Genomic DNA, 144179 nt, shown 5'->3' with positions numbered 1-144179 from the left:
GACGTCACCGGTCACGTGAGGCGCGGGCACAGCTCTCATCGTGCACGGCAGCTGAACTGTACTGCTCGTGCACAATGGGAAGTCACATGGTGCCGATTCCAGCCACCTCATTGGCTGGAATCGGCAGCAGGAATAACCGCAGTGTAAACTACTAATATGCGAACCCCAGGGGTGTAACACCTTACGGGGCCTGAAAACTGAAAGCATTGTCGGAAGGGAGCTGATGACGGCTCAGCTGTCAGAGGTGGTACAACAGTGAACGGGAGCCTCCATGCCCAACCGTATCACATCTTCTATGAAAGCTGGAGCAACGGGGCACTAGAAAGTCCATGCCAGCCCGTATCACATCTTGCATCCAAGCAAAAGGTGGCCCTGCTTAGCACTAGAGCATCCATGCCCCCCGGTATCAAATCTTGTATCCAAGCTAAAGGCGGTGAAACAGGCTACTAGAGCCACCTTCCCCTTCTCCCACCCCCGTATCACATCTTATATGAAAGCTGGAGGGTCCCAGCAGGGCACTAGAGATTCCATGCCCGCTCGTATCACATCCTGAATCTAAGCAAGAGGTGGCCCAACTTGGCACTACAGCATCCATGCCCCACCACACCGTAGCACATCTTGTATCCAAGCTAGAGGCGGTACAGCAGGGTACCAGAGCCTCCACGCCTGTCTATAGGGCATCTTGTTACCAAGCTAGACACTGGACCAGGATTATAGATGTAAACCGACACCTAGTTACATTGTGAGCCTCGTGTGGCACAGAGCATTAGGGCAGTGGCCGTGCATGCTCTCGCTCACGACCTGAAGTATGCGGTTTCAAACCCCGCATAGGCCAGGTAAGCCGGCTCAGGGTCGACTCAGCCTTCCATCCTTCCGAGGTCGGTGCAATGAGTACCCAGCTTGCTGGGGGGGGGGGTAGAGTGACCGCTGAGGGCATACCATCATGTGTTCCGGTGGATTTCTGCGCAGCGCGCTCTACTTTTTACCTTAGTGGCCTATTTGGCTTTGTACCAGACCCCACCCTCTGGCCTCTGTATTCAATTGACCACTCATTTCACATCCTTTTACTCTAACTAGAGAAGAATTCAAAACCAACAAAACTTAAATCATCACCGCACAACATAGTTCCGTTACACACTGCAATTTCCCTGCCACACTCCCGTGGACGTCCATTTAACCCAACAGTTTGTATATATAGAAGACCAGAGAAAATCATTACAGGCCTCTTACATTCTGCACATGGCGCCAAGGCGCCATTTCTACCCGCAACCTGAACGCTGCACTGCCCACCAAGCTGTTAGCCACCAAAAACGTAGGTGGCTATGGGTGACGCTGACCCTCACCTGGGTTGGCTCGCCGGGCCTCGCAGCTCCACTGCCGCACCCCCTCGCCTTTGTGAGGGTCGACCCATAGTACCGCCCAATCGTGACTGTAAACCTGAGCACTATTTCTATGCCGCCAACCGCAGAGTCTTTGCCCTTAGGGAGATGCTCGCATTTTACTTATCACAACAGAACGCAAAATTCCGGCCGAAATCTTAGCTCCGCGTGCTGAAAACCCTGAAAGAGCCAACCGAAATTAACCGCTAGGAGATTGCCATTGGAAAAACAGTGGCTTTGTCACCTGCCTATCCGCTTATTCCACCAGCTCCTTTGCATACGTCACTAAGCAAGCGCTGTGATTGACTGGCACTGTAGCTTTATGGTTAGTGTAGCACCACCCGCAAGGCGATTCATTATGGGCATCTCAAAGCAGCCATAGGCCCGCGCCCAGGGTAATGGCTCCAAATTGGCATTAGAACACAGTGCGGCCGGTGGTGCTGCAGCTGAACCCCAGGGGCCTGAAAACTGAAAGCATTGTCGGAAGGGAGCTGATGACGGCTCATCTGTCAGAGGTGGTACAGCAGTGAACTGGAGCCTCCGTGCCCAACCGTATCACATCTTTTATGAAAGCTGGAGCAACAGGGCACTAGAGAGTCCATGCCAGCCCGTATGACATCTTGCATCCAAGCAAAAGGTGGCCCCGCTTAGCACTAGAGCATCCATGCCCCCCCAGTATCACATCTCGTATCCAAGCTAAAGCAGCGGTGAAACAGGCTGCTGCAGCTCCCTTCCCCTTCTCCCACCCCCGTATCACATCTTATACGAAAGCTGGAGTGTCCCAGCAGGGCACTAGGGATTCCATGCCCGCCCGTATCACATCCTGAATCCAAGCAAGAGGTGGCCCAACTTAGCACTACAGCATCCATGCCCCACCACACCGTAGCACATCTTGTATCCAAGCTAGAGGCGGTACAGCAGGCTACCAGAGCCTCCACGCCTGTCTATATGGCATCTCGTTTCCAAGCTAGACACTGGACCAGGATTATAGATGTAAACCGGCACCTTGTTACATCGTGGGCCTCGTGTGGCGCAGAGCTTTAGGGCAGCAGTATGCAGTGCTAAGCTCTCGCTTCACGACCTGAGATGTGCGGGTTCAATCCCCGCGTACGTCAGTGGCTCAGGGTCGACTCAGCCTTCTGTCCTTCCGAGGTCGGTGCAATGAGTACCCAGCTTGCTGGGGGGTAGAGTGACAGCTGAAGGCATACCGCTATCCTCCTAGGAGGATTGCTGCCCGGCGTGCTCTACTTTTACCTTAGTGGCCTAGGCTTCCTACCACACCCACCCCTCTGGGCTCTGTAATAAATTAACCGCTCATTTCACAGCCTTTTACTCTAATTAGAGAAGAATTCAAAAGCGACAAAACTCAAATCATCACCGCACAACATAGTTACGTTACACACTGCAATTTCCCTACCACACTCCCGTGGACGTACATTTAACCCAAACAGTTTGCACATACAGAAGACCGCAGAAAATCATTACAGGCCTCTTACATTCTGCAGCACATGTCGCCAAGGCGCGTTTTTACCCGGAACCCCGAACGTTGCACTGCCCACCACGCTGTTAGCCACCAAAAACGTAGGTGGCTATGGGTGACGCTGACCCTCACCTGGCTTGGCTCGCCGAGCCTCACAGCTCCACTGCCGCACCCCCTTGCCGTTGTGGCGGTCGACCCGTAGTTCCGCCCAATCGTGACTGTAAACCTGAGCACTATCTCTATGCCGCCAACCGCAGAGTCTTTGCCCTCAGGGAGACGCGTGCATTTTACTTACCACAACAGAACGCAAAATTCGTGCCGAAATGTTAGCTCCGCGTGCTGAAAACCCCGAAAGAGCCAACCGAAATTAACCATTAGGAGATTGCCATTGGAAAAACAGTGGCTTTGTCACCTGCCTATCTGCTTATTCCACCAGCTCCTTAGCGTGCGTCACTAAGCAAGCACTGTGATTGACTGACACTGTAGCTTTACGGTTAGTGTAGCACCACCCGCAAGGCGATTCATTATGGGCATCTCAAAGCAGCCATAGGCCCGGGCCCAGGGTAACGGCTCCAAATTGGCATTAGAAGACAGTGCGGGGGGTGGCGCTGCAGCTGAACCCCAGGGGCCTGAAAACTGAAAGCATTGTCGGAAGGGAGCTGATGACGGCTCATCTGTCAGAGGTGGTACAGCAGTGAACTGGAGCCTCCGTGCCCAACCGTATCACATCTTTTATGAAAGCTGGAGCAACAGGGCACTAGAGAGTCCATGCCAGCCCGTATGACATCTTGCATCCAAGCAAAAGGTGGCCCCGCTTAGCACTAGAGCATCCATGCCCCCCCGGTATCACATCTCGTATCCAAGCTAAAGCAGCGGTGAAACAGGCTGCTGCAGCTCCCTTCCCCTTCTCCCACCCCCGTATCACATCTTATACGAAAGCTGGAGTGTCCCAGCAGGGCACTAGGGATTCCATGCCCGCCCGTATCACATCCTGAATCCAAGCAAGAGGTGGCCCAACTTAGCACTACAGCATCCATGCCCCACCACACCGTAGCACATCTTGTATCCAAGCTAGAGGCGGTACAGCAGGCTACCAGAGCCTCCACGCCTGTCTATATGGCATCTCGTTTCCAAGCTAGACACTGGACCAGGATTATAGATGTAAACCGGCACCTTGTTACATCGTGGGCCTCGTGTGGCGCAGAGCATTAGGGCAGCAGTACGCAGTGCTAAGCTCTCGCTTCACGACCTGAGATGTGCGGGTTCAATCCCCGCGTACGTCAGTGGCTCAGGGTCGACTCAGCCTTCTGTCCTTCCGAGGTCGGTGCAATGAGTACCCAGCTTGCTGGGGGGTAGAGTAACAGCTGAAGGCATACCGCCATCCTCCTAGGAGGATTGCTGCCCGGCGTGCTCTACTTTTACCTTAGTGGCCTAGGCTTCCTACCACACCCACCCCTCTTGGCTCTGTAATAAATTAACCGCTCATTTCACAGCCTTTTACTCTAATTAGAGAAGAATTCAAAAGCGACAAAACTCAAATCATCACCGCACAACATAGTTCCGTTACACACTGCAATTTCCCTACCACACTCCCGTGGACGTACATTTAACCCAAACAGTTTGCACATACAGAAGACCGCAGAAAATCATTACAGGCCTCTTACATTCTGCAGCACATGTCGCCAAGGCGCGTTTTTACCCGGAACCCCGAACGTTGCACTGCCCACCACGCTGTTAGCCACCAAAAACGTAGGTGGCTATGGGTGACGCTGACCCTCACCTGGCTTGGCTCGCCGGGCCTCACAGCTCCACTGCCGCACCCCCTTGCCGTTGTGGCGGTCGACCCGTAGTACCGCCCAATCGTGACTGTAAACCTGAGCACTATCTCTATGCCGCCAACCGCAGAGTCTTTGCCCTCAGGGAGACGCGCGCATTTTACTTACCACAACAGAACGCAAAATTCGTGCCGAAATGTTAGCTCCGCGTGCTGAAAACCCCGAAAGAGCCAACCGAAATTAACCATTAGGAGATTGCCATTGGAAAAACAGTGGCTTTGTCACCTGCCTATCTGCTTATTCCACCAGCTCCTTAGCGTGCGTCACTAAGCAAGCACTGTGATTGACTGACACTGTAGCTTTACGGTTAGTGTAGCACCACCCGCAAGGCGATTCATTATGGGCATCTCAAAGCAGCCATAGGCCCGGGCCCAGGGTAACGGCTCCAAATTGGCATTAGAAGACAGTGCGGGGGGTGGCGCTGCAGCTGAACCCCAGGGGCCTGAAAACTGAAAGCATTGTCGGAAGGGAGCTGATGACGGCTCATCTGTCAGAGGTGGTACAGCAGTGAACTGCAGCCTCCGTGCCCAACCGTATCACATCTTTTATGAAAGCTGGAGCAACAGGGCACTAGAGAGTCCATGCCAGCCCGTATGACATCTTGCATCCAAGCAAAAGGTGGCCCCGCTTAGCACTAGAGCATCCATGCCCCCCCGGTATCACATCTCGTATCCAAGCTAAAGCAGCGGTGAAACAGGCTGCTGCAGCTCCCTTCCCCTTCTCCCACCCCCGTATCACATCTTATACGAAAGCTGGAGTGTCCCAGCAGGGCACTAGGGATTCCATGCCCGCCCGTATCACATCCTGAATCCAAGCAAGAGGTGGCCCAACTTAGCACTACAGCATCCATGCCCCACCACACCGTAGCACCTCTTGTATCCAAGCTAGAGGCGGTACAGCAGGCTACCAGAGCCTCCACGCCTGTCTATAGGGTATCTCGTTTCCAAGCTAGACACTGGACCAGGATTATAGATGTAAACCGGCACCTTGTTACATCGTGGGCCTCGTGTGGCGCAGAGCATTAGGGCAGCAGTACGCAGTGCTAAGCTCTCGCTTCACGACCTGAGATGTGCGGGTTCAATCCCCGCGTACGTCAGTGACTCAGGGTCGACTCAGCCTTCTGTCCTTCCGAGGTCGGTGCAATGAGTACCCAGCTTGCTGGGGGGTAGAGTGACAGCTGAAGGCATACCGCCATCCTCCTAGGAGGATTGCTGCCCGGCGTGCTCTACTTTTACCTTAGTGGCCTAGGCTTCCTACCACACCCACCCCTCTGGGCTCTGTAATAAATTAACCGCTCATTTCACAGCCTTTTACTCTAATTAGAGAAGAATTCAAAAGCGACAAAACTCAAATCATCACCGCACAACATAGTTCCGTTACACTCTGCAATTTCCCTACCGCACTCCCGTGGACGTCCATTTAACCCAAACAGTTTGCACATACAGAAGACCACAGAAAATCATTACAGGCCTCTTACATTCTGCACATGTCACCAAAGCGCATTTTTACCCGGAACCCCGAACGCTGCACTGCCCACCACGCTGTTAGCCACCAAAAACGTAGGTGGCTATGGGTGAGGCCGACCCTCACCTGGCTTGGCTCGCTGGGCCTCACAGCTCCACTGCCGCACCCCCTTGCCGTTGTGGCGGTCGATCTATAGTACCGCCCAATCGTGACTGTAAACCTGAGCACTATCTCTATGCCGCCAACCGCAGAGTCTTTGCCCTCAGGGAGACGCGCATTTTACTTACCACAACAGAACGCAAAATGCGTGCCGAACTATTAGCTCCGCGTGCTGAAAACCCTGAAAGAGCCAACCGAAATTTACCATTAGGAGATTGCCATTGGAAAAACAGTGGCTTTGTCACCTGCCTATCTGCTTATTCCACCAGCTCCTTAGCGTGCGTCACTAAGCAAGCGCTGTGATTGACTGACACTGTAGCTTTATGGTTAGTGTAGCACCACCCGCAAGGCGATTCATTATGGGCATCTCAAAGCAGCCATAGGCCCGGGCCCAGGGTAATGGCTCCAAATTGGCATTAGAACACAGTGCGGCCGGTGGCGCTGCAACTGAACCCCAGGGGCCTGAAAACTGAAAGCATTGTCGGAAGGGAGCTGATGACGGCTCATCTGTCAGAGGTGGTACAGCAGTGAACTGGAGCCTCCGTGCCCAACCGTATCACATCTTCTATGAAAGCTGGAGCAACAGGGCACTAGAGAGTCCATGCCAGCCCGTATGACATCTTGGATCCAAGCAAAAGGTGGCCCCGCTTAGCACTAGAGCATCTATGCCCCCCCGGTATCACATCTCGTATCCAAGCTAAAGGCGGTGAAACAGGCTGCTGCAGCTACCTTCCCCTTCTCCCACCCCCGTATCACATCTTATACGAAAGCTGGAGGTGTCCCAACAGGGCACTAGGGATTCCATGCCCGCCCGTATCACATCCTGAATCCAAGCAAGAGGTGGCCGAACTTAGCACTACAGCATCCATGCCCCACCACACCGTAGCACATCTTGTATCCAAGCTAGAGGCGGTACAGCAGGGTACCAGAGCCTCCACGCCTGTCTATATGGCATCTCGTTTCCAAGCTAGACACTGGACCAGGATTATAGATGTAAACCGGCACCTTGTTACATCGTGGGCCTCGTGTGGCGCAGACCATTAGTGCAGCTTTACGCAGTGCTAAGCTGTCGCTCACGACCTGAGATGTGCGGGTTCAATCCCCGCGTACGTCAGGTAGCCGGCTCAGGGTCGACTCAGCCTTCTGTCCTTCCGAGGTCGGTGCAATGAGTACCCAGCTTGCTGGGGGGTAGAGTGACAGCTGAAGGCATATACCGCCCAGCGCGCTTTACTTTTACCTTAGTGGCCTAGGCTTCCTACCACACCCAACCCTCTGGGCTCTGTAATAAATTAACCGCTCATTTCACAGCCTTTTACTCTAATTAGAGAAGAATTCAAAACCGACAAACCTCAAATCATCACCGCACAACATAGTTCCGTTACACTCTGCAATTTCCCTACCGCACTCCCGTGGACGTCCATTTAACCCAAACAGTTTGCACATACAGAAGACCACAGAAAATCATTACAGGCCTCTTACATTCTGCACATGTCACCAAGGCGCATTTTTACCCGGAACCCCGAACGCTGCACTGCCCACCACACTGTTAGCCACCAAAAACGTAGGTGGCTATGGGTGAGGCCGACCCTCACCTGGCTTGGCTCGCTGGGCCTCACAGCTCCACTGCCGCACCCCCTTGCCGTTGTGGCGGTCGATCTATAGTACCGCCCAATCGTGACTGTAAACCTGAGCACTATCTCTATGCCGCCAACCGCAGAGTCTTTGCCCTCAGGGAGACGCGCATTTTACTTACCACAACAGAACGCAAAATGCGTGCCGAACTATTAGCTCCGCGTGCCGAAAACCCTGAAAGAGCCAACCGAAATTTACCATTAGGAGATTGCCATTGGAAAAACAGTGGCTTTGTCACCTGCCTATCTGCTTATTCCACCAGCTCCGTAGCGTGCGTCACTAAGCAAGCGCTGTGATTGACTGACACTGTAGCTTTATGGTTAGTGTACCACCACCCGCAAGGCGATTCATTATGGGCATCTCAAAGCAGCCATAGGCCCGGGCCCAGGGTAATGGCTCCAAATTGGCATTAGAACACAGTGCGGCCGGTGGCGCTGCAACTGAACCCCAGGGGCCTGAAAACTGAAAGCATTGTCGGAAGGGAGCTGATGACGGCTCATCTGTCAGAGGTGGTACAGCAGTGAACTGGAGCCTCCGTGCCCAACCGTATCACATCTTCTATGAAAGCTGGAGCAACAGGGCACTAGAGAGTCCATGCCAGCCCGTATGACATCTTGGATCCAAGCAAAAGGTGGCCCCGCTTAGCACTAGAGCATCTATGCCCCCCCGGTATCACATCTCGTATCCAAGCTAAAGGCGGTGAAACAGGCTGCTGCAGCTACCTTCCCCTTCTCCCACCCCCGTATCACATCTTATACGAAAGCTGGAGGTGTCCCAACAGGGCACTAGGGATTCCATGCCCGCCCGTATCACATCCTGAATCCAAGCAAGAGGTGGCCGAACTTAGCACTACAGCATCCATGCCCCACCACACCGTAGCACATCTTGTATCCAAGCTAGAGGCGGTACAGCAGGGTACCAGAGCCTCCACGCCTGTCTATATGGCATCTCGTTTCCAAGCTAGACACTGGACCAGGATTATAGATGTAAACCGGCACCTTGTTACATCGTGGGCCTCGTGTGGCGCAGACCATTAGTGCAGCTTTACGCAGTGCTAAGCTGTCGCTCACGACCTGAGATGTGCGGGTTCAATCCCCGCGTACGTCAGGTAGCCGGCTCAGGGTCGACTCAGCCTTCTGTCCTTCCGAGGTCGGTGCAATGAGTACCCAGCTTGCTGGGGGGTAGAGTGACAGCTGAAGGCATACCGCCCAGCGCGCTTTACTTTTACCTTAGTGGCCTAGGCTTCCTACCACACCCAACCCTCTGGGCTCTGTAATAAATTAACCGCTCATTTCACAGCCTTTTACTCTAATTAGAGAAGAATTCAAAACCGACAAACCTCAAATCATCACCGCACAACATAGTTCCGTTACACTCTGCAATTTCCCTACCGCACTCCCGTGGACGTCCATTTAACCCAAACAGTTTGCACATACAGAAGACCACAGAAAATCATTACAGGCCTCTTACATTCTGCACATGTCACCAAGGCGCATTTTTACCCGGAACCCCGAACGCTGCACTGCCCACCACACTGTTAGCCACCAAAAACGTAGGTGGCTATGGGTGAGGCCGACCCTCACCTGGCTTGGCTCGCTGGGCCTCACAGCTCCACTGCCGCACCCCCTTGCCGTTGTGGCGGTCGATCTATAGTACCGCCCAATCGTGACTGTAAACCTGAGCACTATCTCTATGCCGCCAACCGCAGAGTCTTTGCCCTCAGGGAGACGCGCATTTTACTTACCACAACAGAACGCAAAATGCGTGCCGAACTATTAGCTCCGCGTGCCGAAAACCCTGAAAGAGCCAACCGAAATTTACCATTAGGAGATTGCCATTGGAAAAACAGTGGCTTTGTCACCTGCCTATCTGCTTATTCCACCAGCTCCGTAGCGTGCGTCACTAAGCAAGCGCTGTGATTGACTGACACTGTAGCTTTATGGTTAGTGTACCACCACCCGCAAGGCGATTCATTATGGGCATCTCAAAGCAGCCATAGGCCCGGGCCCAGGGTAATGGCTCCAAATTGGCATTAGAACACAGTGCGGCCGGTGGCGCTGCAACTGAACCCCAGGGGCCTGAAAACTGAAAGCATTGTCGGAAGGGAGCTGATGACGGCTCATCTGTCAGAGGTGGTACAGCAGTGAACTGGAGCCTCCGTGCCCAACCGTATCACATCTTCTATGAAAGCTGGAGCAACAGGGCACTAGAGAGTCCATGCCAGCCCGTATGACATCTTGGATCCAAGCAAAAGGTGGCCCAGCTTAGCACTAGAGCATCTATGCCCCCCCGGTATCACATCTCGTATCCAAGCTAAAGGCGGTGAAACAGGCTGCTGCAGCTACCTTCCCCTTCTCCCACCCCCGTATCGCATCTTATACGAAAGCTGGAGGTGTCCCAACAGGGCACTCGGGATTCCATGCCCGCCCGTATCACATCCTGAATCCAAGCAAGAGGTGGCCGAACTTAGCACTACAGCATCCATGCCCCACCACACCGTAGCACATCTTGTATCCAAGCTAGAGGCGGTACAGCAGGGTACCAGAGCCTCCACGCCTGTCTCGTTTCCAAGCTAGACACTGGACCAGGATTATAGATGTAAACCGGCACCTTGTTACATCGTGGGCCTCGTGTGGCGCAGACCATTAGTGCAGCTTTACGCAGTGCTAAGCTGTCGCTCACGACCTGAGATGTGCGGGTTCAATCCCCGCGTACGTCAGGTAGCCGGCTCAGGGTCGACTCAGCCTTCTGTCCTTCCGAGGTCGGTGCAATGAGTACCCAGCTTGCTGGGGGGTAGAGTGACAGCTGAAGGCATACCGCCCAGCGCGCTTTACTTTTACCTTAGTGGCCTAGGCTTCCTACCACACCCAACCCTCTGGGCTCTGTAATAAATTAACCGCTCATTTCACAGCCTTTTACTCTAATTAGAGAAGAATTCAAAACCGACAAACCTCAAATCATCACCGCACAACATAGTTCCGTTACACTCTGCAATTTCCCTACCGCACTCCCGTGGACGTCCATTTAACCCAAACAGTTTGCACATACAGAAGACCACAGAAAATCATTACAGGCCTCTTACATTCTGCACATGTCACCAAGGCGCATTTTTACCCGGAACCCCGAACGCTGCACTGCCCACCACGCTGTTAGCCACCAAAAACGTAGGTGGCTATGGGTGAGGCCGACCCTCACCTGGCTTGGCTCGCTGGGCCTCACAGCTCCACTGCCGCACCCCCTTGCCGTTGTGGCGGTCGATCTATAGTACCGCCCAATCGTGACTGTAAACCTGAGCACTATCTCTATGCCGCCAACGCAGAGTCTTTGCCCTCAGGGAGACGCGCATTTTACTTACCACAACAGAACGCAAAATGCGTGCCGAACTATTAGCTCCGCGTGCTGAAAACCCTGAAAGAGCCAACCGAAATTTACCATTAGGAGATTGCCATTGGAAAAACAGTGGCTTTGTCACCTGCCTATCTGCTTATTCCACCAGCTCCGTAGCGTGCGTCACTAAGCAAGCGCTGTGATTGACTGACACTGTAGCTTTATGGTTAGTGTAGCACCACCCGCAAGGCGATTCATTATGGGCATCTCAAAGCAGCCATAGGCCCGGGCCCAGGGTAATGGCTCCAAATTGGCATTAGAACACAGTGCGGCCGGTGGCGCTGCAACTGAACCCCAGGGGCCTGAAAACTGAAAGCATTGTCGGAAGGGAGCTGATGACGGCTCATCTGTCAGAGGTGGTACAGCAGTGAACTGGAGCCTCCGTGCCCAACCGTATCACATCTTCTATGAAAGCTGGAGCAACAGGGCACTAGAGAGTCCATGCCAGCCCGTATGACATCTTGGATCCAAGCAAAAGGTGGCCCCGCTTAGCACTAGAGCATCTATGCCCCCCCGGTATCACATCTCGTATCCAAGCTAAAGGCGGTGAAACAGGCTGCTGCAGCTACCTTCCCCTTCTCCCACCCCCGTATCACATCTTATACGAAAGCTGGAGGTGTCCCAACAGGGCACTAGGGATTCCATGCCCGCCCGTATCACATCCTGAATCCAAGCAAGAGGTGGCCGAACTTAGCACTACAGCATCCATGCCCCACCACACCGTAGCACATCTTGTATCCAAGCTAGAGGCGGTACAGCAGGGTACCAGAGCCTCCACGCCTGTCTATATGGCATCTCGTTTCCAAGCTAGACACTGGACCAGGATTATAGATGTAAACCGGCACCTTGTTACATCGTGGGCCTCGTGTGGCGCAGACCATTAGTGCAGCTTTACGCAGTGCTAAGCTCTCGCTCACGACCTGAGATGTGCGGGTTCAATCCCCGCGTACGTCAGGTAGCCGGCTCAGGGTCGACTCAGCCTTCTGTCCTTCCGAGGTCGGTGCAATGAGTACCCAGCTTGCTGGGGGGTAGAGTGACAGCTGAAGGCATACCGCCCAGCGCGCTTTACTTTTACCTTAGTGGCCTAGGCTTCCTACCACACCCAACCCTCTGGGCTCTGTAATAAATTAACCGCTCATTTCACAGCCTTTTACTCTAATTAGAGAAGAATTCAAAACCGACAAACCTCAAATCATCACCGCACAACATAGTTCCGTTACACTCTGCAATTTCCCTACCGCACTCCCGTGGACGTCCATTTAACCCAAACAGTTTGCACATACAGAAGACCACAGAAAATCATTACAGGCCTCTTACATTCTGCACATGTCACCAAGGCGCATTTTTACCCGGAACCCCGAACGCTGCACTGCCCACCACGCTGTTAGCCACCAAAAACGTAGGTGGCTATGGGTGAGGCCGACCCTCACCTGGCTTGGCTCGCTGGGCCTCACAGCTCCACTGCCGCACCCCCTTGCCGTTGTGGCGGTCGATCTATAGTACCGCCCAATCGTGACTGTAAACCTGAGCACTATCTCTATGCCGCCAACCGCAGAGTCTTTGCCCTCAGGGAGACGCGCATTTTACTTACCACAACAGAACGCAAAATGCGTGCCGAACTATTAGCTCCGCGTGCTGAAAACCCTGAAAGAGCCAACCGAAATTTACCATTAGGAGATTGCCATTGGAAAAACAGTGGCTTTGTCACCTGCCTATCTGCTTATTCCACCAGCTCCGTAGCGTGCGTCACTAAGCAAGCGCTGTGATTGACTGACACTGTAGCTTTATGGTTAGTGTAGCACCACCCGCAAGGCGATTCATTATGGGCATCTCAAAGCAGCCATAGGCCCGGGCCCAGGGTAATGGCTCCAAATTGGCATTAGAACACAGTGCGGCCGGTGGCGCTGCAACTGAACCCCAGGGGCCTGAAAACTGAAAGCATTGTCGGAAGGGAGCTGATGACGGCTCATCTGTCAGAGGTGGTACAGCAGTGAACTGGAGCCTCCGTGCCCAACCGTATCACATCTTCTATGAAAGCTGGAGCAACAGGGCACTAGAGAGTCCATGCCAGCCCGTATGACATCTTGGATCCAAGCAAAAGGTGGCCCCGCTTAGCACTAGAGCATCTATGCCCCCCCGGTATCACATCTCGTATCCAAGCTAAAGGCGGTGAAACAGGCTGCTGCAGCTACCTTCCCCTTCTCCCACCCCCGTATCACATCTTATACGAAAGCTGGAGGTGTCCCAACAGGGCACTAGGGATTCCATGCCCGCCCGTATCACATCCTGAATCCAAGCAAGAGGTGGCCGAACTTAGCACTACAGCATCCATGCCCCACCACACCGTAGCACATCTTGTATCCAAGCTAGAGGCGGTACAGCAGGGTACCAGAGCCTCCACGCCTGTCTATATGGCATCTCGTTTCCAAGCTAGACACTGGACCAGGATTATAGATGTAAACCGGCACCTTGTTACATCGTGGGCCTCGTGTGGCGCAGACCATTAGTGCAGCTTTACGCAGTGCTAAGCTCTCGCTCACGACCTGAGATGTGCGGGTTCAATCCCCGCGTACGTCAGGTAGCCGGCTCAGGGTCGACTCAGCCTTCTGTCCTTCCGAGGTCGGTGCAATGAGTACCCAGCTTGCTGGGGGGTAGAGTGACAGCTGAAGGCATACCGCCCAGCGCGCTTTACTTTTACCTTAGTGGCCTAGGCTTCCTACCACACCCAACCCTCTGGGCTCTGTAATAAATTAACCGCTCATTTCACAGCCTTTTACTCTAATTAGAGAAGAATTCAAAACCGACAAACCTCAAATCATCACCGCACAACATAGTTCCGTTACACTCTGCAATTTCCCTACCGCACTCCCGTGGACGTCCATTTAACCCAAACAGTTTGCACATACAGAAGACCACAGAAAATCATTACAGGCCTCTTACATTCTGCACATGTCACCAAGGCGCATTTTTACCCGGAACCCCGAACGCTGCACTGCCCACCACGCTGTTAGCCACCAAAAACGTAGGTGGCTATGGGTGAGGCCGACCCTCACCTGGCTTGGCTCGCTGGGCCTCACAGCTCCACTGCCGCACCCCCTTGCCGTTGTGGCGGTCGATCTATAGTACCGCCCAATCGTGACTGTAAACCTGAGCACTATCTCTATGCCGCCAACCGCAGAGTCTTTGCCCTCAGGGAGACGCGCATTTTACTTACCACAACAGAACGCAAAATGCGTGCCGAACTATTAGCTCCGCGTGCTGAAAACCCTGAAAGAGCCAACCGAAATTTACCATTAGGAGATTGCCATTGGAAAAACAGTGGCTTTGTCACCTGCCTATCTGCTTATTCCACCAGCTCCGTAGCGTGCGTCACTAAGCAAGCGCTGTGATTGACTGACACTGTAGCTTTATGGTTAGTGTAGCACCACCCGCAAGGCGATTCATTATGGGCATCTCAAAGCAGCCATAGGCCCGGGCCCAGGGTAATGGCTCCAAATTGGCATTAGAACACAGTGCGGCCGGTGGCGCTGCAACTGAACCCCAGGGGCCTGAAAACTGAAAGCATTGTCGGAAGGGAGCTGATGACGGCTCATCTGTCAGAGGTGGTACAGCAGTGAACTGGAGCCTCCGTGCCCAACCGTATCACATCTTCTATGAAAGCTGGAGCAACAGGGCACTAGAGAGTCCATGCCAGCCCGTATGACATCTTGGATCCAAGCAAAAGGTGGCCCAGCTTAGCACTAGAGCATCTATGCCCCCCCGGTATCACATCTCGTATCCAAGCTAAAGGCGGTGAAACAGGCTGCTGCAGCTACCTTCCCCTTCTCCCACCCCCGTATCGCATCTTATACGAAAGCTGGAGGTGTCCCAACAGGGCACTCGGGATTCCATGCCCGCCCGTATCACATCCTGAATCCAAGCAAGAGGTGGCCGAACTTAGCACTACAGCATCCATGCCCCACCACACCGTAGCACATCTTGTATCCAAGCTAGAGGCGGTACAGCAGGGTACCAGAGCCTCCACGCCTGTCTCGTTTCCAAGCTAGACACTGGACCAGGATTATAGATGTAAACCGGCACCTTGTTACATCGTGGGCCTCGTGTGGCGCAGACCATTAGTGCAGCTTTACGCAGTGCTAAGCTGTCGCTCACGACCTGAGATGTGCGGGTTCAATCCCCGCGTACGTCAGGTAGCCGGCTCAGGGTCGACTCAGCCTTCTGTCCTTCCGAGGTCGGTGCAATGAGTACCCAGCTTGCTGGGGGGTAGAGTGACAGCTGAAGGCATACCGCCCAGCGCGCTTTACTTTTACCTTAGTGGCCTAGGCTTCCTACCACACCCAACCCTCTGGGCTCTGTAATAAATTAACCGCTCATTTCACAGCCTTTTACTCTAATTAGAGAAGAATTCAAAACCGACAAACCTCAAATCATCACCGCACAACATAGTTCCGTTACACTCTGCAATTTCCCTACCGCACTCCCGTGGACGTCCATTTAACCCAAACAGTTTGCACATACAGAAGACCACAGAAAATCATTACAGGCCTCTTACATTCTGCACATGTCACCAAGGCGCATTTTTACCCGGAACCCCGAACGCTGCACTGCCCACCACGCTGTTAGCCACCAAAAACGTAGGTGGCTATGGGTGAGGCCGACCCTCACCTGGCTTGGCTCGCTGGGCCTCACAGCTCCACTGCCGCACCCCCTTGCCGTTGTGGCGGTCGATCTATAGTACCGCCCAATCGTGACTGTAAACCTGAGCACTATCTCTATGCCGCCAACCGCAGAGTCTTTGCCCTCAGGGAGACGCGCATTTTACTTACCACAACAGAACGCAAAATGCGTGCCGAACTATTAGCTCCGCGTGCTGAAAACCCTGAAAGAGCCAACCGAAATTTACCATTAGGAGATTGCCATTGGAAAAACAGTGGCTTTGTCACCTGCCTATCTGCTTATTCCACCAGCTCCGTAGCGTGCGTCACTAAGCAAGCGCTGTGATTGACTGACACTGTAGCTTTATGGTTAGTGTAGCACCACCCGCAAGGCGATTCATTATGGGCATCTCAAAGCAGCCATAGGCCCGGGCCCAGGGTAATGGCTCCAAATTGGCATTAGAACACAGTGCGGCCGGTGGCGCTGCAACTGAACCCCAGGGGCCTGAAAACTGAAAGCATTGTCGGAAGGGAGCTGATGACGGCTCATCTGTCAGAGGTGGTACAGCAGTGAACTGGAGCCTCCGTGCCCAACCGTATCACATCTTCTATGAAAGCTGGAGCAACAGGGCACTAGAGAGTCCATGCCAGCCCGTATGACATCTTGGATCCAAGCAAAAGGTGGCCCCGCTTAGCACTAGAGCATCTATGCCCCCCCGGTATCACATCTCGTATCCAAGCTAAAGGCGGTGAAACAGGCTGCTGCAGCTACCTTCCCCTTCTCCCACCCCCGTATCACATCTTATACGAAAGCTGGAGGTGTCCCAACAGGGCACTAGGGATTCCATGCCCGCCCGTATCACATCCTGAATCCAAGCAAGAGGTGGCCGAACTTAGCACTACAGCATCCATGCCCCACCACACCGTAGCACATCTTGTATCCAAGCTAGAGGCGGTACAGCAGGGTACCAGAGCCTCCACGCCTGTCTATATGGCATCTCGTTTCCAAGCTAGACACTGGACCAGGATTATAGATGTAAACCGGCACCTTGTTACATCGTGGGCCTCGTGTGGCGCAGACCATTAGTGCAGCTTTATGCAGTGCTAAGCTCTCGCTCACGACCTGAGATGTGCGGGTTCAATCCCCGCGTACGTCAGGTAGCCGGCTCAGGGTCGACTCAGCCTTCTGTCCTTCCGAGGTCGGTGCAATGAGTACCCAGCTTGCTGGGGGGTAGAGTGACAGCTGAAGGCATACCGCCCAGCGCGCTTTACTTTTACCTTAGTGGCCTAGGCTTCCTACCACACCCAACCCTCTGGGCTCTGTAATAAATTAACCGCTCATTTCACAGCCTTTTACTCTAATTAGAGAAGAATTCAAAACCGACAAACCTCAAATCATCACCGCACAACATAGTTCCGTTACACTCTGCAATTTCCCTACCGCACTCCCGTGGACGTCCATTTAACCCAAACAGTTTGCACATACAGAAGACCACAGAAAATCATTACAGGCCTCTTACATTCTGCACATGTCACCAAGGCGCATTTTTACCCGGAACCCCGAACGCTGCACTGCCCACCACGCTGTTAGCCACCAAAAACGTAGGTGGCTATGGGTGAGGCCGACCCTCACCTGGCTTGGCTCGCTGGGCCTCACAGCTCCACTGCCGCACCCCCTTGCCGTTGTGGCGGTCGATCTATAGTACCGCCCAATCGTGACTGTAAACCTGAGCACTATCTCTATGCCGCCAACCGCAGAGTCTTTGCCCTCAGGGAGACGCGCATTTTACTTACCACAACAGAACGCAAAATGCGTGCCGAACTATTAGCTCCGCGTGCTGAAAACCCTGAAAGAGCCAACCGAAATTTACCATTAGGAGATTGCCATTGGAAAAACAGTGGCTTTGTCACCTGCCTATCTGCTTATTCCACCAGCTCCGTAGCGTGCGTCACTAAGCAAGCGCTGTGATTGACTGACACTGTAGCTTTATGGTTAGTGTAGCACCACCCGCAAGGCGATTCATTATGGGCATCTCAAAGCAGCCATAGGCCCGGGCCCAGGGTAATGGCTCCAAATTGGCATTAGAACACAGTGCGGCCGGTGGCGCTGCAACTGAACCCCAGGGGCCTGAAAACTGAAAGCATTGTCGGAAGGGAGCTGATGACGGCTCATCTGTCAGAGGTGGTACAGCAGTGAACTGGAGCCTCCGTGCCCAACCGTATCACATCTTCTATGAAAGCTGGAGCAACAGGGCACTAGAGAGTCCATGCCAGCCCGTATGACATCTTGGATCCAAGCAAAAGGTGGCCCCGCTTAGCACTAGAGCATCCATGCCCCCCCGGTATCACATCTCGTATCCAAGCTAAAGGCGGTGAAACAGGCTGCTGCAGCTACCTTCCCCTTCTCCCACCCCCGTATCACATCTTATACGAAAGCTGGAGGTGTCCCAACAGGGCACTAGGGATTCCATGCCCGCCCGTATCACATCCTGAATCCAAGCAAGAGGTGGCCGAACTTAGCACTACAGCATCCATGCCCCACCACACCGTAGCACATCTTGTATCCAAGCTAGAGGCGGTACAGCAGGGTACCAGAGCCTCCACGCCTGTCTATATGGCATCTCGTTTCCAAGCTAGACACTGGACCAGGATTATAGATGTAAACCGGCACCTTGTTACATCGTGGGCCTCGTGTGGCGCAGACCATTAGTGCAGCTTTACGCAGTGCTAAGCTCTCGCTCACGACCTGAGATGTGCGGGTTCAATCCCCGCGTACGTCAGGTAGCCGGCTCAGGGTCGACTCAGCCTTCTGTCCTTCCGAGGTCGGTGCAATGAGTACCCAGCTTGCTGGGGGGTAGAGTGACAGCTGAAGGCATACCGCCCAGCGCGCTTTACTTTTACCTTAGTGGCCTAGGCTTCCTACCACACCCAACCCTCTGGGCTCTGTAATAAATTAACCGCTCATTTCACAGCCTTTTACTCTAATTAGAGAAGAATTCAAAACCGACAAACCTCAAATCATCACCGCACAACATAGTTCCGTTACACTCTGCAATTTCCCTACCGCACTCCCGTGGACGTCCATTTAACCCAAACAGTTTGCACATACAGAAGACCACAGAAAATCATTACAGGCCTCTTACATTCTGCACATGTCACCAAGGCGCATTTTTACCCGGAACCCCGAACGCTGCACTGCCCACCACGCTGTTAGCCACCAAAAACGTAGGTGGCTATGGGTGAGGCCGACCCTCACCTGGCTTGGCTCGCTGGGCCTCACAGCTCCACTGCCGCACCCCCTTGCCGTTGTGGCGGTCGATCTATAGTACCGCCCAATCGTGACTGTAAACCTGAGCACTATCTCTATGCCGCCAACCGCAGAGTCTTTGCCCTCAGGGAGACGCGCATTTTACTTACCACAACAGAACGCAAAATGCGTGCCGAACTATTAGCTCCGCGTGCTGAAAACCCTGAAAGAGCCAACCGAAATTTACCATTAGGAGATTGCCATTGGAAAAACAGTGGCTTTGTCACCTGCCTATCTGCTTATTCCACCAGCTCCGTAGCGTGCGTCACTAAGCAAGCGCTGTGATTGACTGACACTGTAGCTTTATGGTTAGTGTAGCACCACCCGCAAGGCGATTCATTATGGGCATCTCAAAGCAGCCATAGGCCCGGGCCCAGGGTAATGGCTCCAAATTGGCATTAGAACACAGTGCGGCCGGTGGCGCTGCAACTGAACCCCAGGGGCCTGAAAACTGAAAGCATTGTCGGAAGGGAGCTGATGACGGCTCATCTGTCAGAGGTGGTACAGCAGTGAACTGGAGCCTCCGTGCCCAACCGTATCACATCTTCTATGAAAGCTGGAGCAACAGGGCACTAGAGAGTCCATGCCAGCCCGTATGACATCTTGGATCCAAGCAAAAGGTGGCCCCGCTTAGCACTAGAGCATCTATGCCCCCCCGGTATCACATCTCGTATCCAAGCTAAAGGCGGTGAAACAGGCTGCTGCAGCTACCTTCCCCTTCTCCCACCCCCGTATCACATCTTATACGAAAGCTGGAGGTGTCCCAACAGGGCACTAGGGATTCCATGCCCGCCCGTATCACATCCTGAATCCAAGCAAGAGGTGGCCGAACTTAGCACTACAGCATCCATGCCCCACCACACCGTAGCACATCTTGTATCCAAGCTAGAGGCGGTACAGCAGGGTACCAGAGCCTCCACGCCTGTCTATATGGCATCTCGTTTCCAAGCTAGACACTGGACCAGGATTATAGATGTAAACCGGCACCTTGTTACATCGTGGGCCTCGTGTGGCGCAGACCATTAGTGCAGCTTTACGCAGTGCTAAGCTGTCGCTCACGACCTGAGATGTGCGGGTTCAATCCCCGCGTACGTCAGGTAGCCGGCTCAGGGTCGACTCAGCCTTCTGTCCTTCCGAGGTCGGTGCAATGAGTACCCAGCTTGCTGGGGGGTAGAGTGACAGCTGAAGGCATACCGCCCAGCGCGCTTTACTTTTACCTTAGTGGCCTAGGCTTCCTACCACACCCAACCCTCTGGGCTCTGTAATAAATTAACCGCTCATTTCACAGCCTTTTACTCTAATTAGAGAAGAATTCAAAACCGACAAACCTCAAATCATCACCGCACAACATAGTTCCGTTACACTCTGCAATTTCCCTACCGCACTCCCGTGGACGTCCATTTAACCCAAACAGTTTGCACATACAGAAGACCACAGAAAATCATTACAGGCCTCTTACATTCTGCACATGTCACCAAGGCGCATTTTTACCCGGAACCCCGAACGCTGCACTGCCCACCACACTGTTAGCCACCAAAAACGTAGGTGGCTATGGGTGAGGCCGACCCTCACCTGGCTTGGCTCGCTGGGCCTCACAGCTCCACTGCCGCACCCCCTTGCCGTTGTGGCGGTCGATCTATAGTACCGCCCAATCGTGACTGTAAACCTGAGCACTATCTCTATGCCGCCAACCGCATAGTCTTTGCCCTCAGGGAGACGCGCATTTTACTTACCACAACAGAACGCAAAATGCGTGCCGAACTATTAGCTCCGCGTGCCGAAAACCCTGAAAGAGCCAACCGAAATTTACCATTAGGAGATTGCCATTGGAAAAACAGTGGCTTTGTCACCTGCCTATCTGCTTATTCCACCAGCTCCGTAGCGTGCGTCACTAAGCAAGCGCTGTGATTGACTGACACTGTAGCTTTATGGTTAGTGTACCACCACCCGCAAGGCGATTCATTATGGGCATCTCAAAGCAGCCATAGGCCCGGGCCCAGGGTAATGGCTCCAAATTGGCATTAGAACACAGTGCGGCCGGTGGCGCTGCAACTGAACCCCAGGGGCCTGAAAACTGAAAGCATTGTCGGAAGGGAGCTGATGACGGCTCATCTGTCAGAGGTGGTACAGCAGTGAACTGGAGCCTCCGTGCCCAACCGTATCACATCTTCTATGAAAGCTGGAGCAACAGGGCACTAGAGAGTCCATGCCAGCCCGTATGACATCTTGGATCCAAGCAAAAGGTGGCCCAGCTTAGCACTAGAGCATCTATGCCCCCCCGGTATCACATCTCGTATCCAAGCTAAAGGCGGTGAAACAGGCTGCTGCAGCTACCTTCCCCTTCTCCCACCCCCGTATCGCATCTTATACGAAAGCTGGAGGTGTCCCAACAGGGCACTCGGGATTCCATGCCCGCCCGTATCACATCCTGAATCCAAGCAAGAGGTGGCCGAACTTAGCACTACAGCATCCATGCCCCACCACACCGTAGCACATCTTGTATCCAAGCTAGAGGCGGTACAGCAGGGTACCAGAGCCTCCACGCCTGTCTCGTTTCCAAGCTAGACACTGGACCAGGATTATAGATGTAAACCGGCACCTTGTTACATCGTGGGCCTCGTGTGGCGCAGACCATTAGTGCAGCTTTACGCAGTGCTAAGCTGTCGCTCACGACCTGAGATGTGCGGGTTCAATCCCCGCGTACGTCAGGTAGCCGGCTCAGGGTCGACTCAGCCTTCTGTCCTTCCGAGGTCGGTGCAATGAGTACCCAGCTTGCTGGGGGGTAGAGTGACAGCTGAAGGCATACCGCCCAGCGCGCTTTACTTTTACCTTAGTGGCCTAGGCTTCCTACCACACCCAACCCTCTGGGCTCTGTAATAAATTAACCGCTCATTTCACAGCCTTTTACTCTAATTAGAGAAGAATTCAAAACCGACAAACCTCAAATCATCACCGCACAACATAGTTCCGTTACACTCTGCAATTTCCCTACCGCACTCCCGTGGACGTCCATTTAACCCAAACAGTTTGCACATACAGAAGACCACAGAAAATCATTACAGGCCTCTTACATTCTGCACATGTCACCAAGGCGCATTTTTACCCGGAACCCCGAACGCTGCACTGCCCACCACGCTGTTAGCCACCAAAAACGTAGGTGGCTATGGGTGAGGCCGACCCTCACCTGGCTTGGCTCGCTGGGCCTCACAGCTCCACTGCCGCACCCCCTTGCCGTTGTGGCGGTCGATCTATAGTACCGCCCAATCGTGACTGTAAACCTGAGCACTATCTCTATGCCGCCAACCGCAGAGTCTTTGCCCTCAGGGAGACGCGCATTTTACTTACCACAACAGAACGCAAAATGCGTGCCGAACTATTAGCTCCGCGTGCTGAAAACCCTGAAAGAGCCAACCGAAATTTACCATTAGGAGATTGCCATTGGAAAAACAGTGGCTTTGTCACCTGCCTATCTGCTTATTCCACCAGCTCCGTAGCGTGCGTCACTAAGCAAGCGCTGTGATTGACTGACACTGTAGCTTTATGGTTAGTGTAGCACCACCCGCAAGGCGATTCATTATGGGCATCTCAAAGCAGCCATAGGCCCGGGCCCAGGGTAATGGCTCCAAATTGGCATTAGAACACAGTGCGGCCGGTGGCGCTGCAACTGAACCCCAGGGGCCTGAAAACTGAAAGCATTGTCGGAAGGGAGCTGATGACGGCTCATCTGTCAGAGGTGGTACAGCAGTGAACTGGAGCCTCCGTGCCCAACCGTATCACATCTTCTATGAAAGCTGGAGCAACAGGGCACTAGAGAGTCCATGCCAGCCCGTATGACATCTTGGATCCAAGCAAAAGGTGGCCCCGCTTAGCACTAGAGCATCTATGCCCCCCCGGTATCACATCTCGTATCCAAGCTAAAGGCGGTGAAACAGGCTGCTGCAGCTACCTTCCCCTTCTCCCACCCCCGTATCACATCTTATACGAAAGCTGGAGGTGTCCCAACAGGGCACTAGGGATTCCATGCCCGCCCGTATCACATCCTGAATCCAAGCAAGAGGTGGCCGAACTTAGCACTACAGCATCCATGCCCCACCACACCGTAGCACATCTTGTATCCAAGCTAGAGGCGGTACAGCAGGGTACCAGAGCCTCCACGCCTGTCTATATGGCATCTCGTTTCCAAGCTAGACACTGGACCAGGATTATAGATGTAAACCGGCACCTTGTTACATCGTGGGCCTCGTGTGGCGCAGACCATTAGTGCAGCTTTACGCAGTGCTAAGCTCTCGCTCACGACCTGAGATGTGCGGGTTCAATCCCCGCGTACGTCAGGTAGCCGGCTCAGGGTCGACTCAGCCTTCTGTCCTTCCGAGGTCGGTGCAATGAGTACCCAGCTTGCTGGGGGGTAGAGTGACAGCTGAAGGCATACCGCCCAGCGCGCTTTACTTTTACCTTAGTGGCCTAGGCTTCCTACCACACCCAACCCTCTGGGCTCTGTAATAAATTAACCGCTCATTTCACAGCCTTTTACTCTAATTAGAGAAGAATTCAAAACCGACAAACCTCAAATCATCACCGCACAACATAGTTCCGTTACACTCTGCAATTTCCCTACCGCACTCCCGTGGACGTCCATTTAACCCAAACAGTTTGCACATACAGAAGACCACAGAAAATCATTACAGGCCTCTTACATTCTGCACATGTCACCAAGGCGCATTTTTACCCGGAACCCCGAACGCTGCACTGCCCACCACGCTGTTAGCCACCAAAAACGTAGGTGGCTATGGGTGAGGCCGACCCTCACCTGGCTTGGCTCGCTGGGCCTCACAGCTCCACTGCCGCACCCCCTTGCCGTTGTGGCGGTCGATCTATAGTACCGCCCAATCGTGACTGTAAACCTGAGCACTATCTCTATGCCGCCAACCGCAGAGTCTTTGCCCTCAGGGAGACGCGCATTTTACTTACCACAACAGAACGCAAAATGCGTGCCGAACTATTAGCTCCGCGTGCTGAAAACCCTGAAAGAGCCAACCGAAATTTACCATTAGGAGATTGCCATTGGAAAAACAGTGGCTTTGTCACCTGCCTATCTGCTTATTCCACCAGCTCCGTAGCGTGCGTCACTAAGCAAGCGCTGTGATTGACTGACACTGTAGCTTTATGGTTAGTGTAGCACCACCCGCAAGGCGATTCATTATGGGCATCTCAAAGCAGCCATAGGCCCGGGCCCAGGGTAATGGCTCCAAATTGGCATTAGAACACAGTGCGGCCGGTGGCGCTGCAACTGAACCCCAGGGGCCTGAAAACTGAAAGCATTGTCGGAAGGGAGCTGATGACGGCTCATCTGTCAGAGGTGGTACAGCAGTGAACTGGAGCCTCCGTGCCCAACCGTATCACATCTTCTATGAAAGCTGGAGCAACAGGGCACTAGAGAGTCCATGCCAGCCCGTATGACATCTTGGATCGAAGCAAAAGGTGGCCCCGCTTAGCACTAGAGCATCTATGCCCCCCCGGTATCACATCTCGTATCCAAGCTAAAGGCGGTGAAACAGGCTGCTGCAGCTACCTTCCCCTTCTCCCACCCCCGTATCACATCTTATACGAAAGCTGGAGGTGTCCCAACAGGGCACTAGGGATTCCATGCCCGCCCGTATCACATCCTGAATCCAAGCAAGAGGTGGCCGAACTTAGCACTACAGCATCCATGCCCCACCACACCGTAGCACATCTTGTATCCAAGCTAGAGGCGGTACAGCAGGGTACCAGAGCCTCCACGCCTGTCTATATGGCATCTCGTTTCCAAGCTAGACACTGGACCAGGATTATAGATGTAAACCGGCACCTTGTTACATCGTGGGCCTCGTGTGGCGCAGACCATTAGTGCAGCTTTACGCAGTGCTAAGCTCTCGCTCACGACCTGAGATGTGCGGGTTCAATCCCCGCGTACGTCAGGTAGCCGGCTCAGGGTCGACTCAGCCTTCTGTCCTTCCGAGGTCGGTGCAATGAGTACCCAGCTTGCTGGGGGGTAGAGTGACAGCTGAAGGCATACCGCCCAGCGCGCTTTACTTTTACCTTAGTGGCCTAGGCTTCCTACCACACCCAACCCTCTGGGCTCTGTAATAAATTAACCGCTCATTTCACAGCCTTTTACTCTAATTAGAGAAGAATTCAAAACCGACAAACCTCAAATCATCACCGCACAACATAGTTCCGTTACACTCTGCAATTTCCCTACCGCACTCCCGTGGACGTCCATTTAACCCAAACAGTTTGCACATACAGAAGACCACAGAAAATCATTACAGGCCTCTTACATTCTGCACATGTCACCAAGGCGCATTTTTACCCGGAACCCCGAACGCTGCACTGCCCACCACGCTGTTAGCCACCAAAAACGTAGGTGGCTATGGGTGAGGCCGACCCTCACCTGGCTTGGCTCGCTGGGCCTCACAGCTCCACTGCCGCACCCCCTTGCCGTTGTGGCGGTCGATCTATAGTACCGCCCAATCGTGACTGTAAACCTGAGCACTATCTCTATGCCGCCAACCGCAGAGTCTTTGCCCTCAGGGAGACGCGCATTTTACTTACCACAACAGAACGCAAAATGCGTGCCGAACTATTAGCTCCGCGTGCTGAAAACCCTGAAAGAGCCAACCGAAATTTACCATTAGGAGATTGCCATTGGAAAAACAGTGGCTTTGTCACCTGCCTATCTGCTTATTCCACCAGCTCCGTAGCGTGCGTCACTAAGCAAGCGCTGTGATTGACTGACACTGTAGCTTTATGGTTAGTGTAGCACCACCCGCAAGGCGATTCATTATGGGCATCTCAAAGCAGCCATAGGCCCGGGCCCAGGGTAATGGCTCCAAATTGGCATTAGAACACAGTGCGGCCGGTGGCGCTGCAACTGAACCCCAGGGGCCTGAAAACTGAAAGCATTGTCGGAAGGGAGCTGATGACGGCTCATCTGTCAGAGGTGGTACAGCAGTGAACTGGAGCCTCCGTGCCCAACCGTATCACATCTTCTATGAAAGCTGGAGCAACAGGGCACTAGAGAGTCCATGCCAGCCCGTATGACATCTTGGATCCAAGCAAAAGGTGGCCCCGCTTAGCACTAGAGCATCTATGCCCCCCCGGTATCACATCTCGTATCCAAGCTAAAGGCGGTGAAACAGGCTGCTGCAGCTACCTTCCCCTTCTCCCACCCCCGTATCACATCTTATACGAAAGCTGGAGGTGTCCCAACAGGGCACTAGGGATTCCATGCCCGCCCGTATCACATCCTGAATCCAAGCAAGAGGTGGCCGAACTTAGCACTACAGCATCCATGCCCCACCACACCGTAGCACATCTTGTATCCAAGCTAGAGGCGGTACAGCAGGGTACCAGAGCCTCCACGCCTGTCTATATGGCATCTCGTTTCCAAGCTAGACACTGGACCAGGATTATAGATGTAAACCGGCACCTTGTTACATCGTGGGCCTCGTGTGGCGCAGACCATTAGTGCAGCTTTACGCAGTGCTAAGCTGTCGCTCACGACCTGAGATGTGCGGGTTCAATCCCCGCGTACGTCAGGTAGCCGGCTCAGGGTCGACTCAGCCTTCTGTCCTTCCGAGGTCGGTGCAATGAGTACCCAGCTTGCTGGGGGGTAGAGTGACAGCTGAAGGCATACCGCCCAGCGCGCTTTACTTTTACCTTAGTGGCCTAGGCTTCCTACCACACCCAACCCTCTGGGCTCTGTAATAAATTAACCGCTCATTTCACAGCCTTTTACTCTAATTAGAGAAGAATTCAAAACCAACAAACCTCAAATCATCACCGCACAACATAGTTCCGTTACACTCTGCAATTTCCCTACCGCACTCCCGTGGACGTCCATTTAACCCAAACAGTTTGCACATACAGAAGACCACAGAAAATCATTACAGGCCTCTTACATTCTGCACATGTCACCAAGGCGCATTTTTACCCGGAACCCCGAACACTGCACTGCCCACCACGCTGTTAGCCACCAAAAACGTAGGTGGCTATGGGTGAGGCCGACCCTCACCTGGCTTGGCTCGCTGGGCCTCACAGCTCCACTGCCGCACCCCCTTGCCGTTGTGGCGGTCGACCTATAGTACCGCCCAATCGAGACTGTAAACCTGAGCACTATCTCTATGCCGCCAACCGCAGAGTCTTTGCCCTCAGGGAGACGCGCATTTTACTTACCACAACAGAACGCAAAATGCGTGCCGAACTATTAGCTCCGCGTGCTGAAAACCCTGAAAGAGCCAACCGAAATTTACCATTAGGAGATTGCCATTGGAAAAACAGTGGCTTTGTCACCTGCCTATCTGCTTATTCCACCAGCTCCTTAGCGTGCGTCACTAAGCAAGCGCTGTGATTGACTGACACTGTAGCTTTATGGTTAGTGTAGCACCACCCGCAAGGCGATTCATTATGGGCATCTCAAAGCAGCCATAGGCCCGGGCCCAGGGTAATGGCTCCAAATTGGCATGAGAACACAGTGCGGCCGGTGGCGCTGCAACTGAACCCCAGGGGCCTGAAAACTGAAAGCATTGTCGGAAGGGAGCTGATGACGGCTCATCTGTCAGAGGTGGTACAGCAGTGAACTGGAGCCTCCGTGCCCAACCGTATCACATCTTCTATGAAAGCTGGAGCAACAGGGCACTAGAGAGTCCATGCCAGCCCGTATGACATCTTGGATCCAAGCAAAAGGTGGCCCCGCTTAGCACTAGAGCATCCATGCCCCCCCGGTATCACATCTCGTATCCAAGCTAAAGGCGGTGAAACAGGCTGCTGCAGCTACCTTCCCCTTCTCCCACCCCCGTATCACATCTTATACGAAAGCTGGAGGTGTCCCAACAGGGCACTAGGGATTCCATGCCCGCCCGTATCACATCCTGAATCCAAGCAAGAGGTGGCCGAACTTAGCACTACAGCATCCATGCCCCACCACACCGTAGCACATCTTGTATCCAAGCTAGAGGCGGTACAGCAGGGTACCAGAGCCTCCACGCCTGTCTCGTTTCCAAGCTAGACACTGGACCAGGATTATAGATGTAAACCGGCACCTTGTTACATCGTGGGCCTCGTGTGGCGCAGACCATTAGTGCAGCTTTACGCAGTGCTAAGCTGTCGCTCACGACCTGAGATGTGCGGGTTCAATCCCCGCGTACGTCAGGTAGCCGGCTCAGGGTCGACTCAGCCTTCTGTCCTTCCGAGGTCGGTGCAATGAGTACCCAGCTTGCTGGGGGGTAGAGTGACAGCTGAAGGCATACCGCCCAGCGCGCTTTACTTTTACCTTAGTGGCCTAGGCTTCCTACCACACCCAACCCTCTGGGCTCTGTAATAAATTAACCGCTCATTTCACAGCCTTTTACTCTAATTAGAGAAGAATTCAAAACCGACAAACCTCAAATCATCACCGCACAACATAGTTCCGTTACACTCTGCAATTTCCCTACCGCACTCCCGTGGACGTCCATTTAACCCAAACAGTTTGCACATACAGAAGACCACAGAAAATCATTACAGGCCTCTTACATTCTGCACATGTCACCAAGGCGCATTTTTACCCGGAACCCCGAACGCTGCACTGCCCACCACACTGTTAGCCACCAAAAACGTAGGTGGCTATGGGTGAGGCCGACCCTCACCTGGCTTGGCTCGCTGGGCCTCACAGCTCCACTGCCGCACCCCCTTGCCGTTGTGGCGGTCGATCTATAGTACCGCCCAATCGTGACTGTAAACCTGAGCACTATCTCTATGCCGCCAACCGCAGAGTCTTTGCCCTCAGGGAGACGCGCATTTTACTTACCACAACAGAACGCAAAATGCGTGCCGAACTATTAGCTCCGCGTGCTGAAAACCCTGAAAGAGCCAACCGAAATTTACCATTAGGAGATTGCCATTGGAAAAACAGTGGCTTTGTCACCTGCCTATCTGCTTATTCCACCAGCTCCGTAGCGTGCGTCACTAAGCAAGCGCTGTGATTGACTGACACTGTAGCTTTATGGTTAGTGTAGCACCACCCGCAAGGCGATTCATTATGGGCATCTCAAAGCAGCCATAGGCCCGGGCCCAGGGTAATGGCTCCAAATTGGCATTAGAACACAGTGCGGCCGGTGGCGCTGCAACTGAACCCCAGGGGCCTGAAAACTGAAAGCATTGTCGGAAGGGAGCTGATGACGGCTCATCTGTCAGAGGTGGTACAGCAGTGAACTGGAGCCTCCGTGCCCAACCGTATCACATCTTCTATGAAAGCTGGAGCAACAGGGCACTAGAGAGTCCATGCCAGCCCGTATGACATCTTGGATCCAAGCAAAAGGTGGCCCAGCTTAGCACTAGAGCATCTATGCCCCCCCGGTATCACATCTCGTATCCAAGCTAAAGGCGGTGAAACAGGCTGCTGCAGCTACCTTCCCCTTCTCCCACCCCCGTATCGCATCTTATACGAAAGCTGGAGGTGTCCCAACAGGGCACTCGGGATTCCATGCCCGCCCGTATCACATCCTGAATCCAAGCAAGAGGTGGCCGAACTTAGCACTACAGCATCCATGCCCCACCACACCGTAGCACATCTTGTATCCAAGCTAGAGGCGGTACAGCAGGGTACCAGAGCCTCCACGCCTGTCTATATGGCATCTCGTTTCCAAGCTAGACACTGGACCAGGATTATAGATGTAAACCGGCACCTTGTTACATCGTGGGCCTCGTGTGGCGCAGACCATTAGTGCAGCTTTACGCAGTGCTAAGCTGTCGCTCACGACCTGAGATGTGCGGGTTCAATCCCCGCGTACGTCAGGTAGCCGGCTCAGGGTCGACTCAGCCTTCTGTCCTTCCGAGGTCGGTGCAATGAGTACCCAGCTTGCTGGGGGGTAGAGTGACAGCTGAAGGCATACCGCCCAGCGCGCTTTACTTTTACCTTAGTGGCCTAGGCTTCCTACCACACCCAACCCTCTGGGCTCTGTAATAAATTAACCGCTCATTTCACAGCCTTTTACTCTAATTAGAGAAGAATTCAAAACCGACAAACCTCAAATCATCACCGCACAACATAGTTCCGTTACACTCTGCAATTTCCCTACCGCACTCCCGTGGACGTCCATTTAACCCAAACAGTTTGCACATACAGAAGACCACAGAAAATCATTACAGGCCTCTTACATTCTGCACATGTCACCAAGGCGCATTTTTACCCGGAACCCCGAACGCTGCACTGCCCACCACACTGTTAGCCACCAAAAACGTAGGTGGCTATGGGTGAGGCCGACCCTCACCTGGCTTGGCTCGCTGGGCCTCACAGCTCCACTGCCGCACCCCCTTGCCGTTGTGGCGGTCGATCTATAGTACCGCCCAATCGTGACTGTAAACCTGAGCACTATCTCTATGCCGCCAACCGCAGAGTCTTTGCCCTCAGGGAGACGCGCATTTTACTTACCACAACAGAACGCAAAATGCGTGCCGAACTATTAGCTCCGCGTGCTGAAAACCCTGAAAGAGCCAACCGAAATTTACCATTAGGAGATTGCCATTGGAAAAACAGTGGCTTTGTCACCTGCCTATCTGCTTATTCCACCAGCTCCGTAGCGTGCGTCACTAAGCAAGCGCTGTGATTGACTGACACTGTAGCTTTATGGTTAGTGTAGCACCACCCGCAAGGCGATTCATTATGGGCATCTCAAAGCAGCCATAGGCCCGGGCCCAGGGTAATGGCTCCAAATTGGCATTAGAACACAGTGCGGCCGGTGGCGCTGCAACTGAACCCCAGGGGCCTGAAAACTGAAAGCATTGTCGGAAGGGAGCTGATGACGGCTCATCTGTCAGAGGTGGTACAGCAGTGAACTGGAGCCTCCGTGCCCAACCGTATCACATCTTCTATGAAAGCTGGAGCAACAGGGCACTAGAGAGTCCATGCCAGCCCGTATGACATCTTGGATCCAAGCAAAAGGTGGCCCAGCTTAGCACTAGAGCATCTATGCCCCCCCGGTATCACATCTCGTATCCAAGCTAAAGGCGGTGAAACAGGCTGCTGCAGCTACCTTCCCCTTCTCCCACCCCCGTATCGCATCTTATACGAAAGCTGGAGGTGTCCCAACAGGGCACTCGGGATTCCATGCCCGCCCGTATCACATCCTGAATCCAAGCAAGAGGTGGCCGAACTTAGCACTACAGCATCCATGCCCCACCACACCGTAGCACATCTTGTATCCAAGCTAGAGGCGGTACAGCAGGGTACCAGAGCCTCCACGCCTGTCTATATGGCATCTCGTTTCCAAGCTAGACACTGGACCAGGATTATAGATGTAAACCGGCACCTTGTTACATCGTGGGCCTCGTGTGGCGCAGACCATTAGTGCAGCTTTACGCAGTGCTAAGCTGTCGCTCACGACCTGAGATGTGCGGGTTCAATCCCCGCGTACGTCAGGTAGCCGGCTCAGGGTCGACTCAGCCTTCTGTCCTTCCGAGGTCGGTGCAATGAGTACCCAGCTTGCTGGGGGGTAGAGTGACAGCTGAAGGCATACCGCCCAGCGCGCTTTACTTTTACCTTAGTGGCCTAGGCTTCCTACCACACCCAACCCTCTGGGCTCTGTAATAAATTAACCGCTCATTTCACAGCCTTTTACTCTAATTAGAGAAGAATTCAAAACCAACAAACCTCAAATCATCACCGCACAACATAGTTCCGTTACACTCTGCAATTTCCCTACCGCACTCCCGTGGACGTCCATTTAACCCAAACAGTTTGCACATACAGAAGACCACAGAAAATCATTACAGGCCTCTTACATTCTGCACATGTCACCAAGGCGCATTTTTACCCGGAACCCCGAACACTGCACTGCCCACCACGCTGTTAGCCACCAAAAACGTAGGTGGCTATGGGTGAGGCCGACCCTCACCTGGCTTGGCTCGCTGGGCCTCACAGCTCCACTGCCGCACCCCCTTGCCGTTGTGGCGGTCGACCTATAGTACCGCCCAATCGAGACTGTAAACCTGAGCACTATCTCTATGCCGCCAACCGCAGAGTCTTTGCCCTCAGGGAGACGCGCATTTTACTTACCACAACAGAACGCAAAATGCGTGCCGAACTATTAGCTCCGCGTGCTGAAAACCCTGAAAGAGCCAACCGAAATTTACCATTAGGAGATTGCCATTGGAAAAACAGTGGCTTTGTCACCTGCCTATCTGCTTATTCCACCAGCTCCTTAGCGTGCGTCACTAAGCAAGCGCTGTGATTGACTGACACTGTAGCTTTATGGTTAGTGTAGCACCACCCGCAAGGCGATTCATTATGGGCATCTCAAAGCAGCCATAGGCCCGGGCCCAGGGTAATGGCTCCAAATTGGCATGAGAACACAGTGCGGCCGGTGGCGCTGCAACTGAACCCCAGGGGCCTGAAAACTGAAAGCATTGTCGGAAGGGAGCTGATGACGGCTCATCTGTCAGAGGTGGTACAGCAGTGAACTGGAGCCTCCGTGCCCAACCGTATCACATCTTCTATGAAAGCTGGAGCAACAGGGCACTAGAGAGTCCATGCCAGCCCGTATGACATCTTGGATCCAAGCAAAAGGTGGCCCCGCTTAGCACTAGAGCATCCATGCCCCCCCGGTATCACATCTCGTATCCAAGCTAAAGGCGGTGAAACAGGCTGCTGCAGCTACCTTCCCCTTCTCCCACCCCCGTATCACATCTTATACGAAAGCTGGAGGTGTCCCAACAGGGCACTAGGGATTCCATGCCCGCCCGTATCACATCCTGAATCCAAGCAAGAGGTGGCCGAACTTAGCACTACAGCATCCATGCCCCACCACACCGTAGCACATCTTGTATCCAAGCTAGAGGCGGTACAGCAGGGTACCAGAGCCTCCACGCCTGTCTATATGGCATCTCGTTTCCAAGCTAGACATTGGACCAGGATTATAGATGTAAACCGGCACCTTGTTACATCGTGGGCCTCGTGTGGCGCAGACCATTAGTGCAGCTTTACGCAGTGCTAAGCTGTCGCTCACGACCTGAGATGTGCGGGTTCAATCCCCGCGTACGTCAGGTAGCCGGCTCAGGGTCGACTCAGCCTTCTGTCCTTCCGAGGTCGGTGCAATGAGTACCCAGCTTGCTGGGGGGTAGAGTGACAGCTGAAGGCATACCGCCCAGCGCGCTTTACTTTTACCTTAGTGGCCTAGGCTTCCTACCACACCCAACCCTCTGGGCTCTGTAATAAATTAACCGCTCATTTCACAGCCTTTTACTCTAATTAGAGAAGAATTCAAAACCAACAAACCTCAAATCATCACCGCACAACATAGTTCCGTTACACTCTGCAATTTCCCTACCGCACTCCCGTGGACGTCCATTTAACCCAAACAGTTTGCACATACAGAAGACCACAGAAAATCATTACAGGCCTCTTACATTCTGCACATGTCACCAATGCGCATTTTTACCCGGAACCCCGAACGCTGCACTGCCCACCACGCTGTTAGCCACCAAAAACGTAGGTGGCTATGGGTGAGGCCGACCCTCACCTGGCTTGGCTCCCCGGGGCCTCACAGCTCCACTGCCGCACCCCCTTGCCGTTGTGGCGGTCGACCTATAGTACCGCCCAATCGTGACTGTAAACCTGAGCACTATCTCTATGCCGCCAACCGCAGAGTCTTTGCCCTCAGGGAGACGCGCATTTTACTTACCACAACAGAACGCAAAATGCGTGCCGAACTATTAGCTCCGCGTGCTGAAAACCCTGAAAGAGCCAACCGAAATTTACCATTAGGAGATTGCCATTGGAAAAACAGTGGCTTTGTCACCTGCCTATCTGCTTATTCCACCAGCTCCGTAGCGTGCGTCACTAAGCAAGCGCTGTGATTGACTGACACTGTAGCTTTATGGTTAGTGTAGCACCACCCGCAAGGCGATTCATTATGGGCATCTCAAAGCAGCCATAGGCCCGGGCCCAGGGTAATGGCTCCAAATTGGCATTAGAACACAGTGCGGCCGGTGGCGCTGCAACTGAACCCCAGGGGCCTGAAAACTGAAAGCATTGTCGGAAGGGAGCTGATGACGGCTCATCTGTCAGAGGTGGTACAGCAGTGAACTGGAGCCTCCGTGCCCAACCGTATCACATCTTCTATGAAAGCTGGAGCAACAGGGCACTAGAGAGTCCATGCCAGCCCGTATGACATCTTGGATCCAAGCAAAAGGTGGCCCCGCTTAGCACTAGAGCATCTATGCCCCCCCGGTATCACATCTCGTATCCAAGCTAAAGGCGGTGAAACAGGCTGCTGCAGCTACCTTCCCCTTCTCCCACCCCCGTATCACATCTTATACGAAAGCTGGAGGTGTCCCAACAGGGCACTAGGGATTCCATGCCCGCCCGTATCACATCCTGAATCCAAGCAAGAGGTGGCCGAACTTAGCACTACAGCATCCATGCCCCACCACACCGTAGCACATCTTGTATCCAAGCTAGAGGCGGTACAGCAGGGTACCAGAGCCTCCACGCCTGTCTATATGGCATCTCGTTTCCAAGCTAGACACTGAAACAGGATTATAGATGTAAACCGGCACCTTGTTACATCGTGGGCCTCGTGTGGCGCAGACCATTAGTGCAGCTTTACGCAGTGCTAAGCTGTCGCTCACGACCTGAGATGTGCGGGTTCAATCCCCGCGTACGTCAGGTAGCCGGCTCAGGGTCGACTCAGCCTTCTGTCCTTCCGAGGTCGGTGCAATGAGTACCCAGCTTGCTGGGGGGTAGAGTGACAGCTGAAGGCATACCGCCCAGCGCGCTTTACTTTTACCTTAGTTGCCTAGGCTTCCTACCACACCCAACCCTCTGGGCTCTGTAATAAATTAACCGCTCATTTCACAGCCTTTTACTCTAATTAGAGAAGAATTCAAAACCGACAAACCTCAAATCATCACCGCACAACATAGTTCCGTTACACTCTGCAATTTCCCTACCGCACTCCCGTGGACGTCCATTTAACCCAAACAGTTTGCACATACAGAAGACCACAGAAAATCATTACAGGCCTCTTACATTCTGCACATGTCACCAAGGCGCGTTTTTACCCGGAACCCCGAACGCTGCACTGCCCACCACGCTGTTAGCCACCAAAAACGTAGGTGGCTATGGGTGAGGCCGACCCTCACCTGGCTTGGCTCGCTGGGCCTCACAGCTCCACTGCCGCACCCCCTTGCCGTTGTGGCGGTCGACCTATAGTACCGCCCAATCGTGACTGTAAACCTGAGCACTATCTCTATGCCGCCAACCGCAGAGTCTTTGCCCTCAGGGAGACGCGCATTTTACTTACCACAACAGAACGCAAAATGCGTGCCGAACTATTAGCTCCGTGTGCTGAAAACCCTGAAAGAGCCAACCGAAATTTACCATTAGGAGATTGCCATTGGAAAAACAGTGGCTTTGTCACCTGCCTATCTGCTTATTCCACCAGCTCCTTAGCGTGCGTCACTAAGCAAGCGCTGTGATTGACTGACACTGTAGCTTTATGGTTAGTGTAGCACCACCCGCAAGGCGATTCATTATGGGCATCTCAAAGCAGCCATAGGCCCGGGCCCAGGGTAATGGCTCCAAATTGGCATGAGAACACAGTGCGGCCGGTGGCGCTGCAACTGAACCCCAGGGGCCTGAAAACTGAAAGCATTGTCGGAAGGGAGCTGATGACGGCTCATCTGTCAGAGGTGGTACAGCAGTGAACTGGAGCCTCCGTGCCCAACCGTATCACATCTTCTATGAAAGCTGGAGCAACAGGGCACTAGAGAGTCCATGCCAGCCCGTATGACATCTTGGATCCAAGCAAAAGGTGGCCCCGCTTAGCACTAGAGCATCCATGCCCCCCCGGTATCACATCTCGTATCCAAGCTAAAGGCGGTGAAACAGGCTGCTGCAGCTACCTTCCCCTTCTCCCACCCCCGTATCACATCTTATACGAAAGCTGGAGGTGTCCCAACAGGGCACTAGGGATTCCATGCCCGCCCGTATCACATCCTGAATCCAAGCAAGAGGTGGCCGAACTTAGCACTACAGCATCCATGCCCCACCACACCGTAGCACATCTTGTATCCAAGCTAGAGGCGGTACAGCAGGGTACCAGAGCCTCCACGCCTGTCTATATGGCATCTCGTTTCCAAGCTAGACACTGGACCAGGATTATAGATGTAAACCGGCACCTTGTTACATCGTGGGCCCCGTGTGGCGCAGACCATTAGTGCAGCTTTACGCAGTGCTAAGCTGTCGCTCACGACCTGAGATGTGCGGGTTCAATCCCCGCGTACGTCAGGTAGCCGGCTCAGGGTCGACTCAGCCTTCTGTCCTTCCGAGGTCGGTGCAATGAGTACCCAGCTTGCTGGGGGGTAGAGTGACAGCTGAAGGCATACCGCCCAGCGCGCTTTACTTTTACCTTAGTGGCCTAGGCTTCCTACCACACCCAACCCTCTGGGCTCTGTAATAAATTAACCGCTCATTTCACAGCCTTTTACTCTAATTAGAGAAGAATTTAAAACCGACAAACCTCAAATCATCACCGCACAACATAGTTCCGTTACACTCTGCAATTTCCCTACCGCACTCCCGTGGACGTCCATTTAACCCAAACAGTTTGCACATACAGAAGACCACAGAAAATCATTACAGGCCTCTTACATTCTGCACATGTCACCAAGGCGCATTTTTACCCGGAACCCCGAACGCTGCACTGCCCACCACGCTGTTAGCCACCAAAAACGTAGGTGGCTATGGGTGAGGCCGACCCTCACCTGGCTTGGCTCGCTGGGCCTCACAGCTCCACTGCCGCACCCCCTTGCCGTTGTGGCGGTCGACCTATAGTACCGCCCAATCGTGACTGTAAACCTGAGCACTATCTCTATGCCGCCAACCGCAGAGTCTTTGCCCTCAGGGAGACGCGCATTTTACTTACCACAACAGAACGCAAAATGCGTGCCGAACTATTAGCTCCGCGTGCTGAAAACCCTGAAAGAGCCAACCGAAATTTACCATTAGGAGATTGCCATTGGAAAAACAGTGGCTTTGTCACCTGCCTATCTGCTTATTCCACCAGCTCCTTAGCGTGCGTCACTAAGCAAGCGCTGTGATTGACTGACACTGTAGCTTTATGGTTAGTGTAGCACCACCCGCAAGGCGATTCATTATGGGCATCTCAAAGCAGCCATAGGCCCGGGCCCAGGGTAATGGCTCCAAATTGGCATTAGAACACAGTGCGGCCGGTGGCGCTGCAACTGAACCCCAGGGGCCTGAAAACTGAAAGCATTGTCGGAAGGGAGCTGATGACGGCTCATCTGTCAGAGGTGGTACAGCAGTGAACTGGAGCCTCCGTGCCTAACCGTATCACATCTTCTATGAAAGCTGGAGCAACAGGGCACTAGAGAGTCCATGCCAGCCCGTATGACATCTTGGATCCAAGCAAAAGGTGGCCCCGCTTAGCACTAGAGCATCCATGCCCCCCCGGTATCACATCTCGTATCCAAGCTAAAGGCGGTGAAACAGGCTGCTGCAGCTACCTTCCCCTTCTCCCACCCCCGTATCACATCTTATACGAAAGCTGGAGGTGTCCCAACAGGGCACTAGGGATTCCATGCCCGCCCGTATCACATCCTGAATCCAAGCAAGAGGTGGCCGAACTTAGCACTACAGCATCCATGCCCCACCACACCGTAGCACATCTTGTATCCAAGCTAGAGGCGGTACAGCAGGGTACCAGAGCCTCCACGCCTGTCTATATGGCATCTCGTTTCCAAGCTAGACACTGGACCAGGATTATAGATGTAAACCGGCACCTTGTTACATCGTGGGCCTCGTGTGGCGCAGACCATTAGTGCAGCTTTACACAGTGCTAAGCTCTCGCTCACGACCTGAGATGTGCGGGTTCAATCCCCGCGTACGTCAGGTAGCCGGCTCAGGGTCGACTCAGCCTTCTGTCCTTCCGAGGTCGGTGCAATGAGTACCCAGCTTGCTGGGGGGTAGAGTGACAGCTGAAGGCATACCGCCCAGCGCGCTTTACTTTTACCTTAGTGGCCTAGGCTTCCTACCACACCCAACCCTCTGGGCTCTGTAATAAATTAACCGCTCATTTCACAGCCTTTTACTCTAATTAGAGAAGAATTCAAAACCGACAAACCTCAAATCATCACCGCACAACATAGTTCCGTTACACTCTGCAATTTCCCTACCGCACTCCCGTGGACGTCCATTTAACCCAAACAGTTTGCACATACAGAAGACCACAGAAAATCATTACAGGCCTCTTACATTCTGCACATGTCACCAAGGCGCATTTTTACCCGGAACCCCGAACGCTGCACTGCCCACCACGCTGTTAGCCACCAAAAACGTAGGTGGCTATGGGTGAGGCCGACCCTCACCTGGCTTGGCTCGCTGGGCCTCACAGCTCCACTGCCGCACCCCCTTGCCGTTGTGGCGGTCGACCTATAGTACCGCCCAATCGTGACTGTAAACCTGAGCACTATCTCTATGCCGCCAACCGCAGAGTCTTTGCCCTCAGGGAGACGCGCATTTTACTTACCACAACAGAACGCAAAATGCGTGCCGAACTATTAGCTCCGCGTGCTGAAAACCCTGAAAGAGCCAACCGAAATTTACCATTAGGAGATTGCCATTGGAAAAACAGTGGCTTTGTCACCTGCCTATCTGCTTATTCCACCAGCTCCTTAGCGTGCGTCACTAAGCAAGCGCTGTGATTGACTGACACTGTAGCTTTATGGTTAGTGTAGCACCACCCGCAAGGCGATTCATTATGGGCATCTCAAAGCAGCCATAGGCCCGGGCCCAGGGTAATGGCTCCAAATTGGCATTAGAACACAGTGCGGCCGGTGGCGCTGCAACTGAACCCCAGGGGCCTGAAAACTGAAAGCATTGTCGGAAGGGAGCTGATGACGGCTCATCTGTCAGAGGTGGTACAGCAGTGAACTGGAGCCTCCGTGCCCAACCGTATCACATCTTCTATGAAAGCTGGAGCAATAGGGCACTAGAGAGTCCATGCCAGCCCGTATGACATCTTGGATCCAAGCAAAAGGTGGCCCCGCTTAGCACTAGAGCATCCATGCCCCCCCGGTATCACATCTCGTATCCAAGCTAAAGGCGGTGAAACAGGCTGCTGCAGCTACCTTCCCCTTCTCCCACCCCCGTATCACATCTTATACGAAAGCTGGAGGTGTCCCAACAGGGCACTAGGGATTCCATGCCCGCCCGTATCACATCCTGAATCCAAGCAAGAGGTGGCCGAACTTAGCACTACAGCATCCATGCCCCACCACACCGTAGCACATCTTGTATCCAAGCTAGAGGCGGTACAGCAGGGTACCAGAGCCTCCACGCCTGTCTATATGGCATCTCGTTTCCAAGCTAGACACTGGACCAGGATTATAGATGTAAACCGGCACCTTGTTACATCGTGGGCCCCGTGTGGCGCAGACCATTAGTGCAGCTTTACGCAGTGCTAAGCTGTCGCTCACGACCTGAGATGTGCGGGTTCAATCCCCGCGTACGTCAGGTAGCCAGCTCAGGGTCGACTCAGCCTTCTGTCCTTCCGAGGTCGGTGCAATGAGTACCCAGCTTGCTGGGGGGTAGAGTGACAGCTGAAGGCATACCGCCCAGCGCGCTTTACTTTTACCTTAGTGGCCTAGGCTTCCTACCACACCCAACCCTCTGGGCTCTGTAATAAATTAACCGCTCATTTCACAGCCTTTTACTCTAATTAGAGAAGAATTTAAAACCGACAAACCTCAAATCATCACCGCACAACATAGTTCCGTTACACTCTGCAATTTCCCTACCGCACTCCCGTGGACGTCCATTTAACCCAAACAGTTTGCACATACAGAAGACCACAGAAAATCATTACAGGCCTCTTACATTCTGCACATGTCACCAAGGCGCATTTTTACCCGGAACCCCGAACGCTGCACTGCCCACCACGCTGTTAGCCACCAAAAACGTAGGTGGCTATGGGTGAGGCCGACCCTCACCTGGCTTGGCTCGCTGGGCCTCACAGCTCCACTGCCGCACCCCCTTGCCGTTGTGGCGGTCGACCTATAGTACCGCCCAATCGTGACTGTAAACCTGAGCACTATCTCTATGCCGCCAACCGCAGAGTCTTTGCCCTCAGGGAGACGCGCATTTTACTTACCACAACAGAACGCAAAATGCGTGCCGAACTATTAGCTCCGCGTGCTGAAAACCCTGAAAGAGCCAACCGAAATTTACCATTAGGAGATTGCCATTGGAAAAACAGTGGCTTTGTCACCTGCCTATCTGCTTATTCCACCAGCTCCTTAGCGTGCGTCACTAAGCAAGCGCTGTGATTGACTGACACTGTAGCTTTATGGTTAGTGTAGCACCACCCGCAAGGCGATTCATTATGGGCATCTCAAAGCAGCCATAGGCCCGGGCCCAGGGTAATGGCTCCAAATTGGCATTAGAACACAGTGCGGCCGGTGGCGCTGCAACTGAACCCCAGGGGCCTGAAAACTGAAAGCATTGTCGGAAGGGAGCTGATGACGGCTCATCTGTCAGAGGTGGTACAGCAGTGAACTGGAGCCTCCGTGCCTAACCGTATCACATCTTCTATGAAAGCTGGAGCAACAGGGCACTAGAGAGTCCATGCCAGCCCGTATGACATCTTGGATCCAAGCAAAAGGTGGCCCCGCTTAGCACTAGAGCATCCATGCCCCCCCGGTATCACATCTCGTATCCAAGCTAAAGGCGGTGAAACAGGCTGCTGCAGCTACCTTCCCCTTCTCCCACCCCCGTATCACATCTTATACGAAAGCTGGAGGTGTCCCAACAGGGCACTAGGGATTCCATGCCCGCCCGTATCACATCCTGAATCCAAGCAAGAGGTGGCCGAACTTAGCACTACAGCATCCATGCCCCACCACACCGTAGCACATCTTGTATCCAAGCTAGAGGCGGTACAGCAGGGTACCAGAGCCTCCACGCCTGTCTATATGGCATCTCGTTTCCAAGCTAGACACTGGACCAGGATTATAGATGTAAACCGGCACCTTGTTACATCGTGGGCCTCGTGTGGCGCAGACCATTAGTGCAGCTTTACACAGTGCTAAGCTCTCGCTCACGACCTGAGATGTGCGGGTTCAATCCCCGCGTACGTCAGGTAGCCGGCTCAGGGTCGACTCAGCCTTCTGTCCTTCCGAGGTCGGTGCAATGAGTACCCAGCTTGCTGGGGGGTAGAGTGACAGCTGAAGGCATACCGCCCAGCGCGCTTTACTTTTACCTTAGTGGCCTAGGCTTCCTACCACACCCAACCCTCTGGGCTCTGTAATAAATTAACCGCTCATTTCACAGCCTTTTACTCTAATTAGAGAAGAATTCAAAACCGACAAACCTCAAATCATCACCGCACAACATAGTTCCGTTACACTCTGCAATTTCCCTACCGCACTCCCGTGGACGTCCATTTAACCCAAACAGTTTGCACATACAGAAGACCACAGAAAATCATTACAGGCCTCTTACATTCTGCACATGTCACCAAGGCGCATTTTTACCCGGAACCCCGAACGCTGCACTGCCCACCACGCTGTTAGCCACCAAAAACGTAGGTGGCTATGGGTGAGGCCGACCCTCACCTGGCTTGGCTCGCTGGGCCTCACAGCTCCACTGCCGCACCCCCTTGCCGTTGTGGCGGTCGACCTATAGTACCGCCCAATCGTGACTGTAAACCTGAGCACTATCTCTATGCCGCCAACCGCAGAGTCTTTGCCCTCAGGGAGACGCGCATTTTACTTACCACAACAGAACGCAAAATGCGTGCCGAACTATTAGCTCCGCGTGCTGAAAACCCTGAAAGAGCCAACCGAAATTTACCATTAGGAGATTGCCATTGGAAAAACAGTGGCTTTGTCACCTGCCTATCTGCTTATTCCACCAGCTCCTTAGCGTGCGTCACTAAGCAAGCGCTGTGATTGACTGACACTGTAGCTTTATGGTTAGTGTAGCACCACCCGCAAGGCGATTCATTATGGGCATCTCAAAGCAGCCATAGGCCCGGGCCCAGGGTAATGGCTCCAAATTGGCATTAGAACACAGTGCGGCCGGTGGCGCTGCAACTGAACCCCAGGGGCCTGAAAACTGAAAGCATTGTCGGAAGGGAGCTGATGACGGCTCATCTGTCAGAGGTGGTACAGCAGTGAACTGGAGCCTCCGTGCCCAACCGTATCACATCTTCTATGAAAGCTGGAGCAATAGGGCACTAGAGAGTCCATGCCAGCCCGTATGACATCTTGGATCCAAGCAAAAGGTGGCCCCGCTTAGCACTAGAGCATCCATGCCCCCCCGGTATCACATCTCGTATCCAAGCTAAAGGCGGTGAAACAGGCTGCTGCAGCTACCTTCCCCTTCTCCCACCCCCGTATCACATCTTATATGAAAGCTGGAGGTGTCCCAACAGGGCACTAGGGATTCCATGCCCGCCCGTATCACATCCTGAATCCAAGCAAGAGGTGGCCGAACTTAGCACTACAGCATCCATGCCCCACCACACCGTAGCACATCTTGTATCCAAGCTAGAGGCGGTACAGCAGGGTACCAGAGCCTCCACGCCTGTCTATATGGCATCTCGTTTCCAAGCTAGACACTGGACCAGGATTATAGATGTAAACCGGCACCTTGTTACATCGTGGGCCCCGTGTGGCGCAGACCATTAGTGCAGCTTTACGCAGTGCTAAGCTGTCGCTCACGACCTGAGATGTGCGGGTTCAATCCCCGCGTACGTCAGGTAGCCAGCTCAGGGTCGACTCAGCCTTCTGTCCTTCCGAGGTCGGTGCAATGAGTACCCAGCTTGCTGGGGGGTAGAGTGACAGCTGAAGGCATACCGCCCAGCGCGCTTTACTTTTACCTTAGTGGCCTAGGCTTCCTACCACACCCAACCCTCTGGGCTCTGTAATAAATTAACCGCTCATTTCACAGCCTTTTACTCTAATTAGAGAAGAATTTAAAACCGACAAACCTCAAATCATCACCGCACAACATAGTTCCGTTACACTCTGCAATTTCCCTACCGCACTCCCGTGGACGTCCATTTAACCCAAACAGTTTGCACATACAGAAGACCACAGAAAATCATTACAGGCCTCTTACATTCTGCACATGTCACCAAGGCGCATTTTTACCCGGAACCCCGAACGCTGCACTGCCCACCACGCTGTTAGCCACCAAAAACGTAGGTGGCTATGGGTGAGGCCGACCCTCACCTGGCTTGGCTCGCTGGGCCTCACAGCTCCACTGCCGCACCCCCTTGCCGTTGTGGCGGTCGACCTATAGTACCGCCCAATCGTGACTGTAAACCTGAGCACTATCTCTATGCCGCCAACCGCAGTGTCTTTGCCCTCAGGGAGACGCGCATTTTACTTACCACAACAGAACGCAAAATGCGTGCCGAACTATTAGCTCCGCGTGCTGAAAACCCTGAAAGAGCCAACCGAAATTTACCATTAGGAGATTGCCATTGGAAAAACAGTGGCTTTGTCACCTGCCTATCTGCTTATTCCACCAGCTCCTTAGCGTGCGTCACTAAGCAAGCGCTGTGATTGACTGACACTGTAGCTTTATGGTTAGTGTAGCACCACCCGCAAGGCGATTCATTATGGGCATCTCAAAGCAGCCATAGGCCCGGGCCCAGGGTAATGGCTCCAAATTGGCATTAGAACACAGTGCGGCCGGTGGCGCTGCAACTGAACCCCAGGGGCCTGAAAACTGAAAGCATTGTCGGAAGGGAGCTGATGACGGCTCATCTGTCAGAGGTGGTACAGCAGTGAACTGGAGCCTCCGTGCCCAACCGTATCACATCTTCTATGAAAGCTGGAGCAACAGGGCACTAGAGAGTCCATGCCAGCCCGTATGACATCTTGGATCCAAGCAAAAGGTGGCCCCGCTTAGCACTAGAGCATCCATGCCCCCCCGGTATCACATCTCGTATCCAAGCTAAAGGCGGTGAAACAGGCTGCTGCAGCTACCTTCCCCTTCTCCCACCCCCGTATCACATCTTATACGAAAGCTGGAGGTGTCCCAACAGGGCACTAGGGATTCCATGCCCGCCCGTATCACATCCTGAATCCAAGCAAGAGGTGGCCGAACTTAGCACTACAGCATCCATGCCCCACCACACCGTAGCACATCTTGTATCCAAGCTAGAGGCGGTACAGCAGGGTACCAGAGCCTCCACGCCTGTCTATATGGCATCTCGTTTCCAAGCTAGACACTGGACCAGGATTATAGATGTAAACCGGCACCTTGTTACATCGTGGGCCCCGTGTGGCGCAGACCATTAGTGCAGCTTTACGCAGTGCTAAGCTGTCGCTCACGACCTGAGATGTGCGGGTTCAATCCCCGCGTACGTCAGGTAGCCAGCTCAGGGTCGACTCAGCCTTCTGTCCTTCCGAGGTCGGTGCAATGAGTACCCAGCTTGCTGGGGGGTAGAGTGACAGCTGAAGGCATACCGCCCAGCGCGCTTTACTTTTACCTTAGTGGCCTAGGCTTCCTACCACACCCAACCCTCTGGGCTCTGTAATAAATTAACCGCTCATTTCACAGCCTTTTACTCTAATTAGAGAAGAATTTAAAACCGACAAACCTCAAATCATCACCGCACAACATAGTTCCGTTACACTCTGCAATTTCCCTACCGCACTCCCGTGGACGTCCATTTAACCCAAACAGTTTGCACATACAGAAGACCACAGAAAATCATTACAGGCCTCTTACATTCTGCACATGTCACCAAGGCGCATTTTTACCCGGAACCCCGAACGCTGCACTGCCCACCACGCTGTTAGCCACCAAAAACGTAGGTGGCTATGGGTGAGGCCGACCCTCACCTGGCTTGGCTCGCTGGGCCTCACAGCTACACTGCCGCACCCCCTTGCCGTTGTGGCGGTCGACCTATAGTACCGCCCAATCGTGACTGTAAACCTGAGCACTATCTCTATGCCGCCAACCGCAGAGTCTTTGCCCTCAGGGAGACGCGCATTTTACTTACCACAACAGAACGCAAAATGCGTGCTGAACTATTAGCTCCGTGTGCTGAAAACCCTGAAAGAGCCAACCGAAATTTACCATTAGGAGATTGCCATTGGAAAAACAGTGGCTTTGTCACCTGCCTATCTGCTTATTCCACCAGCTCCTTAGCGTGCGTCACTAAGCAAGCGCTGTGATTGACTGACACTGTAGCTTTATGGTTAGTGTAGCACCACCCGCAAGGCGATTCATTATGGGCATCTCAAAGCAGCCATAGGCCCGGGCCCAGGGTAATGGCTCCAAATTGGCATTAGAACACAGTGCGGCCGGTGGCGCTGCAACTGAACCCCAGGGGCCTGAAAACTGAAAGCATTGTCGGAAGGGAGCTGATGACGGCTCATCTGTCAGAGGTGGTACAGCAGTGAACTGGAGCCTCCGTGCCTAACCGTATCACATCTTCTATGAAAGCTGGAGCAACAGGGCACTAGAGAGTCCATGCCAGCCCGTATGACATCTTGGATCCAAGCAAAAGGTGGCCCCGCTTAGCACTAGAGCATCCATGCCCCCCCGGTATCACATCTCGTATCCAAGCTAAAGGCGGTGAAACAGGCTGCTGCAGCTACCTTCCCCTTCTCCCACCCCCGTATCACATCTTATACGAAAGCTGGAGGTGTCCCAACAGGGCACTAGGGATTCCATGCCCGCCCGTATCACATCCTGAATCCAAGCAAGAGGTGGCCGAACTTAGCACTACAGCATCCATGCCCCACCACACCGTAGCACATCTTGTATCCAAGCTAGAGGCGGTACAGCAGGGTACCAGAGCCTCCACGCCTGTCTATATGGCATCTCGTTTCCAAGCTAGACACTGGACCAGGATTATAGATGTAAACCGGCACCTTGTTACATCGTGGGCCCCGTGTGGCGCAGACCATTAGTGCAGCTTTACGCAGTGCTAAGCTGTCGCTCACGACCTGAGATGTGCGGGTTCAATCCCCGCGTACGTCAGGTAGCCAGCTCAGGGTCGACTCAGCCTTCTGTCCTTCCGAGGTCGGTGCAATGAGTACCCAGCTTGCTGGGGGGTAGAGTGACAGCTGAAGGCATACCGCCCAGCGCGCTTTACTTTTACCTTAGTGGCCTAGGCTTCCTACCACACCCAACCCTCTGGGCTCTGTAATAAATTAACCGCTCATTTCACAGCCTTTTACTCTAATTAGAGAAGAATTTAAAACCGACAAACCTCAAATCATCACCGCACAACATAGTTCCGTTACACTCTGCAATTTCCCTACCGCACTCCCGTGGACGTCCATTTAACCCAAACAGTTTGCACATACAGAAGACCACAGAAAATCATTACAGGCCTCTTACATTCTGCACATGTCACCAAGGCGCATTTTTACCCGGAACCCCGAACGCTGCACTGCCCACCACGCTGTTAGCCACCAAAAACGTAGGTGGCTATGGGTGAGGCCGACCCTCACCTGGCTTGGCTCGCTGGGCCTCACAGCTCCACTGCCGCACCCCCTTGCCGTTGTGGCGGTCGACCTATAGTACCGCCCAATCGTGACTGTAAACCTGAGCACTATCTCTATGCCGCCAACCGCAGAGTCTTTGCCCTCAGGGAGACGCGCATTTTACTTACCACAAGAGAACGCAAAATGCGTGCCGAACTATTAGCTCCGCGTGCTGAAAACCCTGAAAGAGCCAACCGAAATTTACCATTAGGAGATTGCCATTGGAAAAACAGTGGCTTTGTCACCTGCCTATCTGCTTATTCCACCAGCTCCTTAGCGTGCGTCACTAAGCAAGCGCTGTGATTGACTGACACTGTAGCTTTATGGTTAGTGTAGCACCACCCGCAAGGCGATTCATTATGGGCATCTCAAAGCAGCCATAGGCCCGGGCCCAGGGTAATGGCTCCAAATTGGCATTAGAACACAGTGCGGCCGGTGGCGCTGCAACTGAACCCCAGGGGCCTGAAAACTGAAAGCATTGTCGGAAGGGAGCTGATGACGGCTCATCTGTCAGAGGTGGTACAGCAGTGAACTGGAGCCTCCGTGCCTAACCGTATCACATCTTCTATGAAAGCTGGAGCAACAGGGCACTAGAGAGTCCATGCCAGCCCGTATGACATCTTGGATCCAAGCAAAAGGTGGCCCCGCTTAGCACTAGAGCATCCATGCCCCCCCGGTATCACATCTCGTATCCAAGCTAAAGGCGGTGAAACAGGCTGCTGCAGCTACCTTCCCCTTCTCCCACCCCCGTATCACATCTTATACGAAAGCTGGAGGTGTCCCAACAGGGCACTAGGGATTCCATGCCCGCCCGTATCACATCCTGAATCCAAGCAAGAGGTGGCCGAACTTAGCACTACAGCATCCATGCCCCACCACACCGTAGCACATCTTGTATCCAAGCTAGAGGCGGTACAGCAGGGTACCAGAGCCTCCACGCCTGTCTATATGGCATCTCGTTTCCAAGCTAGACACTGGACCAGGATTATAGATGTAAACCGGCACCTTGTTACATCGTGGGCCTCGTGTGGCGCAGACCATTAGTGCAGCTTTACGCAGTGCTAAGCTCTCGCTCACGACCTGAGATGTGCGGGTTCAATCCCCGCGTACGTCAGGTAGCCGGCTCAGGGTCGACTCAGCCTTCTGTCCTTCCGAGGTCGGTGCAATGAGTACCCAGCTTGCTGGGGGGTAGAGTGACAGCTGAAGGCATACCGCCCAGCGCGCTTTACTTTTACCTTAGTGGCCTAGGCTTCCTACCACACCCAACCCTCTGGGCTCTGTAATAAATTAACCGCTCATTTCACAGCCTTTTACTCTAATTAGAGAAGAATTCAAAACCGACAAACCTCAAATCATCACCGCACAACATAGTTCCGTTACACTCTGCAATTTCCCTACCGCACTCCCGTGGACGTCCATTTAACCCAAACAGTTTGCACATACAGAAGACCACAGAAAATCATTACAGGCCTCTTACATTCTGCACATGTCACCAAGGCGCATTTTTACCCGGAACCCCGAACGCTGCACTGCCCACCACGCTGTTAGCCACCAAAAACGTAGGTGGCTATGGGTGAGGCCGACCCTCACCTGGCTTGGCTCGCTGGGCCTCACAGCTACACTGCCGCACCCCCTTGCCGTTGTGGCGGTCGACCTATAGTACCGCCCAATCGTGACTGTAAACCTGAGCACTATCTCTATGCCGCCAACCGCAGAGTCTTTGCCCTCAGGGAGACGCGCATTTTACTTACCACAACAGAACGCAAAATGCGTGCTGAACTATTAGCTCCGTGTGCTGAAAACCCTGAAAGAGCCAACCGAAATTTACCATTAGGAGATTGCCATTGGAAAAACAGTGGCTTTGTCACCTGCCTATCTGCTTATTCCACCAGCTCCTTAGCGTGCGTCACTAAGCAAGCGCTGTGATTGACTGACACTGTAGCTTTATGGTTAGTGTAGCACCACCCGCAAGGCGATTCATTATGGGCATCTCAAAGCAGCCATAGGCCCGGGCCCAGGGTAATGGCTCCAAATTGGCATTAGAACACAGTGCGGCCGGTGGCGCTGCAACTGAACCCCAGGGGCCTGAAAACTGAAAGCATTGTCGGAAGGGAGCTGATGACGGCTCATCTGTCAGAGGTGGTACAGCAGTGAACTGGAGCCTCCGTGCCTAACCGTATCACATCTTCTATGAAAGCTGGAGCAACAGGGCACTAGAGAGTCCATGCCAGCCCGTATGACATCTTGGATCCAAGCAAAAGGTGGCCCCGCTTAGCACTAGAGCATCCATGCCCCCCCGGTATCACATCTCGTATCCAAGCTAAAGGCGGTGAAACAGGCTGCTGCAGCTACCTTCCCCTTCTCCCACCCCCGTATCACATCTTATACGAAAGCTGGAGGTGTCCCAACAGGGCACTAGGGATTCCATGCCCGCCCGTATCACATCCTGAATCCAAGCAAGAGGTGGCCGAACTTAGCACTACAGCATCCATGCCCCACCACACCGTAGCACATCTTGTATCCAAGCTAGAGGCGGTACAGCAGGGTACCAGAGCCTCCACGCCTGTCTATATGGCATCTCGTTTCCAAGCTAGACACTGGACCAGGATTATAGATGTAAACCGGCACCTTGTTACATCGTGGGCCTCGTGTGGCGCAGACCATTAGTGCAGCTTTACGCAGTGCTAAGCTCTCGCTCCCGACCTGAGATGTGCGGGTTCAATCCCCGCGTACGACAGGTAGCCGGCTCAGGGTCGACTCAGCCTTCTGTCCTTCCGAGGTCGGTGCAATGAGTACCCAGCTTGCTGGGGGGTAGAGTGACAGCTGAAGGCATACCGCCCAGCGCGCTTTACTTTTACCTTAGTGGCCTAGGCTTCCTACCACACCCAACCCTCTGGGCTCTGTAATAAATTAACCGCTCATTTCACAGCCTTTTACTCTAATTAGAGAAGAATTCAAAACCGACAAACCTCAAATCATCACCGCACAACATAGTTCCGTTACACTCTGCAATTTCCCTACCGCACTCCCGTGGACGTCCATTTAACCCAAACAGTTTGCACATACAGAAGACCACAGAAAATCATTACAGGCCTCTTACATTCTGCACATGTCACCAAGGCGCATTTTTACCCGGAACCCCGAACGCTGCACTGCCCACCACGCTGTTAGCCACCAAAAACGTAGGTGGCTATGGGTGAGGCCGACCCTCACCTGGCTTGGCTCGCTGGGCCTCACAGCTCCACTGCCGCACCCCCTTGCCGTTGTGGCGGTCGACCTATAGTACCGCCCAATCGTGACTGTAAACCTGAGCACTATCTCTATGCCGCCAACCGCAGAGTCTTTGCCCTCAGGGAGACGCGCATTTTACTTACCACAACAGAACGCAAAATGCGTGCCGAACTATTAGCTCCGCGTGCTGAAAACCCTGAAAGAGCCAACCGAAATTTACCATTAGGAGATTGCCATTGGAAAAACAGTGGCTTTGTCACCTGCCTATCTGCTTATTCCACCAGCTCCTTAGCGTGCGTCACTAAGCAAGCGCTGTGATTGACTGACACTGTAGCTTTATGGTTAGTGTAGCACCACCCGCAAGGCGATTCATTATGGGCATCTCAAAGCAGCCATAGGCCCGGGCCCAGGGTAATGGCTCCAAATTGGCATTAGAACACAGTGCGGCCGGTGGCGCTGCAACTGAACCCCAGGGGCCTGAAAACTGAAAGCATTGTCGGAAGGGAGCTGATGACGGCTCATCTGTCAGAGGTGGTACAGCAGTGAACTGGAGCCTCCGTGCCCAACCGTATCACATCTTCTATGAAAGCTGGAGCAACAGGGCACTAGAGAGTCCATGCCAGCCCGTATGACATCTTGGATCCAAGCAAAAGGTGGCCCCGCTTAGCACTAGAGCATCCATGCCCCCCCGGTATCACATCTCGTATCCAAGCTAAAGGCGGTGAAACAGGCTGCTGCAGCTACCTTCCCCTTCTCCCACCCCCGTATCACATCTTATACGAAAGCTGGAGGTGTCCCAACAGGGCACTAGGGATTCCATGCCCGCCCGTATCACACCCTGAATCCAAGCAAGAGGTGGCCGAACTTAGCACTACAGCATCCATGCCCCACCACACCGTAGCACATCTTGTATCCAAGCTAGAGGCGGTACAGCAGGGTACCAGAGCCTCCACGCCTGTCTATATGGCATCTCGTTTCCAAGCTAGACACTGGACCAGGATTATAGATGTAAACCGGCACCTTGTTACATCGTGGGCCTCGTGTGGCGCAGACCATTAGTGCAGCTTTACGCAGTGCTAAGCTGTCGCTCACGACCTGAGATGTGCGGGTTCAATCCCCGCGTACGTCAGGTAGCCGGCTCAGGGTCGACTCAGCCTTCTGTCCTTCCGAGGTCGGTGCAATGAGTACCCAGCTTGCTGGGGGGTAGAGTGACAGCTGAAGGCATACCGCCCAGCGCGCTTTACTTTTACCTTAGTGGCCTAGGCTTCCTACCACACCCAACCCTCTGGGCTCTGTAATAAATTAACCGCTCATTTCACAGCCTTTTACTCTAATTAGAGAAGAATTCAAAACCGACAAACCTCAAATCATCACCGCACAACATAGTTCCGTTACACTCTGCAATTTCCCTACCGCACTCCCGTGGACGTCCATTTAACCCAAACAGTTTGCACATACAAAAGACCACAGAAAATCATTACAGGCCTCTTACATTCTGCACATGTCACCAAGGCGCATTTTTACCCGGAACCCCGAACGCTGCACTGCCCACCACGCTGTTAGCCACCAAAAACGTAGGTGGCTATGGGTGACGCTGACCCTCACCTGGCTTGGCTCGCTGGGCCTCACAGCTCCACTGCCGCACCCCCTTGCCGTTGTGGCGGTCGACCTATAGTACCGCCCAATCGTGACTGTAAACCTGAGCACTATCTCTATGCCGCCAACCGCAGAGTCTTTGCCCTCAGGGAGACGCGCATTTTACTTACCACAACAGAACGCAAAATGCGTGCCGAACTATTAGCTCCGCGTGCTGAAAACCCTGAAAGAGCCAACCGAAATTTACCATTAGGAGATTGCCATTGGAAAAACAGTGGCTTTGTCACCTGCCTATCTGCTTATTCCACCAGCTCCTTAGCGTGCGTCACTAAGCAAGCGCTGTGATTGACTGACACTGTAGCTTTATGGTTAGTGTAGCACCACCCGCAAGGCGATTCATTATGGGCATCTCAAAGCAGCCATAGGCCCGGGCCCAGGGTAATGGCTCCAAATTGGCATTAGAACACAGTGCGGCCGGTGGCGCTGCAACTGAACCCCAGGGGCCTGAAAACTGAAAGCATTGTCGGAAGGGAGCTGATGACGGCTCATCTGTCAGAGGTGGTACAGCAGTGAACTGGAGCCTCCGTGCCCAACCGTATCACATCTTCTATGAAAGCTGGAGCAACAGGGCACTAGAGAGTCCATGCCAGCCCGTATGACATCTTGGATCCAAGCAAAAGGTGGCCCCGCTTAGCACTAGAGCATCCATGCCCCCCCGGTATCACATCTCGTATCCAAGCTAAAGGCGGTGAAACAGGCTGCTGCAGCTACCTTCCCCTTCTCCCACCCCCGTATCACATCTTATACGAAAGCTGGAGGTGTCCCAACAGGGCACTAGGGATTCCATGCCCGCCCGTATCACATCCTGAATCCAAGCAAGAGGTGGCCGAACTTAGCACTACAGCATCCATGCCCCACCACACCGTAGCACATCTTGTATCCAAGCTAGAGGCGGTACAGCAGGGTACCAGAGCCTCCACGCCTGTCTATATGGCATCTCGTTTCCAAGCTAGACACTGGACCAGGATTATAGATGTAAACCGGCACCTTGTTACATCGTGGGCCTCGTGTGGCGCAGACCATTAGTGCAGCTTTACGCAGTGCTAAGCTGTCGCTCACGACCTGAGATGTGCGGGTTCAATCACCGCGTACGTCAGGTAGCCGGCTCAGGGTCGACTCAGCCTTCTGTCCTTCCGAGGTCGGTGCAATGAGTACCCAGCTTGCTGGGGGGTAGAGTGACAGCTGAAGGCATACCGCCCAGCGCGCTTTACTTTTACCTTAGTGGCCTAGGCTTCCTACCACACCCAACCCTCTGGGCTCTGTAATAAATTAACCGCTCATTTCACAGCCTTTTACTCTAATTAGAGAAGAATTCAAAACCGACAAACCTCAAATCATCACCGCACAACATAGTTCCGTTACACTCTGCAATTTCCCTACCGCACTCCCGTGGACGTCCATTTAACCCAAACAGTTTGCACATACAGAAGACCACAGAAAATCATTACAGGCCTCTTACATTCTGCACATGTCACCAAGGCGCATTTTTACCCGGAACCCCGAACGCTGCACTGCCCACCACGCTGTTAGCCACCAAAAACGTAGGTGGCTATGGGTGAGGCCGACCCTCACCTGGCTTGGCTCGCTGGGCCTCACAGCTCCACTGCCGCACCCCCTTGCCGTTGTGGCGGTCGACCTATAGTACCGCCCAATCGTGACTGTAAACCTGAGCACTATCTCTATGCCGCCAACCGCAGAGTCTTTGCCCTCAGGGAGACGCGCATTTTACTTACCACAACAGAACGCAAAATGCGTGCCGAACTATTAGCTCCGCGTGCTGAAAACCCTGAAAGAGCCAACCGAAATTTACCATTAGGAGATTGCCATTGGAAAAACAGTGGCTTTGTCACCTGCCTATCTGCTTATTCCACCAGCTCCTTAGCGTGCGTCACTAAGCAAGCGCTGTGATTGACTGACACTGTAGCTTTATGGTTAGTGTAGCACCACCCGCAAGGCGATTCATTATGGGCATCTCAAAGCAGCCATAGGCCCGGGCCCAGGGTAATGGCTCCAAATTGGCATTAGAACACAGTGCGGCCGGTGGCGCTGCAACTGAACCCCAGGGGCCTGAAAACTGAAAGCATTGTCGGAAGGGAGCTGATGACGGCTCATCTGTCAGAGGTGGTACAGCAGTGAACTGGAGCCTCCGTGCCCAACCGTATCACATCTTCTATGAAAGCTGGAGCAACAGGGCACTAGAGAGTCCATGCCAGCCCGTATGACATCTTGGATCCAAGCAAAAGGTGGCCCCGCTTAGCACTAGAGCATCCATGCCCCCCCGGTATCACATCTCGTATCCAAGCTAAAGGCGGTGAAACAGGCTGCTGCAGCTACCTTCCCCTTCTCCCACCCCCGTATCACATCTTATACGAAAGCTGGAGGTGTCCCAACAGGGCACTAGGGATTCCATGCCCGCCCGTATCACATCCTGAATCCAAGCAAGAGGTGGCCGAACTTAGCACTACAGCATCCATGCCCCACCACACCGTAGCACATCTTGTATCCAAGCTAGAGGCGGTACAGCAGGGTACCAGAGCCTCCACGCCTGTCTATATGGCATCTCGTTTCCAAGCTAGACACTGGACCAGGATTATAGATGTAAACCGGCACCTTGTTACATCATGGGCCTCGTGTGGCGCAGACCATTAGTGCAGCTTTACGCAGTGCTAAGCTGTCGCTCACGACCTGAGATGTGCGGGTTCAATCACCGCGTACGTCAGGTAGCCGGCTCAGGGTCGACTCAGCCTTCTGTCCTTCCGAGGTCGGTGCAATGAGTACCCAGCTTGCTGGGGGGTAGAGTGACAGCTGAAGGCATACCGCCCAGCGCGCTTTACTTTTACCTTAGTGGCCTAGGCTTCCTACCACACCCAACCCTCTGGGCTCTGTAATAAATTAACCGCTCATTTCACAGCCTTTTACTCTAATTAGAGAAGAATTCAAAACCGACAAACCTCAAATCATCACCGCACAACATAGTTCCGTTACACTCTGCAATTTCCCTACCGCACTCCCGTGGACGTCCATTTAACCCAAACAGTTTGCACATACAGAAGACCACAGAAAATCATTACAGGCCTCTTACATTCTGCACGTCACCAAGGCGCATTTTTACCCGGAACCCCGAACGCTGCACTGCCCACCACGCTGTTAGCCACCAAAAACGTAGGTGGCTATGGGTGAGGCCGACCCTCACCTGGCTTGGCTCGCCGGGCCTCACAGCTCCACTGGCGCACCCCCTTGCCGTTGTGGCGGTCGATCTATAGTACCGCCCAATCGTGACTGTAAACCTGAGCACTATCTCTATGCCGCCAACCGCAGAGTCTTTGCCCTCAGGGAGACGTGCATTTTACTTACCACAACAGAACGCAAAATGCGTGCCGAACTATTAGCTCCGCGTGCTGAAAACCCTGAAAGAGCCAACCGAAATTTACCATTAGGAGATTGCCATTGGAAAAACAGTGGCTTTGTCACCTGCCTATCTGCTTATTCCACCAGCTCCGTAGCGTGCGTCACTAAGCAAGCGCTGTGATTGACTGACACTGTAGCTTTATGGTTAGTGTAGCACCACCCGCAAGGCGATTCATTATGGGCATCTCAAAGCAGCCATAGGCCCGGGCCCAGGGTAATGGCTCCAAATTGGCATTAGAACACAGTGCGGCCGGTGGCGCTGCAACTGAACCCCAGAGGCCTGAAAACTGAAAGCATTGTCGGAAGGGAGCTGATGACGGCTCATCTGTCAGAGGTGGTACAGCAGTGAACTGGAACCTCCGTGCCCAACCGTATCACATCTTCTATGAAAGCTGGAGCAACAGGGCACTAGAGAGTCCATGCCAGCCCGTATGACATCTTGGATCCAAGCAAAAGGTGGCCCCGCTTAGCACTAGAGCATCCATGCCCCCCCGGTATCACATCTCGTATCCAAGCTAAAGGCGGTGAAACAGGCTGCTGCAGCTACCTTCCCCTTCTCCCACCCCCGTATCACATCTTATACGAAAGCTGGAGGTGTCCCAACAGGGCACTAGGGATTCCATGCCCGCCCGTATCACATCCTGAATCCAAGCAAGAGGTGGCCGAACTTAGCACTACAGCATCCATGCCCCACCACACCGTAGCACATCTTGTATCCAAGCTAGAGGCGGTACAGCAGGGTACCAGAGCCTCCACGCCTGTCTATATGGCATCTCGTTTCCAAGCTAGACACTGGACCAGGATTATAGATGTAAACCGGCACCTTGTTACATCATGGGCCTCGTGTGGCGCAGACCATTAGTGCAGCTTTACGCAGTGCTAAGCTGTCGCTCACGACCTGAGATGTGCGGGTTCAATCACCGCGTACGTCAGGTAGCCGGCTCAGGGTCGACTCAGCCTTCTGTCCTTCCGAGGTCGGTGCAATGAGTACCCAGCTTGCTGGGGGGTAGAGTGACAGCTGAAGGCATACCGCCCAGCGCGCTTTACTTTTACCTTAGTGGCCTAGGCTTCCTACCACACCCAACCCTCTGGGCTCTGTAATAAATTAACCGCTCATTTCACAGCCTTTTACTCTAATTAGAGAAGAATTCAAAACCGACAAACCTCAAATCATCACCGCACAACATAGTTCCGTTACACTCTGCAATTTCCCTACCGCACTCCCGTGGACGTCCATTTAACCCAAACAGTTTGCACATACAGAAGACCACAGAAAATCATTACAGGCCTCTTACATTCTGCACGTCACCAAGGCGCATTTTTACCCGGAACCCCGAACGCTGCACTGCCCACCACGCTGTTAGCCACCAAAAACGTAGGTGGCTATGGGTGAGGCCGACCCTCACCTGGCTTGGCTCGCCGGGCCTCACAGCTCCACTGGCGCACCCCCTTGCCGTTGTGGCGGTCGATCTATAGTACCGCCCAATCGTGACTGTAAACCTGAGCACTATCTCTATGCCGCCAACCGCAGAGTCTTTGCCCTCAGGGAGACGTGCATTTTACTTACCACAACAGAACGCAAAATGCGTGCCGAACTATTAGCTCCGCGTGCTGAAAACCCTGAAAGAGCCAACCGAAATTTACCATTAGGAGATTGCCATTGGAAAAACAGTGGCTTTGTCACCTGCCTATCTGCTTATTCCACCAGCTCCGTAGCGTGCGTCACTAAGCAAGCGCTGTGATTGACTGACACTGTAGCTTTATGGTTAGTGTAGCACCACCCGCAAGGCGATTCATTATGGGCATCTCAAAGCAGCCATAGGCCCGGGCCCAGGGTAATGGCTCCAAATTGGCATTAGAACACAGTGCGGCCGGTGGCGCTGCAACTGAACCCCAGAGGCCTGAAAACTGAAAGCATTGTCGGAAGGGAGCTGATGACGGCTCATCTGTCAGAGGTGGTACAGCAGTGAACTGGAACCTCCGTGCCCAACCGTATCACATCTTCTATGAAAGCTGGAGCAACAGGGCACTAGAGAGTCCATGCCAGCCCGTATGACATCTTGGATCCAAGCAAAAGGTGGCCCCGCTTAGCACTAGAGCATCCATGCCCCCCCGGTATCACATCTCGTATCCAAGCTAAAGGCGGTGAAACAGGCTGCTGCAGCTACCTTCCCCTTCTCCCACCCCCGTATCACATCTTATACGAAAGCTGGAGGTGTCCCAACAGGGCACTAGGGATTCCATGCCCGCCCGTATCACATCCTGAATCCAAGCAAGAGGTGGCCGAACTTAGCACTACAGCATCCATGCCCCACCACACCGTAGCACATCTTGTATCCAAGCTAGAGGCGGTACAGCAGGGTACCAGAGCCTCCACGCCTGTCTATATGGCATCTCGTTTCCAAGCTAGACACTGGACCAGGATTATAGATGTAAACCGGCACCTTGTTACATCGTGGGCCTCGTGTGGCGCAGACCATTAGTGCAGCTTTACGCAGTGCTAAGCTGTCGCTCACGACCTGAGATGTGCGGGTTCAATCCCCGCGTACGTCAGGTAGCCGGCTCAGGGTCGACTCAGCCTTCTGTCCTTCCGAGGTCGGTGCAATGAGTACCCAGCTTGCTGGGGGGTAGAGTGACAGCTGAAGGCATACCGCCCAGCGCGCTTTACTTTTACCTTAGTGGCCTAGGCTTCCTACCACACCCAACCCTCTGGGCTCTGTAATAAATTAACCGCTCATTTCACAGCCTTTTACTCTAATTAGAGAAGAATTCAAAACCGACAAACCTCAAATCATCACCGCACAACATAGTTCCGTTACACTCTGCAATTTCCCTACCGCACTCCCGTGGACGTCCATTTAACCCAAACAGTTTGCACATACAGAAGACCACAGAAAATCATTACAGGCCTCTTACATTCTGCACATGTCACCAAGGCGCGTTTTTACCCGGAACCCCGAACGCTGCACTGCCCACCACGCTGTTAGCCACCAAAAACGTAGGTGGCTATGGGTGAGGCCGACCCTCACCTGGCTTGGCTCGCTGGGCCTCACAGCTCCACTGCCGCACCCCCTTGCCGTTGTGGCGGTCGACCTATAGTACCGCCCAATCGTGACTGTAAACCTGAGCACTATCTCTATGCCGCCAACCGCAGAGTCTTTGCCCTCAGGGAGACGCGCATTTTACTTACCACAACAGAACGCAAAATGCGTGCCGAACTATTAGCTCCGCGTGCTGAAAACCCTGAAAGAGCCAACCGAAATTTACCATTAGGAGATTGCCATTGGAAAAACAGTGGCTTTGTCACCTGCCTATCTGCTTATTCCACCAGCTCCTTAGCGTGCGTCACTAAGCAAGCGCTGTGATTGACTGACACTGTAGCTTTATGGTTAGTGTAGCACCATCGTGGGCCTCGTGTGGCGCAGACCATTAGTGCAGCTTTACACAGTGCTAAGCTGTCGCTCACGACCTGAGATGTGCGGGTTCAATCCCCGCGTACGTCAGGTAGCCGGCTCAGGGTCGACTCAGCCTTCTGTCCTTCCGAGGTCGGTGCAATGAGTACCCAGCTTGCTGGGGGGTAGAGTGACAGCTGAAGGCATACCGCCCAGCGCGCTTTACTTTTACCTTAGTGGCCTAGGCTTCCTACCACACCCAACCCTCTGGGCTCTGTAATAAATTAACCGCTCATTTCACAGCCTTTTACTCTAATTAGAGAAGAATTCAAAACCGACAAACCTCAAATCATCACCGCACAACATAGTTCCGTTACACTCTGCAATTTCCCTACCGCACTCCCGTGGACGTCCATTTAACCCAAACAGTTTGCACATACAGAAGACCACAGAAAATCATTACAGGCCTCTTACATTCTGCACATGTCACCAAGGCGCATTTTTACCCGGAACCCCGAACGCTGCACTGCCCACCACACTGTTAGCCACCAAAAACGTAGGTGGCTATGGGTGAGGCCGACCCTCACCTGGCTTGGCTCGCTGGGCCTCACAGCTCCACTGCCGCACCCCCTTGCCGTTGTGGCGGTCGATCTATAGTACCGCCCAATCGTGACTGTAAACCTGAGCACTATCTCTATGCCGCCAACCGCAGAGTCTTTGCCCTCAGGGAGACGCGCATTTTACTTACCACAACAGAACGCAAAATGCGTGCCGAACTATTAGCTCCGCGTGCTGAAAACCCTGAAAGAGCCAACCGAAATTTACCATTAGGAGATTGCCATTGGAAAAACAGTGGCTTTGTCACCTGCCTATCTGCTTATTCCACCAGCTCCTTAGCGTGCGTCACTAAGCAAGCGCTGTGATTGACTGACACTGTAGCTTTATGGTTAGTGTAGCACCACCCGCAAGGCGATTCATTATGGGCATCTCAAAGCAGCCATAGGCCCGGGCCCAGGGTAATGGCTCCAAATTGGCATTAGAACACAGTGCGGCCGGTGGCGCTGCAACTGAACCCCAGGGGCCTGAAAACTGAAAGCATTGTCGGAAGGGAGCTGATAACGGCTCATCTGTCAGAGGTGGTACAGCAGTGAACTGGAGCCTCCGTGCCCAACCGTATCACATCTTCTATGAAAGCTGGAGCAACAGGGCACTAGAGAGTCCATGCCAGCCCGTATGACATCTTGGATCCAAGCAAAAGGTGGCCCCGCTTAGCACTAGAGCATCCATGGCCCCCCGGTATCACATCTCGTATCCAAGCTAAAGGCGGTGAAACAGGCTGCTGCAGCTACCTTCCCCTTCTCCCACCCCCGTATCACATCTTATACGAAAGCTGGAGGTGTCCCAACAGGGCACTAGGGATTCCATGCCCGCCCGTATCACATCCTGAATCCAAGCAAGAGGTGGCCGAACTTAGCACTACAGCATCCATGCCCCACCACACCGTAGCACATCTTGTATCCAAGCTAGAGGCGGTACAGCAGGGTACCAGAGCCTCCACACCTGTCTATATGGCATCTCGTTTCCAAGCTAGACACTGGACCAGGATTATAGATGTAAACCGGCACCTTGTTACATCGTGGGCCTCGTGTGGCGCAGACCATTAGTGCAGCTTTACGCAGTGCTAAGCTGTCGCTCACGACCTGAGATGTGCAGGTTCAATCCCCGCGTACGTCAGGTAGCCGGCTCAGGGTCGACTCAGCCTTCTGTCCTTCCGAGGTCGGTGCAATGAGTACCCAGCTTGCTGGGGGGTAGAGTGACAGCTGAAGGCATACCGCCCAGCGCGCTTTACTTTTACCTTAGTGGCCTAGGCTTCCTACCACACCCAACCCTCTGGGCTCTGTAATAAATTAACCGCTCATTTCACAGCCTTTTACTCTAATTAGAGAAGAATTCAAAACCGACAAACCTCAAATCATCACCGCACAACATAGTTCCGTTACACTCTGCAATTTCCCTACCGCACTCCCGTGGACGTCCATTTAACCCAAACAGTTTGCACATACAGAAGACCACAGAAAATCATTACAGGCCTCTTACATTCTGCACATGTCACCAAGGCGCATTTTTACCCGGAACCCCGAACGCTGCACTGCCCACCACGCTGTTAGCCACCAAAAACGTAGGTGGCTATGGGTGAGGCCGACCCTCACCTGGCTTGGCTCGCTGGGCCTCACAGCTCCACTGCCGCACCCCCTTGCCGTTGTGGCGGTCGATCTATAGTACCGCCCAATCGTGACTGTAAACCTGAGCACTATCTCTATGCCGCCAACCGCAGAGTCTTTGCCCTCAGGGAGACGCGCATTTTACTTACCACAACAGAACGCAAAATGCGTGCCGAACTATTAGCTCCGCGTGCTGAAAACCCTGAAAGAGCCAACCGAAATTTACCATTAGGAGATTGCCATTGGAAAAACAGTGGCTTTGTCACCTGCCTATCTGCTTATTCCACCAGCTCCTTAGCGTGCGTCACTAAGCAAGCGCTGTGATTGACTGACACTGTAGCTTTATGGTTAGTGTAGCACCACCCGCAAGGCGATTCATTATGGGCATCTCAAAGCAGCCATAGGCCCGGGCCCAGGGTAATGGCTCCAAATTGGCATGAGAACACAGTGCGGCCGGTGGCGCTGCAACTGAACCCCAGAGGCCTGAAAACTGAAAGCATTGTCGGAAGGGAGCTGATGACGGCTCATCTGTCAGAGGTGGTACAGCAGTGAACTGGAACCTCCGTGCCCAACCGTATCACATCTTCTATGAAAGCTGGAGCAACAGGGCACTAGAGAGTCCATGCCAGCCCGTATGACATCTTGGATCCAAGCAAAAGGTGGCCCCGCTTAGCACTAGAGCATCCATGCCCCCCCGGTATCACATCTCGTATCCAAGCTAAAGGCGGTGAAACAGGCTGCTGCAGCTACCTTCCCCTTCTCCCACCCCCGTATCACATCTTATACGAAAGCTGGAGGTGTCCCAACAGGGCACTAGGGATTCCATGCCCGCCCGTATCACACCCTGAATCCAAGCAAGAGGTGGCCGAACTTAGCACTACAGCATCCATGCCCCACCACACCGTAGCACATCTTGTATCCAAGCTAGAGGCGGTACAGCAGGGTACCAGAGCCTCCACGCCTGTCTATATGGCATCTCGTTTCCAAGCTAGACACTGGACCAGGATTATAGATGTAAACCGGCACCTTGTTACATCGTGGGCCTCGTGTGGCGCAGACCATTAGTGCAGCTTTACGCAGTGCTAAGCTGTCGCTCACGACCTGAGATGTGCGGGTTCAATCCCCGCGTACGTCAGGTAGCCGGCTCAGGGTCGACTCAGCCTTCTGTCCTTCCGAGGTCGGTGCAATGAGTACCCAGCTTGCTGGGGGGTAGAGTGACAGCTGAAGGCATACCGCCCAGCGCGCTTTACTTTTACCTTAGTGGCCTAGGCTTCCTACCACACCCAACCCTCTGGGCTCTGTAATAAATTAACCGCTCATTTCACAGCCTTTTACTCTAATTAGAGAAGAATTCAAAACCGACAAACCTCAAATCATCACCGCACAACATAGTTCCGTTACACTCTGCAATTTCCCTACCGCACTCCCGTGGACGTCCATTTAACCCAAACAGTTTGCACATACAAAAGACCACAGAAAATCATTACAGGCCTCTTACATTCTGCACATGTCACCAAGGCGCATTTTTACCCGGAACCCCGAACGCTGCACTGCCCACCACGCTGTTAGCCACCAAAAACGTAGGTGGCTATGGGTGACGCTGACCCTCACCTGGCTTGGCTCGCTGGGCCTCACAGCTCCACTGCCGCACCCCCTTGCCGTTGTGGCGGTCGACCTATAGTACCGCCCAATCGTGACTGTAAACCTGAGCACTATCTCTATGCCGCCAACCGCAGAGTCTTTGCCCTCAGGGAGACGCGCATTTTACTTACCACAACAGAACGCAAAATGCGTGCCGAACTATTAGCTCCGCGTGCTGAAAACCCTGAAAGAGCCAACCGAAATTTACCATTAGGAGATTGCCATTGGAAAAACAGTGGCTTTGTCACCTGCCTATCTGCTTATTCCACCAGCTCCTTAGCGTGCGTCACTAAGCAAGCGCTGTGATTGACTGACACTGTAGCTTTATGGTTAGTGTAGCACCACCCGCAAGGCGATTCATTATGGGCATCTCAAAGCAGCCATAGGCCCGGGCCCAGGGTAATGGCTCCAAATTGGCATTAGAACACAGTGCGGCCGGTGGCGCTGCAACTGAACCCCAGGGGCCTGAAAACTGAAAGCATTGTCGGAAGGGAGCTGATGACGGCTCATCTGTCAGAGGTGGTACAGCAGTGAACTGGAGCCTCCGTGCCCAACCGTATCACATCTTCTATGAAAGCTGGAGCAACAGGGCACTAGAGAGTCCATGCCAGCCCGTATGACATCTTGGATCCAAGCAAAAGGTGGCCCCGCTTAGCACTAGAGCATCCATGCCCCCCCGGTATCACATCTCGTATCCAAGCTAAAGGCGGTGAAACAGGCTGCTGCAGCTACCTTCCCCTTCTCCCACCCCCGTATCACATCTTATACGAAAGCTGGAGGTGTCCCAACAGGGCACTAGGGATTCCATGCCCGCCCGTATCACATCCTGAATCCAAGCAAGAGGTGGCCGAACTTAGCACTACAGCATCCATGCCCCACCACACCGTAGCACATCTTGTATCCAAGCTAGAGGCGGTACAGCAGGGTACCAGAGCCTCCACGCCTGTCTATATGGCATCTCGTTTCCAAGCTAGACACTGGACCAGGATTATAGATGTAAACCGGCACCTTGTTACATCGTGGGCCTCGTGTGGCGCAGACCATTAGTGCAGCTTTACGCAGTGCTAAGCTGTCGCTCACGACCTGAGATGTGCGGGTTCAATCCCCGCGTACGTCAGGTAGCCGGCTCAGGGTCGACTCAGCCTTCTGTCCTTCCGAGGTCGGTGCAATGAGTACCCAGCTTGCTGGGGGGTAGAGTGACAGCTGAAGGCATACCGCCCAGCGCGCTTTACTTTTACCTTAGTGGCCTAGGCTTCCTACCACACCCAACCCTCTGGGCTCTGTAATAAATTAACCGCTCATTTCACAGCCTTTTACTCTAATTAGAGAAGAATTCAAAACCGACAAACCTCAAATCATCACCGCACAACATAGTTCCGTTACACTCTGCAATTTCCCTACCGCACTCCCGTGGACGTCCATTTAACCCAAACAGTTTGCACATACAGAAGACCACAGAAAATCATTACAGGCCTCTTACATTCTGCACATGTCACCAAGGCGCATTTTTACCCGGAACCCCGAACGCTGCACTGCCCACCACGCTGTTAGCCACCAAAAACGTAGGTGGCTATGGGTGAGGCCGACCCTCACCTGGCTTGGCTCGCTGGGCCTCACAGCTCCACTGCCGCACCCCCTTGCCGTTGTGGCGGTCGATCTATAGTACCGCCCAATCGTGACTGTAAACCTGAGCACTATCTCTATGCCGCCAACCGCAGAGTCTTTGCCCTCAGGGAGACGCGCATTTTACTTACCACAACAGAACGCAAAATGCGTGCCGAACTATTAGCTCCGCGTGCTGAAAACCCTGAAAGAGCCAACCGAAATTTACCATTAGGAGATTGCCATTGGAAAAACAGTGGCTTTGTCACCTGCCTATCTGCTTATTCCACCAGCTCCGTAGCGTGCGTCACTAAGCAAGCGCTGTGATTGACTGACACTGTAGCTTTATGGTTAGTGTAGCACCACCCGCAAGGCGATTCATTATGGGCATCTCAAAGCAGCCATAGGCCCGGGCCCAGGGTAATGGCTCCAAATTGGCATTAGAACACAGTGCGGCCGGTGGCGCTGCAACTGAACCCCAGGGGCCTGAAAACTGAAAGCATTGTCGGAAGGGAGCTGATAACGGCTCATCTGTCAGAGGTGGTACAGCAGTGAACTGGAGCCTCCGTGCCCAACCGTATCACATCTTCTATGAAAGCTGGAGCAACAGGGCACTAGAGAGTCCATGCCAGCCCGTATGACATCTTGGATCCAAGCAAAAGGTGGCCCCGCTTAGCACTAGAGCATCCATGGCCCCCCGGTATCACATCTCGTATCCAAGCTAAAGGCGGTGAAACAGGCTGCTGCAGCTACCTTCCCCTTCTCCCACCCCCGTATCACATCTTATACGAAAGCTGGAGGTGTCCCAACAGGGCACTAGGGATTCCATGCCCGCCCGTATCACATCCTGAATCCAAGCAAGAGGTGGCCGAACTTAGCACTACAGCATCCATGCCCCACCACACCGTAGCACATCTTGTATCCAAGCTAGAGGCGGTACAGCAGGGTACCAGAGCCTCCACACCTGTCTATATGGCATCTCGTTTCCAAGCTAGACACTGGACCAGGATTATAGATGTAAACCGGCACCTTGTTACATCGTGGGCCTCGTGTGGCGCAGACCATTAGTGCAGCTTTACGCAGTGCTAAGCTGTCGCTCACGACCTGAGATGTGCAGGTTCAATCCCCGCGTACGTCAGGTAGCCGGCTCAGGGTCGACTCAGCCTTCTGTCCTTCCGAGGTCGGTGCAATGAGTACCCAGCTTGCTGGGGGGTAGAGTGACAGCTGAAGGCATACCGCCCAGCGCGCTTTACTTTTACCTTAGTGGCCTAGGCTTCCTACCACACCCAACCCTCTGGGCTCTGTAATAAATTAACCGCTCATTTCACAGCCTTTTACTCTAATTAGAGAAGAATTCAAAACCGACAAACCTCAAATCATCACCGCACAACATAGTTCCGTTACACTCTGCAATTTCCCTACCGCACTCCCGTGGACGTCCATTTAACCCAAACAGTTTGCACATACAGAAGACCACAGAAAATCATTACAGGCCTCTTACATTCTGCACATGTCACCAAGGCGCATTTTTACCCGGAACCCCGAACGCTGCACTGCCCACCACGCTGTTAGCCACCAAAAACGTAGGTGGCTATGGGTGAGGCCGACCCTCACCTGGCTTGGCTCGCTGGGCCTCACAGCTCCACTGCCGCACCCCCTTGCCGTTGTGGCGGTCGATCTATAGTACCGCCCAATCGTGACTGTAAACCTGAGCACTATCTCTATGCCGCCAACCGCAGAGTCTTTGCCCTCAGGGAGACGCGCATTTTACTTACCACAACAGAACGCAAAATGCGTGCCGAACTATTAGCTCCGCGTGCTGAAAACCCTGAAAGAGCCAACCGAAATTTACCATTAGGAGATTGCCATTGGAAAAACAGTGGCTTTGTCACCTGCCTATCTGCTTATTCCACCAGCTCCTTAGCGTGCGTCACTAAGCAAGCGCTGTGATTGACTGACACTGTAGCTTTATGGTTAGTGTAGCACCACCCGCAAGGCGATTCATTATGGGCATCTCAAAGCAGCCATAGGCCCGGGCCCAGGGTAATGGCTCCAAATTGGCATGAGAACACAGTGCGGCCGGTGGCGCTGCAACTGAACCCCAGAGGCCTGAAAACTGAAAGCATTGTCGGAAGGGAGCTGATGACGGCTCATCTGTCAGAGGTGGTACAGCAGTGAACTGGAACCTCCGTGCCCAACCGTATCACATCTTCTATGAAAGCTGGAGCAACAGGGCACTAGAGAGTCCATGCCAGCCCGTATGACATCTTGGATCCAAGCAAAAGGTGGCCCCGCTTAGCACTAGAGCATCCATGCCCCCCCGGTATCACATCTCGTATCCAAGCTAAAGGCGGTGAAACAGGCTGCTGCAGCTACCTTCCCCTTCTCCCACCCCCGTATCACATCTTATACGAAAGCTGGAGGTGTCCCAACAGGGCACTAGGGATTCCATGCCCGCCCGTATCACACCCTGAATCCAAGCAAGAGGTGGCCGAACTTAGCACTACAGCATCCATGCCCCACCACACCGTAGCACATCTTGTATCCAAGCTAGAGGCGGTACAGCAGGGTACCAGAGCCTCCACGCCTGTCTATATGGCATCTCGTTTCCAAGCTAGACACTGGACCAGGATTATAGATGTAAACCGGCACCTTGTTACATCGTGGGCCTCGTGTGGCGCAGACCATTAGTGCAGCTTTACGCAGTGCTAAGCTGTCGCTCACGACCTGAGATGTGCGGGTTCAATCCCCGCGTACGTCAGGTAGCCGGCTCAGGGTCGACTCAGCCTTCTGTCCTTCCGAGGTCGGTGCAATGAGTACCCAGCTTGCTGGGGGGTAGAGTGACAGCTGAAGGCATACCGCCCAGCGCGCTTTACTTTTACCTTAGTGGCCTAGGCTTCCTACCACACCCAACCCTCTGGGCTCTGTAATAAATTAACCGCTCATTTCACAGCCTTTTACTCTAATTAGAGAAGAATTCAAAACCGACAAACCTCAAATCATCACCGCACAACATAGTTCCGTTACACTCTGCAATTTCCCTACCGCACTCCCGTGGACGTCCATTTAACCCAAACAGTTTGCACATACAAAAGACCACAGAAAATCATTACAGGCCTCTTACATTCTGCACATGTCACCAAGGCGCATTTTTACCCGGAACCCCGAACGCTGCACTGCCCACCACGCTGTTAGCCACCAAAAACGTAGGTGGCTATGGGTGACGCTGACCCTCACCTGGCTTGGCTCGCTGGGCCTCACAGCTCCACTGCCGCACCCCCTTGCCGTTGTGGCGGTCGACCTATAGTACCGCCCAATCGTGACTGTAAACCTGAGCACTATCTCTATGCCGCCAACCGCAGAGTCTTTGCCCTCAGGGAGACGCGCATTTTACTTACCACAACAGAACGCAAAATGCGTGCCGAACTATTAGCTCCGCGTGCTGAAAACCCTGAAAGAGCCAACCGAAATTTACCATTAGGAGATTGCCATTGGAAAAACAGTGGCTTTGTCACCTGCCTATCTGCTTATTCCACCAGCTCCTTAGCGTGCGTCACTAAGCAAGCGCTGTGATTGACTGACACTGTAGCTTTATGGTTAGTGTAGCACCACCCGCAAGGCGATTCATTATGGGCATCTCAAAGCAGCCATAGGCCCGGGCCCAGGGTAATGGCTCCAAATTGGCATTAGAACACAGTGCGGCCGGTGGCGCTGCAACTGAACCCCAGGGGCCTGAAAACTGAAAGCATTGTCGGAAGGGAGCTGATGACGGCTCATCTGTCAGAGGTGGTACAGCAGTGAACTGGAGCCTCCGTGCCCAACCGTATCACATCTTCTATGAAAGCTGGAGCAACAGGGCACTAGAGAGTCCATGCCAGCCCGTATGACATCTTGGATCCAAGCAAAAGGTGGCCCCGCTTAGCACTAGAGCATCCATGCCCCCCCGGTATCACATCTCGTATCCAAGCTAAAGGCGGTGAAACAGGCTGCTGCAGCTACCTTCCCCTTCTCCCACCCCCGTATCACATCTTATACGAAAGCTGGAGGTGTCCCAACAGGGCACTAGGGATTCCATGCCCGCCCGTATCACATCCTGAATCCAAGCAAGAGGTGGCCGAACTTAGCACTACAGCATCCATGCCCCACCACACCGTAGCACATCTTGTATCCAAGCTAGAGGCGGTACAGCAGGGTACCAGAGCCTCCACGCCTGTCTATATGGCATCTCGTTTCCAAGCTAGACACTGGACCAGGATTATAGATGTAAACCGGCACCTTGTTACATCGTGGGCCTCGTGTGGCGCAGACCATTAGTGCAGCTTTACGCAGTGCTAAGCTGTCGCTCACGACCTGAGATGTGCGGGTTCAATCCCCGCGTACGTCAGGTAGCCGGCTCAGGGTCGACTCAGCCTTCTGTCCTTCCGAGGTCGGTGCAATGAGTACCCAGCTTGCTGGGGGGTAGAGTGACAGCTGAAGGCATACCGCCCAGCGCGCTTTACTTTTACCTTAGTGGCCTAGGCTTCCTACCACACCCAACCCTCTGGGCTCTGTAATAAATTAACCGCTCATTTCACAGCCTTTTACTCTAATTAGAGAAGAATTCAAAACCGACAAACCTCAAATCATCACCGCACAACATAGTTCCGTTACACTCTGCAATTTCCCTACCGCACTCCCGTGGACGTCCATTTAACCCAAACAGTTTGCACATACAGAAGACCACAGAAAATCATTACAGGCCTCTTACATTCTGCACATGTCACCAAGGCGCATTTTTACCCGGAACCCCGAACGCTGCACTGCCCACCACGCTGTTAGCCACCAAAAACGTAGGTGGCTATGGGTGAGGCCGACCCTCACCTGGCTTGGCTCGCTGGGCCTCACAGCTCCACTGCCGCACCCCCTTGCCGTTGTGGCGGTCGACTTATAGTACCGCCCAATCGTGACTGTAAACCTGAGCACTATCTCTATGCCGCCAACCGCAGAGTCTTTGCCCTCAGGGAGACGCGCATTTTACTTACCACAACAGAACGCAAAATGCGTGCCGAACTATTAGCTCCGCGTGCTGAAAACCCTGAAAGAGCCAACCGAAATTTACCATTAGGAGATTGCCATTGGAAAAACAGTGGCTTTGTCACCTGCCTATCTGCTTATTCCACCAGCTCCTTAGCGTGCGTCACTAAGCAAGCGCTGTGATTGACTGACACTGTAGCTTTATGGTTAGTGTAGCACCACCCGCAAGGCGATTCATTATGGGCATCTCAAAGCAGCCATAGGCCCGGGCCCAGGGTAATGGCTCCAAATTGGCATTAGAACACAGTGCGGCCGGTGGCGCTGCAACTGAACCCCAGGGGCCTGAAAACTGAAAGCATTGTCGGAAGGGAGCTGATGACGGCTCATCTGTCAGAGGTGGTACAGCAGTGAACTGGAGCCTCCGTGCCCAACCGTATCACATCTTCTATGAAAGCTGGAGCAACAGGGCACTAGAGAGTCCATGCCAGCCCGTATGACATCTTGGATCCAAGCAAAAGGTGGCCCCGCTTAGCACTAGAGCATCCATGCCCCCCCGGTATCACATCTCGTATCCAAGCTAAAGGCGGTGAAACAGGCTGCTGCAGCTACCTTCCCCTTCTCCCACCCCCGTATCACATCTTATACGAAAGCTGGAGGTGTCCCAACAGGGCACTAGGGATTCCATGCCCGCCCGTATCACATCCTGAATCCAAGCAAGAGGTGGCCGAACTTAGCACTACAGCATCCATGCCCCACCACACCGTAACACATCTTGTATCCAAGCTAGAGGCGGTACAGCAGGGTACCAGAGCCTCCACGCCTGTCTATATGGCATCTCGTTTCCAAGCTAGACACTGGACCAGGATTATAGATGTAAACCGGCACCTTGTTACATCGTGGGCCTCGTGTGGCGCAGACCATTAGTGCAGCTTTACGCAGTGCTAAGCTGTCGCTCACGACCTGAGATGTGCGGGTTCAATCCCCGCGTACGTCAGGTAGCCGGCTCAGGGTCGACTCAGCCTTCTGTCCTTCCGAGGTCGGTGCAATGAGTACCCAGCTTGCTGGGGGGTAGAGTGACAGCTGAAGGCATACCGCCCAGCGCGCTTTACTTTTACCTTAGTGGCCTAGGCTTCCTACCACACCCAACCCTCTGGGCTCTGTAATAAATTAACCGCTCATTTCACAGCCTTTTACTCTAATTAGAGAAGAATTCAAAACCGACAAACCTCAAATCATCACCGCACAACATAGTTCCGTTACACTCTGCAATTTCCCTACCGCACTCCCGTGGACGTCTATTTAACCCAAACAGTTTGCACATACAGAAGACCACAGAAAATCATTACAGGCCTCTTACATTCTGCACATGTCACCAAGGCGCATTTTTACCCGGAACCCCGAACGCTGCACTGCCCACCACGCTGTTAGCCACCAAAAACGTAGGTGGCTATGGGTGAGGCCGACCCTCACCTGGCTTGGCTCGCTGGGCCTCACAGCTCCACTGCCGCACCCCCTTGCCGTTGTGGCGGTCGATCTATAGTACCGCCCAATCGTGACTGTAAACCTGAGCACTATCTCTATGCCGCCAACCGCAGAGTCTTTGCCCTCAGGGAGACGCGCATTTTACTTACCACAACAGAACGCAAAATGCGTGCCGAACTATTAGCTCCGCGTGCTGAAAACCCTGAAAGAGCCAACCGAAATTTACCATTAGGAGATTGCCATTGGAAAAACAGTGGCTTTGTCACCTGCCTATCTGCTTATTCCACCAGCTCCTTAGCGTGCGTCACTAAGCAAGCGCTGTGATTGACTGACACTGTAGCTTTATGGTTAGTGTAGCACCACCCGCAAGGCGATTCATTATGGGCATCTCAAAGCAGCCATAGGCCCGGGCCCAGGGTAATGGCTCCAAATTGGCATTAGAACACAGTGCGGCCGGTGGCGCTGCAACTGAACCCCAGGGGCCTGAAAACTGAAAGCATTGTCGGAAGGGAGCTGATGACGGCTCATCTGTCAGAGGTGGTACAGCAGTGAACTGGAGCCTCCGTGCCCAACCGTATCACATCTTCTATGAAAGCTGGAGCAACAGGGCACTAGAGAGTCCATGCCAGCCCGTATGACATCTTGGATCCAAGCAAAAGGTGGCCCCGCTTAGCACTAGAGCATCCATGCCCCCCCGGTATCACATCTCGTATCCAAGCTAAAGGCGGTGAAACAGGCTGCTGCAGCTACCTTCCCCTTCTCCCACCCCCGTATCACATCTTATACGAAAGCTGGAGGTGTCCCAACAGGGCACTAGGGATTCCATGCCCGCCCGTATCACATCCTGAATCCAAGCAAGAGGTGGCCGAACTTAGCACTACAGCATCCATGCCCCACCACACCGTAGCACATCTTGTATCCAAGCTAGAGGCGGTACAGCAGGGTACCAGAGCCTCCACGCCTGTCTATATGGCATCTCGTTTCCAAGCTAGACACTGGACCAGGATTATAGATGTAAACCGGCACCTTGTTACATCGTGGGCCTCGTGTGGCGCAGACCATTAGTGCAGCTTTACGCAGTGCTAAGCTGTCGCTCACGACCTGAGATGTGCGGGTTCAATCCCCGCGTACGTCAGGTAGCCGGCTCAGGGTCGACTCAGCCTTCTGTCCTTCCGAGGTCGGTGCAATGAGTACCCAGCTTGCTGGGGGGTAGAGTGACAGCTGAAGGCATACCGCCCAGCGCGCTTTACTTTTACCTTAGTGGCCTAGGCTTCCTACCACACCCAACCCTCTGGGCTCTGTAATAAATTAACCGCTCATTTCACAGCCTTTTACTCTAATTAGAGAAGAATTCAAAACCGACAAACCTCAAATCATCACCGCACAACATAGTTCCGTTACACTCTGCAATTTCCCTACCGCACTCCCGTGGACGTCCATTTAAAGGAGATGTCCCGCGCCGAAACGGGTTTTTTTTTTTTTAAACCCCCCCCCCGTTCGGCGCGAGACAACCCCGATGCAGGGGTTAAAAAAACCACCCGCACAGCGCTTACCTGAATCCCGGCGGTCCGGCGTCTTCATACTCACCTGCTGAAGATGGCCGCCGGGATCCTCTGTCTTCGTGGACCGCAGCTCTTCTGTGCGGTCCACTGCCGATTCCAGCCTCCTGATTGGCTGGAATCGGCACGTGACGGGGCGGAGCTACACGGAGCCGCTCTCTGGCACGAGCGGCTCCATAGAAGACTGCTGAAGACCCGGACTGCGCAAGCGCGGCTAATTTGGCCATCGGAGGCCAAAAATTAGTCGGCACCATGGAGACGAGGACGCCAGCAACGGAGCAGGTAAGTATAAAACTTTTTATAACTTCTGTATGGCTCATAATTAATGCACAATGTACATTACAAAGTGCATTATTATGGCCATACAGAAGTGTATAGACCCACTTGCTGCCTCGGGACATCTCCTTTAACCCAAACAGTTTGCACATACAGAAGACCACAGAAAATCATTACAGGCCTCTTACATTCTGCACATGTCACCAAGGCGCATTTTTACCCGGAACCCCGAACGCTGCACTGCCCACCACGCTGTTAGCCACCAAAAACGTAGGTGGCTATGGGTGAGGCCGACCCTCACCTGGCTTGGCTCGCTGGGCCTCACAGCTCCACTGCCGCACCCCCTTGCCGTTGTGGCGGTCGACCTATAGTACCGCCCAATCGTGACTGTAAACCTGAGCACTATCTCTATGCCGCCAACCGCAGAGTCTTTGCCCTCAGGGAGACGCGCATTTTACTTACCACAACAGAACGCAAAATGCGTGCCGAACTATTAGCTCCGCGTGCTGAAAACCCTGAAAGAGCCAACCGAAATTTACCATTAGGAGATTGCCATTGGAAAAACAGTGGCTTTGTCACCTGCCTATCTGCTTATTCCACCAGCTCCTTAGCGTGCGTCACTAAGCAAGCGCTGTGATTGACTGACACTGTAGCTTTACGGTTAGTGTAGCACCACCCGCAAGGCGATTCATTATGGGCATCTCAAAGCAGCCATTGGCCCGGGCCCAGGGTAATGGCTCCAAATTGGCATTAGAACACAGTGCGGCCGGTGGCGCTGCAACTGAACCCCAGGGGCCTGAAAACTGAAAGCATTGTCGGAAGGGAGCTGATGACGGCTCATCTGTCAGAGGTGGTACAGCAGTGAACTGGAGCCTCCGTGCCCAACCGTATCACATCTTCTATGAAAGCTGGAGCAACAGGGCACTAGAGAGTCCATGCCAGCCCGTATGACATCTTGGATCCAAGCAAAAGGTGGCCCCGCTTAGCACTAGAGCATCCATGCCCCCCCGGTATCACATCTCGTATCCAAGCTAAAGGCGGTGAAACAGGCTGCTGCAGCTACCTTCCCCTTCTCCCACCCCCGTATCACATCTTATACGAAAGCTGGAGGTGTCCCAACAGGGCACTAGGGATTCCATGCCCGCCCGTATCACATCCTGAATCCAAGCAAGAGGTGGCCGAACTTAGCACTACAGCATCCATGCCCCACCACACCGTAGCACATCTTGTATCCAAGCTAGAGGCGGTACAGCAGGGTACCAGAGCCTCCACGCCTGTCTATATGGCATCTCGTTTCCAAGCTAGACACTGGACCAGGATTATAGATGTAAACCGGCACCTTGTTACATCGTGGGCCTCGTGTGGCGCAGACCATTAGTGCAGCTTTACGCAGTGCTAAGCTGTCGCTCACGACCTGAGATGTGCGGGTTCAATCCCCGCGTACGTCAGGTAGCCAGCTCAGGGTCGACTCAGCCTTCTGTCCTTCCGAGGTCGGTGCAATGAGTACCCAGCTTGCTGGGGGGTAGAGTGACAGCTGAAGGCATACCGCCCAGCGCGCTTTACTTTTACCTTAGTGGCCTAGGCTTCCTACCACACCCAACCCTCTGGGCTCTGTAATAAATTAACCGCTCATTTCACAGCCTTTTACTCTAATTAGAGAAGAATTCAAAACCGACAAACCTCAAATCATCACCGCACAACATAGTTCCGTTACACTCTGCAATTTCCCTACCGCACTCCCGTGGACGTCCATTTAACCCAAACAGTTTGCACATACAGAAGACCACAGAAAATCATTACAGGCCTCTTACATTCTGCACATGTCACCAAGGCGCATTTTTACCCGGAACCCCGAACGCTGCACTGCCCACCACGCTGTTAGCCACCAAAAACGTAGGTGGCTATGGGTGAGGCCGACCCTCACCTGGCTTGGCTCGCTGGGCCTCACAGCTCCACTGCCGCACCCCCTTGCCGTTGTGGCGGTCGATCTATAGTACCGCCCAATCGTGACTGTAAACCTGAGCACTATCTCTATGCCGCCAACCGCAGAGTCTTTGTCCTCAGGGAGACGCGCATTTTACTTACCACAACAGAACGCAAAATGCGTGCCGAACTATTAGCTCCGCGTGCTGAAAACCCTGAAAGAGCCAACCGAAATTTACCATTAGGAGATTGCCATTGGAAAAACAGTGGCTTTGTCACCTGCCTATTTGCTTATTCCACCAGCTCCTTAGCGTGCGTCACTAAGCAAGCGCTGTGATTGACTGACACTGTAGCTTTATGGTTAGTGTAGCACCACCCGCAAGGCGATTCATTATGGGCATCTCAAAGCAGCCATAGGCCCGGGCCCAGGGTAATGGCTCCAAATTGGCATGAGAACACAGTGCGGCCGGTGGCGCTGCAACTGAACCCCAGGGGCCTGAAAACTGAAAGCATTGTCGGAAGGGAGCTGATGACGGCTCATCTGTCAGAGGTGGTACAGCAGTGAACTGGAACCTCCGTGCCCAACCGTATCACATCTTCTATGAAAGCTGGAGCAACAGGGCACTAGAGAGTCCATGCCAGCCCGTATGACATCTTGGATCCAAGCAAAAGGTGGCCCCGCTTAGCACTAGAGCATCCATGCCCCCCCGGTATCACATCTCGTATCCAAGCTAAAGGCGGTGAAACAGGCTGCTGCAGCTACCTTCCCCTTCTCCCACCCCCGTATCACATCTTATACGAAAGCTGGAGGTGTCCCAACAGGGCACTAGGGATTCCATGCCCGCCCGTATCACACCCTGAATCCAAGCAAGAGGTGGCCGAACTTAGCACTACAGCATCCATGCCCCACCACACCGTAGCACATCTTGTATCCAAGCTAGAGGCGGTACAGCAGGGTACCAGAGCCTCCACGCCTGTCTATATGGCATCTCGTTTCCAAGCTAGACACTGGACCAGGATTATAGATGTAAACCGGCACCTTGTTACATCGTGGGCCTCGTGTGGCGCAGACCATTAGTGCAGCTTTACGCAGTGCTAAGCTGTCGCTCACGACCTGAGATGTGCGGGTTCAATCCCCGCGTACGTCAGGTAGCCGGCTCAGGGTCCACTCAGCCTTCTGTCCTTCCGAGGTCGGTGCAATGAGTACCCAGCTTGCTGGGGGGTAGAGTGACAGCTGAAGGCATACCGCCCAGCGCGCTTTACTTTTACCTTAGTGGCCTAGGCTTCCTACCACACCCAACCCTCTGGGCTCTGTAATAAATTAACCGCTCATTTCACAGCCTTTTACTCTAATTAGAGAAGAATTCAAAACCGACAAACCTCAAATCATCACCGCACAACATAGTTCCGTTACACTCTGCAATTTCCCTACCGCACTCCCGTGGACGTCCATTTAACCCAAACAGTTTGCACATACAGAAGACCACAGAAAATCATTACAGGCCTCTTACATTCTGCACATGTCACCAAGGCGCATTTTTACCCGGAACCCCGAACGCTGCACTGCCCACCACGCTGTTAGCCACCAAAAACGTAGGTGGCTATGGGTGAGGCCGACCCTCACCTGGCTTGGCTCGCTGGGCCTCACAGCTCCACTGCCGCACCCCCTTGCCGTTGTGGCGGTCGACTTATAGTACCGCCCAATCGTGACTGTAAACCTGAGCACTATCTCTATGCCGCCAACCGCAGAGTCTTTGCCCTCAGGGAGACGCGTATTTTACTTACCACAACAGAACGCAAAATGCGTGCCGAACTATTAGCTCCGCGTGCTGAAAACCCTGAAAGAGCCAACCGAAATTTACCATTAGGAGATTGCCATTGGAAAAACAGTGGCTTTGTCACCTGCCTATCTGCTTATTCCACCAGCTCCTTAGCGTGCGTCACTAAGCAAGCGCTGTGATTGACTGACACTGTAGCTTTATGGTTAGTGTAGCACCACCCGCAAGGCGATTCATTATGGGCATCTCAAAGCAGCCATAGGCCCGGGCCCAGGGTAATGGCTCCAAATTGGCATGAGAACACAGTGCGGCCGGTGGCGCTGCGACTGAACCCCAGGGGCCTGAAAACTGAAAGCATTGTCGGAAGGGAGCTGATGACGGCTCATCTGTCAGAGGTGGTACAGCAGTGAACTGGAGCCTCCGTGCCCAACCGTATCACATCTTCTATGAAAGCTGGAGCAACAGGGCACTAGAGAGTCCATGCCAGCCCGTATGACATCTTGGATCCAAGCAAAAGGTGGCCCCGCTTAGCACTAGAGCATCCATGCCCCCCCGGTATCACATCTCGTATCCAAGCTAAAGGCGGTGAAACAGGCTGCTGCAGCTACCTTCCCCTTCTCCCACCCCCGTATCACATCTTATACGAAAGCTGGAGGTGTCCCAACAGGGCACTAGGGATTCCATGCCCGCCCGTATCACATCCTGAATCCAAGCAAGAGGTGGCCGAACTTAGCACTACAGCATCCATGCCCCACCACACCGTAGCACATCTTGTATCCAAGCTAGAGGCGGTACAGCAGGGTACCAGAGCCTCCACGCCTGTCTATATGGCATCTCGTTTCCAAGCTAGACACTGGACCAGGATTATAGATGTAAACCGGCACCTTGTTACATCGTGGGCCTCGTGTGGCGCAGACCATTAGTGCAGCTTTACGCAGTGCTAAGCTGTCGCTCACGACCTGAGATGTGCGGGTTCAATCCCCGCGTACGTCAGGTAGCCGGCTCAGGGTCGACTCAGCCTTCTGTCCTTCCGAGGTCGGTGCAATGAGTACCCAGCTTGCTGGGGGGTAGAGTGACAGCTGAAGGCATACCGCCCAGCGCGCTTTACTTTTACCTTAGTGGCCTAGGCTTCCTACCACACCCAACCCTCTGGGCTCTGTAATAAATTAACCGCTCATTTCACAGCCTTTTACTCTAATTAGAGAAGAATTCAAAACCGACAAACCTCAAATCATCACCGCACAACATAGTTCCGTTACACTCTGCAATTTCCCTACCGCACTCCCGTGGACGTCCATTTAAAGGAGATGTCCCGCGCCGAAACGGGTTTTTTTTTTTTTAAACCCCCCCCCCGTTCGGCGCGAGACAACCCCGATGCAGGGGTTAAAAAAACCACCCGCACAGCGCTTACCTGAATCCCGGCGGTCCGGCGTCTTCATACTCACCTGCTGAAGATGGCCGCCGGGATCCTCTGTCTTCGTGGACCGCAGCTCTTCTGTGCGGTCCACTGCCGATTCCAGCCTCCTGATTGGCTGGAATCGGCACGTGACGGGGCGGAGCTACACGGAGCCGCTCTCTGGCACGAGCGGCTCCATAGAAGACTGCTGAAGACCCGGACTGCGCAAGCGCGGCTAATTTGGCCATCGGAGGCCAAAAATTAGTCGGCACCATGGAGACGAGGACGCCAGCAACGGAGCAGGTAAGTATAAAACTTTTTATAACTTCTGTATGGCTCATAATTAATGCACAATGTACATTACAAAGTGCATTATTATGGCCATACAGAAGTGTATAGACCCACTTGCTGCCTCGGGACATCTCCTTTAACCCAAACAGTTTGCACATACAGAAGACCACAGAAAATCATTACAGGCCTCTTACATTCTGCACATGTCACCAAGGCGCATTTTTACCCGGAACCCCGAACGCTGCACTGCCCACCACGCTGTTAGCCACCAAAAACGTAGGTGGCTATGGGTGAGGCCGACCCTCACCTGGCTTGGCTCGCTGGGCCTCACAGCTCCACTGCCGCACCCCCTTGCCGTTGTGGCGGTCGACCTATAGTACCGCCCAATCGTGACTGTAAACCTGAGCACTATCTCTATGCCGCCAACCGCAGAGTCTTTGCCCTCAGGGAGACGCGCATTTTACTTACCACAACAGAACGCAAAATGCGTGCCGAACTATTAGCTCCGCGTGCTGAAAACCCTGAAAGAGCCAACCGAAATTTACCATTAGGAGATTGCCATTGGAAAAACAGTGGCTTTGTCACCTGCCTATCTGCTTATTCCACCAGCTCCTTAGCGTGCGTCACTAAGCAAGCGCTGTGATTGACTGACACTGTAGCTTTACGGTTAGTGTAGCACCACCCGCAAGGCGATTCATTATGGGCATCTCAAAGCAGCCATTGGCCCGGGCCCAGGGTAATGGCTCCAAATTGGCATTAGAACACAGTGCGGCCGGTGGCGCTGCAACTGAACCCCAGGGGCCTGAAAACTGAAAGCATTGTCGGAAGGGAGCTGATGACGGCTCATCTGTCAGAGGTGGTACAGCAGTGAACTGGAGCCTCCGTGCCCAACCGTATCACATCTTCTATGAAAGCTGGAGCAACAGGGCACTAGAGAGTCCATGCCAGCCCGTATGACATCTTGGATCCAAGCAAAAGGTGGCCCCGCTTAGCACTAGAGCATCCATGCCCCCCCGGTATCACATCTCGTATCCAAGCTAAAGGCGGTGAAACAGGCTGCTGCAGCTACCTTCCCCTTCTCCCACCCCCGTATCACATCTTATACGAAAGCTGGAGGTGTCCCAACAGGGCACTAGGGATTCCATGCCCGCCCGTATCACATCCTGAATCCAAGCAAGAGGTGGCCGAACTTAGCACTACAGCATCCATGCCCCACCACACCGTAGCACATCTTGTATCCAAGCTAGAGGCGGTACAGCAGGGTACCAGAGCCTCCACGCCTGTCTATATGGCATCTCGTTTCCAAGCTAGACACTGGACCAGGATTATAGATGTAAACCGGCACCTTGTTACATCGTGGGCCTCGTGTGGCGCAGACCATTAGTGCAGCTTTACGCAGTGCTAAGCTGTCGCTCACGACCTGAGATGTGCGGGTTCAATCCCCGCGTACGTCAGGTAGCCAGCTCAGGGTCGACTCAGCCTTCTGTCCTTCCGAGGTCGGTGCAATGAGTACCCAGCTTGCTGGGGGGTAGAGTGACAGCTGAAGGCATACCGCCCAGCGCGCTTTACTTTTACCTTAGTGGCCTAGGCTTCCTACCACACCCAACCCTCTGGGCTCTGTAATAAATTAACCGCTCATTTCACAGCCTTTTACTCTAATTAGAGAAGAATTCAAAACCGACAAACCTCAAATCATCACCGCACAACATAGTTCCGTTACACTCTGCAATTTCCCTACCGCACTCCCGTGGACGTCCATTTAACCCAAACAGTTTGCACATACAGAAGACCACAGAAAATCATTACAGGCCTCTTACATTCTGCACATGTCACCAAGGCGCATTTTTACCCGGAACCCCGAACGCTGCACTGCCCACCACGCTGTTAGCCACCAAAAACGTAGGTGGCTATGGGTGAGGCCGACCCTCACCTGGCTTGGCTCGCTGGGCCTCACAGCTCCACTGCCGCACCCCCTTGCCGTTGTGGCGGTCGATCTATAGTACCGCCCAATCGTGACTGTAAACCTGAGCACTATCTCTATGCCGCCAACCGCAGAGTCTTTGTCCTCAGGGAGACGCGCATTTTACTTACCACAACAGAACGCAAAATGCGTGCCGAACTATTAGCTCCGCGTGCTGAAAACCCTGAAAGAGCCAACCGAAATTTACCATTAGGAGATTGCCATTGGAAAAACAGTGGCTTTGTCACCTGCCTATTTGCTTATTCCACCAGCTCCTTAGCGTGCGTCACTAAGCAAGCGCTGTGATTGACTGACACTGTAGCTTTATGGTTAGTGTAGCACCACCCGCAAGGCGATTCATTATGGGCATCTCAAAGCAGCCATAGGCCCGGGCCCAGGGTAATGGCTCCAAATTGGCATGAGAACACAGTGCGGCCGGTGGCGCTGCAACTGAACCCCAGGGGCCTGAAAACTGAAAGCATTGTCGGAAGGGAGCTGATGACGGCTCATCTGTCAGAGGTGGTACAGCAGTGAACTGGAACCTCCGTGCCCAACCGTATCACATCTTCTATGAAAGCTGGAGCAACAGGGCACTAGAGAGTCCATGCCAGCCCGTATGACATCTTGGATCCAAGCAAAAGGTGGCCCCGCTTAGCACTAGAGCATCCATGCCCCCCCGGTATCACATCTCGTATCCAAGCTAAAGGCGGTGAAACAGGCTGCTGCAGCTACCTTCCCCTTCTCCCACCCCCGTATCACATCTTATACGAAAGCTGGAGGTGTCCCAACAGGGCACTAGGGATTCCATGCCCGCCCGTATCACACCCTGAATCCAAGCAAGAGGTGGCCGAACTTAGCACTACAGCATCCATGCCCCACCACACCGTAGCACATCTTGTATCCAAGCTAGAGGCGGTACAGCAGGGTACCAGAGCCTCCACGCCTGTCTATATGGCATCTCGTTTCCAAGCTAGACACTGGACCAGGATTATAGATGTAAACCGGCACCTTGTTACATCGTGGGCCTCGTGTGGCGCAGACCATTAGTGCAGCTTTACGCAGTGCTAAGCTGTCGCTCACGACCTGAGATGTGCGGGTTCAATCCCCGCGTACGTCAGGTAGCCGGCTCAGGGTCCACTCAGCCTTCTGTCCTTCCGAGGTCGGTGCAATGAGTACCCAGCTTGCTGGGGGGTAGAGTGACAGCTGAAGGCATACCGCCCAGCGCGCTTTACTTTTACCTTAGTGGCCTAGGCTTCCTACCACACCCAACCCTCTGGGCTCTGTAATAAATTAACCGCTCATTTCACAGCCTTTTACTCTAATTAGAGAAGAATTCAAAACCGACAAACCTCAAATCATCACCGCACAACATAGTTCCGTTACACTCTGCAATTTCCCTACCGCACTCCCGTGGACGTCCATTTAACCCAAACAGTTTGCACATACAGAAGACCACAGAAAATCATTACAGGCCTCTTACATTCTGCACATGTCACCAAGGCGCATTTTTACCCGGAACCCCGAACGCTGCACTGCCCACCACGCTGTTAGCCACCAAAAACGTAGGTGGCTATGGGTGAGGCCGACCCTCACCTGGCTTGGCTCGCTGGGCCTCACAGCTCCACTGCCGCACCCCCTTGCCGTTGTGGCGGTCGACTTATAGTACCGCCCAATCGTGACTGTAAACCTGAGCACTATCTCTATGCCGCCAACCGCAGAGTCTTTGCCCTCAGGGAGACGCGTATTTTACTTACCACAACAGAACGCAAAATGCGTGCCGAACTATTAGCTCCGCGTGCTGAAAACCCTGAAAGAGCCAACCGAAATTTACCATTAGGAGATTGCCATTGGAAAAACAGTGGCTTTGTCACCTGCCTATCTGCTTATTCCACCAGCTCCTTAGCGTGCGTCACTAAGCAAGCGCTGTGATTGACTGACACTGTAGCTTTATGGTTAGTGTAGCACCACCCGCAAGGCGATTCATTATGGGCATCTCAAAGCAGCCATAGGCCCGGGCCCAGGGTAATGGCTCCAAATTGGCATGAGAACACAGTGCGGCCGGTGGCGCTGCGACTGAACCCCAGGGGCCTGAAAACTGAAAGCATTGTCGGAAGGGAGCTGATGACGGCTCATCTGTCAGAGGTGGTACAGCAGTGAACTGGAGCCTCCGTGCCCAACCGTATCACATCTTCTATGAAAGCTGGAGCAACAGGGCACTAGAGAGTCCATGCCAGCCCGTATGACATCTTGGATCCAAGCAAAAGGTGGCCCCGCTTAGCACTAGAGCATCCATGCCCCCCCGGTATCACATCTCGTATCCAAGCTAAAGGCGGTGAAACAGGCTGCTGCAGCTACCTTCCCCTTCTCCCACCCCCGTATCACATCTTATACGAAAGCTGGAGGTGTCCCAACAGGGCACTAGGGATTCCATGCCCGCCCGTATCACATCCTGAATCCAAGCAAGAGGTGGCCGAACTTAGCACTACAGCATCCATGCCCCACCACACCGTAGCACATCTTGTATCCAAGCTAGAGGCGGTACAGCAGGGTACCAGAGCCTCCACGCCTGTCTATATGGCATCTCGTTTCCAAGCTAGACACTGGACCAGGATTATAGATGTAAACCGGCACCTTGTTACATCGTGGGCCTCGTGTGGCGCAGACCATTAGTGCAGCTTTACACAGTGCTAAGCTGTCGCTCACGACCTGAGATGTGCGGGTTCAATCCCCGCGTACGTCAGGTAGCCGGCTCAGGGTCCACTCAGCCTTCTGTCCTTCCGAGGTCGGTGCAATGAGTACCCAGCTTGCTGGGGGGTAGAGTGACAGCTGAAGGCATACCGCCCAGCGCGCTTTACTTTTACCTTAGTGGCCTAGGCTTCCTACCACACCCAACCCTCTGGGCTCTGTAATAAATTAACCGCTCATTTCACAGCCTTTTACTCTAATTAGAGAAGAATTCAAAACCGACAAACCTCAAATCATCACCGCACAACATAGTTCCGTTACACTCTGCAATTTCCCTACCGCACTCCCGTGGACGTCTATTTAACCCAAACAGTTTGCACATACAGAAGACCACAGAAAATCATTACAGGCCTCTTACATTCTGCACATGTCACCAAGGCGCATTTTTACCCGGAACCCCGAACGCTGCACTGCCCACCACGCTGTTAGCCACCAAAAACGTAGGTGGCTATGGGTGAGGCCGACCCTCACCTGGCTTGGCTCGCTGGGCCTCACAGCTCCACTGCCGCACCCCCTTGCCGTTGTGGCGGTCGATCTATAGTACCGCCCAATCGTGACTGTAAACCTGAGCACTATCTCTATGCCGCCAACCGCAGAGTCTTTGCCCTCAGGGAGACGCGCATTTTACTTACCACAACAGAACGCAAAATGCGTGCCGAACTATTAGCTCCGCGTGCTGAAAACCCTGAAAGAGCCAACCGAAATTTACCATTAGGAGATTGCCATTGGAAAAACAGTGGCTTTGTCACCTGCCTATCTGCTTATTCCACCAGCTCCTTAGCGTGCGTCACTAAGCAAGCGCTGTGATTGACTGACACTGTAGCTTTATGGTTAGTGTAGCACCACCCGCAAGGCGATTCATTATGGGCATCTCAAAGCAGCCATAGGCCCGGGCCCAGGGTAATGGCTCCAAATTGGCATGAGAACACAGTGCGGCCGGTGGCGCTGCGACTGAACCCCAGGGGCCTGAAAACTGAAAGCATTGTCGGAAGGGAGCTGATGACGGCTCATCTGTCAGAGGTGGTACAGCAGTGAACTGGAGCCTCCGTGCCCAACCGTATCACATCTTCTATGAAAGCTGGAGCAACAGGGCACTAGAGAGTCCATGCCAGCCCGTATGACATCTTGGATCCAAGCAAAAGGTGGCCCCGCTTAGCACTAGAGCATCCATGCCCCCCCGGTATCACATCTCGTATCCAAGCTAAAGGCGGTGAAACAGGCTGCTGCAGCTACCTTCCCCTTCTCCCACCCCCGTATCACATCTTATACGAAAGCTGGAGGTGTCCCAACAGGGCACTAGGGATTCCATGCCCGCCCGTATCACATCCTGAATCCAAGCAAGAGGTGGCCGAACTTAGCACTACAGCATCCATGCCCCACCACACCGTAGCACATCTTGTATCCAAGCTAGAGGCGGTACAGCAGGGTACCAGAGCCTCCACGCCTGTCTATATGGCATCTCGTTTCCAAGCTAGACACTGGACCAGGATTATAGATGTAAACCGGCACCTTGTTACATCGTGGGCCTCGTGTGGCGCAGACCATTAGTGCAGCTTTACGCAGTGCTAAGCTGTCGCTCACGACCTGAGATGTGCGGGTTCAATCCCCGCGTACGTCAGGTAGCCGGCTCAGGGTCCACTCAGCCTTCTGTCCTTCCGAGGTCGGTGCAATGAGTACCCAGCTTGCTGGGGGGTAGAGTGACAGCTGAAGGCATACCGCCCAGCGCGCTTTACTTTTACCTTAGTGGCCTAGGCTTCCTACCACACCCAACCCTCTGGGCTCTGTAATAAATTAACCGCTCATTTCACAGCCTTTTACTCTAATTAGAGAAGAATTCAAAACCGACAAACCTCAAATCATCACCGCACAACATAGTTCCGTTACACTCTGCAATTTCCCTACCGCACTCCCGTGGACGTCTATTTAACCCAAACAGTTTGCACATACAGAAGACCACAGAAAATCATTACAGGCCTCTTACATTCTGCACATGTCACCAAGGCGCATTTTTACCCGGAACCCCGAACGCTGCACTGCCCACCACGCTGTTAGCCACCAAAAACGTAGGTGGCTATGGGTGAGGCCGACCCTCACCTGGCTTGGCTCGCTGGGCCTCACAGCTCCACTGCCGCACCCCCTTGCCGTTGTGGCGGTCGATCTATAGTACCGCCCAATCGTGACTGTAAACCTGAGCACTATCTCTATGCCGCCAACCGCAGAGTCTTTGCCCTCAGGGAGACGCGCATTTTACTTACCACAACAGAACGCAAAATGCGTGCCGAACTATTAGCTCCGCGTGCTGAAAACCCTGAAAGAGCCAACCGAAATTTACCATTAGGAGATTGCCATTGGAAAAACAGTGGCTTTGTCACCTGCCTATCTGCTTATTCCACCAGCTCCTTAGCGTGCGTCACTAAGCAAGCGCTGTGATTGACTGACACTGTAGCTTTATGGTTAGTGTAGCACCACCCGCAAGGCGATTCATTATGGGCATCTCAAAGCAGCCATAGGCCCGGGCCCAGGGTAATGGCTCCAAATTGGCATTAGAACACAGTGCGGCCGGTGGCGCTGCAACTGAACCCCAGGGGCCTGAAAACTGAAAGCATTGTCGGAAGGGAGCTGATGACGGCTCATCTGTCAGAGGTGGTACAGCAGTGAACTGGAGCCTCCGTGCCCAACCGTATCACATCTTCTATGAAAGCTGGAGCAACAGGGCACTAGAGAGTCCATGCCAGCCCGTATGACATCTTGGATCCAAGCAAAAGGTGGCCCCGCTTAGCACTAGAGCATCCATGCCCCCCCGGTATCACATCTCGTATCCAAGCTAAAGGCGGTGAAACAGGCTGCTGCAGCTACCTTCCCCTTCTCCCACCCCCGTATCACATCTTATACGAAAGCTGGAGGTGTCCCAACAGGGCACTAGGGATTCCATGCCCGCCCGTATCACATCCTGAATCCAAGCAAGAGGTGGCCGAACTTAGCACTACAGCATCCATGCCCCACCACACCGTAGCACATCTTGTATCCAAGCTAGAGGCGGTACAGCAGGGTACCAGAGCCTCCACGCCTGTCTATATGGCATCTCGTTTCCAAGCTAGACACTGGACCAGGATTATAGATGTAAACCGGCACCTTGTTACATCGTGGGCCTCGTGTGGCGCAGACCATTAGTGCAGCTTTACGCAGTGCTAAGCTGTCGCTCACGACCTGAGATGTGCGGGTTCAATCCCCGCGTACGTCAGGTAGCCGGCTCAGGGTCGACTCAGCCTTCTGTCCTTCCGAGGTCGGTGCAATGAGTACCCAGCTTGCTGGGGGGTAGAGTGACAGCTGAAGGCATACCGCCCAGCGCGCTTTACTTTTACCTTAGTGGCCTAGGCTTCCTACCACACCCAACCCTCTGGGCTCTGTAATAAATTAACCGCTCATTTCACAGCCTTTTACTCTAATTAGAGAAGAATTCAAAACCGACAAACCTCAAATCATCACCGCACAACATAGTTCCGTTACACTCTGCAATTTCCCTACCGCACTCCCGTGGACGTCCATTTAACCCAAACAGTTTGCACATACAGAAGACCACAGAAAATCATTACAGGCCTCTTACATTCTGCACATGTCACCAAGGCGCATTTTTACCCGGAACCCCGAACGCTGCACTGCCCACCACGCTGTTAGCCACCAAAAACGTAGGTGGCTATGGGTGAGGCCGACCCTCACCTGGCTTGGCTCGCTGGGCCTCACAGCTCCACTGCCGCACCCCCTTGCCGTTGTGGCGGTCGATCTATAGTACCGCCCAATCGTGACTGTAAACCTGAGCACTATCTCTATGCCGCCAACCGCAGAGTCTTTGTCCTCAGGGAGACGCGCATTTTACTTACCACAACAGAACGCAAAATGCGTGCCGAACTATTAGCTCCGCGTGCTGAAAACCCTGAAAGAGCCAACCGAAATTTACCATTAGGAGATTGCCATTGGAAAAACAGTGGCTTTGTCACCTGCCTATTTGCTTATTCCACCAGCTCCTTAGCGTGCGTCACTAAGCAAGCGCTGTGATTGACTGACACTGTAGCTTTATGGTTAGTGTAGCACCACCCGCAAGGCGATTCATTATGGGCATCTCAAAGCAGCCATAGGCCCGGGCCCAGGGTAATGGCTCCAAATTGGCATGAGAACACAGTGCGGCCGGTGGCGCTGCAACTGAACCCCAGGGGCCTGAAAACTGAAAGCATTGTCGGAAGGGAGCTGATGACGGCTCATCTGTCAGAGGTGGTACAGCAGTGAACTGGAACCTCCGTGCCCAACCGTATCACATCTTCTATGAAAGCTGGAGCAACAGGGCACTAGAGAGTCCATGCCAGCCCGTATGACATCTTGGATCCAAGCAAAAGGTGGCCCCGCTTAGCACTAGAGCATCCATGCCCCCCCGGTATCACATCTCGTATCCAAGCTAAAGGCGGTGAAACAGGCTGCTGCAGCTACCTTCCCCTTCTCCCACCCCCGCATCACATCTTATACGAAAGCTGGAGGTGTCCCAACAGGGCACTAGGGATTCCATGCCCGCCCGTATCACACCCTGAATCCAAGCAAGAGGTGGCCGAACTTAGCACTACAGCATCCATGCCCCACCACACCGTAGCACATCTTGTATCCAAGCTAGAGGCGGTACAGCAGGGTACCAGAGCCTCCACGCCTGTCTATATGGCATCTCGTTTCCAAGCTAGACACTGGACCAGGATTATAGATGTAAACCGGCACCTTGTTACATCGTGGGCCTCGTGTGGCGCAGACCATTAGTGCAGCTTTACGCAGTGCTAAGCTGTCGCTCACGACCTGAGATGTGCGGGTTCAATCCCCGCGTACGTCAGGTAGCCGGCTCAGGGTCCACTCAGCCTTCTGTCCTTCCGAGGTCGGTGCAATGAGTACCCAGCTTGCTGGGGGGTAGAGTGACAGCTGAAGGCATACCGCCCAGCGCGCTTTACTTTTACCTTAGTGGCCTAGGCTTCCTACCACACCCAACCCTCTGGGCTCTGTAATAAATTAACCGCTCATTTCACAGCCTTTTACTCTAATTAGAGAAGAATTCAAAACCGACAAACCTCAAATCATCACCGCACAACATAGTTCCGTTACACTCTGCAATTTCCCTACCGCACTCCCGTGGACGTCCATTTAACCCAAACAGTTTGCACATACAGAAGACCACAGAAAATCATTACAGGCCTCTTACATTCTGCACATGTCACCAAGGCGCATTTTTACCCGGAACCCCGAACGCTGCACTGCCCACCACGCTGTTAGCCACCAAAAACGTAGGTGGCTATGGGTGAGGCCGACCCTCACCTGGCTTGGCTCGCTGGGCCTCACAGCTCCACTGCCGCACCCCCTTGCCGTTGTGGCGGTCGACTTATAGTACCGCCCAATCGTGACTGTAAACCTGAGCACTATCTCTATGCCGCCAACCGCAGAGTCTTTGCCCTCAGGGAGACGCGTATTTTACTTACCACAACAGAACGCAAAATGCGTGCCGAACTATTAGCTCCGCGTGCTGAAAACCCTGAAAGAGCCAACCGAAATTTACCATTAGGAGATTGCCATTGGAAAAACAGTGGCTTTGTCACCTGCCTATCTGCTTATTCCACCAGCTCCTTAGCGTGCGTCACTAAGCAAGCGCTGTGATTGACTGACACTGTAGCTTTATGGTTAGTGTAGCACCACCCGCAAGGCGATTCATTATGGGCATCTCAAAGCAGCCATAGGCCCGGGCCCAGGGTAATGGCTCCAAATTGGCATGAGAACACAGTGCGGCCGGTGGCGCTGCGACTGAACCCCAGGGGCCTGAAAACTGAAAGCATTGTCGGAAGGGAGCTGATGACGGCTCATCTGTCAGAGGTGGTACAGCAGTGAACTGGAGCCTCCGTGCCCAACCGTATCACATCTTCTATGAAAGCTGGAGCAACAGGGCACTAGAGAGTCCATGCCAGCCCGTATGACATCTTGGATCCAAGCAAAAGGTGGCCCCGCTTAGCACTAGAGCATCCATGCCCCCCCGGTATCACATCTCGTATCCAAGCTAAAGGCGGTGAAACAGGCTGCTGCAGCTACCTTCCCCTTCTCCCACCCCCGTATCACATCTTATACGAAAGCTGGAGGTGTCCCAACAGGGCACTAGGGATTCCATGCCCGCCCGTATCACATCCTGAATCCAAGCAAGAGGTGGCCGAACTTAGCACTACAGCATCCATGCCCCACCACACCGTAGCACATCTTGTATCCAAGCTAGAGGCGGTACAGCAGGGTACCAGAGCCTCCACGCCTGTCTATATGGCATCTCGTTTCCAAGCTAGACACTGGACCAGGATTATAGATGTAAACCGGCACCTTGTTACATCGTGGGCCTCGTGTGGCGCAGACCATTAGTGCAGCTTTACGCAGTGCTAAGCTGTCGCTCACGACCTGAGATGTGCGGGTTCAATCCCCGCGTACGTCAGGTAGCCGGCTCAGGGTCCACTCAGCCTTCTGTCCTTCCGAGGTCGGTGCAATGAGTACCCAGCTTGCTGGGGGGTAGAGTGACAGCTGAAGGCATACCGCCCAGCGCGCTTTACTTTTACCTTAGTGGCCTAGGCTTCCTACCACACCCAACCCTCTGGGCTCTGTAATAAATTAACCGCTCATTTCACAGCCTTTTACTCTAATTAGAGAAGAATTCAAAACCGACAAACCTCAAATCATCACCGCACAACATAGTTCCGTTACACTCTGCAATTTCCCTACCGCACTCCCGTGGACGTCTATTTAACCCAAACAGTTTGCACATACAGAAGACCACAGAAAATCATTACAGGCCTCTTACATTCTGCACATGTCACCAAGGCGCATTTTTACCCGGAACCCCGAACGCTGCACTGCCCACCACGCTGTTAGCCACCAAAAACGTAGGTGGCTATGGGTGAGGCCGACCCTCACCTGGCTTGGCTCGCTGGGCCTCACAGCTCCACTGCCGCACCCCCTTGCCGTTGTGGCGGTCGATCTATAGTACCGCCCAATCGTGACTGTAAACCTGAGCACTATCTCTATGCCGCCAACCGCAGAGTCTTTGCCCTCAGGGAGACGCGCATTTTACTTACCACAACAGAACGCAAAATGCGTGCCGAACTATTAGCTCCGCGTGCTGAAAACCCTGAAAGAGCCAACCGAAATTTACCATTAGGAGATTGCCATTGGAAAAACAGTGGCTTTGTCACCTGCCTATCTGCTTATTCCACCAGCTCCTTAGCGTGCGTCACTAAGCAAGCGCTGTGATTGACTGACACTGTAGCTTTATGGTTAGTGTAGCACCACCCGCAAGGCGATTCATTATGGGCATCTCAAAGCAGCCATAGGCCCGGGCCCAGGGTAATGGCTCCAAATTGGCATGAGAACACAGTGCGGCCGGTGGCGCTGCGACTGAACCCCAGGGGCCTGAAAACTGAAAGCATTGTCGGAAGGGAGCTGATGACGGCTCATCTGTCAGAGGTGGTACAGCAGTGAACTGGAGCCTCCGTGCCCAACCGTATCACATCTTCTATGAAAGCTGGAGCAACAGGGCACTAGAGAGTCCATGCCAGCCCGTATGACATCTTGGATCCAAGCAAAAGGTGGCCCCGCTTAGCACTAGAGCATCCATGCCCCCCCGGTATCACATCTCGTATCCAAGCTAAAGGCGGTGGAACAGGCTGCTGCAGCTACCTTCCCCTTCTCCCACCCCCGTATCACATCTTATACGAAAGCTGGAGGTGTCCCAACAGGGCACTAGGGATTCCATGCCCGCCCGTATCACATCCTGAATCCAAGCAAGAGGTGGCCGAACTTAGCACTACAGCATCCATGCCCCACCACACCGTAGCACATCTTGTATCCAAGCTAGAGGCGGTACAGCAGGGTACCAGAGCCTCCACGCCTGTCTATATGGCATCTCGTTTCCAAGCTAGACACTGGACCAGGATTATAGATGTAAACCGGCACCTTGTTACATCGTGGGCCTCGTGTGGCGCAGACCATTAGTGCAGCTTTACGCAGTGCTAAGCTGTCGCTCACGACCTGAGATGTGCGGGTTCAATCCCCGCGTACGTCAGGTAGCCGGCTCAGGGTCCACTCAGCCTTCTGTCCTTCCGAGGTCGGTGCAATGAGTACCCAGCTTGCTGGGGGGTAGAGTGACAGCTGAAGGCATACCGCCCAGCGCGCTTTACTTTTACCTTAGTGGCCTAGGCTTCCTACCACACCCAACCCTCTGGGCTCTGTAATAAATTAACCGCTCATTTCACAGCCTTTTACTCTAATTAGAGAAGAATTCAAAACCGACAAACCTCAAATCATCACCGCACAACATAGTTCCGTTACACTCTGCAATTTCCCTACCGCACTCCCGTGGACGTCTATTTAACCCAAACAGTTTGCACATACAGAAGACCACAGAAAATCATTACAGGCCTCTTACATTCTGCACATGTCACCAAGGCGCATTTTTACCCGGAACCCCGAACGCTGCACTGCCCACCACGCTGTTAGCCACCAAAAACGTAGGTGGCTATGGGTGAGGCCGACCCTCACCTGGCTTGGCTCGCTGGGCCTCACAGCTCCACTGCCGCACCCCCTTGCCGTTGTGGCGGTCGATCTATAGTACCGCCCAATCGTGACTGTAAACCTGAGCACTATCTCTATGCCGCCAACCGCAGAGTCTTTGCCCTCAGGGAGACGCGCATTTTACTTACCACAACAGAACGCAAAATGCGTGCCGAACTATTAGCTCCGCGTGCTGAAAACCCTGAAAGAGCCAACCGAAATTTACCATTAGGAGATTGCCATTGGAAAAACAGTGGCTTTGTCACCTGCCTATCTGCTTATTCCACCAGCTCCTTAGCGTGCGTCACTAAGCAAGCGCTGTGATTGACTGACACTGTAGCTTTATGGTTAGTGTAGCACCACCCGCAAGGCGATTCATTATGGGCATCTCAAAGCAGCCATAGGCCCGGGCCCAGGGTAATGGCTCCAAATTGGCATTAGAACACAGTGCGGCCGGTGGCGCTGCAACTGAACCCCAGGGGCCTGAAAACTGAAAGCATTGTCGGAAGGGAGCTGATGACGGCTCATCTGTCAGAGGTGGTACAGCAGTGAACTGGAGCCTCCGTGCCCAACCGTATCACATCTTCTATGAAAGCTGGAGCAACAGGGCACTAGAGAGTCCATGCCAGCCCGTATGACATCTTGGATCCAAGCAAAAGGTGGCCCCGCTTAGCACTAGAGCATCCATGCCCCCCCGGTATCACATCTCGTATCCAAGCTAAAGGCGGTGAAACAGGCTGCTGCAGCTACCTTCCCCTTCTCCCACCCCCGTATCACATCTTATACGAAAGCTGGAGGTGTCCCAACAGGGCACTAGGGATTCCATGCCCGCCCGTATCACATCCTGAATCCAAGCAAGAGGTGGCCGAACTTAGCACTACAGCATCCATGCCCCACCACACCGTAGCACATCTTGTATCCAAGCTAGAGGCGGTACAGCAGGGTACCAGAGCCTCCACGCCTGTCTATATGGCATCTCGTTTCCAAGCTAGACACTGGACCAGGATTATAGATGTAAACCGGCACCTTGTTACATCGTGGGCCTCGTGTGGCGCAGACCATTAGTGCAGCTTTACGCAGTGCTAAGCTGTCGCTCACGACCTGAGATGTGCGGGTTCAATCCCCGCGTACGTCAGGTAGCCGGCTCAGGGTCCACTCAGCCTTCTGTCCTTCCGAGGTCGGTGCAATGAGTACCCAGCTTGCTGGGGGGTAGAGTGACAGCTGAAGGCATACCGCCCAGCGCGCTTTACTTTTACCTTAGTGGCCTAGGCTTCCTACCACACCCAACCCTCTGGGCTCTGTAATAAATTAACCGCTCATTTCACAGCCTTTTACTCTAATTAGAGAAGAATTCAAAACCGACAAACCTCAAATCATCACCGCACAACATAGTTCCGTTACACTCTGCAATTTCCCTACCGCACTCCCGTGGACGTCTATTTAACCCAAACAGTTTGCACATACAGAAGACCACAGAAAATCATTACAGGCCTCTTACATTCTGCACATGTCACCAAGGCGCATTTTTACCCGGAACCCCGAACGCTGCACTGCCCACCACGCTGTTAGCCACCAAAAACGTAGGTGGCTATGGGTGAGGCCGACCCTCACCTGGCTTGGCTCGCTGGGCCTCACAGCTCCACTGCCGCACCCCCTTGCCGTTGTGGCGGTCGATCTATAGTACCGCCCAATCGTGACTGTAAACCTGAGCACTATCTCTATGCCGCCAACCGCAGAGTCTTTGCCCTCAGGGAGACGCGCATTTTACTTACCACAACAGAACGCAAAATGCGTGCCGAACTATTAGCTCCGCGTGCTGAAAACCCTGAAAGAGCCAACCGAAATTTACCATTAGGAGATTGCCATTGGAAAAACAGTGGCTTTGTCACCTGCCTATCTGCTTATTCCACCAGCTCCTTAGCGTGCGTCACTAAGCAAGCGCTGTGATTGACTGACACTGTAGCTTTATGGTTAGTGTAGCACCACCCGCAAGGCGATTCATTATGGGCATCTCAAAGCAGCCATAGGCCCGGGCCCAGGGTAATGGCTCCAAATTGGCATGAGAACACAGTGCGGCCGGTGGCGCTGCGACTGAACCCCAGGGGCCTGAAAACTGAAAGCATTGTCGGAAGGGAGCTGATGACGGCTCATCTGTCAGAGGTGGTACAGCAGTGAACTGGAGCCTCCGTGCCCAACCGTATCACATCTTCTATGAAAGCTGGAGCAACAGGGCACTAGAGAGTCCATGCCAGCCCGTATGACATCTTGGATCCAAGCAAAAGGTGGCCCCGCTTAGCACTAGAGCATCCATGCCCCCCCGGTATCACATCTCGTATCCAAGCTAAAGGCGGTGAAACAGGCTGCTGCAGCTACCTTCCCCTTCTCCCACCCCCGTATCACATCTTATACGAAAGCTGGAGGTGTCCCAACAGGGCACTAGGGATTCCATGCCCGCCCGTATCACATCCTGAATCCAAGCAAGAGGTGGCCGAACTTAGCACTACAGCATCCATGCCCCACCACACCGTAGCACATCTTGTATCCAAGCTAGAGGCGGTACAGCAGGGTACCAGAGCCTCCACGCCTGTCTATATGGCATCTCGTTTCCAAGCTAGACACTGGACCAGGATTATAGATGTAAACCGGCACCTTGTTACATCGTGGGCCTCGTGTGGCGCAGACCATTAGTGCAGCTTTACGCAGTGCTAAGCTGTCGCTCACGACCTGAGATGTGCGGGTTCAATCCCCGCGTACGTCAGGTAGCCGGCTCAGGGTCGACTCAGCCTTCTGTCCTTCCGAGGTCGGTGCAATGAGTACCCAGCTTGCTGGGGGGTAGAGTGACAGCTGAAGGCATACCGCCCAGCGCGCTTTACTTTTACCTTAGTGGCCTAGGCTTCCTACCACACCCAACCCTCTGGGCTCTGTAATAAATTAACCGCTCATTTCACAGCCTTTTACTCTAATTAGAGAAGAATTCAAAACCGACAAACCTCAAATCATCACCGCACAACATAGTTCCGTTACACTCTGCAATTTCCCTACCGCACTCCCGTGGACGTCTATTTAACCCAAACAGTTTGCACATACAGAAGACCACAGAAAATCATTACAGGCCTCTTACATTCTGCACATGTCACCAAGGCGCATTTTTACCCGGAACCCCGAACGCTGCACTGCCCACCACGCTGTTAGCCACCAAAAACGTAGGTGGCTATGGGTGAGGCCGACCCTCACCTGGCTTGGCTCGCTGGGCCTCACAGCTCCACTGCCGCACCCCCTTGCCGTTGTGGCGGTCGATCTATAGTACCGCCCAATCGTGACTGTAAACCTGAGCACTATCTCTATGCCGCCAACCGCAGAGTCTTTGCCCTCAGGGAGACGCGCATTTTACTTACCACAACAGAACGCAAAATGCGTGCCGAACTATTAGCTCCGCGTGCTGAAAACCCTGAAAGAGCCAACCGAAATTTACCATTAGGAGATTGCCATTGGAAAAACAGTGGCTTTGTCACCTGCCTATCTGCTTATTCCACCAGCTCCTTAGCGTGCGTCACTAAGCAAGCGCTGTGATTGACTGACACTGTAGCTTTATGGTTAGTGTAGCACCACCCGCAAGGCGATTCATTATGGGCATCTCAAAGCAGCCATAGGCCCGGGCCCAGGGTAATGGCTCCAAATTGGCATTAGAACACAGTGCGGCCGGTGGCGCTGCAACTGAACCCCAGGGGCCTGAAAACTGAAAGCATTGTCGGAAGGGAGCTGATGACGGCTCATCTGTCAGAGGTGGTACAGCAGTGAACTGGAGCCTCCGTGCCCAACCGTATCACATCTTCTATGAAAGCTGGAGCAACAGGGCACTAGAGAGTCCATGCCAGCCCGTATGACATCTTGGATCCAAGCAAAAGGTGGCCCCGCTTAGCACTAGAGCATCCATGCCCCCCCGGTATCACATCTCGTATCCAAGCTAAAGGCGGTGAAACAGGCTGCTGCAGCTACCTTCCCCTTCTCCCACCCCCGTATCACATCTTATACGAAAGCTGGAGGTGTCCCAACAGGGCACTAGGGATTCCATGCCCGCCCGTATCACATCCTGAATCCAAGCAAGAGGTGGCCGAACTTAGCACTACAGCATCCATGCCCCACCACACCGTAGCACATCTTGTATCCAAGCTAGAGGCGGTACAGCAGGGTACCAGAGCCTCCACGCCTGTCTATATGGCATCTCGTTTCCAAGCTAGACACTGGACCAGGATTATAGATGTAAACCGGCACCTTGTTACATCGTGGGCCTCGTGTGGCGCAGACCATTAGTGCAGCTTTACGCAGTGCTAAGCTGTCGCTCACGACCTGAGATGTGCGGGTTCAATCCCCGCGTACGTCAGGTAGCCGGCTCAGGGTCCACTCAGCCTTCTGTCCTTCCGAGGTCGGTGCAATGAGTACCCAGCTTGCTGGGGGGTAGAGTGACAGCTGAAGGCATACCGCCCAGCGCGCTTTACTTTTACCTTAGTGGCCTAGGCTTCCTACCACACCCAACCCTCTGGGCTCTGTAATAAATTAACCGCTCATTTCACAGCCTTTTACTCTAATTAGAGAAGAATTCAAACCGACAAACCTCAAATCATCACCGCACAACATAGTTCCGTTACACTCTGCAATTTCCCTACCGCACTCCCGTGGACGTCCATTTAACCCAAACAGTTTGCACATACAGAAGACCACAGAAAATCATTACAGGCCTCTTACATTCTGCACATGTCACCAAGGCGCATTTTTACCCGGAACCCCGAACGCTGCACTGCCCACCACGCTGTTAGCCACCAAAAACGTAGGTGGCTATGGGTGAGGCCAACCCTTACCTGGCTTGGCTCGCTGGGCCTCACAGCTCCACTGCCGCACCCCCTTGCCGTTGTGGCGGTCGACCTATAGTACCGCCCAATCGTGACTGTAAACCTGAGCACTATCTCTATGCCGCCAACCGCAGAGTCTTTGCCCTCAGGGAGACGCGCATTTTACTTACCACAACAGAACGCAAAATGCGTGCCGAACTATTAGCTCCGCGTGCTGAAAACCCTGAAAGAGCCAACCGAAATTTACCATTAGGAGATTGCCATTGGAAAAACAGTGGCTTTGTCACCTGCCTATCTGCTTATTCCACCAGCTCCTTAGCGTGCGTCACTAAGCAAGCGCTGTGATTGACTGACACTGTAGCTTTATGGTTAGTGTAGCACCACCCGCAAGGCGATTCATTATGGGCATCTCAAAGCAGCCATAGGCCCGGGCCCAGGGTAATGGCTCCAAATTGGCATTAGAACACAGTGCGGCCGGTGGCGCTGCAACTGAACCCCAGGGGCCTGAAAACTGAAAGCATTGTCGGAAGGGAGCTGATGACGGCTCATCTGTCAGAGGTGGTACAGCAGTGAACTGGAGCCTCCGTGCCCAACCGTATCACATCTTCTATGAAAGCTGGAGCAACAGGGCACTAGAGAGTCCATGCCAGCCCGTATGACATCTTGGATCCAAGCAAAAGGTGGCCCCGCTTAGCACTAGAGCATCCATGCCCCCCCGGTATCACATCTCGTATCCAAGCTAAAGGCGGTGAAACAGGCTGCTGCAGCTACCTTCCCCTTCTCCCACCCCCGTATCACATCTTATACGAAAGCTGGAGGTGTCCCAACAGGGCACTAGGGATTCCATGCCCGCCCGTATCACATCCTGAATCCAAGCAAGAGGTGGCCGAACTTAGCACTACAGCATCCATGCCCCACCACACCGTAGCACATCTTGTATCCAAGCTAGAGGCGGTACAGCAGGGTACCAGAGCCTCCACGCCTGTCTATATGGCATCTCGTTTCCAAGCTAGACACTGGACCAGGATTATAGATGTAAACCGGCACCTTGTTACATCGTGGGCCTCGTGTGGCGCAGACCATTAGTGCAGCTTTACGCAGTGCTAAGCTGTCGCTCACGACCTGAGATGTGCGGGTTCAATCCCCGCGTACGTCAGGTAGCCGGCTCAGGGTCGACTCAGCCTTCTGTCCTTCCGAGGTCGGTGCAATGAGTACCCAGCTTGCTGGGGGGTAGAGTGACAGCTGAAGGCATACCGCCCAGCGCGCTTTACTTTTACCTTAGTGGCCTAGGCTTCCTACCACACCCAACCCTCTGGGCTCTGTAATAAATTAACCGCTCATTTCACAGCCTTTTACTCTAATTAGAGAAGAATTCAAAACCGACAAACCTCAAATCATCACCGCACAACATAGTTCCGTTACACTCTGCAATTTCCCTACCGCACTCCCGTGGACGTCCATTTAACCCAAACAGTTTGCACATACAGAAGACCACAGAAAATCATTACAGGCCTCTTACATTCTGCACATGTCACCAAGGCGCATTTTTACCCGGAACCCCGAACGCTGCACTGCCCACCACGCTGTTAGCCACCAAAAACGTAGGTGGCTATGGGTGAGGCCAACCCTTACCTGGCTTGGCTCGCTGGGCCTCACAGCTCCACTGCCGCACCCCCTTGCCGTTGTGGCGGTCGACCTATAGTACCGCCCAATCGTGACTGTAAACCTGAGCACTATCTCTATGCCGCCAACCGCAGAGTCTTTGCCCTCAGGGAGACGCGCATTTTACTTACCACAACAGAACGCAAAATGCGTGCCGAACTAATAGCTCCGCGTGCTGAAAACCCGGAAAGAGCCAACCGAAATTTACCATTAGAAGATTGCCATTGGAAAAACAGTGGCTTTGTCACCTGCCTATCTGCTTATTCCACCAGCTCCTTAGCGTGCGTCACTAAGCAAGCGCTGTGATTGACTGACACTGTAGCTTTATGGTTAGTGTAGCACCACCCGCAAGGCGATTCATTATGGGCATCTCAAAGCAGCCATAGGCCCGGGCCCAGGGTAATGGCTCCAAATTGGCATTAGAACACAGTGCGGCCGGTGGCGCTGCAACTGAACCCCAGGGGCCTGAAAACTGAAAGCATTGTCGGAAGGGAGCTGATGACGGCTCATCTGTCAGAGGTGGTACAGCAGTGAACTGGAACCTCCGTGCCCAACCGTATCACATCTTCTATGAAAGCTGGAGCAACAGGGCACTAGAGAGTCCATGCCAGCCCGTATGACATCTTGGATCCAAGCAAAAGGTGGCCCCGCTTAGCACTAGAGCATCCATGCCCCCCCGGTATCACATCTCGTATCCAAGCTAAAGGCGGTGAAACAGGCTGCTGCAGCTACCTTCCCCTTCTCCCACCCCCGTATCACATCTTATACGAAAGCTGGAGGTGTCCCAACAGGGCACTAGGGATTCCATGCCCGCCCGTATCACATCCTGAATCCAAGCAAGAGGTGGCCGAACTTAGCACTACAGCATCCATGCCCCACCACACCGTAGCACATCTTGTATCCAAGCTAGAGGCGGTACAGCAGGGTACCAGAGCCTCCACGCCTGTCTATATGGCATCTCGTTTCCAAGCTAGACACTGGACCAGGATTATAGATGTAAACCGGCACCTTTTTACATCGTGGGCCTCGTGTGGCGCAGACCATTAGTGCAGCTTTACGCAGTGCTAAGCTGTCGCTCACGACCTGAGATGTGCGGGTTCAATCCCCGCGTACGTCAGGTAGCCGGCTCAGGGTCGACTCAGCCTTCTGTCCTTCCGAGGTCGGTGCAATGAGTACCCAGCTTGCTGGGGGGTAGAGTGACAGCTGAAGGCATACCGCCCAGCGCGCTTTACTTTTACCTTAGTGGCCTAGGCTTCCTACCACACCCAACCCTCTGGGCTCTGTAATAAATTAACCGCTCATTTCACAGCCTTTTACTCTAATTAGAGAAGAATTCAAAACCGACAAACCTCAAATCATCACCGCACAACATAGTTCCGTTACACTCTGCAATTTCCCTACCACACTCCCGTGGACGTCCATTTAACCCAAACAGTTTGCACATACAGAAGACCACAGAAAATCATTACAGGCCTCTTACATTCTGCACATGTCACCAAGGCGCATTTTTACCCGGAACCCCGAACGCTGCACTGCCCACCACGCTGTTAGCCACCAAAAACGTAGGTGGCTATGGGTGAGGCCGACCCTCACCTGGCTTGGCTCGCTGGGCCTCACAGCTCCACTGCCGCACCCCCTTGCCGTTGTGGCGGTCGATCTATAGTACCGCCCAATCGTGACTGTAAACCTGAGCACTATCTCTATGCCGCCAACCGCAGAGTCTTTGCCCTCAGGGAGACGCGCATTTTACTTACCACAACAGAATGCAAAATGCGTGCCGAACTATTAGCTCCGCGTGCTGAAAACCCTGAAAGAGCCAACCGAAATTTACCATTAGGAGATTGCCATTGGAAAAACAGTGGCTTTGTCACCTGCCTATCTGCTTATTCCACCAGCTCCTTAGCGTGCGTCACTAAGCAAGCGCTGTGATTGACTGACACTGTAGCTTTATGGTTAGTGTAGCACCACCCGCAAGGCGATTCATTATGGGCATCTCAAAGCAGCCATAGGCCCGGGCCCAGGGTAATGGCTCCAAATTGGCATTAGAACACAGTGCGGCCGGTGGCGCTGCAACTGAACCCCAGGGGCCTGAAAACTGAAAGCATTGTCGGAAGGGAGCTGATGACGGCTCATCTGTCAGAGGTGGTACAGCAGTGAACTGGAACCTCCGTGCCCAACCGTATCACATCTTCTATGAAAGCTGGAGCAACAGGGCACTAGAGAGTCCATGCCAGCCCGTATGACATCTTGGATCCAAGCAAAAGGTGGCCCCGCTTAGCACTAGAGCATCCATGCCCCCCCGGTATCACATCTCGTATCCAAGCTAAAGGCGGTGAAACAGGCTGCTGCAGCTACCTTCCCCTTCTCCCACCCCCGTATCACATCTTATACGAAAGCTGGAGGTGTCCCAACAGGGCACTAGGGATTCCATGCCCGCCCGTATCACACCCTGAATCCAAGCAAGAGGTGGCCGAACTTAGCACTACAGCATCCATGCCCCACCACACCGTAGCACATCTTGTATCCAAGCTAGAGGCGGTACAGCAGGGTACCAGAGCCTCCACGCCTGTCTATATGGCATCTCGTTTCCAAGCTAGACACTGGACCAGGATTATAGATGTAAACCGGCACCTAGTTACATCGTGGGCCTCGTGTGGCGCAGACCATTAGTGCAGCTTTACGCAGTGCTAAGCTGTCGCTCACGACCTGAGATGTGCGGGTTCAATCCCCGCGTACGTCAGGTAGCCGGCTCAGGGTCCACTCAGCCTTCTGTCCTTCCGAGGTCGGTGCAATGAGTACCCAGCTTGCTGGGGGGTAGAGTGACAGCTGAAGGCATACCGCCCAGCGCGCTTTACTTTTACCTTAGTGGCCTAGGCTTCCTACCACACCCAACCCTCTGGGCTCTGTAATAAATTAACCGCTCATTTCACAGCCTTTTACTCTAATTAGAGAAGAATTCAAACCGACAAACCTCAAATCATCACCGCACAACATAGTTCCGTTACACTCTGCAATTTCCCTACCGCACTCCCGTGGACGTCCATTTAACCCAAACAGTTTGCACATACAGAAGACCACAGAAAATCATTACAGGCCTCTTACATTCTGCACATGTCACCAAGGCGCATTTTTACCCGGAACCCCGAACGCTGCACTGCCCACCACGCTGTTAGCCACCAAAAACGTAGGTGGCTATGGGTGAGGCCAACCCTTACCTGGCTTGGCTCGCTGGGCCTCACAGCTCCACTGCCGCACCCCCTTGCCGTTGTGGCGGTCGACCTATAGTACCGCCCAATCGTGACTGTAAACCTGAGCACTATCTCTATGCCGCCAACCGCAGAGTCTTTGCCCTCAGGGAGACGCGCATTTTACTTACCACAACAGAACGCAAAATGCGTGCCGAACTATTAGCTCCGCGTGCTGAAAACCCTGAAAGAGCCAACCGAAATTTACCATTAGGAGATTGCCATTGGAAAAACAGTGGCTTTGTCACCTGCCTATCTGCTTATTCCACCAGCTCCTTAGCGTGCGTCACTAAGCAAGCGCTGTGATTGACTGACACTGTAGCTTTATGGTTAGTGTAGCACCACCCGCAAGGCGATTCATTATGGGCATCTCAAAGCAGCCATAGGCCCGGGCCCAGGGTAATGGCTCCAAATTGGCATTAGAACACAGTGCGGCCGGTGGCGCTGCAACTGAACCCCAGGGGCCTGAAAACTGAAAGCATTGTCGGAAGGGAGCTGATGACGGCTCATCTGTCAGAGGTGGTACAGCAGTGAACTGGAGCCTCCGTGCCCAACCGTATCACATCTTCTATGAAAGCTGGAGCAACAGGGCACTAGAGAGTCCATGCCAGCCCGTATGACATCTTGGATCCAAGCAAAAGGTGGCCCCGCTTAGCACTAGAGCATCCATGCCCCCCCGGTATCACATCTCGTATCCAAGCTAAAGGCGGTGAAACAGGCTGCTGCAGCTACCTTCCCCTTCTCCCACCCCCGTATCACATCTTATACGAAAGCTGGAGGTGTCCCAACAGGGCACTAGGGATTCCATGCCCGCCCGTATCACATCCTGAATCCAAGCAAGAGGTGGCCGAACTTAGCACTACAGCATCCATGCCCCACCACACCGTAGCACATCTTGTATCCAAGCTAGAGGCGGTACAGCAGGGTACCAGAGCCTCCACGCCTGTCTATATGGCATCTCGTTTCCAAGCTAGACACTGGACCAGGATTATAGATGTAAACCGGCACCTTGTTACATCGTGGGCCTCGTGTGGCGCAGACCATTAGTGCAGCTTTACGCAGTGCTAAGCTGTCGCTCACGACCTGAGATGTGCGGGTTCAATCCCTGCGTACGTCAGGTAGCCGGCTCAGGGTCGACTCAGCCTTCTGTCCTTCCGAGGTCGGTGCAATGAGTACCCAGCTTGCTGGGGGGTAGAGTGACAGCTGAAGGCATACCGCCCAGCGCGCTTTACTTTTACCTTAGTGGCCTAGGCTTCCTACCACACCCAACCCTCTGGGCTCTGTAATAAATTAACCGCTCATTTCACAGCCTTTTACTCTAATTAGAGAAGAATTCAAAACCGACAAACCTCAAATCATCACCGCACAACATAGTTCCGTTACACTCTGCAATTTCCCTACCGCACTCCCGTGGACGTCCATTTAACCCAAACAGTTTGCACATACAGAAGACCACAGAAAATCATTACAGGCCTCTTACATTCTGCACATGTCACCAAGGCGCATTTTTACCCGGAACCCCGAACGCTGCACTGCCCACCACGCTGTTAGCCACCAAAAACGTAGGTGGCTATGGGTGAGGCCGACCCTCACCTGGCTTGGCTCGCTGGGCCTCACAGCTCCACTGCCGCACCCCCTTGCCGTTGTGGCGGTCGACTTATAGTACCGCCCAATCGTGACTGTAAACCTGAGCACTATCTCTATGCCGCCAACCGCAGAGTCTTTGCCCTCAGGGAGACGCGCATTTTACTTACCACAACAGAACGCAAAATGCGTGCCGAACTATTAGCTCCGCGTGCTGAAAACCCTGAAAGAGCCAACCGAAATTTACCATTAGGAGATTGCCATTGGAAAAACAGTGGCTTTGTCACCTGCCTATCTGCTTATTCCACCAGCTCCTTAGCGTGCGTCACTAAGCAAGCGCTGTGATTGACTGACACTGTAGCTTTATGGTTAGTGTAGCACCACCCGCAAGGCGATTCATTATGGGCATCTCAAAGCAGCCATAGGCCCGGGCCCAGGGTAATGGCTCCAAATTGGCATTAGAACACAGTGCGGCCGGTGGCGCTGCAACTGAACCCCAGGGGCCTGAAAACTGAAAGCATTGTCGGAAGGGAGCTGATGACGGCTCATCTGTCAGAGGTGGTACAGCAGTGAACTGGAGCCTCCGTGCCCAACCGTATCACATCTTCTATGAAAGCTGGAGCAACAGGGCACTAGAGAGTCCATGCCAGCCCGTATGACATCTTGGATCCAAGCAAAAGGTGGCCCCGCTTAGCACTAGAGCATCCATGCCCCCCCGGTATCACATCTCGTATCCAAGCTAAAGGCGGTGAAACAGGCTGCTGCAGCTACCTTCCCCTTCTCCCACCCCCGTATCACATCTTATACGAAAGCTGGAGGTGTCCCAACAGGGCACTAGGGATTCCATGCCCGCCCGTATCACATCCTGAATCCAAGCAAGAGGTGGCCGAACTTAGCACTACAGCATCCATGCCCCACCACACCGTAGCACATCTTGTATCCAAGCTAGAGGCGGTACAGCAGGGTACCAGAGCCTCCACGCCTGTCTATATGGCATCTCGTTTCCAAGCTAGACACTGGACCAGGATTATAGATGTAAACCGGCACCTTGTTACATCGTGGGCCTCGTGTGGCGCAGACCATTAGTGCAGCTTTACGCAGTGCTAAGCTGTCGCTCACGACCTGAGATGTGCGGGTTCAATCCCCGCGTACGTCAGGTAGCCGGCTCAGGGTCGACTCAGCCTTCTGTCCTTCCGAGGTCGGTGCAATGAGTACCCAGCTTGCTGGGGGGTAGAGTGACAGCTGAAGGCATACCGCCCAGCGCGCTTTACTTTTACCTTAGTGGCCTAGGCTTCCTACCACACCCAACCCTCTGGGCTCTGTAATAAATTAACCGCTCATTTCACAGCCTTTTACTCTAATTAGAGAAGAATTCAAAACCGACAAACCTCAAATCATCACCGCACAACATAGTTCCGTTACACTCTGCAATTTCCCTACCGCACTCCCGTGGACGTCCATTTAACCCAAACAGTTTGCACATACAGAAGACCACAGAAAATCATTACAGGCCTCTTACATTCTGCACATGTCACCAAGGCGCATTTTTACCCGGAACCCCGAACGCTGCACTGCCCACCACGCTGTTAGCCACCAAAAACGTAGGTGGCTATGGGTGAGGCCAACCCTCACCTGGCTTGGCTCGCTGGGCCTCACAGCTCCACTGCCGCACCCCCTTGCCGTTGTGGCGGTCGACCTATAGTACCGCCCAATCGTGACTGTAAACCTGAGCACTATCTCTATGCCGCCAACCGCAGAGTCTTTGCCCTCAGGGAGACGCGCATTTTACTTACCACAACAGAACGCAAAATGCGTGCCGAACTATTAGCTCCGCGTGCTGAAAACCCTGAAAGAGCCAACCGAAATTTACCATTAGGAGATTGCCATTGGAAAAACAGTGGCTTTGTCACCTGCCTATCTGCTTATTCCACCAGCTCCTTAGCGTGCGTCACTAAGCAAGCGCTGTGATTGACTGACACTGTAGCTTTATGGTTAGTGTAGCACCACCCGCAAGGCGATTCATTATGGGCATCTCAAAGCAGCCATAGGCCCGGGCCCAGGGTAATGGCTCCAAATTGGCATTAGAACACAGTGCGGCCGGTGGCGCTGCAACTGAACCCCAGGGGCCTGAAAACTGAAAGCATTGTCGGAAGGGAGCTGATGACGGCTCATCTGTCAGAGTTGGTACAGCAGTGAACTGGAACCTCCGTGCCCAACCGTATCACATCTTCTATGAAAGCTGGAGCAACAGGGCACTAGAGAGTCCATGCCAGCCCGTATGACATCTTGGATCCAAGCAAAAGGTGGCCCCGCTTAGCACTAGAGCATCCATGCCCCCCCGGTATCACATCTCGTATCCAAGCTAAAGGCGGTGAAACAGGCTGCTGCAGCTACCTTCCCCTTCTCCCACCCCCGTATCACATCTTATACGAAAGCTGGAGGTGTCCCAACAGGGCACTAGGGATTCCATGCCCGCCCGTATCACACCCTGAATCCAAGCAAGAGGTGGCCGAACTTAGCACTACAGCATCCATGCCCCACCACACCGTAGCACATCTTGTATCCAAGCTAGAGGCGGTACAGCAGGGTACCAGAGCCTCCACGCCTGTCTATATGGCATCTCGTTTCCAAGCTAGACACTGGACCAGGATTATAGATGTAAACCGGCACCTAGTTACATCGTGGGCCTCGTGTGGCGCAGACCATTAGTGCAGCTTTACGCAGTGCTAAGCTGTCGCTCACGACCTGAGATGTGCGGGTTCAATCCCCGCGTACGTCAGGTAGCCGGCTCAGGGTCCACTCAGCCTTCTGTCCTTCCGAGGTCGGTGCAATGAGTACCCAGCTTGCTGGGGGGTAGAGTGACAGCTGAAGGCATACCGCCCAGCGCGCTTTACTTTTACCTTAGTGGCCTAGGCTTCCTACCACACCCAACCCTCTGGGCTCTGTAATAAATTAACCGCTCATTTCACAGCCTTTTACTCTAATTAGAGAAGAATTCAAAACCGACAAACCTCAAATCATCACCGCACAACATAGTTCCGTTACACTCTGCAATTTCCCTACCGCACTCCCGTGGACGTCCATTTAACCCAAACAGTTTGCACATACAGAAGACCACAGAAAATCATTACAGGCCTCTTACATTCTGCACATGTCACCAAGGCGCATTTTTACCCGGAACCCCGAACGCTGCACTGCCCACCACGCTGTTAGCCACCAAAAACGTAGGTGGCTATGGGTGAGGCCGACCCTCACCTGGCTTGGCTCGCTGGGCCTCACAGCTCCACTGCCGCACCCCCTTGCCGTTGTGGCGGTCGATCTATAGTACCGCCCAATCGTGACTGTAAACCTGAGCACTATCTCTATGCCGCCAACCGCAGAGTCTTTGCCCTCAGGGAGACGCGCATTTTACTTACCACAACAGAACGCAAAATGCGTGCCGAACTATTAGCTCCGCGTGCTGAAAACCCTGAAAGAGCCAACCGAAATTTACCATTAGGAGATTGCCATTGGAAAAACAGTGGCTTTGTCACCTGCCTATCTGCTTATTCCACCAGCTCCTTAGCGTGCGTCACTAAGCAAGCGCTGTGATTGACTGACACTGTAGCTTTATGGTTAGTGTAGCACCACCCGCAAGGCGATTCATTATGGGCATCTCAAAGCAGCCATAGGCCCGGGCCCAGGGTAATGGCTCCAAATTGGCATTAGAACACAGTGCGGCCGGTGGCGCTGCAACTGAACCCCAGGGGCCTGAAAACTGAAAGCATTGTCGGAAGGGAGCTGATGACGGCTCATCTGTCAGAGGTGGTACAGCAGTGAACTGGAACCTCCGTGCCCAACCGTATCACATCTTCTATGAAAGCTGGAGCAACAGGGCACTAGAGAGTCCATGCCAGCCCGTATGACATCTTGGATCCAAGCAAAAGGTGGCCCCGCTTAGCACTAGAGCATCCATGCCCCCCCGGTATCACATCTCGTATCCAAGCTAAAGGCGGTGAAACAGGCTGCTGCAGCTACCTTCCCCTTCTCCCACCCCCGTATCACATCTTATACGAAAGCTGGAGGTGTCCCAACAGGGCACTAGGGATTCCATGCCCGCCCGTATCACACCCTGAATCCAAGCAAGAGGTGGCCGAACTTAGCACTACAGCATCCATGCCCCACCACACCGTAGCACATCTTGTATCCAAGCTAGAGGCGGTACAGCAGGGTACCAGAGCCTCCACGCCTGTCTATATGGCATCTCGTTTCCAAGCTAGACACTGGACCAGGATTATAGATGTAAACCGGCACCTAGTTACATCGTGGGCCTCGTGTGGCGCAGACCATTAGTGCAGCTTTACGCAGTGCTAAGCTGTCGCTCACGACCTGAGATGTGCGGGTTCAATCCCCGCGTACGTCAGGTAGCCGGCTCAGGGTCCACTCAGCCTTCTGTCCTTCCGAGGTCGGTGCAATGAGTACCCAGCTTGCTGGGGGGTAGAGTGACAGCTGAAGGCATACCGCCCAGCGCGCTTTACTTTTACCTTAGTGGCCTAGGCTTCCTACCACACCCAACCCTCTGGGCTCTGTAATAAATTAACCGCTCATTTCACAGCCTTTTACTCTAATTAGAGAAGAATTCAAAACCGACAAACCTCAAATCATCACCGCACAACATAGTTCCGTTACACTCTGCAATTTCCCTACCGCACTCCCGTGGACGTCCATTTAACCCAAACAGTTTGCACATACAGAAGACCACAGAAAATCATTACAGGCCTCTTACATTCTGCACATGTCACCAAGGCGCATTTTTACCCGGAACCCCGAACGCTGCACTGCCCACCACGCTGTTAGCCACCAAAAACGTAGGTGGCTATGGGTGAGGCCGACCCTCACCTGGCTTGGCTCGCTGGGCCTCACAGCTCCACTGCCGCACCCCCTTGCCGTTGTGGCGGTCGATCTATAGTACCGCCCAATCGTGACTGTAAACCTGAGCACTATCTCTATGCCGCCAACCGCAGAGTCTTTGCCCTCAGGGAGACGCGCATTTTACTTACCACAACAGAACGCAAAATGCGTGCCGAACTATTAGCTCCGCGTGCTGAAAACCCTGAAAGAGCCAACCGAAATTTACCATTAGGAGATTGCCATTGGAAAAACAGTGGCTTTGTCACCTGCCTATCTGCTTATTCCACCAGCTCCTTAGCGTGCGTCACTAAGCAAGCGCTGTGATTGACTGACACTGTAGCTTTATGGTTAGTGTAGCACCACCCGCAAGGCGATTCATTATGGGCATCTCAAAGCAGCCATAGGCCCGGGCCCAGGGTAATGGCTCCAAATTGGCATTAGAACACAGTGCGGCCGGTGGCGCTGCAACTGAACCCCAGGGGCCTGAAAACTGAAAGCATTGTCGGAAGGGAGCTGATGACGGCTCATCTGTCAGAGGTGGTACAGCAGTGAACTGGAACCTCCGTGCCCAACCGTATCACATCTTCTATGAAAGCTGGAGCAACAGGGCACTAGAGAGTCCATGCCAGCCCGTATGACATCTTGGATCCAAGCAAAAGGTGGCCCCGCTTAGCACTAGAGCATCCATGCCCCCCCGGTATCACATCTCGTATCCAAGCTAAAGGCGGTGAAACAGGCTGCTGCAGCTACCTTCCCCTTCTCCCACCCCCGTATCACATCTTATACGAAAGCTGGAGGTGTCCCAACAGGGCACTAGGGATTCCATGCCCGCCCGTATCACACCCTGAATCCAAGCAAGAGGTGGCCGAACTTAGCACTACAGCATCCATGCCCCACCACACCGTAGCACATCTTGTATCCAAGCTAGAGGCGGTACAGCAGGGTACCAGAGCCTCCACGCCTGTCTATATGGCATCTCGTTTCCAAGCTAGACACTGGACCAGGATTATAGATGTAAACCGGCACCTAGTTACATCGTGGGCCTCGTGTGGCGCAGACCATTAGTGCAGCTTTACGCAGTGCTAAGCTGTCGCTCACGACCTGAGATGTGCGGGTTCAATCCCCGCGTACGTCAGGTAGCCGGCTCAGGGTCCACTCAGCCTTCTGTCCTTCCGAGGTCGGTGCAATGAGTACCCAGCTTGCTGGGGGGTAGAGTGACAGCTGAAGGCATACCGCCCAGCGCGCTTTACTTTTACCTTAGTGGCCTAGGCTTCCTACCACACCCAACCCTCTGGGCTCTGTAATAAATTAACCGCTCATTTCACAGCCTTTTACTCTAATTAGAGAAGAATTCAAACCGACAAACCTCAAATCATCACCGCACAACATAGTTCCGTTACACTCTGCAATTTCCCTACCGCACTCCCGTGGACGTCCATTTAACCCAAACAGTTTGCACATACAGAAGACCACAGAAAATCATTACAGGCCTCTTACATTCTGCACATGTCACCAAGGCGCATTTTTACCCGGAACCCCGAACGCTGCACTGCCCACCACGCTGTTAGCCACCAAAAACGTAGGTGGCTATGGGTGAGGCCAACCCTTACCTGGCTTGGCTCGCTGGGCCTCACAGCTCCACTGCCGCACCCCCTTGCCGTTGTGGCGGTCGACCTATAGTACCGCCCAACCGTGACTGTAAACCTGAGCACTATCTCTATGCCGCCAACCGCAGAGTCTTTGCCCTCAGGGAGACGCGCATTTTACTTACCACAACAGAACGCAAAATGCGTGCCGAACTATTAGCTCCGCGTGCTGAAAACCCTGAAAGAGCCAACCGAAATTTACCATTAGGAGATTGCCATTGGAAAAACAGTGGCTTTGTCACCTGCCTATCTGCTTATTCCACCAGCTCCTTAGCGTGCGTCACTAAGCAAGCGCTGTGATTGACTGACACTGTAGCTTTATGGTTAGTGTAGCACCACCCGCAAGGCGATTCATTATGGGCATCTCAAAGCAGCCATAGGCCCGGGCCCAGGGTAATGGCTCCAAATTGGCATTAGAACACAGTGCGGCCGGTGGCGCTGCAACTGAACCCCAGGGGCCTGAAAACTGAAAGCATTGTCGGAAGGGAGCTGATGACGGCTCATCTGTCAGAGGTGGTACAGCAGTGAACTGGAGCCTCCGTGCCCAACCGTATCACATCTTCTATGAAAGCTGGAGCAACAGGGCACTAGAGAGTCCATGCCAGCCCGTATGACATCTTGGATCCAAGCAAAAGGTGGCCCCGCTTAGCACTAGAGCATCCATGCCCCCCCGGTATCACATCTCGTATCCAAGCTAAAGGCGGTGAAACAGGCTGCTGCAGCTACCTTCCCCTTCTCCCACCCCCGTATCACATCTTATACGAAAGCTGGAGGTGTCCCAACAGGGCACTAGGGATTCCATGCCCGCCCGTATCACATCCTGAATCCAAGCAAGAGGTGGCCGAACTTAGCACTACAGCATCCATGCCCCACCACACCGTAGCACATCTTGTATCCAAGCTAGAGGCGGTACAGCAGGGTACCAGAGCCTCCACGCCTGTCTATATGGCATCTCGTTTCCAAGCTAGACACTGGACCAGGATTATAGATGTAAACCGGCACCTTGTTACATCGTGGGCCTCGTGTGGCGCAGACCATTAGTGCAGCTTTACGCAGTGCTAAGCTGTCGCTCACGACCTGAGATGTGCGGGTTCAATCCCCGCGTACGTCAGGTAGCCGGCTCAGGGTCGACTCAGCCTTCTGTCCTTCCGAGGTCGGTGCAATGAGTACCCAGCTTGCTGGGGGGTAGAGTGACAGCTGAAGGCATACCGCCCAGCGCGCTTTACTTTTACCTTAGTGGCCTAGGCTTCCTACCACACCCAACCCTCTGGGCTCTGTAATAAATTAACCGCTCATTTCACAGCCTTTTACTCTAATTAGAGAAGAATTCAAAACCGACAAACCTCAAATCATCACCGCACAACATAGTTCCGTTACACTCTGCAATTTCCCTACCGCACTCCCGTGGACGTCCATTTAACCCAAACAGTTTGCACATACAGAAGACCACAGAAAATCATTACAGGCCTCTTACATTCTGCACATGTCACCAAGGCGCATTTTTACCCGGAACCCCGAACGCTGCACTGCCCACCACGCTGTTAGCCACCAAAAACGTAGGTGGCTATGGGTGAGGCCGACCCTCACCTGGCTTGGCTCGCTGGGCCTCACAGCTCCACTGCCGCACCCCCTTGCCGTTGTGGCGGTCGATCTATAGTACCGCCCAATCGTGACTGTAAACCTGAGCACTATCTCTATGCCGCCAACCGCAGAGTCTTTGCCCTCAGGGAGACGCGCATTTTACTTACCACAACAGAACGCAAAATGCGTGCCGAACTATTAGCTCCGCGTGCTGAAAACCCTGAAAGAGCCAACCGAAATTTACCATTAGGAGATTGCCATTGGAAAAACAGTGGCTTTGTCACCTGCCTATCTGCTTATTCCACCAGCTCCTTAGCGTGCGTCACTAAGCAAGCGCTGTGATTGACTGACACTGTAGCTTTATGGTTAGTGTAGCACCACCCGCAAGGCGATTCATTATGGGCATCTCAAAGCAGCCATAGGCCCGGGCCCAGGGTAATGGCTCCAAATTGGCATTAGAACACAGTGCGGCCGGTGGCGCTGCAACTGAACCCCAGGGGCCTGAAAACTGAAAGCATTGTCGGAAGGGAGCTGATGACGGCTCATCTGTCAGAGGTGGTACAGCAGTGAACTGGAACCTCCGTGCCCAACCGTATCACATCTTCTATGAAAGCTGGAGCAACAGGGCACTAGAGAGTCCATGCCAGCCCGTATGACATCTTGGATCCAAGCAAAAGGTGGCCCCGCTTAGCACTAGAGCATCCATGCCCCCCCGGTATCACATCTCGTATCCAAGCTAAAGGCGGTGAAACAGGCTGCTGCAGCTACCTTCCCCTTCTCCCACCCCCGTATCACATCTTATACGAAAGCTGGAGGTGTCCCAACAGGGCACTAGGGATTCCATGCCCGCCCGTATCACACCCTGAATCCAAGCAAGAGGTGGCCGAACTTAGCACTACAGCATCCATGCCCCACCACACCGTAGCACATCTTGTATCCAAGCTAGAGGCGGTACAGCAGGGTACCAGAGCCTCCACGCCTGTCTATATGGCATCTCGTTTCCAAGCTAGACACTGGACCAGGATTATAGATGTAAACCGGCACCTAGTTACATCGTGGGCCTCGTGTGGCGCAGACCATTAGTGCAGCTTTACGCAGTGCTAAGCTGTCGCTCACGACCTGAGATGTGCGGGTTCAATCCCCGCGTACGTCAGGTAGCCGGCTCAGGGTCCACTCAGCCTTCTGTCCTTCCGAGGTCGGTGCAATGAGTACCCAGCTTGCTGGGGGGTAGAGTGACAGCTGAAGGCATACCGCCCAGCGCGCTTTACTTTTACCTTAGTGGCCTAGGCTTCCTACCACACCCAACCCTCTGGGCTCTGTAATAAATTAACCGCTCATTTCACAGCCTTTTACTCTAATTAGAGAAGAATTCAAACCGACAAACCTCAAATCATCACCGCACAACATAGTTCCGTTACACTCTGCAATTTCCCTACCGCACTCCCGTGGACGTCCATTTAACCCAAACAGTTTGCACATACAGAAGACCACAGAAAATCATTACAGGCCTCTTACATTCTGCACATGTCACCAAGGCGCATTTTTACCCGGAACCCCGAACGCTGCACTGCCCACCACGCTGTTAGCCACCAAAAACGTAGGTGGCTATGGGTGAGGCCAACCCTTACCTGGCTTGGCTCGCTGGGCCTCACAGCTCCACTGCCGCACCCCCTTGCCGTTGTGGCGGTCGACCTATAGTACCGCCCAACCGTGACTGTAAACCTGAGCACTATCTCTATGCCGCCAACCGCAGAGTCTTTGCCCTCAGGGAGACGCGCATTTTACTTACCACAACAGAACGCAAAATGCGTGCCGAACTATTAGCTCCGCGTGCTGAAAACCCTGAAAGAGCCAACCGAAATTTACCATTAGGAGATTGCCATTGGAAAAACAGTGGCTTTGTCACCTGCCTATCTGCTTATTCCACCAGCTCCTTAGCGTGCGTCACTAAGCAAGCGCTGTGATTGACTGACACTGTAGCTTTATGGTTAGTGTAGCACCACCCGCAAGGCGATTCATTATGGGCATCTCAAAGCAGCCATAGGCCCGGGCCCAGGGTAATGGCTCCAAATTGGCATTAGAACACAGTGCGGCCGGTGGCGCTGCAACTGAACCCCAGGGGCCTGAAAACTGAAAGCATTGTCGGAAGGGAGCTGATGACGGCTCATCTGTCAGAGGTGGTACAGCAGTGAACTGGAGCCTCCGTGCCCAACCGTATCACATCTTCTATGAAAGCTGGAGCAACAGGGCACTAGAGAGTCCATGCCAGCCCGTATGACATCTTGGATCCAAGCAAAAGGTGGCCCCGCTTAGCACTAGAGCATCCATGCCCCCCCGGTATCACATCTCGTATCCAAGCTAAAGGCGGTGAAACAGGCTGCTGCAGCTACCTTCCCCTTCTCCCACCCCCGTATCACATCTTATACGAAAGCTGGAGGTGTCCCAACAGGGCACTAGGGATTCCATGCCCGCCCGTATCACATCCTGAATCCAAGCAAGAGGTGGCCGAACTTAGCACTACAGCATCCATGCCCCACCACACCGTAGCACATCTTGTATCCAAGCTAGAGGCGGTACAGCAGGGTACCAGAGCCTCCACGCCTGTCTATATGGCATCTCGTTTCCAAGCTAGACACTGGACCAGGATTATAGATGTAAACCGGCACCTTGTTACATCGTGGGCCTCGTGTGGCGCAGACCATTAGTGCAGCTTTACGCAGTGCTAAGCTGTCGCTCACGACCTGAGATGTGCGGGTTCAATCCCCGCGTACGTCAGGTAGCCGGCTCAGGGTCGACTCAGCCTTCTGTCCTTCCGAGGTCGGTGCAATGAGTACCCAGCTTGCTGGGGGGTAGAGTGACAGCTGAAGGCATACCGCCCAGCGCGCTTTACTTTTACCTTAGTGGCCTAGGCTTCCTACCACACCCAACCCTCTGGGCTCTGTAATAAATTAACCGCTCATTTCACAGCCTTTTACTCTAATTAGAGAAGAATTCAAAACCGACAAACCTCAAATCATCACCGCACAACATAGTTCCGTTACACTCTGCAATTTCCCTACCGCACTCCCGTGGACGTCCATTTAACCCAAACAGTTTGCACATACAGAAGACCACAGAAAATCATTACAGGCCTCTTACATTCTGCACATGTCACCAAGGCGCATTTTTACCCGGAACCCCGAACGCTGCACTGCCCACCACGCTGTTAGCCACCAAAAACGTAGGTGGCTATGGGTGAGGCCAACCCTTACCTGGCTTGGCTCGCTGGGCCTCACAGCTCCACTGCCGCACCCCCTTGCCGTTGTGGCGGTCGACCTATAGTACCGCCCAATCGTGACTGTAAACCTGAGCACTATCTCTATGCCGCCAACCGCAGAGTCTTTGCCCTCAGGGAGACGCGCATTTTACTTACCACAACAGAACGCAAAATGCGTGCCGAACTAATAGCTCCGCGTGCTGAAAACCCGGAAAGAGCCAACCGAAATTTACCATTAGGAGATTGCCATTGGAAAAACAGTGGCTTTGTCACCTGCCTATCTGCTTATTCCACCAGCTCCTTAGCGTGCGTCACTAAGCAAGCGCTGTGATTGACTGACACTGTAGCTTTATGGTTAGTGTAGCACCACCCGCAAGGCGATTCATTATGGGCATCTCAAAGCAGCCATAGGCCCGGGCCCAGGGTAATGGCTCCAAATTGGCATTAGAACACAGTGCGGCCGGTGGCGCTGCAACTGAACCCCAGGGGCCTGAAAACTGAAAGCATTGTCGGAAGGGAGCTGATGACGGCTCATCTGTCAGAGGTGGTACAGCAGTGAACTGGAACCTCCGTGCCCAACCGTATCACATCTTCTATGAAAGCTGGAGCAACAGGGCACTAGAGAGTCCATGCCAGCCCGTATGACATCTTGGATCCAAGCAAAAGGTGGCCCCGCTTAGCACTAGAGCATCCATGCCCCCCCGGTATCACATCTCGTATCCAAGCTAAAGGCGGTGAAACAGGCTGCTGCAGCTACCTTCCCCTTCTCCCACCCCCGTATCACATCTTATACGAAAGCTGGAGGTGTCCCAACAGGGCACTAGGGATTCCATGCCCGCCCGTATCACATCCTGAATCCAAGCAAGAGGTGGCCGAACTTAGCACTACAGCATCCATGCCCCACCACACCGTAGCACATCTTGTATCCAAGCTAGAGGCGGTACAGCAGGGTACCAGAGCCTCCACGCCTGTCTATATGGCATCTCGTTTCCAAGCTAGACACTGGACCAGGATTATAGATGTAAACCGGCACCTTTTTACATCGTGGGCCTCGTGTGGCGCAGACCATTAGTGCAGCTTTACGCAGTGCTAAGCTGTCGCTCACGACCTGAGATGTGCGGGTTCAATCCCCGCGTACGTCAGGTAGCCGGCTCAGGGTCGACTCAGCCTTCTGTCCTTCCGAGGTCGGTGCAATGAGTACCCAGCTTGCTGGGGGGTAGAGTGACAGCTGAAGGCATACCGCCCAGCGCGCTTTACTTTTACCTTAGTGGCCTAGGCTTCCTACCACACCCAACCCTCTGGGCTCTGTAATAAATTAACCGCTCATTTCACAGCCTTTTACTCTAATTAGAGAAGAATTCAAAACCGACAAACCTCAAATCATCACCGCACAACATAGTTCCGTTACACTCTGCAATTTCCCTACCACACTCCCGTGGACGTCCATTTAACCCAAACAGTTTGCACATACAGAAGACCACAGAAAATCATTACAGGCCTCTTACATTCTGCACATGTCACCAAGGCGCATTTTTACCCGGAACCCCGAACGCTGCACTGCCCACCACGCTGTTAGCCACCAAAAACGTAGGTGGCTATGGGTGAGGCCGACCCTCACCTGGCTTGGCTCGCTGGGCCTCACAGCTCCACTGCCGCACCCCCTTGCCGTTGTGGCGGTCGATCTATAGTACCGCCCAATCGTGACTGTAAACCTGAGCACTATCTCTATGCCGCCAACCGCAGAGTCTTTGCCCTCAGGGAGACGCGCATTTTACTTACCACAACAGAATGCAAAATGCGTGCCGAACTATTAGCTCCGCGTGCTGAAAACCCTGAAAGAGCCAACCGAAATTTACCATTAGGAGATTGCCATTGGAAAAACAGTGGCTTTGTCACCTGCCTATCTGCTTATTCCACCAGCTCCTTAGCGTGCGTCACTAAGCAAGCGCTGTGATTGACTGACACTGTAGCTTTATGGTTAGTGTAGCACCACCCGCAAGGCGATTCATTATGGGCATCTCAAAGCAGCCATAGGCCCGGGCCCAGGGTAATGGCTCCAAATTGGCATTAGAACACAGTGCGGCCGGTGGCGCTGCAACTGAACCCCAGGGGCCTGAAAACTGAAAGCATTGTCGGAAGGGAGCTGATGACGGCTCATCTGTCAGAGGTGGTACAGCAGTGAACTGGAACCTCCGTGCCCAACCGTATCACATCTTCTATGAAAGCTGGAGCAACAGGGCACTAGAGAGTCCATGCCAGCCCGTATGACATCTTGGATCCAAGCAAAAGGTGGCCCCGCTTAGCACTAGAGCATCCATGCCCCCCCGGTATCACATCTCGTATCCAAGCTAAAGGCGGTGAAACAGGCTGCTGCAGCTACCTTCCCCTTCTCCCACCCCCGTATCACATCTTATACGAAAGCTGGAGGTGTCTCAACAGGGCACTAGGGATTCCATGCCCGCCCGTATCACACCCTGAATCCAAGCAAGAGGTGGCCGAACTTAGCACTACAGCATCCATGCCCCACCACACCGTAGCACATCTTGTATCCAAGCTAGAGGCGGTACAGCAGGGTACCAGAGCCTCCACGCCTGTCTATATGGCATCTCGTTTCCAAGCTAGACACTGGACCAGGATTATAGATGTAAACCGGCACCTAGTTACATCGTGGGCCTCGTGTGGCGCAGACCATTAGTGCAGCTTTACGCAGTGCTAAGCTGTCGCTCACGACCTGAGATGTGCGGGTTCAATCCCCGCGTACGTCAGGTAGCCGGCTCAGGGTCCACTCAGCCTTCTGTCCTTCCGAGGTCGGTGCAATGAGTACCCAGCTTGCTGGGGGGTAGAGTGACAGCTGAAGGCATACCGCCCAGCGCGCTTTACTTTTACCTTAGTGGCCTAGGCTTCCTACCACACCCAACCCTCTGGGCTCTGTAATAAATTAACCGCTCATTTCACAGCCTTTTACTCTAATTAGAGAAGAATTCAAAACCGACAAACCTCAAATCATCACCGCACAACATAGTTCCGTTACACTCTGCAATTTCCCTACCGCACTCCCGTGGACGTCCATTTAACCCAAACAGTTTGCACATACAGAAGACCACAGAAAATCATTACAGGCCTCTTACATTCTGCACATGTCACCAAGGCGCATTTTTACCCGGAACCCCGAACGCTGCACTGCCCACCACGCTGTTAGCCACCAAAAACGTAGGTGGCTATGGGTGAGGCCAACCCTTACCTGGCTTGGCTCGCTGGGCCTCACAGCTCCACTGCCGCACCCCCTTGCCGTTGTGGCGGTCGACCTATAGTACCGCCCAATCGTGACTGTAAACCTGAGCACTATCTCTATGCCGCCAACCGCAGAGTCTTTGCCCTCAGGGAGACGCGCATTTTACTTACCACAACAGAACGCAAAATGCGTGCCGAACTATTAGCTCCGCGTGCTGAAAACCCTGAAAGAGCCAACCGAAATTTACCATTAGGAGATTGCCATTGGAAAAACAGTGGCTTTGTCACCTGCCTATCTGCTTATTCCACCAGCTCCGTAGCGTGCGTCACTAAGCAAGCGCTGTGATTGACTGACACTGTAGCTTTATGGTTAGTGTAGCACCACCCGCAAGGCGATTCATTATGGGCATCTCAAAGCAGCCATAGGCCCGGGCCCAGGGTAATGGCTCCAAATTGGCATTAGAACACAGTGCGGCCGGTGGCGCTGCAACTGAACCCCAGAGGCCTGAAAACTGAAAGCATTGTCGGAAGGGAGCTGATGACGGCTCATCTGTCAGAGGTGGTACAGCAGTGAACTGGAACCTCCGTGCCCAACCGTATCACATCTTCTATGAAAGCTGGAGCAACAGGGCACTAGAGAGTCCATGCCAGCCCGTATGACATCTTGGATCCAAGCAAAAGGTGGCCCCGCTTAGCACTAGAGCATCCATGCCCCCCCGGTATCACATCTCGTATCCAAGCTAAAGGCGGTGAAACAGGCTGCTGCAGCTACCTTCCCCTTCTCCCACCCCCGTATCACATCTTATACGAAAGCTGGAGGTGTCCCAACAGGGCACTAGGGATTCCATGCCCGCCCGTATCACACCCTGAATCCAAGCAAGAGGTGGCCGAACTTAGCACTACAGCATCCATGCCCCACCACACCGTAGCACATCTTGTATCCAAGCTAGAGGCGGTACAGCAGGGTACCAGAGCCTCCACGCCTGTCTATATGGCATCTCGTTTCCAAGCTAGACACTGGACCAGGATTATAGATGTAAACCGGCACCTTGTTACATCGTGGGCCTCGTGTGGCGCAGACCATTAGTGCAGCTTTACGCAGTGCTAAGCTGTCGCTCACGACCTGAGATGTGCGGGTTCAATCCCCGCGTACGTCAGGTAGCCGGCTCAGGGTCCACTCAGCCTTCTGTCCTTCCGAGGTCGGTGCAATGAGTACCCAGCTTGCTGGGGGGTAGAGTGACAGCTGAAGGCATACCGCCCAGCGCGCTTTACTTTTACCTTAGTGGCCTAGGCTTCCTACCACACCCAACCCTCTGGGCTCTGTAATAAATTAACCGCTCATTTCACAGCCTTTTACTCTAATTAGAGAAGAATTCAAACCGACAAACCTCAAATCATCACCGCACAACATAGTTCCGTTACACTCTGCAATTTCCCTACCGCACTCCCGTGGACGTCCATTTAACCCAAACAGTTTGCACATACAGAAGACCACAGAAAATCATTACAGGCCTCTTACATTCTGCACATGTCACCAAGGCGCATTTTTACCCGGAACCCCGAACGCTGCACTGCCCACCACGCTGTTAGCCACCAAAAACGTAGGTGGCTATGGGTGAGGCCAACCCTTACCTGGCTTGGTTCGCTGGGCCTCACAGCTCCACTGCCGCACCCCCTTGCCGTTGTGGCGGTCGACCTATAGTACCGCCCAATCGTGACTGTAAACCTGAGCACTATCTCTATGCAGCCAACCGCAGAGTCTTTGCCCTCAGGGAGACGCGCATTTTACTTACCACAACAGAACGCAAAATGCGTGCCGAACTATTAGCTCCGCGTGCTGAAAACCCTGAAAGAGCCAACCGAAATTTACCATTAGGAGATTGCCATTGGAAAAACAGTGGCTTTGTCACCTGCCTATCTGCTTATTCCACCAGCTCCGTAGCGTGCGTCACTAAGCAAGCGCTGTGATTGACTGACACTGTAGCTTTATGGTTAGTGTAGCACCACCCGCAAGGCGATTCATTATGGGCATCTCAAAGCAGCCATAGGCCCGGGCCCAGGGTAATGGCTCCAAATTGGCATTAGAACACAGTGCGGCCGGTGGCGCTGCAACTGAACCCCAGAGGCCTGAAAACTGAAAGCATTGTCGGAAGGGAGCTGATGACGGCTCATCTGTCAGAGGTGGTACAGCAGTGAACTGGAACCTCCGTGCCCAACCGTATCACATCTTCTATGAAAGCTGCAGCAACAGGGCACTAGAGAGTCCATGCCAGCCCGTATGACATCTTGGATCCAAGCAAAAGGTGGCCCCGCTTAGCACTAGAGCATCCATGCCCCCCCGGTATCACATCTCGTATCCAAGCTAAAGGCGGTGAAACAGGCTGCTGCAGCTACCTTCCCCTTCTCCCACCCCCGTATCACATCTTATACGAAAGCTGGAGGTGTCCCAACAGGGCACTAGGGATTCCATGCCCGCCCGTATCACACCCTGAATCCAAGCAAGAGGTGGCCGAACTTAGCACTACAGCATCCATGCCCCACCACACCGTAGCACATCTTGTATCCAAGCTAGAGGCGGTACAGCAGGGTACCAGAGCCTCCACGCCTGTCTATATGGCATCTCGTTTCCAAGCTAGACACTGGACCAGGATTATAGATGTAAACCGGCACCTTGTTACATCGTGGGCCTCGTGTGGCGCAGACCATTAGTGCAGCTTTACGCAGTGCTAAGCTGTCGCTCACGACCTGAGATGTGCGGGTTCAATCCCCGCGTACGTCAGGTAGCCAGCTCAGGGTCCACTCAGCCTTCTGTCCTTCCGAGGTCGGTGCAATGAGTACCCAGCTTGCTGGGGGGTAGAGTGACAGCTGAAGGCATACCGCCCAGCGCGCTTTACTTTTACCTTAGTGGCCTAGGCTTCCTACCACACCCAACCCTCTGGGCTCTGTAATAAATTAACCGCTCATTTCACAGCCTTTTACTCTAATTAGAGAAGAATTCAAAACCGACAAACCTCAAATCATCACCGCACAACATAGTTCCGTTACACTCTGCAATTTCCCTACCGCACTCCCGTGGACGTCCATTTAACCCAAACAGTTTGCACATACAGAAGACCACAGAAAATCATTACAGGCCTCTTACATTCTGCACATGTCACCAAGGCGCATTTTTACCCGGAACCCCGAACGCTGCACTGCCCACCACGCTGTTAGCCACCAAAAACGTAGGTGGCTATGGGTGAGGCCGACCCTTACCTGGCTTGGCTCGCTGGGCCTCACAGCTCCACTGCCGCACCCCCTTGCCGTTGTGGCGGTCGACCTATAGTACCGCCCAATCGTGACTGTAAACCTGAGCACTATCTCTATGCCGCCAACCGCAGAGTCTTTGCCCTCAGGGAGACGCCCGCATTTTACTTACCACAACAGAACGCAAAATGCGTGCCGAACTATTAGCTCCGCGTGCTGAAAACCCTGAAAGAGCCAACCGAAATTTACCATTAGGAGATTGCCATTGGAAAAACAGTGGCTTTGTCACCTGCCAGCTGCTTATTCCACCAGCTCCGTAGCGTGCGTCACTAAGCAAGCGCTGTGATTGACTGACACTGTAGCTTTATGGTTAGTGTAGCACCACCCGCAAGGCGATTCATTATGGGCATCTCAAAGCAGCCATAGGCCCGGGCCCAGGGTAATGGCTCCAAATTGGCATTAGAACACAGTGCGGCCGGTGGCGCTGCAACTGAACCCCAGAGGCCTGAAAACTGAAAGCATTGTCGGAAGGGAGCTGATGACGGCTCATCTGTCAGAGGTGGTACAGCAGTGAACTGGAACCTCCGTGCCCAACCGTATCACATCTTCTATGAAAGCTGGAGCAACAGGGCACTAGAGAGTCCATGCCAGCCCGTATGACATCTTGGATCCAAGCAAAAGGTGGCCCCGCTTAGCACTAGAGCATCCATGCCCCCCCGGTATCACATCTCGTATCCAAGCTAAAGGCGGTGAAACAGGCTGCTGCAGCTACCTTCCCCTTCTCCCACCCCCGTATCACATCTTATACGAAAGCTGGAGGTGTCCCAACAGGGCACTAGGGATTCCATGCCCGCCCGTATCACACCCTGAATCCAAGCAAGAGGTGGCCGAACTTAGCACTACAGCATCCATGCCCCACCACACCGTAGCACATCTTGTATCCAAGCTAGAGGCGGTACAGCAGGGTACCAGAGCCTCCACGCCTGTCTATATGGCATCTCGTTTCCAAGCTAGACACTGGACCAGGATTATAGATGTAAACCGGCACCTTGTTACATCGTGGGCCTCGTGTGGCGCAGACCATTAGTGCAGCTTTACGCAGTGCTAAGCTGTCGCTCACGACCTGAGATGTGCGGGTTCAATCCCCGCGTACGTCAGGTAGCCGGCTCAGGGTCCACTCAGCCTTCTGTCCTTCCGAGGTCGGTGCAATGAGTACCCAGCTTGCTGGGGGGTAGAGTGACAGCTGAAGGCATACCGCCCAGCGCGCTTTACTTTTACCTTAGTGGCCTAGGCTTCCTACCACACCCAACCCTCTGGGCTCTGTAATAAATTAACCGCTCATTTCACAGCCTTTTACTCTAATTAGAGAAGAATTCAAACCGACAAACCTCAAATCATCACCGCACAACATAGTTCCGTTACACTCTGCAATTTCCCTACCGCACTCCCGTGGACGTCCATTTAACCCAAACAGTTTGCACATACAGAAGACCACAGAAAATCATTACAGGCCTCTTACATTCTGCACATGTCACCAAGGCGCATTTTTACCCGGAACCCCGAACGCTGCACTGCCCACCACGCTGTTAGCCACCAAAAACGTAGGTGGCTATGGGTGAGGCCAACCCTTACCTGGCTTGGCTCGCTGGGCCTCACAGCTCCACTGCCGCACCCCCTTGCCGTTGTGGCGGTCGACCTATAGTACCGCCCAATCGTGACTGTAAACCTGAGCACTATCTCTATGCCGCCAACCGCAGAGTCTTTGCCCTCAGGGAGACGCGCATTTTACTTACCACAACAGAACGCAAAATGCGTGCCGAACTATTAGCTCCGCGTGCTGAAAACCCTGAAAGAGCCAACCGAAATTTACCATTAGGAGATTGCCATTGGAAAAACAGTGGCTTTGTCACCTGCCTATCTGCTTATTCCACCAGCTCCGTAGCGTGCGTCACTAAGCAAGCGCTGTGATTGACTGACACTGTAGCTTTATGGTTAGTGTAGCACCACCCGCAAGGCGATTCATTATGGGCATCTCAAAGCAGCCATAGGCCCGGGCCCAGGGTAATGGCTCCAAATTGGCATTAGAACACAGTGCGGCCGGTGGCGCTGCAACTGAACCCCAGAGGCCTGAAAACTGAAAGCATTGTCGGAAGGGAGCTGATGACGGCTCATCTGTCAGAGGTGGTACAGCAGTGAACTGGAACCTCCGTGCCCAACCGTATCACATCTTCTATGAAAGCTGGAGCAACAGGGCACTAGAGAGTCCATGCCAGCCCGTATGACATCTTGGATCCAAGCAAAAGGTGGCCCCGCTTAGCACTAGAGCATCCATGCCCCCCCGGTATCACATCTCGTATCCAAGCTAAAGGCGGTGAAACAGGCTGCTGCAGCTACCTTCCCCTTCTCCCACCCCCGTATCACATCTTATACGAAAGCTGGAGGTGTCCCAACAGGGCACTAGGGATTCCATGCCCGCCCGTATCACACCCTGAATCCAAGCAAGAGGTGGCCGAACTTAGCACTACAGCATCCATGCCCCACCACACCGTAGCACATCTTGTATCCAAGCTAGAGGCGGTACAGCAGGGTACCAGAGCCTCCACGCCTGTCTATATGGCATCTCGTTTCCAAGCTAGACACTGGACCAGGATTATAGATGTAAACCGGCACCTTGTTACATCGTGGGCCTCGTGTGGCGCAGACCATTAGTGCAGCTTTACGCAGTGCTAAGCTGTCGCTCACGACCTGAGATGTGCGGGTTCAATCCCCGCGTACGTCAGGTAGCCAGCTCAGGGTCCACTCAGCCTTCTGTCCTTCCGAGGTCGGTGCAATGAGTACCCAGCTTGCTGGGGGGTAGAGTGACAGCTGAAGGCATACCGCCCAGCGCGCTTTACTTTTACCTTAGTGGCCTAGGCTTCCTACCACACCCAACCCTCTGGGCTCTGTAATAAATTAACCGCTCATTTCACAGCCTTTTACTCTAATTAGAGAAGAATTCAAAACCGACAAACCTCAAATCATCACCGCACAACATAGTTCCGTTACACTCTGCAATTTCCCTACCGCACTCCCGTGGACGTCCATTTAACCCAAACAGTTTGCACATACAGAAGACCACAGAAAATCATTACAGGCCTCTTACATTCTGCACATGTCACCAAGGCGCATTTTTACCCGGAACCCCGAACGCTGCACTGCCCACCACGCTGTTAGCCACCAAAAACGTAGGTGGCTATGGGTGAGGCCGACCCTTACCTGGCTTGGCTCGCTGGGCCTCACAGCTCCACTGCCGCACCCCCTTGCCGTTGTGGCGGTCGACCTATAGTACCGCCCAATCGTGACTGTAAACCTGAGCACTATCTCTATGCCGCCAACCGCAGAGTCTTTGCCCTCAGGGAGACGCCCGCATTTTACTTACCACAACAGAACGCAAAATGCGTGCCGAACTATTAGCTCCGCGTGCTGAAAACCCTGAAAGAGCCAACCGAAATTTACCATTAGGAGATTGCCATTGGAAAAACAGTGGCTTTGTCACCTGCCAGCTGCTTATTCCACCAGCTCCGTAGCGTGCGTCACTAAGCAAGCGCTGTGATTGACTGACACTGTAGCTTTATGGTTAGTGTAGCACCACCCGCAAGGCGATTCATTATGGGCATCTCAAAGCAGCCATAGGCCCGGGCCCAGGGTAATGGCTCCAAATTGGCATTAGAACACAGTGCGGCCGGTGGCGCTGCAACTGAACCCCAGAGGCCTGAAAACTGAAAGCATTGTCGGAAGGGAGCTGATGACGGCTCATCTGTCAGAGGTGGTACAGCAGTGAACTGGAACCTCCGTGCCCAACCGTATCACATCTTCTATGAAAGCTGGAGCAACAGGGCACTAGAGAGTCCATGCCAGCCCGTATGACATCTTGGATCCAAGCAAAAGGTGGCCCCGCTTAGCACTAGAGCATCCATGCCCCCCCGGTATCACATCTCGTATCCAAGCTAAAGGCGGTGAAACAGGCTGCTGCAGCTACCTTCCCCTTCTCCCACCCCCGTATCACATCTTATACGAAAGCTGGAGGTGTCCCAACAGGGCACTAGGGATTCCATGCCCGCCCGTATCACACCCTGAATCCAAGCAAGAGGTGGCCGAACTTAGCACTACAGCATCCATGCCCCACCACACCGTAGCACATCTTGTATCCAAGCTAGAGGCGGTACAGCAGGGTACCAGAGCCTCCACGCCTGTCTATATGGCATCTCGTTTCCAAGCTAGACACTGGACCAGGATTATAGATGTAAACCGGCACCTTGTTACATCGTGGGCCTCGTGTGGCGCAGACCATTAGTGCAGCTTTACGCAGTGCTAAGCTGTCGCTCACGACCTGAGATGTGCGGGTTCAATCCCCGCGTACGTCAGGTAGCCAGCTCAGGGTCCACTCAGCCTTCTGTCCTTCCGAGGTCGGTGCAATGAGTACCCAGCTTGCTGGGGGGTAGAGTGACAGCTGAAGGCATACCGCCCAGCGCGCTTTACTTTTACCTTAGTGGCCTAGGCTTCCTACCACACCCAACCCTCTGGGCTCTGTAATAAATTAACCGCTCATTTCACAGCCTTTTACTCTAATTAGAGAAGAATTCAAACCGACAAACCTCAAATCATCACCGCACAACATAGTTCCGTTACACTCTGCAATTTCCCTACCGCACTCCCGTGGACGTCCATTTAACCCAAACAGTTTGCACATACAGAAGACCACAGAAAATCATTACAGGCCTCTTACATTCTGCACATGTCACCAAGGCGCATTTTTACCCGGAACCCCGAACGCTGCACTGCCCACCACGCTGTTAGCCACCAAAAACGTAGGTGGCTATGGGTGAGGCCAACCCTTACCTGGCTTGGCTCGCTGGGCCTCACAGCTCCACTGCCGCACCCCCTTGCCGTTGTGGCGGTCGACCTATAGTACCGCCCAATCGTGACTGTAAACCTGAGCACTATCTCTATGCCGCCAACCGCGGAGTCTTTGCCCTCAGGGAGACGCGCATTTTACTTACCACAACAGAACGCAAAATGCGTGCCGAACTATTAGCTCCGCGTGCTGAAAACCCTGAAAGAGCCAACCGAAATTTACCATTAGGAGATTGCCATTGGAAAAACAGTGGCTTTGTCACCTGCCTATCTGCTTATTCCACCAGCTCCGTAGCGTGCGTCACTAAGCAAGCGCTGTGATTGACTGACACTGTAGCTTTATGGTTAGTGTAGCACCACCCGCAAGGCGATTCATTATGGGCATCTCAAAGCAGCCATAGGCCCGGGCCCAGGGTAATGGCTCCAAATTGGCATTAGAACACAGTGCGGCCGGTGGCGCTGCAACTGAACCCCAGAGGCCTGAAAACTGAAAGCATTGTCGGAAGGGAGCTGATGACGGCTCATCTGTCAGAGGTGGTACAGCAGTGAACTGGAACCTCCGTGCCCAACCGTATCACATCTTCTATGAAAGCTGGAGCAACAGGGCACTAGAGAGTCCATGCCAGCCCGTATGACATCTTGGATCCAAGCAAACGGTGGCCCCGCTTAGCACTAGAGCATCCATGCCCCCCCGGTATCACATCTCGTATCCAAGCTAAAGGCGGTGAAACAGGCTGCTGCAGCTACCTTCCCCTTCTCCCACCCCCGTATCACATCTTATACGAAAGCTGGAGGTGTCCCAACAGGGCACTAGGGATTCCATGCCCGCCCGTATCACACCCTGAATCCAAGCAAGAGGTGGCCGAACTTAGCACTACAGCATCCATGCCCCACCACACCGTAGCACATCTTGTATCCAAGCTAGAGGCGGTACAGCAGGGTACCAGAGCCTCCACGCCTGTCTATATGGCATCTCGTTTCCAAGCTAGACACTGGACCAGGATTATAGATGTAAACCGGCACCTTGTTACATCGTGGGCCTCGTGTGGCGCAGACCATTAGTGCAGCTTTACGCAGTGCTAAGCTGTCGCTCACGACCTGAGATGTGCGGGTTCAATCCCCGCGTACGTCAGGTAGCCAGCTCAGGGTCCACTCAGCCTTCTGTCCTTCCGAGGTCGGTGCAATGAGTACCCAGCTTGCTGGGGGGTAGAGTGACAGCTGAAGGCATACCGCCCAGCGCGCTTTACTTTTACCTTAGTGGCCTAGGCTTCCTACCACACCCAACCCTCTGGGCTCTGTAATAAATTAACCGCTCATTTCACAGCCTTTTACTCTAATTAGAGAAGAATTCAAAACCGACAAACCTCAAATCATCACCGCACAACATAGTTCCGTTACACTCTGCAATTTCCCTACCGCACTCCCGTGGACGTCCATTTAACCCAAACAGTTTGCACATACAGAAGACCACAGAAAATCATTACAGGCCTCTTACATTCTGCACATGTCACCAAGGCGCATTTTTACCCGGAACCCCGAACGCTGCACTGCCCACCACGCTGTTAGCCACCAAAAACGTAGGTGGCTATGGGTGAGGCCGACCCTTACCTGGCTTGGCTCGCTGGGCCTCACAGCTCCACTGCCGCACCCCCTTGCCGTTGTGGCGGTCGACCTATAGTACCGCCCAATCGTGACTGTAAACCTGAGCACTATCTCTATGCCGCCAACCGCAGAGTCTTTGCCCTCAGGGAGACGCCCGCATTTTACTTACCACAACAGAACGCAAAATGCGTGCCGAACTATTAGCTCCGCGTGCTGAAAACCCTGAAAGAGCCAACCGAAATTTACCATTAGGAGATTGCCATTGGAAAAACAGTGGCTTTGTCACCTGCCAGCTGCTTATTCCACCAGCTCCGTAGCGTGCGTCACTAAGCAAGCGCTGTGATTGACTGACACTGTAGCTTTATGGTTAGTGTAGCACCACCCGCAAGGCGATTCATTATGGGCATCTCAAAGCAGCCATAGGCCCGGGCCCAGGGTAATGGCTCCAAATTGGCATTAGAACACAGTGCGGCCGGTGGCGCTGCAACTGAACCCCAGAGGCCTGAAAACTGAAAGCATTGTCGGAAGGGAGCTGATGACGGCTCATCTGTCAGAGGTGGTACAGCAGTGAACTGGAACCTCCGTGCCCAACCGTATCACATCTTCTATGAAAGCTGGAGCAACAGGGCACTAGAGAGTCCATGCCAGCCCGTATGACATCTTGGATCCAAGCAAAAGGTGGCCCCGCTTAGCACTAGAGCATCCATGCCCCCCCGGTATCACATCTCGTATCCAAGCTAAAGGCGGTGAAACAGGCTGCTGCAGCTACCTTCCCCTTCTCCCACCCCCGTATCACATCTTATACGAAAGCTGGAGGTGTCCCAACAGGGCACTAGGGATTCCATGCCCGCCCGTATCACACCCTGAATCCAAGCAAGAGGTGGCCGAACTTAGCACTACAGCATCCATGCCCCACCACACCGTAGCACATCTTGTATCCAAGCTAGAGGCGGTACAGCAGGGTACCAGAGCCTCCACGCCTGTCTATATGGCATCTCGTTTCCAAGCTAGACACTGGACCAGGATTATAGATGTAAACCGGCACCTTGTTACATCGTGGGCCTCGTGTGGCGCAGACCATTAGTGCAGCTTTACGCAGTGCTAAGCTGTCGCTCACGACCTGAGATGTGCGGGTTCAATCCCCGCGTACGTCAGGTAGCCGGCTCAGGGTCGACTCAGCCTTCTGTCCTTCCGAGGTCGGTGCAATGAGTACCCAGCTTGCTGGGGGGTAGAGTGACAGCTGAAGGCATACCGCCCAGCGTGCTTTACTTTTACCTTAGTGGCCTAGGCTTCCTACCACACCCAACCCTCTGGGCTCTGTAATAAATTAACCGCTCATTTCACAGCCTTTTACTCTAATTAGAGAAGAATTCAAAACCGACAAACCTCAAATCATCACCGCACAACATAGTTCCGTTACACTCTGCAATTTCCCTACCGCACTCCCGTGGACGTCCATTTAACCCAAACAGTTTGCACATACAGAAGACCACAGAAAATCATTACAGGCCTCTTACATTCTGCACATGTCACCAAGGCGCATTTTTACCCGGAACCCCGAACGCTGCACTGCCCACCACGCTGTTAGCCACCAAAAACGTAGGTGGCTATGGGTGAGGCCGACCCTCACCTGGCTTGGCTCGCTGGGCCTCACAGCTCCACTGCCGCACCCCCTTGCCGTTGTGGCGGTCGACCGATAGTACCGCCCAATCGTGACTGTAAACCTGAGCACTATCTCTATGCCGCCAACCGCAGAGTCTTTGCCCTCAGGGAGACGCGCATTTTACTTACCACAACAGAACGCAAAATGCGTGCCGAACTATTAGCTCCGCGTGCTGAAAACCCTGAAAGAGCCAACCGAAATTTACCATTAGGAGATTGCCATTGGAAAAACAGTGGCTTTGTCACCTGCCTATCTGCTTATTCCACCAGCTCCTTAGCGTGCGTCACTAAGCAAGCGCTGTGATTGACTGACACTGTAGCTTTATGGTTAGTGTAGCACCACCCGCAAGGCGATTCATTATGGGCATCTCAAAGCAGCCATAGGCCCGGGCCCAGGGTAATGGCTCCAAATTGGCATTAGAACACAGTGCGGCCGGTGGCGCTGCAACTGAACCCCAGGGGCCTGAAAACTGAAAGCATTGTCGGAAGGGAGCTGATGACGGCTCATCTGTCAGAGGTGGTACAGCAGTGAACTGGAGCCTCCGTGCCCAACCGTATCACATCTTCTATGAAAGCTGGAGCAACAGGGCACTAGAGAGTCCATGCCAGCCCGTATGACATCTTGGATCCAAGCAAAAGGTGGCCCCGCTTAGCACTAGAGCATCCATGCCCCCCCGGTATCACATCTCGTATCCAAGCTAAAGGCGGTGAAACAGGCTGCTGCAGCTACCTTCCCCTTCTCCCACCCCCGTATCACATCTTATACGAAAGCTGGAGGTGTCCCAACAGGGCACTAGGGATTCCATGCCCGCCCGTATCACATCCTGAATCCAAGCAAGAGGTGGCCGAACTTAGCACTACAGCATCCATGCCCCACCACACCGTAGCACATCTTGTATCCAAGCTAGAGGCGGTACAGCAGGGTACCAGAGCCTCCACGCCTGTCTATATGGCATCTCGTTTCCAAGCTAGACACTGGACCAGGATTATAGATGTAAACCGGCACCTTGTTACATCGTGGGCCTCGTGTGGCGCAGACCATTAGTGCAGCTTTACGCAGTGCTAAGCTGTCGCTCACGCCCTGAGATGTGCGGGTTCAATCCCCGCGTACGTCAGGTAGCCGGCTCAGGGTCGACTCAGCCTTCTGTCCTTCCGAGGTCGGTGCAATGAGTACCCAGCTTGCTGGGGGGGTAGAGTGACAGCTGAAGGCATACCGCCCAGCGCGCTTTACTTTTACCTTAGTGGCCTAGGCTTCCTACCACACCCAACCCTCTGGGCTCTGTAATAAATTAACCGCTCATTTCACAGCCTTTTACTCTAATTAGAGAAGAATTCAAAACCGACAAACCTCAAATCATCACCGCACAACATAGTTCCGTTACACTCTGCAATTTCCCTACCGCACTCCCGTGGACGTCCATTTAACCCAAACAGTTTGCACATACAGAAGACCACAGAAAATCATTACAGGCCTCTTACATTCTGCACATGTCACCAAGGCGCATTTTTACCCGGAACCCCGAACGCTGCACTGCCCACCACGCTGTTAGCCACCAAAAACGTAGGTGGCTATGGGTGAGGCCGACCCTCACCTGGCTTGGCTCGCTGGGCCTCACAGCTCCACTGCCGCACCCCCTTGCCGTTGTGGCGGTCGACCTATAGTACCGCCCAATCGTGACTGTAAACCTGAGCACTATCTCTATGCCGCCAACCGCAGAGTCTTTGCCCTCAGGGAGACGCGCATTTTACTTACCACAACAGAACGCAAAATGCGTGCCGAACTATTAGCTCCGCGTGCTGAAAACCCTGAAAGAGCCAACCGAAATTTACCATTAGGAGATTGCCATTGGAAAAACAGTGGCTTTGTCACCTGCCTATCTGCTTATTCCACCAGCTCCTTAGCGTGCGTCACTAAGCAAGCGCTGTGATTGACTGACACTGTAGCTTTATGGTTAGTGTAGCACCACCCGCAAGGCGATTCATTATGGGCATCTCAAAGCAGCCATAGGCCCGGGCCCAGGGTAATGGCTCCAAATTGGCATTAGAACACAGTGCGGCCGGTGGCGCTGCAACTGAAGCCCAGGGGCCTGAAAACTGAAAGCATTGTCGGAAGGGAGCTGATGACGGCTCATCTGTCAGAGGTGGTACAGCAGTGAACTGGAGCCTCCGTGCCCAACCGTATCACATCTTCTATGAAAGCTGGAGCAACAGGGCACTAGAGAGTCCATGCCAGCCCGTATGACATCTTGGATCCAAGCAAAAGGTGGCCCCGCTTAGCACTAGAGCATCCATGCCCCCCCGGTATCACATCTCGTATCCAAGCTAAAGGCGGTGAAACAGGCTGCTGCAGCTACCTTCCCCTTCTCCCACCCCCGTATCACATCTTATACGAAAGCTGGAGGTGTCCCAACAGGGCACTAGGGATTCCATGCCCGCCCGTATCACATCCTGAATCCAAGCAAGAGGTGGCCGAACTTAGCACTACAGCATCCATGCCCCACCACACCGTAGCACATCTTGTATCCAAGCTAGAGGCGGTACAGCAGGGTACCAGAGCCTCCACGCCTGTCTATATGGCATCTCGTTTCCAAGCTAGACACTGGACCAGGATTATAGATGTAAACCGGCACCTTGTTACATCGTGGGCCTCGTGTGGCGCAGACCATTAGTGCAGCTTTACGCAGTGCTAAGCTGTCGCTCACGACCTGAGATGTGCGGGTTCAATCCCCGCGTACGTCAGGTAGCCGGCTCAGGGTCGACTCAGCCTTCTGTCCTTCCGAGGTCGGTGTCAGGTAGCCGGCTCAGGGTCGACTCAGCCTTCTGTCCTTCCGAGGTCGGTGCAATGAGTACCCAGCTTGCTGGGGGGTAGAGTGACAGCTGAAGGCATACCGCCCAGCGCGCTTTACTTTTACCTTAGTGGCCTAGGCTTCCTACCACACCCAACCCTCTGGGCTCTGTAATAAATTAACCGCTCATTTCACAGCCTTTTACTCTAATTAGAGAAGAATTCAAAACCGACAAACCTCAAATCATCACCGCACAACATAGTTCCGTTACACTCTGCAATTTCCCTACCGCACTCCCGTGGACGTCCATTTAACCCAAACAGTTTGCACATACAGAAGACCACAGAAAATCATTACAGGCCTCTTACATTCTGCACATGTCACCAAGGCGCATTTTTACCCGGAACCCCGAACGCTGCACTGCCCACCACGCTGTTAGCCACCAAAAACGTAGGTGGCTATGGGTGAGGCCGACCCTCACCTGGCTTGGCTCGCTGGGCCTCACAGCTCCACTGCCGCACCCCCTTGCCGTTGTGGCGGTCGACCTATAGTACCGCCCAATCGTGACTGTAAACCTGAGCACTATCTCTATGCCGCCAACCGCAGAGTCTTTGCCCTCAGGGAGACGCGCATTTTACTTACCACAACAGAACGCAAAATGCGTGCCGAACTATTAGCTCCGCGTGCTGAAAACCCTGAAAGAGCCAACCGAAATTTACCATTAGGAGATTGCCATTGGAAAAACAGTGGCTTTGTCACCTGCCTATCTGCTTATTCCACCAGCTCCTTAGCGTGCGTCACTAAGCAAGCGCTGTGATTGACTGACACTGTAGCTTTATGGTTAGTGTAGCACCACCCGCAAGGCGATTCATTATGGGCATCTCAAAGCAGCCATAGGCCCGGGCCCAGGGTAATGGCTCCAAATTGGCATTAGAACACAGTGCGGCCGGTGGCGCTGCAACTGAACCCCAGGGGCCTGAAAACTGAAAGCATTGTCGGAAGGGAGCTGATGACGGCTCATCTGTCAGAGGTGATACAGCAGTGAACTGGAGCCTCCGTGCCCAACCGTATCACATCTTCTATGAAAGCTGGAGCAACAGGGCACTAGAGAGTCCATGCCAGCCCGTATGACATCTTGGATCCAAGCAAAAGGTGGCCCCGCTTAGCACTAGAGCATCCATGCCCCCCCGGTATCACATCTCGTATCCAAGCTAAAGGCGGTGAAACAGGCTGCTGCAGCTACCTTCCCCTTCTCCCACCCCCGTATCACATCTTATACGAAAGCTGGAGGTGTCCCAACAGGGCACTAGGGATTCCATGCCCGCCCGTATCACATCCTGAATCCAAGCAAGAGGTGGCCGAACTTAGCACTACAGCATCCATGCCCCACCACACCGTAGCACATCTTGTATCCAAGCTAGAGGCGGTACAGCAGGGTACCAGAGCCTCCACGCCTGTCTATATGGCATCTCGTTTCCAAGCTAGACACTGGACCAGGATTATAGATGTAAACCGGCACCTTGTTACATCGTGGGCCTCGTGTGGCGCAGACCATTAGTGCAGCTTTACGCAGTGCTAAGCTGTCGCTCACGACCTGAGATGTGCGGGTTCAATCCCCGCGTACGTCAGGTAGCCGGCTCAGGGTCGACTCAGCCTTCTGTCCTTCCGAGGTCAGTGCAATGAGTACCCAGCTTGCTGGGGGGTAGAGTGACAGCTGAAGGCATACCGCCCAGCGCGCTTTACTTTTACCTTAGTGGCCTAGGCTTCCTACCACACCCAACCCTCTGGGCTCTGTAATAAATTAACCGCTCATTTCACAGCCTTTTACTCTAATTAGAGAAGAATTCAAAACCGACAAACCTCAAATCATCACCGCACAACATAGTTCCGTTACACTCTGCAATTTCCCTACCGCACTCCCGTGGACGTCCATTTAACCCAAACAGTTTGCACATACAGAAGACCACAGAAAATCATTACAGGCCTCTTACATTCTGCACATGTCGCCAAGGCGCTTTTTTTACCCGGAACCCCGAACGCTGCACTGCCCACCACGCTGTTAGCCACCAAAAACGTAGGTGGCTATGGGTGACGCCGACCCTCACCTGGCTTGGCTCGCCAGGCCTCACAGCTACACTGCCGCACCCCCTTGCCGTTGTGGCGGTCGACCCATAGTACCGCCCAATCGTGACTGTAAACCTGAGCACTATCTCTATGCCGCCAACTGCAGAGTCTTTGCCCTCAGGGAGACGCGCATTTTACTTACCACAACAGAACGCAAAATGCGTGCCGAACTATTAGCTCCGCGTGCTGAAAACCCTGAAAGAGCCAACCGAAATTTACCATTAGGAGATTGCCATTGGAAAAACAGTGGCTTTGTCACCTGCCTATCTGCTTATTCCACCAGCTCCTTAGCGTGCGTCACTAAGCAAGCGCTGTGATTGACTGACACTGTAGCTTTATGGTTAGTGTAGCACCACCCGCAAGGCGATTCATTATGGGCATCTCAAAGCAGCCATAGGCCCGGGCCCAGGGAAATGGCTCCAAATTGGCATTAGAAGACAGTGCGGCCGGTGGCGCTGCAACTGAACCCCAGGGGCCTGAAAACTGAAAGCATTGTCGGAAGGGAGCTGATGACGGCTCATCTGTCAGAGGTGGTACAGCAGTGAACTGGAGCCTCCGTGCCCAACCGTATCACATCTTCTATGAAAGTTGGGCAACAGGGCACTAGAGAGTCCATTTAACCCAAACAGTTTGCACATACAGAAGACCACAGAAAATCATTACAGGCCTCTTACATTCTGCACATGTTGCCAAGGCGCCATTTTTTACCCGGAGCCCGAACGCTGCACTGCCCACCACGCTGTTAGCCACCAAAAACGTAGGTGGCTATGGGTGACACTGACCCTCACCTGGCTTGGCTCGCCGGGCCTCACAGCTCCACTGCCGCACCCCCTTGCCATTGTGACTGTCAACCCATAGTACCGCCCAATCGTGACTGTAAACCTGAGCACCGTTTCTGCGCCGCCAACCATAGGCAAAAAAAGAAAAAATGAAGGAAGCCCTTATGCTGACGGTGCGATTGGCGGTGTTCGGGAAAAAAAAAAGCAGACCTCCATGCCCACGGTGTGATTGGCCGCGTGTGGCAAAAAAAAGGGGGCCCCATGCCTACGGTGCGAATGGCGGTGTGTGGCAAAAAAAAAAAAAAGGAGAAACCCATGCCCGCAGTGCGATTGGCCATGTGTAGCGAAAAAATAGGGTGCCCTCATGCCCACAGTGCGATTGGCCGTGTGTGTGGGGGGGGGGGGAGGAGGAGGAGGCCCCTATACGCGCGGTGCGATTGGCTGTGTGTGGGGGGGGGGAGGAGGATGAGGCCCCTATACGCGCGGTGCGATTGGCTGTGTGTGGGGGGGGGGGGGGAGGAGGCGGCCCCTATATGTGCGGTGTGATTGGCCGTGTGGGGGGGGGGGGGGAGGAGGAGGCCACTATACGTGCGGTGCTATTGGCCATGTGTTGGGGGGGGGGGAGGAGGATGAGGGGGCCCCTATACGCGCGGTGTTAATGGCTGGGTGTGGCAAAAAAAAGGAGGCCCACATACCCGCGGTGCAAATGGCTGCGTGTGACAAAAAAAATAAAAAAGTGGGGCCCCATGCCTGTGATCCGATTGGGCGTGTGTGGCAAAAAAAAAAAAAAAAGGGAAAGAAAAGGAGGCCCCCATCCTGCGATGCGATTAGCGGTGTGTGGTGAAAAAAAAAGGAATCCCCCATGGCCACGGTGCGAATGGATGTTTGTGGCAAAAAATAAGTTGGGGCCCCATGCCCGTGGTGCGATAGGGCGTGTGGCGAAAAAAAAAAGTAAAGAAAAGGAGGCCCCCACACCCGCGCTGCGACAATAAAAAAGGAAGTCTCCTCGCTTGTGGTGCGATTGGACGTGTGTGGCAATAAAAAAGGAAGCCCCCTTGACCACGGGACGTGTGTGTCGAAAAAAAAGGGGGCCCACATGCCCGCGGTGCGATTGGCTGTGTATGGCAAAAAAAAGCGCCCCTCATGCCCGCAGTGTGATTGGCCGTGTGTGGCAAAAAAAAGGGGGCCCCCCATGCCTGCGGTGTGATTGGCTGTGTGAGGCAAAAAAGGGGGCCCGATGCCCGCGGTGCGATTTGCCGTGTGAGGCAAAAAAAAGAGGGCCGCCATGCCCATAGTGCGATTGGTCGTGTGAGGCAAAAAAGGGGGCCGCCATGCCCGCGGTACGATTGGTAGTGTGTGGCAAAATAAAGGGGGCCCCATGCCCGTGGTGCAAATGGCCCTGTGTGGCAAAAAAAAAGGGGCCCCACGCCCGTGGTGCGATATGCCACGTGTGGCCAAAAAAAAGGAGGCCTCCCATGCTCGCAATGCAATTGGCCGTGTGGGGCCAAAAAAAAAAAGGGGGCCCACATGCCCGCGGTGTGATTGTACCTGTGTGAGGAAGAAAAAAAGGGGGGCCCAATGCCCGCGGTGCGATTGGAACTGTGTGACAAAAAAAAAAAGCAGCGGTTTGCCAGGGTAATTTAAAATTTCCATGTGCTCGGCTACCAAACAAAGCCGAGAGCCTGGAGATTTTATGAGGGGGGCCGCGGTACTCGATCTGTTGTCACGTGATGGCCGTTATTTAATGAATAACAGCGATCATGTAATAGTAAAAAAAAGTCCTAACTCCCGTCACAAATCCGAACCGTGAGGGGAGGTTCAATTACTTATTTAAGGCCCCTGGGAAATGTTCCCTGATGGGATCTTTATTCCTGGACCTTTTCCCAGCTTTAGCCCAAGCGCAGAGCTGGGGAGGACTCGGGAAATTTAAAATCTCCTTGCTTCTGCCTACTAAGGCTGGGGTCACACAGGGCGGAATCCCGCCGGAAATCTCGCGGTTTGGCCGCAGCAAAAAACGCGAGATTTCCGCCGGGAGAAGCGCCACGGAGAAACCCGCGGCGGCTTTGAAGCGGCCCGGCCGCTTGCTCTTCCGCTGTGGCCGGCGCTCCCATAGAGCGCCGGCCGCAACAGAAAGATAAAAAGATTGGACATGCTGCGGTCGGCAAAGCCGCGCCGCAGCCACGGTTTCGGACGGATTAACCGCAGTTGATTGGCCGTCCCATGTGGACGAGATTTCTGAGAAATCTCGTCCACATGGCTGGCTAATCCCGAGATTAGCGGCTGCAGGCGGATTTGCAAATCCGCCCTGTGTGAACCCCCCCTAAAGGTAGCCAAGAGCCTGGAGCAGTGACAGAGGACCGCAGTGAGCGGTCTCCTGTCACGTGATCGCCACTATCTATTGGATAATGGCGATCACGTAAAAGCATGGGATGGCTTTACAGATTTCAAGAACAAATAACACAGAAGGCAGTTAGCTGCCTTTTGCACGGTATGTCTCCACCACAGCCGACCTCATTTAACATGATAGGACACCCTTGGAAGACACAAGGCCATGTCTCGGACCATCCACAATCATGAAAAGAGTTTGAGCGCCTCAAGACGGATGTTTGAGACAAATAAATTTACAAAGCACAAACTAAGTCCAACTTATGAAGACTGCGTGCCTTCGGATGAGCGTCTGAAGGACAAAGAGAGGGTACAACAATGTCCTTATTGATGTGGAAGTACACCACCACCTTCAGTGCATATTACGGTAACTTTTTCCACAACACTTCTGCCCTATTCAGCAGTTCCAGCAATCAGGTTGCTGAATTTGCTGAATAGGGCAGAAGTGTTGTGGAAAAAGTTAATATGCTTGGGGGAGGGGTGGGGTCTTGCGACCTGGACACAAAGCATGGAAGCTTGCGATTAACTCTGGACGCAATCATGTCGACGTCTGGGCGACTACATCTGTGGCAACGTTTTTAAAACACATTCTCCCAGCTGAACCTTCACTCAACTCAGCGATCAAGTTGTCTACAACTGCTATATAGACTGTCAAAAATCGCTAAAAGGTGAGATTCCTCCGTGACTGCCCAGATAATTTATGTACACAACCGCAATTGCATTGTCCGTCTAAACACAGATTGGGAAGCCCATGAGTTGCAGTGCGAAATGATGGAGCTTCAGGCCATCCTACACATTTATCGGGAGGGACGCCTCTCATACGGTTCATGTTCCTTGCACTGTGAGGTTGTGTAGTGTACCTCCCTATCTGAGGAGACCGGAGCCCATGGTGAGCACCAGCAAGACAGATTCTTCAATCAAGTGAGGGTGCGGATTTGTCCCACCGAGGATTGTCCACTCTCTGTAATGTTCCTACTCCCTAATAAGGCATATCAAGCAGGGAATGCCATCTTATTACAACTCCTTAAAGCTTTAGAACTCTAGATCGATGTATCAATATATTGGTTAAACATTATCAAACTTTTAAATCTCAGATGAAAGGTTTTCTTCCTGGTGGCCTATTGCTAGAAGGTCACCACATCCTGATCTGTGGTGGTCACCACATCCTGATCTGTGGTGGTCCGAATGCTGGGACCCTCACGGATCCCGAGAATGAAGATGCTAAAGCAGCGCTGTGATTCCTTTATAGTTTTTTTCCTGTATAGTGGGCAATTGGGACTGGCCTGGGTCCAGGAGGTCGGACCTATATTGATGAAAACGTGATGACATATCCTAGTGACAAGCCATCACTTTCTGAGATGGGAAAACTGCCTTAGGTGTAAAACATGCTACACATGGGATGAACAATCTTTAACCCCTTAATGACACGGCCCATTTTGGCGTTGAGGCCCAAACGATTTTTGGTATTTTTTCATCTTCATTTTTCAAAAGCCATAACTTTTTTATTTTTCCGTCGACGCGGCCGTATAAGGGCTTGTTTTTTGCGTGGCGTACTGTAGTTTCTATTGGTACCATTTTTGGTTACATAAACTATATTGTAAACCTTTAATTTTTTTTTTATGATTGTAGGGAGAGAAAATGCATCAATTCTGCCGTAGATTTTTTTTTTTTTTTTTTTTAAAGCGTTAATTATGCAGCATAAATGACACGCTACATTTTTTTTCTGCGGCACGGTACGGTTACAACGATACCAAAATTCAAATTTTTTTTAGGTTTTTCCACAATAAAAACCATCTTTTTGGAAATAATTTTTTTCTAAATTCACTGCATTCAAAGTTCTATAACTTTTATTTTTCCATGCACGGAGCTCTATGAGGGCTTATTTTTTGCGAGCCGAGCTGTAGTTTTTATTGGTACCATTTTGGGGTACACACGTTTTTTTTTAATCACCTGTACTGTGTTTTTTGAGATTTTGCCTCAGTTTTTTTAGCATTTTTTTAAAACACTGTTTGCCGTGCAGGATAAAAAGCATGTTCAATTCATAGTACACGTCGTTACGGACGCGTTGATACCAAATATGTGGGATTTTTAATTTTTTTATGCTAATATGAGAGAAAGCATAAAAAAAGGGTTTAACATTTTTTTTTCTACATTTTATTATTTGTACTTTGTTTTTCTCTTATTTTTACACCATCTATGACCCTCTGAGGTATTTCCACAGCAGGACTGCAGATCGCTACGATAAGGCATGGCAGGACTTCTTTCCTGCCATGCCTTATCGCTTACTTTAGCGATCACAGGCTATGGCAATACAGGCCGCCATTATCTGGCGTCCTGTTGCCATAGCAACCAGCCGGGCTCTCGCGATGTTGAGACACAGAGGGAGCGCGCGCTCCCTCTGTGAACCCTTTCCCCCTTTAACAGTGGGGGGGGGGCGCATCTCCGATGCCCCCCCACTATCGCAGCAGGACGCCGGCTACTAGTGACAGCAGATCTCGCGCTATCCCTATGGTGTAAGGGTACATCATTTTGCGAGAAGTACCACCCTGCCATGACATACCCTTACGTCATGGGGCGGGAAGAGGTTAATAGTCTGAACTAGATGGTCATGTGTCTTTTTTCAGCCTAGCATACTGTTAGTATCTTACCTTCCATGCAATCCCAGATATATGCTGGAACTTTGCTATTCTTCAGCTCGGTGTCACCACGTCTGTCACACAGAGTCAACTCATCATCACTGTCTCATGGGTTTAAGGAGACAATTATCTATATATATATACATATATATAAAGACGAAAGCCCTCACTGACTCACTCACTCACTGACTGACTGACTCGCCAAAAGTTCTCCAACTTCCCGATGTCATAGAAACATGAAATTTGGCACAAGCATAGTTTAAACCAAAATAGGAAAAGTAATTGGGTCCCAACTCGATTATTCAATTCTAGCGCAAAAGACTTAGCGTCCAAATTTTACGTACGGAATGTAATTTTCTCACTTCCCAATGTTATAGAAACTTAAAATTTGGCACGTGCATTGAATATGTCATAAATAGGAAAAGCTAATGGGTCCCAACTTGATTATTCAATTCTAAGCGCAAAAGAATTAGCGTCCAAATTTTACGTACGGAATCTAATTTTCTCACTTTCCGATGTCATAGAAACGTGAAATTTGGCACGAGCATTGATTATGTCATAAATAGAAAAAGCTAATGAGTCCCAACTCGATTATTCAATTCTGTGCGCAAAAGAATTAGCATCCAAATTTTACGTACGGAATCTAATTCTCTCACTTCCTGATGTAATTTTATATAAAGGAAACGTCGCATGGTTACCTCCACGTGGTGTTTCCTGAGTAACGCAGAGAACTATGCAAAATGGTGAACATATATTTTTCCGGTATCTCTAAAGTAACCACGACTTGATAAGATTTTCCGTGTGAACACCAGATAAACACCAGTACCAAATTAACTCGGGCGAAGCCGGGTATATCAGCTAGTCAGAATATAAAGTGGAAAAAAATGAACTATAATACAAGAAAAAAATGTAGGAGTACAGTCTGTTCTGATAGTCACAAGGATCAGGTCTGTTTCATATAATAGGAGTCTGGGCAAAAAGCAAAGTATGCGGCAGCATTGGGTGTGACTTCACGTGGCCCAATACCATCACAGGAAAATTAAAAGCCATCTCAGAACTTTTGTCCAGTTGCTGCTACTGTTTCTAACAAGAGAGGGTATACCACAGCAATATTGAGAGAATGAGAATAGTCCGAAGTCCCAAGGCTGAGACAGAAAGAAACTAGACCTTAAAGGGGTTGTCCCGCGATAGCAAGTGGGGTTATGCACTTCTGTATGGCCATATTAATGCACTTTGTAATATACATCGTGCATTAAATATGAGCCATACAGAAGTTATTCACTTACCTGCTCCGTTGCTGGCGTCCCCATCGCCATGGTGCCGTCTAGTTTCAGCATCTAATCGCCGGATTAGACGCGCTTGCGCAGATGGGTCTTTCCCCTTCGGCTCCCTCCGGCAGCAGCGGTGTTCTGGCTCCGCACCCTTGTACGCGTCATCGCGTAGCTCCGCCCCCGTCACATTGCCGATTCCAGCCTCCTGCACGCCGGAGCAGCTCCATTGAAACAGCAGAAGACCGCACAGCGCAAGCGCGTCTAAATGGAAGGAGAAGACAGCGTTAGACGGCACCATGGAGATGAGGACGCCAGCAACGGAGCAGGTAAGTGTATAACTTCTGTATGGCTCATATTTAATGCACGATGTATATTACAAAGTGCATTAATATGGCCATACAGAAGTGTATAACTCCACTTGCTCCCGCGAGACAACCCCTTTAAGTCTGATACTAGGGGGTGACTTCAACATTTCCCTTAACATATCCATAGACAATTCAAATGGGGTCAGTAGTTTACCTGGGTCAACACACCACAGGTTTCGCAAGACACTCTACAAGCACCAGTTAGTAGATGCTTGGAGAATCATTCATCCTTCCACTAAAGACTAAACTTTCTTTTTTCATCCACACAACTCCTATTCCAGAAAAGACTATTTCCTGATCCAACATGCTAGCCTCCCTTACATCACATCAGCACACATGGACAACATCTCTTTCTCGCTTTCTCTCCCTTCACTACACGATAGGACGTGGCAGTGGCGTCTTAATGAATCACTCATACAAGATCCATTGATTGCTAGGAGATACAAGATGCCCTAGAAGAATATTTTAGCAATATTGCGTCCCAGAAACTGCCCTGCTTTCCGTTTGGGAGGCCCATAAGTGCGTTCCCTCATTAGTATTGATTATAGAATTAAAAAAAGGACAAAGGGGCCCAACTCAAACCTCTTGAGCCATTTCCAGACCTTAAAGGCAGTTCATAAACAAACCCTAGATACAGGGACGGGATGCGAGTTAACACAATTAAAAGACAAAGTACATTTACTGTCCATGTCACATGCTAAAGGCTGTTTTACAAAATGTAGGAGACACTTCTACAAATTGGGTAACAAACCCAGCCGCACTCTCGCCAGCGCCCTGAGGAAGGAGAGGACTCGTTCCTACATACCACATATCACTTGCACATCAGGAAGTAACCTCCATTTGTATACCCCAGATAGCAAAGGTGTTTTGAGACTATCAGTCCTTACATAACTTATCACCACCCATGTCAGAGAAGGAGCATACATGACATAGAGCAACAGTCCATTTTTATCTTCTAAATTCAGGACTGCCTCATCTCTCTTGAGAGGCAGTTCAGACTCTAGAAACTCCCATCTCACCAGAAGAGCTAGCTCTTACATTAAAAGAATCGCAGACAGGGAAAGCTCCCGGCCCAGATGGGTTCACCCCATCATACTAGAAGACCTTTTCGAATGCCCTGTCCCCCATTTCCTGCGGGCCGTCAACTCCCTCACTGCAGGCACCAATCTACCTGAGAGATCCTGAAAGCTTTCCTTATGGTGATTCCGAAAGAGGGAAAAGATTCCTCCGAATTCCAGAGCTATCGTCTCATCTCTCTCCTAAACGTAGATCTATAAAGCTCTTCTCAAAAATCCTTGCCAATTGCATATCGCCACTTATTCGCGATATGATACACGGACACCAAGTGGGTTTTGTTCCACTGAAGGAGGCACAGGACAACACTATTAAGGCCATCAAAATCATCCACCAGGCAAAATAAACATCCATTCCCATATGCCTTATGTCCACAGACAAAGCCTTTGATAGGATCGACTGCGACTTTCTGTAAGAAACCCTGGGGCTCTTGGGACTAGGTCAGAAGATGCGCTCGATTTCTCGTTTATACTCCTCCCCCTCAGCGACGGTCAAAGCAAAGGGGCAGTTTTCCACTCTTTTCTAATCTCCAACGGTACTCGACAGGGTTGCCCTCTCTCCCTTCTTTTTGTCTTGTGCCTAAAGCCCATCCTCGCCCATATTTCTGTAATCACCAATATTGGGGGCAGTTAGGGGGCTACATACAGAAGGCAGCCGCATACGCAGACAACTTATTGTTTTTTCTTTCAACCCCTCGCATTTCCCTTCCAAACCCTCTTAAAGAACTCTGCATATATGGCACGCTATCAAATACTTCCAACCTCTACGCAGCCAACTACCCGAGCCCATTAAACATCAAAAAGGACCAGACATCATGGACCAAAGACCTTTTCTCCAGGTTTGGTAGATGATCAATAGTTAAAGGGGTTGTCCCGAGGCAGCAAGTGGGTCTATACACTTCTGCATGGCCATAATAATGCACTTTGTAATGTACATTGTGCATTAATTATGAGCCATACAGAAGTTATAAAAAGTTTTATACTTACCTGCTCCGTTGCTGGCGTCCTCGTCTCCATGGTGCCGACTAATTTTCGCCCTCCGATGGCCAAATTAGCCGCGCTTGCGCAGTCCGGGTCTTCTCCTCTTCTCTATGGGGCTCCGTGTAGCTCCGTGTAGCTCCGCCCCGTCACGTGCCGATTCCAGCCAATCAGGAGGCTGGAATCGGCAATGGACCGCACAGAAGCCCTGCGGTCCATGGAGACAGAGGATCCCGGCGGCCATCTTCAGCAGGTGAGTATGAAGACGCCGGACCGCCGGGATTCAGGTAAGCGCTGTGGGGGTTGTTTTTTTAACCCCTGCATCGGGGTTGTCTCGCGCCGAACGGGGGGGGGGGGTTTAAAAAAAAACAAAACCCGTTTCGGCGCGGGACAACCCCTTTAAGATGAATATCCTGCCCAGAATACGGTACATCCTCAAAGCCTTGCTTATTCACATTCCCAGATTTTCCCAACACTTACATTACCTACTCTCAAGGTTTGTCTGGGCACACAAACCTTCCCACATAGCCCTATGTGCCTTGTCGAGGCCTAAAGAGAGAGGGGGTTTAGGCCTACCAGATAGGGTGACCTATAATCAGGCCTCCCATTTACTGCGTGTGGTTGACTGGTATAGACACAGAGTTTAAACAATGGGTCTCCTTGGAGCAGACATTCTCCTCCATACCCCTGATCGCCTTACCCTGGATGAGGGAAAATTACCCCAGAGACCAATTTGCACCCCACAATAGGCCTCACTCTCATGGTCCTCTCCCGAGTTTTACCAAATCAGGGCATTTCACCGAGGCCTTGTCCACCATTTCTCATATTGGGGAACCCAGCCTTTCAGTCTAGCTTAGAGGGAGGTGGGCTCCACCTTTGGATCCACAGCGGGAGATTTAGAGTACTATTGTATCTGGTCTCCACCACAAAAATAGGTGGTGACCTGTCATTGTGCTGTGGGAGGTGTAGGGTACACCCCCAGCTGCTTTTGGCTATGCTCCATCCTCAGCTGTATGTGCATCTGTCCCACTGCCAAAGGCCTCCCTGCAATGGTGCCAATGGAGAAACTGACAGCGGACGGCAGACAGAAGCACCACGCAGTGGAGGGCAATAGCGAGACTCACCGGTTGTGTCTGGCAACAGGCTACCTGGACAGAGGGTAAAGACAGCGTTCTGAAAGCCGGCGAGGGTGGACGGGGGCATAGGCTGCAGGGGCGGCAAGCGGATTGGGTATCCGGCCGGATTTTCCCAGACGGCATCACAGCACATACAGGAGGGGCTGGGGGGTGACAGCGCATGCACGAGGGAGAAGGGAGAGCGGCCTAGACACTGGAGCAGGGAGCGGAGATTGTGGACCCCTGGCGGGGCACGGGGACAGAGACAGCTGCACTGTCAAGCTTGCAGTGCACCCGCG

General features: G+C 53.1%; 1 long non-coding RNA gene across 1 annotated transcript in view; it reads right to left on the bottom strand.

The window, feature by feature from the left end:
- LOC136577601 (uncharacterized) overlaps positions 1–150 on the bottom strand; it is a 4647-nt gene extending 4497 nt beyond the window's left edge. Inside the window, exon 1 of the long non-coding RNA XR_010786514.1 lies at positions 1–150. This exon is cut by the window's left edge and continues 107 nt beyond it. This is a non-coding gene — a long non-coding RNA (uncharacterized lncRNA).
- Positions 151–144179: the final 144029 nt, after the last annotated feature.

The sequence above is a fragment of the Eleutherodactylus coqui genome, chromosome 8, assembly GCF_035609145.1.
Source record: "Eleutherodactylus coqui strain aEleCoq1 chromosome 8, aEleCoq1.hap1, whole genome shotgun sequence".
Taxonomy (NCBI): Eukaryota; Metazoa; Chordata; class Amphibia; order Anura; family Eleutherodactylidae; genus Eleutherodactylus; species Eleutherodactylus coqui.
This window is presented reverse-complemented; position numbering and strand designations above follow the sequence as displayed.